Source organism: Lonchura striata, chromosome 2 (assembly GCF_050655825.1).
Source record: "Lonchura striata isolate lonStrDom1 chromosome 2, ASM5065582v1, whole genome shotgun sequence".
Taxonomy (NCBI): domain Eukaryota; kingdom Metazoa; phylum Chordata; class Aves; order Passeriformes; family Estrildidae; genus Lonchura; species Lonchura striata.
Genome location: NC_140704.1, coordinates 74,338,385 through 74,482,563, shown reverse-complemented (window position 1 = coordinate 74,482,563; position 144,179 = coordinate 74,338,385). Strand labels below are relative to the sequence as shown.

The 144,179-nt window shown below is 38.4% G+C and overlaps 1 long non-coding RNA gene across 4 annotated transcripts; it reads left to right on the top strand.

The window, feature by feature from the left end:
- The first annotated feature begins 61,859 nt into the window (after window positions 1-61,859).
- LOC146768304 (uncharacterized) lies at window positions 61,860-136,291 on the top strand. Of its 4 annotated transcripts, XR_014952768.1 has the most exons (5): window positions 61,860-62,230; window positions 80,030-80,073; window positions 101,928-102,194; window positions 102,560-102,623; window positions 116,607-136,291. It is a non-coding gene; the product is annotated as an uncharacterized LOC146768304 (long non-coding RNA). The 4 variants fall into 4 exon arrangements; XR_014952770.1 differs by lacking the exon at window positions 101,928-102,194; XR_014952767.1 differs by lacking the exon at window positions 61,860-62,230 and having other exon boundaries at window positions 72,396-80,073.
- The last annotated feature ends 7,888 nt before the right edge of the window (window positions 136,292-144,179 follow it).

The window sequence follows — 144,179 nt, the reverse complement described above, 5'->3', positions numbered from 1 at the left end:
ATCATAGAATGGTTTGCGTTGGAATTGACATTAGAGATCACCTAGTCTCAATCTTCTTGCCCTGAGCAGAGACACCTTCCAGTAGACTAGATTCCTTAAAGATCCATCCAACCTGACCTGAAACACATCCAGGGATGGAGCTGAACAAACTGTGCCAGTTTCTCACCATACTCACAGCAAAGAATTTCTTCCTGGTATCTAATCTAAAGATTCTCTCTTCCTGTTTGAAGTCACTCCCCCTTTACATGTTCTTGTAAATGGTCCCTCTGCAGCTCTCTTGGCAGCCCCTTTAGGTACTGGAAGTACTGTAAGGTCTCCCACCAGACTTCTCATCTTCAAGCTAAAGAACCCTAACTCTACCAGGTGCTCCAGCCCTCTTATCATCTCTGCAGCCCTGTTCTGGAATTGCTGCAACAGGTCCATAACTTTCCTGTGCAGGAGATCCCAGAGCTGGATGAAGCACTTCAGACAGGGTCTCACAAGAGCAAAGTAGAGAGAAAGAATCACCCCCCTTGATCTGCTGGCCATCTTTCTTTTTATGTAGCCCAGAATATAGTTGACTTTCTGGACTGTGAGTGCACGTTATCTGATCATATTGCTTGTTCATCAACATCGCTAAGTCTGTTCTCAGTCCACTATGCAGTAATATTTCCTTTCAATCAAGATATTGATATAAAATTACCATCATGAAATTGAAACATTCAATTTTCTAGGTGTTTGCAATCATCTTTATTCAAAGTAGCGACTGAATGGTTTTGTTTTTCTACTCTAGCACAATTAATATCACCAAAAAATCAGAATCCTGTTGAAAGAAAACCCAGCACAAGATGATGAAATGAAGTGGTTCTTCCCAGTTTATAAGTATGCACTTGGAGTCATTAAAGTAAACATTTCTCATTCTGTATTTTGTTCAGGTTTTCATTATTGTTTTCAGTGAACTTTAAAAGTCTCAGTTTTGTTTATATTCTGAACAAAGATGCCTAGGAACACCTGCTTTAAGCAGTAGATAGAATATCCTCTGGAAAACATCTGCCTCTGACATCCTCCCTGGTCAAATTAGTTTTCAACATAAACAATGTACTTATAAATCACTTTTGTATGATTTACATTGATTGGTGCCAAACTTAAAAATCAAAATCTTAAAAGTAGGATGCTTTGAAATGTGTAGTTGTTAGGAAATGTTGGTATCTCCATAAAATCTTAATTTGTTAGTTTTGATTCCCATAATGCATGGTGTCAAAAATCAATGTTTTCCATGCTGAAATATTACTACTACTGTTATTGTTATTGTTATTGTTATTGTTATTGTTATTGCTATTGTTATTGCTATTGCTATTGCTATTGTTATTGTTATTGTATTATTTAATATTGTCCTCTCACTAAAATCCTAGTCTGACAGTTTTTTCTTCTATTTTGTTTTCAAAATGAGAATTTATTTTCTAACCACTATCTCACTAAGGACAATATAAAAAAAAGGTTGGTGATTTAATTCTCTTTAAAATGTTCAAATCTACCTTTTAGAACCTGCAAAATGTATGCTGAGTCAGTCCTTGCTGACAGGTGTAACTCATTAGGAATTTGGCACACAAACTGAAGCTAGGTCACAAAACTGAACAATTTTGCTGAGACCAGTGCTGAACATGCTCAGGTTCTGGGCTTCAAACTGTGTTTATATCACACTGCAAGGTGGTTCACACTGCAGGTGTGCACATACCTGTCTGCAGTCTACCAATGGTGTATATGATACACAACTCCAAAGTTGGAAGTGGTATCTGAATTTAAAAAAAGTTGCTGGGCATAAATTGTATCTGAATTGGGAGTCGCAAAGAGCTCTGTAGTGTATATTGAGCAGTTATCTAGTTTTCAAACTAGCTTATTTTTCACCTGTGGAATAAAGAGTTTGATTTAAAGAAAATAGCAGGAGTCATCCATGAAGTTTTGTTCATAGCTAGGGTTAGACTCTTTATTTGTTTATTGTCTGGAAGTTGTCTGATTGAGACTTCAGTTTGCTATTTTGAGTTTAACAAGAAGTGAGATTTTGGAGGGGCATAATTGTGGGAAGCGGTCCTGGAGAGGATTCTCCAGGAATGCCATGGGAAGCCACAGTGGTATAAGGAAAAGTATTGCCCCTGGACTCCCGCGTTCCCCATGTAAATGAAGATATGCCCATCATATGTCGTATCCTCCCCAGTTTATGCTCATCACTGTTTGTACCATCCTTTAGTTCTAGAAAGTTCTATGTTCTCTGTTTCCCCACTAGTTCTCTCAAGTTAACCACTCCTTCCCTTTGTTCTCATTGGTCCAGTTTATGCCACTCCATCCCAGCTCTCCCCTTACACCCCCTTCCCATTGGACTGTTTGTACCCTAGCCATCCCTTGCCTTTCCCAGTTATATACTCTGGCCTCTCCTTCCCCACTCACTCTTGTAGTCCACTCTCCCTGCATGCATGTGTTCCCCTACTCCCATTCCCATCTCCTTCACCTTCGTTCTCAGTAAACCCACGTAGATTAGAGCGGCTCAAGAGTCCTCCTGTCTTTTGGTGGAGACTTTATTACGCTATCCAGACACTTGTGGTCTAACCAGCAGTGGGCTGTACTGCAGGAAAAGGCTCAGGTTACCCGCACATAATGGTTGTGTAGAGTCTTTCTTACTTTTAAAAATAGGACAGAAATGTAACCTTTTCATTGAAATGGCAGGAAAAACTGTTTCAGCTAAATCACTGCCAGTTCCTGATATCATGCCCCCTCAATGTACCCCAGATATATAAGTGTATGTACCTCAGGTACAGAGCATAAAGCATGGTCTATTTGTCATACAATTAATTCAGAGCCTCAAGTTAGATCTTCTGTTTATTTATTCTCTTTCTAAGATTTAATTTCTTTTAAAAACAAGGTTTTTAAAATACAAGATTCTACCCTAAGCCTCAGGTTTTCCATTTGTGTAATTTTTCATTATAGTAAATTTTCTTCTTTTTTATTTGAACACCAGTTTTTGAATGCTCAGCAGTAACACAACTAAAATATACACACTTTCAGTTTGAGTTGTTGCTGTAAACTTATACTCAAGACCTGTGCTACTGCATTTCTTCTGCACTTTAAACTGATGGTAGAAGAAATCATTACTTGCAAGAAAAGAAAACTTAAAGGTACTAGCATGTCTGGTGTTTGTTGGGATCTGCCAACTGTGCCTTAAATAATGTGTGTGTTTATATGCACATTGAGTTTATGGAAGCCATGGTTTTCTCAAGTACCATGTATGTTGTAGTTTGTACTTCAAGTATTTACCCAGAAAAGTTGTTTTTGACAGCCTTGATATAATATAGACCCTCAGAATAGAAGGCTATGATTAGGTTCTCCAAACATCTGTGTGCCAATATAGGACATTGCTGAGGCAAACTGAACAGTGTGTGTGTGGCTTCAGTATATTTTGTTTGTGTGCTTGATAGCCTGTATTATGTTAAAATTGTCTGTTTTCTTTGGTTGGGGGGAAATTATAATGCATGATGTTTTGTTTATATTTTATATTTTGTGATATTTCAGTTAATTGTCTATGCCAGATAAGTAGAGAAAATTTGTGTGCAGATGCTTGTAGGCACATTTTATTTTCCATATTTTCTTGCCAATACATTGTATATAGAGGTGGTTAAATTTTCAGAGACAGAAAGTTAGGCTAGAAAATCTTGGGAAATAACTTCTGTGATTTTTCAGAATATTCTCATTGCAGCATTTAATCAGTTTGGCCTATTTGGAAAAAAAAAAAAAAGTTTACTTGAATGGACAGCAAAAAATGAAGATTGTGTGTAAAGGTTAAAAATCCATATAGTGTAGTCCAGATGCAATAGAATTGTCTTCAGGTGGTGAGTAAAACACTACAATACTATGCTGCAGGGAAGGTGAACAGTTGCTCTAATTAGGAGGCTATTGAATAGGAACAAGAAGGTGTGTTATCTCTGTAGATGTGGGTCTTGCCATAATGGAGCTCAGGAAGCTAAAAGGCCAAAAATATTTGTGTGAAAAGGGTTCCAGGAAAAATGCCAGGATCAATTTGGCATGTGACAAATAGTTCTTATAGCCCAACTTATTTTGGTCAAGAAGAAAAAAATTATATATTTGGACGTGTACACAGGAGATTTTTGAACTTAAGTGAACTTTAATTTAACGGAAAAGGCTTGACAAGGTCTTGACTATTCCCAAAGATAAAAAAAAAAACAAACAACAATACCAAAACAAAATCATCCAGACTGGAAAGCAAGAGTCAATGTTTCATCCCAAGCGTGAGGAAAAACTTGAAGTAGAACCGTATGTGTGAAGCAACTGAGAATCTACTACATGGTTATGTTATTGGGTTTTTTTTTATCTAAAATGCTGTAGCATCCCATGAACTCTCCCATCTCAGTCAATTCCCAAGTTCTTGGCCCTGGCAATGGCAGTAACTACTTACCATAGAGTCAGTCCTGCGGGATTTGTAGTTTTCTCTTCTTCCCACCCCCCCCCCCCCCCCGCCATTCCTCCATTCCCCCTCCCGCGGTCCTTTGTCCCGTTCCTGTGTTCCCTTGTCCTTCCCCCTGGCCTTTCCCATCGCTGTCCCCGGGGTTTCCCTGCCCCTGTCCCCTGTCCGCATCGGCCCCAGCTCATGTTCCCCCCGCCCCCGGCACGGGGTATAACCGACCCCCGGTCGGTGCCTGGTGTCTCGGGAGCACGCTCCCACAATAAACACATGTCTGCACCCGAGCCCTGTGTCGCCCTCTCGTCTGTCCCTGCGCTAGAACTGAGCCTTGCAGAGCTGAAGGGGAAAAGCGGCGCCGCCTCTCCCCAGCTCCCGCCGTGTCCCTCCTGTGCCCGCCCGGAGCCGGTCTCGCACGACAACAAGTCCTGGGGGGAAAAAACAGAGTCCCAAATAGACTTCTGTGTCAACTTCTCCTGTGTAACGTCCCCTCGTTTCTCCTTTCCCTGTCCTCTCACTGGATTGGTATCCCTGGTAGCCACCCCCCTTTCCCTGGAGACCAAATGCCTCTGTCCAGCCCTTAACTCTGCCCCCCACCCCTTCCCCTCTTGAGCTGCCTGCTCCAGGTGGTTGTGGTCTCTTTTACCTTGCTGGTTCCCTTCAGCCGCATGTGATGTCCTTCACTGGAATAAAACCCTGTAAAAAGAGACTTTCTTGCCTCTATCGCTGGGCCAGCTGCAGTGAGTGTTGAGTGAGGGTCTGACTGCATTGCCTGAAGGTTAACTCAACTTGCTTTTCTACAGGAGAGGCTTGTTGGGGACAGATTATGGGCAGCAGCAACCACTACTCCAACACCTGCATTTTTAAAATAAAACCATTAAAAATTGAAATAATAGATATTTTAATTTCTGTTAAAAAGATGAAACCTACATGGTGTCTTTTGCTTGAAAACTATGAAATGTAGGCAAACAAAAAGTTTGCACTAAAATTATTTTTCCTGAGCTGTTAGCCAGCTACCTTCAATTATCTGCAATTACTGTTTTGAGGCAGTAGATTACATAATGCACAGACCTAAGGACTGGATTTGGTTAACTTTGGTCTTAGACCTTGGAAAATATTTGACATCATAAAATATGTTGGAGAATGTTGGTTCTTTTAATCCTCATGTCTTGTTGCCTGGTTCAGCCATCCATATATTTACTTTTTGAATTTTTTTTTTCCAAAAGGGAAAAAATTAGTGAATGTCACATTGCTTTAGTAAATTAGTTCCAGAAAGCATTTATTGAGAAGAAATTGGTTTTAAAGTAAACAATATCCTTACCCCAGTTTTATTTTCATGTATATTTTAACATTAAAAATATTCTTTGATCTCATGGATTTCTTTTAAAATAAAACAAATTGGTTCTCATTTTCCATTTCAATACTATGTTAAAAAGAATTTCAAGGTAAGAACATGAAACTTAATTGAATCACTAAACTTTCTGTCTTTTGTAAGGTAAAGACTAAACCCCACATTTTCATAGTTGTGACGGAAGCATGCTTTTTTTTTTTTTAATTATTAATGGCATATTTTATATCAACTCTTTGTTACTTAGGTCTAGATTAGGACGAGTATTCCATGTTGAGTGTGCTAAGGCCTAGACATGACCCACATGGGTCTTTTGAGATTCATGAGGCTGGTGAGCAGCTAAGCACTCCTCAAAACCATGGTAACATTGGTCTGCTTGTGGCTCGGAAAATGGAGTAGAAATAACTGCTTGGGAGGAAAAGCAAGCCATCAGTGCCCAATTCCCAATTCATTCAAACATTTACTCTCTACTTTTACTCCAAACATGTTTCCCTGACCCTTTTCACATGCAACATTTGACTGTTTTGTCCTTTCCGCCTCAAAGCTATATTCTAAAACACTAGTACATAATTTAGATCCTATCCATGGTATAAGAGGATCGAAAACTCTCATACTGGAGAGTGGAGTTTGTTCATAAAATCAATAAATGATATTTTTCAAATATTTTTCTTTCATCTTAGGTGACAGTATTAGCATCCTGTGGACTTTCTCAAGCTCTTTATTACCTCATTAGATATAGTCAACCACCACACAGCAGACTATAAACCTACATCTGCAAAAGGAAAGGAAATTTTCCTGTGTTTCAGAAGAAGATTATTATAAGAATAAACAGATAAATAAAAATTATATCAGGAATAAACACATTGTTTCAATAGTCCACATATTTACTGAGTTGCTGAGTTCCTATTCAGGAGAACATACAAATAGTTTCTGTGCAAAAACATAATACAGTTCTTTGTGATATCAACAGAGGGTGTGGGACAATGATTCAAGAGCATATTAAGATCTGATAGTCTTGTGAAGTGATGAAAATTGCAAATTATTCTTAAATGGCTACAGCTGTGATCATGAACCAAAACTAATGGAATTTTATTCAGAGAGAAAATAATTTGGCAAAGGAATACACAGCCAGATCAAAGGAGGGAAGAAAGATGTCCACAAACAAACAAACCGAAAATGCAAAACCCAAACAGATGCAGATATTTTGAAGCACAAGTTCAATCAACTGTATAATGACTTCTGTACCTGGGAGTTCATAACTAAGTGTCTTTGTTTAAGAATCACTTCTATAACATGAGAATCGATAGCAATCAGAGGTTAAGTGGATTTTTCTCTTCAGGATTAGTGCTGGCTTTTATGTGTACATTAAGTCATGCAATTTGGAAGCAGTTCTGACTGTGTCTGGCACATAGCCATATGCCATGACAATTTGGGACATGAATTAATGACTTCCCATAGGTACCCTGTGTGCAACCTGAGTTTGCAGTACATAATCCTTTAATAGAGTTAAACAAAACCTAATTCTGTGAATCACATGTGTAAATAAAAAGGTAACCGTGAAGATTTTTATTATTTAAATCTGCTTCTCTGTATTGTACAGGTTCCAATATGATACTCATATTGGTAATGTATTTACATCAGTAATACATTGGGTTCTCATAAATCTTGCTGCTTCAATTATAGCTATTCTTATTAATTTTCTCTGGCCACATCCTGCCTGAACAACTTTCATCTTTCTAGGCCTATAAGACATAATTTTGAGTGCCAGTTGTCCCTATAACAGATTTTGAGCAGTTTCCATATTCATTGTAATAGAATCATTGTGGCCATCCTATGGCTGCAGGTTTCTTAAGTTTTCTATAAGGCAATTGAGAGAGGGTTATTTACCAGTGAATTTCTTAGATTCTACCTTTTAGCCAGATTTTTTTTTTTATTACAGTGTTTTAAATATTTATTTATTTACAAAGGAGATGTTCAAATATCTGTTGGGGTACCTCCTATGAATTTTAGATCAAAATGTATTTGCCTTCCATTTCTGATTTTTTGTGCTGAGGATATATGTGAAATTAATTATTTTCTTTCTCATTGGTAAATGGGGGACAGTTGGTTTCTTTTAGTAATCCTTGCGCTTATGCTAGGCATTTCTCATCAGTCAGATGAAGCTGGCGTGATAATATAGAACCGGCCTTTGTAAGTGCTGAACATTCGAGCTTGTTCTGTTAAGCCTGCAGAATGGCTGGTTCATTGCACAGCACCTGTGGTGATTACCCTCACAGGCAATGGCCTGGACTCTTCTCTAAGTTCATCCTTCTGCAGTTCATCTTTCTACATAGTATTACTCAGTAATTATTACTTACATAACCCACAAAATTGTGTGGTACATGAAAACAGCTCACTACCATTGGCAGCATGCATTTTTGCTTTGCACTTCAAGCACTGAGACCATATTTTTGAGACAAGATTCATGGCAGCAAAATTCACTACCCATTCTGAAAACTCCTGGTTGAAAGTCCTTCCTGACTTTGGGACAAAAGGATAATTGCATGAGTTTAAGCACACTGGTGATAGTGCTGTGTTTCTCATAAATACTGTGTAAGTAGTATGGTGAGCTGATCTCCAAAGGCCAGTATCTTGCTATGGGAAATTATATCTTATAATGACATACAATTTAGTATTTGTATCTAGGTCACTGGGTGCTAATGTCCCTTCTACCTTGCTTGCTTCTTTCCCCAGAGCACATGACTATTTAGACCAGCCAAGAGTGTACCACTTCAAAGTCATGGCCAGGAGCACATGCCAGTTTCTATAATGCCATATCCGATGTTGTGGATGCATTGTGTAGGAGTTCAGTGGCTGAGTACTGGTGTCTCAACTGCTGTGCGTGGGCAGATCTCCACTGGACTGGTGGAGTTTTGATAATTAACACTGTTTGCTGCTTAGCTACAAGAACTCAAGCATTACAATTTGCATATCTCTAACTAGTAACATTGATAGAATGTGCATTTCCATTATGTTCACTAATGTGATTTGTATTTCCCAAATGTGCAGACCTTTGGGTAAAATCATATTCTTATGTCTTGGACTCCAAATATGTTCTTTATTTTTTCCCAAAAATAAGTGTTAGTTGGGGTTTCTTTTTGTTTTGTTTGGCTTTCTTTTTTCCCCAAGAAAATGGAATGTCAGAGGAAAAAGAGCAAGAGGAAGAGAATTTATGTACTTTGTGTCTGGAACCAAATGGCAGTATGTTTATGTTGAATAGCCTTTGCTCAGAGATATGTTTCGCTGCAATGCTTACAGCCTTCTGTTTGTGTGGTCTGAGTTCAGAGAGATGATTTGGTTCTGTTTCCCACAAGGCTAAGGACAAGCTGAAGATGTTATGGAAAATGTCAAAGAAAGAAACACACTTAGGGAAAGAATACAAAAATACTGTAATTGTGCTGAACACTGTAGAGCAATAGCTCCAGCTTGGCTGGAAAACAAATTTGGCCAATGAAGCTCAGAGGAAAACATCTAGTAGAAAATTAAATGCTTGTTTATACTCATTGTAAATTCTGGCCCCAAGATACAAAAAAAGGTATATTTGAAGCTCAGTACAAATTTATTCAGATTTATTTAAGAATCTGGACTCAGTGCATTTATACTAAGAAGAACCTGGTACAGGCCTACTGCCTACTATTAAATTGTGAGAATGGCCTTGGTATGTCTTCAGCTTGCATCAAATCATCAGTATATTTCTTGAAAACTGCAAGGCAAAATCCTGGCCAGGTTGGGAGTATTTGTTGCACCTTGTCTGATGTAATTCTATCAGTTGTCCATTCTGCCTTATATCCACACTGGACATGCTCTTGGGCATGATGGGAAGCCACACATTAATAAGAGATGCAGCTTACTAGTTGGTAATTAATGAGATTATATAAATAAAAATATCTGATGTTCACCAGTAGTAGCCCCACAGCTTTTTATTTTGAATAGCAATATGAAAAACTTACATTTCATATAATAATTTTTTTCTGTGATATTGAAGATATATGAGCTTAATAATCAGTGGAAGTCAAAATGTGCTTTCTTGAGAGTTCTTAATATTAAATAGTAAACAAAAGCAAAAGTTATTTTGTCACTCCAAAACTTTGATAATTCACCTATATTTTAGTACTACAGATCTGATGTTTATACCCCATTTTGTAAATGGCATTGTATGCCTTAGGACTATTTTATGAGCAATGAAAAAATGGAGTGGAAACTGAACTCTGTAAAAAAAAAAATAATATGCATAAGATCAAGGAATAGGGCCACCTAACAACACAAAATCTAGGGTTATCAAATGAATTATCCAGATATTGTACTTAGAAAAGCTAGAGCAGATGGGCAAGATTGCATTTGAAAATTCAATTATTTTGAAAAATTATTCAATTTATTTAAGTATGATTTTTTAAAATCAAAAATAGACTTCAGGAAGGAGTGAACTGTGTAGCTTTGGTGATTTATTTCACTCCACTGACTAGAAAGTAAACCTATGTATGTGCCTGAAATTAATAAGGTGATTTTTTGTACCCATTATCTGTCTTTGAAACTCCTTGAGCTGCCATTTGGTAGACAACTGTATTGGAAAAGAAAAAATCTAAATCTGCCCAGCTCTTGCATTGTTTCTCATAGCTCCTACTTCAGGGCACTCCCAGAGATAAGATATTAAACTACCCTCACTTTCTATTGACATTAGCCAGCTTGTCCTTATTTTCTGTTCCTTAGGTTGCAGGGAACAGAAGATCACATCATTTACTAGGTATTTTCTTGCAAGAAGTTTTGAAAATTTTGAGACATCAATTTTTAACACTCAGTTTATCAAGTTTTACACTGAATGCTTGTTGAGAGAGACTTTGGGGCTACTAATTATATACACTTAAACGATGTGCTGGAAGTTTTCCTGGTACCAGATCAGCAATTCTGAAAAGGAAGACCTCTCCTCTGACACTGTTGATTCTATTGCACTGCACAAACCAAAGCTGAAAGCTTTATTTTGAAGTATCCAGAGATCTTGCTTTCTGTCTCCAGTTCAGCTGGAGCTGAGAACAGAACTGTATTTCCTTTGAAAACATAAAGCAAGACTATACTAAAGAATACATTCATTATCAGATAATTAGTTAATTACTAGTTACTAGACAGGTTGCTATGGTCCTGGGTGATAATATATATTGGTTCCTTTATAGTATATTCCTTAATTTTATTGGTCTTAACAAGTGTAAGTCTCTTGGATTTTTAAAAAAATATCCATAAAAAATGAGATATATTTTCAGGTTGCTGACAATATAGGGTGTGCACACTAAGGACAAATTCTTATTGCATGTGGGACTGCAAAAGACAATGAATGCAAATCAATATTGCAGTAGCAAGTTTAGTGTTGTCTGTAGTAGAGCACTGTGTTTATCTATTTGTCAGTATTTTAATCTATTTTACTTAGTTTTAACTGTGTTTATCTAGTTTAAACTAGATTTTGGATATCCTTAAGGGAAGACAAAACCATCGACTTTCTAGCATCAGTTACAGAATATTTGGAAATTTGAGATGAAATTTGGAAATTCCATGAGATGAAGGGGAAAAGAGAGAGAACCAGGAAGGGACAGGGCCTTGTCTACGCTCTGGACAGGGAAGGCTCTCTGGCTCTCCGCCAACCCCGTTGGGGCAGGAAGGAGGGGACCATACTATCAGATCCCAGTCGCAGGGGTCCCTGGAAAGGGAAAAAGCATAGCCCGAGAGCAATGTAACAAATAAGATGTGATGCTGTTTGTCTGATTTTACTGAATGCCTGATTTTACTGCCTTAAGAGGATTTATCGCTCACTACAACAACTGAAGCAGAGGGTATAAAGGCTTGATATGTTAAGTAATTCTTTGCCTGCTCTGGGGGAAAAATCTCCATTCTAGATTTACAGGTATATGTTTCTTTATTTCAATTAGTCAAATATATGGAGATTATCTGGAAACACAGATTGTACCTCTGCTCATATAATCTAAAATTAATTACTTAATAAAAGTACTATTTCACTGTTATACAAAGAGTTTTTATATAATGACATTGTCACCAATATATGCTTTTCTGGGATACTAAAGGTTACTGTTTATCAGCACAGTTTTTTGATTTCAGGTCAATAATTTTGAATGATTGCAAACATTCAAAACCCGGTGCAGTGATCCATGACATCCATCAGAATCATTAGGTCACCTATTTATTGTAACAGTTCCTTTACTGTGGAGGTGTAAAACTGGTGTGCAATTCTCTGCAAAATTGATTCAGTACCTGGAAGAATGATGGGGAAGATCATGCTGAGAGCTACTGAAAGACTTTTGAAGAACAGTGAAGTCATGGGACAGTCAATGTGTGTGTTCACAAAGGGAAAGTCCTATTTAACTAATTTGATCCCTCTTCACTAAGGTCATGTCTCAGATGGGCCATGGATGTAGTTTTTCTGGGTTTTAATAAGTTTTTGCAACTGTCCTTCACAGCATCCTTTGGGATAAGCTGTCCAGTTGTGAGATGAGCAAGTTGGTAGTGTTTAGACATCAGATGGAATTTCTTAATGGAACAATTGTTAAACATTGGAGTAGTCTTCCCAGGGAGATTGTAGAGTCACCGTCACTGTAGGTGATCAGGAAATTAGTGGATGTGGAACTTAATACCATTATCTGTTTGACAAGGTGGTGATAAGTCAAAGATTAGATTCAGTGATCTCAGAGGTCTTTTTCAACCTAAATCTGTGATTCTGTGAAGAACTGGCTAAAGGACAGAGTTCCAGGGTTATAGTGAATGGTGCAACCTCTGGCTGGTGGCCAGTCATCAGTGGCATTCATCAAGGATGAATTCTAGGGCCAGTTCTATTTAAAATGTTTATCAGTGATCTGGATACAGGGATTAAATGCACCATTGCAAAGTTTGCTGACGACACCAAACTGTGAGGTGCTGTATACTTTTGAGAGACAAGAGGCCTTGTAGAGGGATCTTTGTATCTTGAAGCACTTGGCAATCATCAACAGCATAAAACTGAAAATGACCAGCTGCTGATTTTTTCACCTGGGTGAGATTAACAGTGGGAACAAATCTAAACTGGAAGACAAGTGTCTAGAGAGCAGCTCTGCAGAAGGAGTCTGGGGTTCTGGCTGGCAGAAGGCTTGAAACAAGTCAGTGTGCCTGGGCAGCCCAGAGGGCAAACTGCATCCTGGAGTACATCAAATACTGCTTCACCAGCTGGGAAAAAGGTGTAATTATTCTGCTTTATTGAGAATTGGTATAGCTTCACTTTGAGTCCTACGTGTGGTTCTGGGCCTTACCATTTAAAAGGGACGTGAAGATATTTGAATGTATCCAGAGAAAGGTGACAAAGCTGGTGAAGGCACATGCTGTGAGGAGTGGTTGAGAACACTGGGCTTGTTTAGTATGGAAGAAAAGGAGGTTGAGGGTCAATGTCACTGTTCCCTGCATCTTCCTGAAGAGAGGAGGTAGAGAAGGAAGTGATGATTTCTTGTCCCTGGTCTCAGTGCCAGGACACATGGGAATGGCTCAAAGATGTATCCGTCAGGGGAGGTTTGGGCTTGACATGTGGAAACTGTTATTTGCCAATGGTGATCAAACCCAGGAACAGCCTTCCTGGAAAGGCTGTCAATGCCCCAAGCCTGTCAGTGTTAAAGAGGCATTTGGACAACAACCTTAAGCCATGCTTTAACTTTTGGCCAGCCTGGAAGAGGTCAGGCAGTTGGGGTCAAAGGTCATTGTAGGTCTCTTTCAATTCAATTCAATTCAATTCAATTCAATTCAATTCAATTCAATTCAATTCAATTCAATTCAATTCAATTCAATTCTTCTGCTCTAAGATTCCTCCTCTTAGATATGAAATAAATAGATATAAATAAATACAGTTTCCTAATTAATAATAAACAGTGGTGAATAAAATGGCATACGTGCTGCATTGTTCAAATGCCAAGAGAAGAAAATAGGTGGCCTACTGTAAGCAGTACCAGCACAAACAAATAATTTATCACAACCAGCAAGAACATCGGGAAGTTTAATGTAGGGTCTTGAGCATGCAACATTTGTGAAGTAATTAATGGTTGTTTTTTAAACTAAAGATTCCCATGTACAATACAATTGAATTTTTTTGGAGGTAGTGAAAGTGAAAGCCCTTCTTCCTAATTGGAAACTACGTGTCGTTTATTTGGTTTTACCTTATATGTTGTGGTTGCATGGCCAAAAGTCCCAGGAATGAATCTAAATGTAAAAAATCAGCAGCTAAATATAATTCTTAGGCTCTTTTTTATGGTTATTGTTTTTTCTTGGCTATTCACTTGTTACTAAGTTGGTGCAATATCTTGTGAGTTTTTAGCAGTAGCTGTTGGTTCAGAATATTGTCCTATGAAGTGAACTTTGGATTTAAAATGTGAGAAGCTTAGTTTAATTGCTCTTTACTTGTGGCCCATTTTCTACTGTTGCTTTTACAATTTGTAGGCATTGCATAATTTTGTGCAGTATACCTGAGCCAAGTGCAAAAGTCTCATCTTTTTAATGTACTGTCATGTAGAGAATACTGTTATCTAATCAGACTTTAAAGATTATGGGAAAATTTTATCCATCAGGAGAAACTGTTGTTTATAAGTGAAAAATATTCTGTGGCATTCATTTAAGCAGCACAACCTGCCATTTGTGTAGAAGTTTTGTTAAAAAAAACAAACAAACAAAAAAAAAAACCAGAAGGAATTTAATTCACTGTCTTGCCTATATTCCAATTTTCCTACCTGCTGGCACCTAAAACAGTGGTAAGAAAAGATAAAGAAAAGTAGAGAATGTTTCCATGTGTTCTGGTACTGAACAGGAATTTAGAATGAAATCAAGACCTTCCAAAAGTTTTGGCACAATAGAGATGTGAATTACTACGCTCAGGATGTTGAAAGTATAGAATCACATCTACAGGTCAGGTCAGAAAGAAAAATAATTTTAAACTTGTTTCTTTTCTTCTATATGACTGTCCTAACAATCAAGTTAAAAGATCAGTTTCCTTGCACTGATAAATGCACATGTGAAATTACTCAGACTTCAGCTAGAGGGGCTTAATTCTGTCATGTTTTCCTATCTGAAATTTACAGTCACTCAGAACTATTAAGCTTTTAACTATGTATTAAAATTGGTAGTATTAAATAATAAAAAAAAAATCTTCTTCCCCCCCCCCCCCAAAAAAAAAAAAATAATTTTAAGTTAGCTATTGCATTTCTCACTTGACTGAATTTGGTATGTGGATATGAGAAAAATTGCTATATGCTACTCTATCTTGTATGGCGACACATGAAACTGAATCCAAGTAGAACTGAGAGTAGGAGAGACTTGGTTTGGCTCTATATTCTTCCTTTGTGGTTGTTTCTGTGGGTTCAGACCAGCAATTCGCTGTTGCAATCATGGTTTTTCAAATGTGTTTTGAGTCACTTAAATGTGTCCTAACATACCACATACACTCTTAGGAGTACAATTGTGACTTGCCTGTAATAGTAATTCCAAAACATATTTAAATATGATTACTTCTGTTGTCTCCATACTGCATGGCATCTCTAAATAACTGGTTTATGGCACCATTGAGGCTCACCTATTTCTAAGGCCTGGTGATCAATTTGAGACCAGTTTGAGGAGTTTGGCCTTTCTGCTAAAGATTTGTAAAGTGTATTTAGCTTTGTCAGGAGTTTATAGTGTTAGAGTTGCAAAGCAGACTGTTTCTTGTGATGACTGTATAACTGCTTGATTCTCCTGGTGATGAAATAGCTGTAGCCAGTGCTGTGTTCACAATTTCAACATAGAGGTGCTGAGAATATGATCTAAGCAGCTGATAGTGGTATCAGTGGAATTAGAGAGGGATTTTGTTCTTTCCAGGATGGACAGATCATATAGCGGTTTTGGATACTCCCTGTGACAAAAATGGAAATTTCACTTGTCAGAATATTGACATGGATTTTCTTTTGTTTTCATGTAAAACTTCACAGTACTGTAGAGGTTCTAGCAAAAAAAAATAATGCCTCTCTTGGGACTGTAATACAAATTATATTTTGAGGTTTAAAATATTCCTGGACTCTCAGTGAGACCACAAAAGTAGTGTAACATTTACTCCATCCAAATAATGTTTAGAGACCCAGACTATGAATTGGACAGAGCAGAAATGTTTTTCCTTATTTTTCTTACCTGTATTCATAATAATATTTTAAGATGAAAGGAAAACACAATTTTATGTGGTCTATAACGGTTATTTATGAAGGAGTTAAAAATTTTGGGAGAAAGAGCTTACTTTGCTATATCATAGCTGGCAAGATGAGAGACAAAATTTGTTTCCAAATGATAGTATTACATGGTTATAATGCAGGAATGAGGAAATTGAATTAGAATCCGCATCCTCCTTAATACAGCCTGGTTCTAAAGAGGGAGAGGAAATTATGTTGTGCTGTGATTTTCTGATGCTTCCATGAAATTTGAGGCATATCCTTTAATGAAAGGTTCCTTTTGAATTGTTGGTTTGGATATAATTTGTTTGAGATTGCTACTATATTAAGATTTAAATTGTTTTCCACTAAGTATTTATTCCTTCTTTCAACTTTTAGCCCTTGGATTCCAAAAGCCATATTGGAAATTTGCTGGTAAAATACATCTTTATGTTTCATAGAAGAAGCAGACCTAGTTAATCAGTTCTATTCTGGTGAAAGGTTGGCTGTCTCATTTATGTTCTTTCCAAATTATGTTTAATGCAAGTCCTTGATTTTCTTATAATTGATCAAAATTGAAGTGGAAGAAGCACTTTGAATTTTACAGTAGGAAAATAGCCATTTGTGCCAAAGCTCTCAATTATCATAGTGTCAAAACTCAGCTGTCTGTATCTAAATTTTAGTTGAAAAGATGACTGATACTTTATATCTGAAGTAATTATATCAAGTTGATAAAAAGCAAAAACCAGTGAGACTGTAGCAATCTATACCATCAGGACACCATGCTGCTTATTCATTACTGCATTTACTCCAGAGCTCTCCCAACTGAAATTATGTTGATTTCTTTCTCAGTTATAGGGCATGGACATCCTACTGGACTGTGAGGCACTGAACTGTTATCAAAACTAGGAAATTAATCCATCATAGGAAATTTATAAAATTGAAAATCTTTATCGTGTTGTTTTGTACAGTCTATGACCAACTCACTTTCTCAGTCTGTTCATAACTACAAATTAGTTGAGGAAAAAACTTTTACATTTGAGTTTTGATGTGTAGTCCATGGTAAATGCTACTTCCAAAGTTGGTGTTGATTTGCACTCAATCTTGTTCTTATTTGTCTGGATTTGCATAATGGTATTAATATAAGACATATTTCTCTTAAAATAGCATTGGAGGTGCAGAACTGATTATTGGTGAGCTGTAAACATTTCTTAAACACAGTGTTCACTTGAATGCTCTTCCAAGAGCACACACAAATGAAAGGCATAAGGACAGAACCTAAAAAGCCCCACTAATATTATTTTTCTTCCACTTAATCTACTTATTACTGGGAATTCTTAATTATGCAAAAAAAAAAAAATCTGTCCTTCCATCTGACTTCAATTAATTCAGCAATTAACCAGGAATTCTGTATCTTAATGAGGCTCACCCACACTGTAGCTTTCCACTCACTGCAGTTTTCATGTTAAACTCAGGAATTAGCGCAACAATACAGATTCATGTTTGGTTTTTTGCAAGATGTTCCCTCAAGGATCGACTTGTAAATGAGCTCTATGGGTCAAGGATTTTCTTCAGTGTAAATATACTAGAAAAGTCAGGAGGAGTAGAATGTTACAGATATGGTTTCTGCATCATGAACAGGACAGAATGAGAAACAGAATTATAAAAGTAATGCCTCCTTTGGAGCAGTGTGTGAATGGACAAGAAAAATATATTTGAAACTTAAGGCCATGTTGAGGTGGGTTGACCCTGGCTGGATGTCAGGCACCCACCAAGCCACTTAACCACTCCCCTCCAAAGCTGGACAGGGGAGAGAAAATATAGTGAAAGGTTCATGTGTTGAGATGAGGACAGGGAGAGGTAACTCACTGATTATCACCATGGGAAACCCACAGCTGGCTTGGGGAAATGAATTGAATTTATTACTGATCAAAATCAGAGCAGATAATGAGAAATAAATCTTTAAAATACCTGCCTGGCACTTCTTCGTCCTTCCCAGGCTCTGCCTCCTCACTATAGTGGCACAGGGAGACAAGGAATGGGGATTATGGCCAGTTCATCACAGTTCTTGCTGCTGCTCAGGAATAGGAGTCCTTCCCGTGCTCCAGTGTGGGATTCATTGGAGGCAGCCTCCATGAACTTCTCCAGCATGAGTTCTTTCCACCAGATGTGAACTTCATTAATTTCTCCAGCATGCATCCCTCTCCATGGGGCGCAATCCTTCAGGCACAACTTGCTCCAGCATGAGGCCTCCTCCAGGTCACATGTCCTATCAGGAATCCTGCCCTAGTGTGAACTCTTTTCTTCACAGATCTGCAGGTCCCTATCAGGAGCCCGTACTGGAACAGGTTCATAGTCTACTCTCAGGCATCCACCTGCTCCAGCATGGGTCTCCTCCATGGGCTGCAGGTTTGCCTCTGCATCCCTATGGTCCTCCATGGGCTTCAAAGGGACAGCAGCTTCTCCATGGCCCTCACCATGGACAGCAGAGGCATCTCAGCTACCATCACCCAGAGCAACTCTGCCCCCTCCTTCTCCACTGACCTTTGTTGTCTGCAGAGTTGTTCCTCTCATGTATTCTCACCTTGCTCTTCTCTGGCCACAATTTTATCTGTGCAAATTTTTTTTCCTTCTTAAATATGTTATCACAGAGGTGTTACTGTCATTCCTGGTTGGCTCAGCCTTGGCCAACAGTGGGTTTCTCTTGGAGCCGGTTGACATTGGCTTTCAGACATGGGGAAACTTCTAGCAGCTTCACACAGAAGCCAATACTGTAACCTCCCTGCTACACAAATCAAATACAGGTTAATGCAAATAAATTAATGTAAAGAACTGATGGCAGCTGCTAAATTCTATCAAAGTGTTATTGCATCTGAATATCTAAAACTTCTGTGTTTTTACAAGTGGAAGAAAATAGCACTGCCAATGCATTTAGCCAAAGTCAGCACACCGTGAGAAGAAATTAATTCAATGTTTCTTGCTTGTCAGGTAGTAGAATTCGGCTTCATAACAGTATTGGGTCCAGAATACAGCTCAGTTGACATGGCTGGAGGGCCCTTGAGCTTTTGGTAAAATGGAGTGTTTAGTAGAGGGATTAGTCATCTGACAGCCCAGTGCTTGATCAGCCTGTTTGTTTCACAGCCTGCACTCAGCCCACCATCCCCTTCACATCCCCCAGACTGCCCTGAGCTCTGTCCTTCTGAGGCAGAGGCACTGAAAGGGAGCAATGACTTGGTCCACAGAAGCATTGCTCCTGCTGGTCCCATGGTTGGGGAGGAGGGGTGTGGGGCAGTGAATCAGGGAGCTGGGCAACAACAGATTGTCTCATGCGGCAGGATACACTGGGAGCGAGGAGCACCCCTTGTACTGGGCAGGCATGAGTGGTGCCAAGAGCCACAAATCCAGGGTGCACATCCTGCTCCTGTTCACAGAACGGGAGGAGCGGGATGCCGAGAGAAAAGCTGGAGGAATTGCCAAGACTTTGGCAGCCTGGTGGGAGTGGGCACTGAAAAATACGGTTGGAATGGATTGCCCATCTGCGGGTGGCCATGGGGTGTCCCAGGGCCCCCAGATCCAGGGGCCCCAACTAAAACCGAAGAGAAGCTGGGGGGAGGGACTGAACCGAATGGATTTTGGATCGGCACAGAGCCCGGGCTCCCCGACCCACCAGCCAGGTCTGGGGCACTTGGCCCGGCCCCCTGGGTCGGGTCCCCGCCTCACCCAGCATCACAAGGTCCTAAAGCCCGGTGCTGCTGGCTCTTTCGAGGGGGGGTGGGGGGGAGTGGGGGAAATAGGTGGAAAGAGCTGTGTTTTCACTAACAGCTCAAAGTCTCAAAGTATGGAAAGCCATGAATCAGCCTCGGCCCAGGTGATTGAATTAAGGGCTGTGGCCATGGCATTTCAGAGATTTCTCAAGTGTTTCTAAATTTGGACAATTCTACTCAATTGTTTTGAAAATTTTGAGGAAACTTTTGGATCTGAGTTCAATTTTATCACTCAGGTTGTTCATTGAGGACATGACTACATGGGCCAAAAGCCTTGCATGATTCTTCTATGAAGTGCACACACCTTGCAAAAGCAATTTTGATGAATGCCAACCAAGGTTTGAAAAAAAAAAAACCTTGCTGCGCCTTATTGGCTGGGATAAATCCCAGAGGCCTAAAGGCTTTGCAGCTGTGGCAAACAGATGTTATTCATTTTGCCAAATTCTGAATTTTCCTAATTTGGCTATGTGCACATGTTTTTTAATACCTTTTTTCTGTCATGTGGGCATCTGCTCACACTGGGAAATGGGTTTTGACAAGTTGGACTGCCAGTCCTTTGTCAGACTGACAATGGGTTGTTACCATACAAGAGTTGGTAATTGATTTCTTGGAATTTATCATATAAGTTTGGAATCTCTTAGACCGTTCTGAGCCAATATCCAATTGAGGATTTAATTGACAGTTGATAAAACTCTTGAGCTGTGTTTGTTCTCTTTCCTGCAAAGGGTCCTGCAGGAGGGCACAAACACTGCCTTTTCTTTAAACAAAACAGGGGACGTATAGATATTCTCAGTTCAGTCAGAGAGAAAAGGAGAGATCTCTGCCAGGCTAAGTCTGGGAAAAAGTCCAAGAGAATGTAAACCATTTATTATCTCTCTTTCTGCTCATATTGTTTATAGGTACATTCTGCCACTATGTGCACCAATGTTGTGAAAGGTTTTCACTTTGAGACCAATCATATTTCACCTTAGCAATCCTGGTTATAAAAGAGGAATGCTACTTGTTAATAAAGTTTTTTCATTCTTTGCCTTCTGATCTTGGAGTCTCATTATTTCCATCCCTTCCTCAACAGTGACAGATAAAATGTCAGACTTCAGGCATGGGCAAGTGGTTTGGAAAGAGAAACTCCAGGGTTCTGGAATTCAGGTGTTATGATCTTTGGTTTTGGACTTCGCGTTTCTGTCAGAGGTTGATACAAAGAGCAGAAAGAGAGTATGTCATTCCAGCTGGATACTCCAATTTTAGACAGCTGGAAGAAAAACCCAAACAACCAAGTATGAATTAAAAGAGCTGTCTGGTGGTGGTGCAGGAGAGCCTTGGTCTTGGTCTTTTTCCTTTCCCCTTGCAATGATAACTTCATGCAGTGTCTTGCGAACAGCAACAACATCCTGACCTTCACCAAGCTACCTCTGATCATTCATCTGCCCAGATCCCTGATGTAGGTGCTGATTACAGTCACCCTTACGTGACCCAAGATATCACTTGCAATCCTTGAGTTGTCTTGCTTTTCCTTCAGACAGAAAATTAATGATAGATACCACCAGAGTACTACTTTGGGGGTGTAGGAAAAAGAGCAGAGTGAGATGTTTTGAGGAGATTTTCCGTTGTGCTGTGCTGCTTTTGTACTATCCCTCATAGTGACTCAGAATGAGGCCTGGGTGCTTTGGTTAAGCCACAAGGTGAAATTTTAATACAAATATTAGCAGCAGAATATTTGGAGCAATAACTTAGGTGCTTATGAATGTTACCTCAAGAAGCCAACTGACACAATTGATTAAAACAGACACTAAAGCTTCCAAGTTATAAACTACAGCTATCTTTCTTTGTCCAAAGATAAAAATATTTTACCCAAAGACAAAAAAAAAAAAAAAAAAATAGGCTTAGTATCACAGACAAATAAAGGCAAAGCTGATTTACTTCTTCTGGCTTTGCATTGCAGAGTTCAATTTAGAGGAGCTCTAATTTCTGTATGTCAAGCCTTGTAGCTATGCACATAATTTCTGCCAGAATTTGAATAACCTCATTTCTGATCCATCTATGCAAATATATACAAATATCATAACCACAAAAGTGTTTTAAGTTCAAAAATAAAAGAAGACACTACATCTGACTATGGTACAATGGGACTGATTTTTACATGTTAATGTCCACACACTATCAAAACATTGGGACTGTTATCAAACAGCCTTAAGTTCCTGGATCAAATCAGTATAAAAATTATTTGAATAGTTCTTCTGTATTGTAGAATGTATATTTATAATGCTTCAGAACCATTAAAAACCATGCAGTGTTTTATTCAAGTAGGAAAAAGTTCATGCTAATCTACCTTGCATTAAAGGGCACATGATAAAGATCGTGTTTTTAAAAATCAGGGTAAGATCCTGGAACTGATGACTTCTAGAGGTCTAAAGGTTTTGCTATTCATATGTAATGCATGGACAACTAGTGTGTTGATGAGTAGAAAGGAATCTCTTGTGATTATATGGCTATATAGCATTAAAGAGAAAATTAAAGAGAAGTAAAATCCATTTCCTTTTAAAGGTGATTTACCAAGTCACTAAGGAGACTGAATTTGAGAGATTTTTGTACTTGTAAGCAAAAGTGATGTTATTATTAGCTTTAATTTTAATACTCACAATTGTACTGTCAAAATATTTTAGACTTAACTCTTAGATATGCAAAAACCTCTAGCTTCCTAACTCTTCCTGATGATGTACTCATGGACTGTGGAAAATACAGGCAAAGGAGGCTTCTCCTTAAGGAAACTAATAAACTGAATTCTGACATAAAATGTGAGACAGGTGATGGACTCAGAGACAACAACTTTTTAGGTCATAATGACTAAAATATTCAGTATCTGAGCTGAAAGAGTGGAGCTGCAACAATTGTTTACTAGCATGCAATCTACTCTTAAACCATATCCCAGGTTATTGGGGAAACACTTAACAATAAATTAGGCTATGATGGTGCTGGTATTTCAAGTTATATTTGAAATAATAAAAAACCTGGTCTTTTCGGGTAGGCACAAGAAAAGAAAATATGAAAATAAATCTTAAGAGTGCAGTTCTTCCCACAATAGCATTCCTACCAAAATCCCATAAATATAGAATATATTTTATTCAACCAACAAATAAATATCTCTCTTAGAGGAAATGAAATGGTTTCTCTTTTAATGCAAGAAGCACGCTACAGACTCAAAATTTTAATTATATTTTCCCATTAACTTCCCAGGAAAGTCAAAGATGCAGAAATAGAAGCCACCGTAGAACTATTGTGAACCTTTTATTTGCATTTAAGCACTTTCCCAGTGGCGCACAAATTTCTCGCTAGCTAAAATGGAACATAGTCATTATGACAAGTTTTCTTCAACAGTCAAAACATGGTCAGCTTAATCTCATTCCTTGAGACTACCTTTTTTTTTTTTTTTTTTTTTTTTTTGTGACTAGATTAAAGAAAACTGTCTCTGAAACAATTTCAGAGACAATTTTCTTTTCCACCTCCTCTCCCTCATTCTGTATTTGGAACAAGCTCCCAGCTCTTTTGACGACATGACAAACAAAGTGTACACTACTTGCTTTTAATGGTTCTTCTAAAAACTGTACTTATCACACCAGTGATTTGAGAGCTCAAAATAAGGCACTGGAGTAGATGGTGCAAATTCATGGGCTGTTGATCCATGTCCCTGTGGTCAAAAAAAGGCCAAGATGGTTACAAACATCAGTGGATCATGGGAAGGCACATGATAAGCAGAGGACTTAACATTTATCTTTGTTACGTTTGGGATTGTGGGGTTTCTTCTGATTTTGATAGCTGTGATCACACAGTTGTAGTCTGAAACATTTATTTATTGTTACATAGCATGAGAGAAAAGCAAGAGTAGACAAGACAGTAGACACTGGACTACTACAACTCATTATTCAGTTCTAGAATGTTACTAGTGATAGTTTGAGTGTATGATCATTTTGCTCCACAAATATGTCCCCATGTCTTATTTTAATTTGTATAATATGCTAATTAATTCATCTAACTTTTGCAAGAGGAAGTGAATTTTTTTATTTTTTGGGTTTTGCAAACTCCTAACAAAGTTAATTGTCCACTAGACAAAGGGCATTCTTTGAGAATGTCAAAGAAAATAATATTTTCAATAGCAATGTGTTTTATTTATATACATCAATTTAATGTCTTCCGCTAGTGTTCAGCTTTTTTTTGAGCAATATATACCATCTATGAAGACAAAACAGGTTTTTTACATTGCTTAGAAAGAGTATATTGATTTTGCTTGTCCCTCAGTTTTTGGTTGGAGGGTTTTTTTTGTGGGTTCTATTCAAAGCCAAGAAAAGGAGAAGAGAAAGGGAAAAGAGGACAGGGAAAGAGAGACTGTCAATTCTCACCATTGCAGAACCACAGAAGATTATGTTATTGTTATGTGTAGTAAATATAATTCGCGCCATCCCTTGTATGAAATATGTAATATTAGATACTTGTTAGATTATGCCCATTGTATTAGTTCCCCCCACCCTTGCAGGCGAGAAACTGATTTACAAGTAAAAAGATGTGGCTCAGCCAGGAGATGGGCCATGTCTGGGCTCCAGGTGTTGATCATCGGTGCTGATCGTCTGAGATGGATATCATGGAAATCCTCAGACAGATCCATGTGAATGCAGCCTTCCCGTAAAATCTCATCAAGAATTCACCTACTCGGGATATTGAATTATTTCTCCTCATCACCAAAAAAAGAAAATCTTATTAACCTATGGACTCTGAATAGAAGAAAAGACTGATTGCTGAAATCTTGGCCTCAGGCAGAATTTTCCCTATAAAAAAACCGCTTGTGCCAGGATGGAGGTGTGTGGGCATAGGGGAAGACCTCTGCTGAGGCTGACTCCTTGTTGCACACCCAGGGCCGATCCCGGGCTCGTCTCTGTTCTTTCCATGTGGCTGGCTAGATAGAATTTGACCGCTAATAAAATGATTTTTATTTTTAATCTGGCTGAATAAAATCTTTTTTATAACAGTTATTAAAAAGAACGAAATATAACAAAGTATGATAACACAACATTTACATCTTTGTTCTTTTTCAAATTGATAACTAGCTGTGCAACCTTCTACAATAGTCGCTGTTTCCTTTGTTATATGTAATAAATATAATTAATGTCGGTAGAGTGTAATGTATGTAATATTTGATATTATTAAGAAAGTGCACAAGTCAGCACTGGGAGTTGTCTCACATATGTAGAAACTGGTCCCTGATAAAACCTCATTTACAAGGTAATACATGTAGCTCTTCTGGAGATGGGTTGTTTCTCAAGGTGATCCAGGAACAACTGGGCAATGATCATCCTGTCAAGGACTCAAGATTGGAATCACTGGAGCCCTCCTGAGTGATACATCTGAATGCTGTGTTCCCTTAACTGTATTCATCGCTTCCCAGAAACAAGATTGTTCATCTCAAAACAGAAAAGGAGACGTTATAAATATGCAAGACTTGGAATAGGAAAAAAAAGGCTGATCCTCAAAATCCTGACCTCAAACAAAATATTCCCTATAAAAACCACTTATGCCAAAAGGGTGGTATGTGGCATAGGAGAACCTCTGCTAGGGCAGTCCACCCTGTGATGCACCCAGCACCAATCCCAGGCTCGGCACTGTCCTTTTCCTTGTGGCTGGCTCAAATAAAATTTGATTGCTATAATAAAATTGTTATTTTTATTTTTAATTTGGCTAGATCAATTTTTACCCATAACACCTTCAAACAAGAAGACCATCATCCCCCAAAAGGAGGTACTTTCCTGGTGACTTCTCCCCAGACCTGGAATTTTAGTCCTTAAATACCAAGTTGCCTGTATTCCCTGTCTCAGGAGAAAGAAATTCAAAGTAAAATTTTATCACTTCAGGCCATTGTTTGGAAATTATAATAGAGCTGAATCAGCCTTTCTAAAACATAATTTTCTGTAATCTTACCTGAAAATATAGTTGGACAGGGTTAATCTTATTGATAGAAAGGGAGAAGAAATACAAGTTCCTTAATACAGAAGGCTCAATAATTGTTTTGTTTATACTTAATAAGCAATTAAGCAAATGGTTACATGCAAAACAGCTGTATAGTTGTAATGAACAGGGCTTATGCCTTTATTAATGTTCAGCTCTTTATTAAAAAGATTAGCTGGGCAGGGGGCTTGACACGGAGCTCGCCCCTGCTGTTGTAACTTTCCCAGTAGCCGAAGGGGGAGAAGGTGTGCAGAGTCTTTCCCTGAAGTCTTTGTGGCACACTGGTAGCCGGAGGTGAAGAGGTGTGCAGTCTGTATCTGAAGTCCCGATCAGCAGATCATCCTCTCTCCTTTCCTCCTGGTAGGCACATTGGTAGGCAAAAGGTGGGGGGATGTGCAGAGCCTGCTGCCGAAGTCCAGCAGCAGCTATCCCCTCTCCTTCCCTCCTGGTAACACCAAGAAGAGCTGCTTCTTTGTTCCTGCTTCCCACAGCCCAGTCCAGTCCTCTGGAGACTATGATGACAGGTCAGACATAGACTAGGGATGTGGTTCCCTTTTCCCCAACCAGCGCACCCATCCAGCCCTTTCCACTCTGCCCAGCCCTGCATTTAAGGGTGTTTTCATCCCCAAAACCCCCTCCCATGATTCCACTGGTCCCTCTATTTTGCATCCTAGTCCAAGAATGGCAGTGTGGTGGGAGTGTAGGTGATTCCCAGGAGCAATTAGCTAATTATCATTTCAATGTCAGTACTTAGCTCAAGCCCAGCAGTGTCCCAGCAAGCCTGTTTTGTTCATAACATAGTGTTACAAAAACCCGGTGCCAATTTTCACAGTGGATTACGCATATGCTATTTACATAGTGGATTATGCACATATCTGCATGCATGTCCGGTGCTGATCTGCCAGGTTTCTGTGAGACAGTGACGAACATTGTGTGATCAGCTGCTCTACAGCCTGGGGCATGCCAAAACACAAGAAAATCTGCAGAATTGCCAATGATGCCTGTTATGCTATGGATTTTGGAAGTCAACTCTTGTAATAAAATTTATCTCGCTCTTGAACATCTTTAGCATTTTTGAGCCTCAATGTATTGACCTGTAAAACACAGACAGAAGTTTCTTATCTCCTAAGAAGCAGGGTTTATTTATCTACAGATTAATATTTTGAAGTGGTAAAATGGGTTTAGAAGTGAAGAGTATACTACTTAAAATAATACTACAAAATAATTGTGTTAATATCAAAAGTACAGGAATTTTGAATCACAACTTTTAAGTGCTATTGCAGACTTAACCACATAGCAACCTAAAAACAACCCTATCACTCTCTACAGAAGTACTGCAAGGACTGTAGACAAAAATGAGATGTAGAGAAACCCCAGTTAAAAAATTCCACACAAAAAATCTTAATATTTATAATCTTCATGTTCTGCTTTCACTTAAACATCTGCAGTTCTGCTGTCTTCAATATTATTCATTTTTAATTCAGAGGAATTTTTATTAGTCTTATTTTTAGTCTTCATAGGTTAAGGTTTGTGATTTTCTGATTTCTGGATTTGCAAATTCTGGAGGAAAAATCTCTTTTAAATAGAAAGATATGGTGTCTGGGGTGCCCTGCCCATCTGGCTGATATCCCACAAACACAGCTTCTATACATTTTTAAGTCCTGTGTAGCATCTTAAGGAAAAAAAAAAGACATTGGAGGTAAAGACTGTTCACATGGTTTTTGAGAAAATAGCCATCAGAAATAGTCAGCTTGGGTTAAAGACAGAGCTGAAGTTCATCAGAGTAACTCAACCGCTGTTAATTTACATCAGGAGTTACACTTGGAGCCAGCTGAAATCAGTGGTCCTCTCTTAGCCTAGGTAGGGGGCATAAAAATTAACTGAGACACCAGGGCAGTGAGTGAAGGACTCTACAAAGGCATGCAGTAAATACCTAATGGTATATTATGAATGTTGAATAGCAAAATAAATTGTGATTTTTTTTCCAAAACATCTTATTATGGGGAAATAATTTCAAAGGGTTCTGCTGTCTTTGGAGAAATGCACGAATTTTAGATCCTGAATTTTTTTTTTACCGTTGAATTGTGAACAGTTGGCCTTGAATGGCAGAGGAAATGATAAATGTGAAATGTAAATTGTAAGGAATTTAGATTTTAGAGGAGCTAAGATTTTAGTTAGAGATAAGCCTTACTAGAGTTAATTAAAATAAATAAGTAGGCCTTGATGAAGTTAAGAGTTAGTAGTTAACTAATAATTGATTTCTTGTCAGCACAATGTTTAGTTAGTTGGGTTTATAATGAAGAATATAGAAACTGACAAATAGCTTTTAGGAACATAAGACAATTGTGGGCCTCCTCTGTTCTGAAACCAATTGAAGACAAGGAATGGGAGTTCTACCAAGAGTTCATTTGTCATATTTGCATTGAAAAGGTAGAAAGATCAGAATGAGGAAGACTTCATTTACTTCCTCATTTTGGGACCCCTCCCCATGAAAGGGACCACCGACCCATTTCAAGGAACAAACTGCGCATGCTTAATAGCTTTTGGAGTAATTAGCATATGAAGCGGGGAATGGGATGTACCAAAATTATGAATATGTATTTGTATTTTGTGTATTCAATACTTGTATGGATAAAAAGACTCTGTAATCACCTGGAAGGCGCGGTGTGTATTTGGCAGCTATCCCACATGCTGCCCGGCGTTGAATAAACATACACTTTCTAACTTTAAACTGTTAGAGAGTTTTTGTCCATCACAGTTGGATATTGTTACTAGATCAATATCCATATTTTTTTAATAAATCAATGGCAGCAGCAAAAGCTGCTGGAAAACAGCTGACATCTGATTTTTCTGAGCAAAATTATGGCTGCAAAATGCTAAAAATTGTTGTATGTTACACACAGAGTGATTTGAACCAGATCCTCAAGATGCAGATCAGTCTGTATCTGTTACTGCAGTGCTGTTCCTCTGAGTTACACCACTGTAAAATGTCTAGGAAAAAAACAGTCAAAACATCTTTTCTTTATTGTTGTTTTTTTGCCACCCAAAAATCAAGATGCCAAGTCTTCTTAGGTTTACATAAACTGCCAGAATATCATTGCCATTATGCTCAACTCCCATAGCTGTGCCTACAAAAATAAGTAGACCTGTTCATACTGTCTCATTTTACTGCCTGGATTTTCTGACACTTGTACAATACTCTTAACCACTGCAGTTGGTGTTGCAAAAATGTCAGATAATTTATAGGTGCTCATCTTCTTGAGAGATCATCTAGATGTAAAAAAAAAAAAAAAAGATAATCTGAATGTAAAAGAATAATTGAGAATTTTATAATGTAGTGTAATGGACACATACATTTCACGGAGTCCAGAAAATAAGCAGAGAAAAGAATAGTAGCAATGCAAAAAAAATTAGCTCAAGATTCACTGATCAGTGTTCAGCCGTTGAAGCTGCTGTTTCCAGTGATGATAATTAACTTCTAGAACCAAGAAACACAGGTTTTTAATGCAGGAGAAGAAATCAGTGATGCAATGACATCTCTGAGCATATTTGGGAATCGAAATTTGCTAGTGAATGACATCTGTATTCCTAGTTCTCTAGTAACAACTAAAGAGGGAATTCTCTGATAAGTCTCTCATACTGTAATTTATTCTTAATGCTTTATAATCAACTTCCCATCTTGTAATTCATCAGGAAAGGATTCTCGACTCTAGAATAGAAACTGCTTAAAACCAGAGAAAGGGATCCTTACATTGGTTGATTAGCCTAGGTTGTCTCTTTTCCCTGTTTTCAAAATTGCCTCAATATAGAATGTATTTTTTTCTTTAAATAGTAATCTATATGTTTCAAAATGTGAAAGCATTTTCTTGGCCAACTCTTCTCAAGAAAGATGAAATCAGATGAGATCCGTGAAACTGGGAGAAATCAGGTATGTAACATGGCTCTTTAGATTTTAGCATAGGTTTTAGACACCAGTCTGATTTTTTGAGACAAAAATAATTCATTTGCAATAACAGCAAATACATAAATACAGATTTCAGAAAACTGTAATCTCAAAGAAATGAACCTATGGTCAATCAACATCAGTTACAAGTTTGGAAGTATGGCAGACTACTTCCAGCCATGTGTGGTCACTGGAGATTACCAGTGTGCATTCCAGCTTGATGCAATGGTGATGGCTGGTGCCAACATCTTTTGAAAAATGCAAACAAAAGGGAAAATTTATTAAGCAGAAAATCAAGTGTTACCCTGACCTCCATGGGGGAATGAAAAGCAAATTGCCCTGAGGAAAGCAATAACTCCTCTTTGATATGAAATCATGCCTTTAAATTTGAGGTCATAATTACTTTGTTGTTGATGTTTAAAGCTGTGAAAAACTGTAGTGCTATATAGGAAAACTTTCCAAGAATTAGTCTTTTCATGCTGAATGATCATAAATTCACAATTTATCTGTTTTTTTTTTTTTCCTGGAGTAGGATTCAGACAAGATTTATTAACTGTGCTGGCTCTTTCTCTCCATCTTTTAAGAGACAGAGTGACAACCTCTGCGCCCATACATGCATGTGTCTGGCTCACAGTGGCCACAGGATCGAGGTTTGCTGGCTAGCTGTACCACTTCTGGCCAGAGGGAAAACATGCGAGTGGCTGCTCGAGTCTCTGCCGAGACTGGTAGGGATGGCGGTGATTGCAGCGGTGTGGGTAGTGCAACAGAGCCACAGAGCACGAGGAAATATGTATGGAATATGTAAATTCACATGTTTTGCTTATAAAGTGGTTTCTAGAATATGGATCTCTTCATAAGTGAGACTGAGTTGTGGTTGAGTGGCACCCCTTGATATCTAGTTTGTTTGTCAAGATTTCCCTGGCTGCTCTAGCCACATTCAAAATAAAATAATTGCTTCTTTTAAAGAATTGATTTGCACATTAGTGTATAAATTGCTTTACTTCTTCCCAAGGAAGTAAGTGAAATGATTGCTTTATTGATAGTGACAAAAGGAAAATGCAAATTACTTCATTTGACAAGCATAACTTAAAAGTTTTTGGTGAAGCATCTGGGCATCCTATGCCCGATTAAAAAAAAAAAAAAAAAAGAAAGGAAAAGGAAAACTGCTTTAAAGAACACTTGGAGGGCTGACACCATCTTGGGTGCAAAGCAATGCTTCCCAGACAAACTCTCTGTCTTTCTTGACTACATATGGAGTCTAAGTTGGAAACATCCAACTTTGCAAGCAAAGCTCAGTATTGTTAATTTTGTATATCACATTCTGCTCTTGTGCTCTGGTATGTCTCTAACTGAAATCCATATTTAGATAACTAATAATAAGTGTCTTTAAATGTTCATTAGACATGTGTAGTGCTTTAAGATTCCAGATCTATGGAAGCCCTCAGTTCAGTCGAAGAGAGAAGAGAGAGGGTTCTCTCAGGCTTTGGCCAGGGAAAGTTAGGAGAAAAAATCAAAACAATTATTATCTCTGTTCATGTGTTGTGCCCATGTGGAATGTATTCTGAAGATTGTTTACCCAAGGTGATTGCTTGATTGGATTCTGGTGATGGTGTTTGAATTCAATGACCAATCAGATCCACAGCTGTGTTGGGACTCTTAGGAGAGAGAGTCATGGGTTTTGGAGTTAGTAGTTGGTGAGAGCTCTTGCTACTGTAATATAGTGTAATAGAAGTATAATATAATAAGATGATATAATAATAAAGCAGTTGATCAGCCTTCTGAATCATGGAGTCAGTGCTAATTATTACCCAGCTGAGGGCCTGTGGCAACACAGGTTGGTTTGATTCCATTAATTGTTTAAACACAAATAAAAGTGTTCTCTGCATTAGAATATTACTAACAAAAGTTAATCAGGTAGCTCAGGTATGGGCTCACTGGGGAGCTCTTTGCTGGGTTTCTCTCACAGCTGGTTCGGCTGCAGTGAGCAGGGAGACCACACAGTGGTGGGCCTCGAAATGTAGGAGGTACACCCCACTTCCTCTCATACACACTGGTATGTTGTGTAAGAACAAATCCCTTCCAGATACCACCTTTCCTTCCTCTTTAGCTTCTAGAAATTTCTTCCCATTCTATGGAAGAAAAAAGAAATCCCACATATTGCAGAGATCTGGTCACACCTAGTATAAGCAGATGTGTTTGGAACACTGTGAACATATTTGAAAAAGATTTCTTGCTGTGTAAAGCCAGTTGTAGTTCTTAGATCTAGATGGGTGAGCAAGTCGTGTTCAGTGTCTTGACAGCACTTGGTTGCAAAGTAGCCCATGACATTAAATCAACACTTGGAAAGCAATAATTCACTATATTTCTAGCCATCTAAAAGTAAAATGTCAAACATAAAGGCTGGATGTCAAGAATTCTTCAGTTGTCATTGAAGGGATAATGAAAGAAGTCATGGAAAAGGTCATCCTGAAATATATATCAAAATATGTGTATGACAGAAAGGTGAAGGAGAAGAGAAGGCTGACGGGAGATGGTATTTCAGTATATAAAAGGGATCTATAAGAAAGATGGAGAAAGACTTTTTACAAGGACTTGTATTAACAGGACAAGGGGTAGTGGTTTTAAACTGAGAATAGGTTTAGATTGAATATAACAAACAAGTTTTTCACTATGAGGTCAGTGGCCTGGCACAGGTTGCCCAAGTAGTTGTGGATCCTCCATCACTGGAAGTGATCAAAGTCAGATTTAGAAGGGGCCTTGAGAAACCTGATGTAATGTAAGGTGTCCCTGGCTATGGCTGGGGTGCTAGACTAGATGGTTTTTGAAGATCCCTTTCAAGCCAACCAATTGTAGAACTCTGTGATTCTAAAATGGGTCTGTGCACACAGTGATGTATCTCTTCTAAGTCTTTCATTTTAGAAGAGAAACACACTGTCAAGGTGCCTTTCTTCCCTGACTGTACAGCAGATCTAGAAGAACTGACTTAGACTAAATAGTTTAATTGGATGTTGAATAATGGTTATTTTATCTGATGTCCTAATTTTTGGCAGTTTAATCAATTGTGTAAATTAGAGACTTTGGGCTCTTTATCTTCACTTGTTCTAGATTTAATATTAATTAAGTTTCTATACCCTCTTAATATCTCCACTGCAGCACTGAAAGGGAAGAAATTGTGACATTTCATTTGTTTGGAGACACTAAGAAATTGTTTTAAAGCAGATAAAAATGATATTATATTTTTGTGAACATGCATAAAACAAATGTTTCTGGTGGTGTATTGAACAGGAATCTTCATATATCATAGCTTGTCAAAATCACCCATAAGAATGAAGCTTTAAGGAATTAAAAGCCACAGGGTTGAAATTTAATGGGGAGCTGAATCTTATGGAAGACAAAATTAATACCTTCTATTTACACTATTTGCATAAGCAAGAGCTACTCAAAGAGACTTTCATGAAGCCTTGTGAAGGGCAGGCAGATCACTTGATTTCTGAGTACTGGGAACCCCTGTGAGTTTTACATGATTAAATTAAGATATTGCCTTGCCCTTAAACCACAAATTCCTTATTCTGTTCATTAACAACACATTAAAAGAAATAATGGATTTTAAATAAAGATTTTCCTTCAGAGTAATAGCAATAGAGAAAATGAAAAAAACAAAACCCCAAACCCACATTTGAAGAAATCTTGGAATATTTTTAAATAATTTGCTAATTTTTATTCAAAATTTGGTTTGTCTTGCATTCAGATCTACTGCTTTGGAAAAAAAGAACAAAGTTAACTTCTTGTAACTATTCCTCTGGTGTAAGACTGGCATCTGGTGGTAAGCTTCATGCAGAACATAAACCTCAGGAAACAGCCATCTTTCTTGTTTTGGTTATCTTAGAGCTGACAGGAACTACAGGGTTTTGTTCATTATTGTATATGTAGCAACATCCTCCTGTATAGAAATCACAATTGTTTGCGTTGTGTCTAGTATGGAGCACATTTCCTTGTTCAGATTCAGTTTATAAAGATATTTCTTTACATTAATAGAGTGTGAAGTTAAATTGATTAGTGATTTTGTACTGCAGTTCAAGAGTGCTTTCTCAGCCTTAGTCACTGAAAATATCTTGTCAGCAGGTGCAACAGTGCTTGAAAATGCCAACAGATTTTCATTGTATGGTTTGACATTTTCAAAGCGCCCATGCCCAGTAATTAAGCCTAATGGATTCCCCTTGGTTCAAGATGAAGTTAATCTCACCTGATTATATCATATCTCAAAACCAGATACAGAATATTACAATTTAAAAATGTGCATTATTCTCTGTTGACTATCAACTGACTGTCAATACAACCTGGGCTGTACAGCTCAAATGGAGAATCTCACATTGCTGAACACATAGGCAGGAAAGCTGTCCTAGGCATTTTGGAAACCTGACTCCGTGCGTTTGATGTCTGATGAGAGTCAAGTGGGAACCCATCGGCTCACTGGAGCTGCCCGCTGCAAAACAGCTTGGGTCCCATCAGTGAATGTTTTAGGTGGTGTGATTGATTCCCAGAGTGGCTCCTAAATGGTCAGACAGGAACACTTTGTTAATGATAGAAAGACTGAAGTCTTTACAGGAAAAACCAGCCTTCAAAAGTCTTAGGCTTCTGAGGGTGCAAGCACATGGTAGGGAATATCATTCAGCACTGCAGCTCCTTACTTTGCAAAGAACACTTTCAATTTTGTGTGATTTCATGTATGTGCTCCTTTTGCAAGCCATAAACAAAACAAAGTGTTTGAGTTTCTACACTCTATTACTCTAGTTGTCGAAGTCTCTTTATCTTAAATTACAAGGCTGGCATAAATGATCTTGTGAACCTTTTGAATACCCACCTCCAGTCTTCTCCCTCTATCCAGGACAGAATTGTTCCTTTTCCTATTTATTTTAATGAAATGTGTAGTGAGTGATCAAAATAACATAATTAAATATGCAGCATTTTTTAAAATTTCCTTTTTGTTCCCTGTAGAACGGAGTAATTGACTTACACCAAAATGGTCACTTCTTTCTAATCATGTTCTTGCTTAATCTGCAATGGGACTGACTTTCAGATTTTTCCTAGATTTACTTATTCCCCTCATTTTGGAATTTATCCCGCTTTAACACTGAGGCCATATTTTTTGCATAGACATGATTTAGTAAGCTGTAGGAACAAAAGCCTCATGCATAAGTGTGCATGTACCATCAAGGTCAATAAAGGCATGGCCAGGTGAATATTTGTGATAATTTTACAGTGGGTTAAGTAACTGGCTTAGTTATTTTCTCTCAGTCAGCATTTTGATGTCTTCTTATTGGATCCTAAACGTGGATCTTCTCTTCCACAATCAATTCTCCCTCCGGGGAGACATCTGCTGATAATGGGCTATTGAATGTCACTGCATGACTCATAAGAACTATAACATTCCATAGTGACATTAGCCCACATCAATCTCTGGATAATTTTACAGGTTTGAAAATGTGTTTCATATTAATACTTGTCCAATGTGTTCTGCTGATCACATTTGGATCTGTCCTGTAGATTCTACTTCTACAGTTCTTAAACATCTGGCTCACTTTAAGTGATCAGCAATAATAAACTATGAATGTAATTTAAACATGGGCAATAGAATAAAATTAATTGCTTTTATGTTTAATGTAAAATTTATTGTTTCTTCCCAGGAAACTGAAACTGGTATTTTTGTAGCTAATATTTATTTCACTCCCGAGAGACTTTAATATATCTTAGCATACATCAAAAATAAAACATACTAGAATTAGACTGAAAGAAAAAAAGGGCTCATTAAAATCTCTATCAGGGCTTCTCCCTACTTTAAGTCACTGAAGTGAAATTTTACATGATGTAGAAAAGGAAAGATTTAAGAAACAGATTTTTCTAAAAGAAACCAATGTGTTACTTCACAGTCTAATGAGCCTCTACTGTTCATTGTAACCTTGTTAGAAGCTGTAAAATCTCATTGGAATAATTTTAATACATACTTTTCTCTTTTAAAATTAAAGGAGAGACTGACTTACATCTTGTATTTTTCAATTTCAATTTTACCAAAATAAATTATATAAAAACCAAAAAATAGGATGCAGATTTTCTTTTCGCCACCAAAGCATTGCCATATTTTGAAAAATGGATCTTTTCCCTCAAATTATGTTTTACCATTACTGCTTCTCACAGATCCAATGTTCAATATTCAATCAATCAGACTTTTTAAGTGTTTTCAGAACAACACCTCAGATATATTTTTTTCACTCTTTAATTTCTTGGTGCTTTCTTACATGTTTTCTGTTTGTTGCTTTTTCCTTGGTGTCCATGGTTTTTGAGATGAGCCGTATTTATATGCTCACTTATTTTTACTTGGGTATCTGGAGATTTTCCACTACGTGGACTGCCTTAGATTTACCCATTCATTCAATACAAATTATATGGCTGATTTTGTAGCAGTATTTAATTGAACGCATTGTTTGTCAAAGGTAGAGACTTGTGATTTAATGTTAGGCCTCCTTACATCACATCTTAGCATTTAATGTCATCATCTCTGAAATGGTAATGCTGGAACCACACTTGGCTGTGCAAATCTGCTAGCTTTCTGGAGTTCTTTGCAAATAATTAATTTTAATTTTTGTAACAATCTGTAACGTATATTAAAATTCACAGGTTGTTTTGTTTCGTGTTGTTTTTGGCAGAAGAGATAACATTGCCTAAATGCCTGCTCACTTGTATGCAGAATTCTGCATGACTGAAGAAAACCTTATTTTGCAAAGATTTTATATCTCTTGAAATACTACCTTTTTAACAGTAGGCTGACAGATTCACAAGATGCCTTCAAAGCTGGCATGGAGGCTCTCAGAAGTCCAAGGTCCTTAGACTAGTTAGACCCCAAATAGTGTTTAAATGGGGAAAAGCAAGCAGTTCAGTCCCGCTGGTCTCATTTCTATCTTTTCAAGGCTTTCTTACTAAGCAAAGGAAAGCCTCAATCTCATGCCTTTGGTCACAGGTGCACCTTGAAACTCTTCTTGTTCTCCATCACTTCTGAATTTGAGTTTAAATGCACAAACTGAAGCACATTGCTGCTCTTTTGCCACCACCAACAGGCTGAAAAAGGATTTGTTATCTACATGTAGGAGGGTTGCCCTAGTGAAGCAACACGATGTACCTGGTTCTTTAGTCTAGGTGCTTACAGATATCCTTTCTAATAGAAATGTTTCATGTCCAATTATTAATGGAGGAACACTGGAATATGCCAGAGGAAACATATCACTTTTCCAGCTTTCTTGGTGTTTCTTACATGACCTTCTTGTATATTATCCTCTGTCTCTGATGATCTACATCCCCTTAAAATAAGGGCTTTTTAAAAAGAAGTTCTCAAATAACCTGTAACCTTATCTAAACTTTAGAAAATCAAACTGAATGAAAGAAGAGATTTGACACAGGGCCAATAAAGTTTAGGGAACGGCTAAGGATGCCAGTCAGTGGTCTTTTCTGAAATCTGAAACAGTGTACTTTTAGTTCTCATGCAGTTATCATGGTTGAATGAGGCAGAATTTCTTTACATATAGATGACATGGTATGCACATGGAAATATGATATGGTACTGTGCACTCAGTGTACGCAGGTCTTGGTGAAAATACTGTGTGTACGTTCTGTAACATGGGAAACAGCAATTTCAAGCTTTAGGATATACATATTAACCTTGTGGGAGATAAGCTCTTTAATATGGATAACATGTAAATTATAAAATAAATTTTAAAATTGTGAGAGAGGACAATTAAGAGAAACACCAAATTTCTGATATAATTTGTATATACATCTATGTTTATCTTTATTGAACTATGGAAAAAAAACACATAAAAAGCTAGTGGTGGTGTCATACAGTCTTTTATCTTTCAGTAATGGGTTCCTTAAAAACTGAAGTGAAACCAGATTATTTATTTCTACAATTATCTTTAAAATTAAAAACTAAAACAATCAGAATACCTGGACTGGTGAAACCAGTAGGAGAAACGCTGTAAGTGAACTTCAGTAGAAGAAAGATGGGATATTATACTGAGGATCTTCCTTGTGCTGTCTTCCCTTTTTTTGGTCATATGTGTTATGAATAAATTTAATGTCTAACCTTTTGTCTGTTTATCTCCTCACAGTTTGGAAGTTCCCTTATTCATGTATTTGTTAGTTCCACCCCTATGTATTTGCCCCTATACCCAGTTTACACCCCCAGTTAACTCCCCGAGCCTCTGTACCCCTTCCTGCTGTTGACACCTTTGTTAAAATCTTTTGTAGAAGAAATCCTACCTGTTTGTTTCACTGTTTCTAGTAGTTTGAAGCCCCTTCTGTCCCTTACACTGTGTCAGGTAGTTCAGAAGCTGCTCCCAGGAAGTTGTTCCCAGGAAAGACTTCCTGTTTCCCAGAGGGCCTAGTGTCTACTGTATATTAATTACCTCAATATAAACCAGAATGGACCCAGACAATGAGCCAAGAGCAGAGACTGCAAAATTATCTACTCCTACGTGCAGGGGAAGTTTCAAGGAGCTGGAGAGGGCCCCCAGCATTTCTGAAGCCAATCGTTGTAACCACAGGAGCCAGAGCGAGGTAAACCCCCTAGACTAACGAGCTACAGCAGAGTCTTTTGACATATCCTATGAGGGTGAAGACTCCGATCCTGCCTCGACTGACGGGCTTGTCTACCCCTCCTCTGGGACGTTGACTCACCTGGGAGCAGCGTCGTCGTCGCGAACCCCGAGCCCCCACCCCCATAGGCTATCCTATTAATAAAGGCCTTATCAAGAAAGGAGCATAAGGTCTCCTGGCCCATTTATTTACCCCAATATGCTTTTGGAAGTAATATTTGGGTCTAACTGGAACTTTCAGTATGACTATGGAAAATTTCAGTTTTCATAATTTCAACTAATTTTCTCAGCTATGTATTTCTCAGCATATACCCAACTTTGAGCACTGCAGTAATGCCATGGGAATGGGTCCTGTAAGTTTAATCATTGTTAAGTTTTCAGAGGATCAAGATGGCACTTAGACAATAAGTCATTTAGAAATTTAATGAAGCATCAGAATGCAAAAAGGAACAATGAGAAACACAGCTGTTGTATCGCGGTCTGCTCCTCTCACCATGATACCCCAAGCGGTAGTGTGCTGGGTGGTGAGGGAAGAGAATGGGTGGCCACTCCCCCTGTGAGCTCTGCTGTCCCAGTTGTCGACGCGGGGACAGATGGAGGCGACACAGAACTTGGGGTGAAACAGGATGGATTTATTCAGTGAGCCCCAAGACACTCTGGGGAGGGCAAACAAAGGTTTTTTACAGGAACTCAAGAGGAGGAGTGTAGGAACAACAACCAATGAGGGTAAATCTGGGGAGGACTAACATATCATAAACGTATCAGGGGAAACGGGAGTGGAATAACACAAAGTAACCAATAGGGTGTTGAGTCTCACTAAATGGACAGGGAATGCTCTGGAAGCAGGGGTGGGGAATAGGAGGAATGACAGGGAATGTTCTGGGGAAAGGGGCAGGGAAAGGGAGGATTGACATCTTGGAGAGGAGGGGGTTAGGGAAGAGCTTGGGAAGATTGACAATTGGGGAGAGGATGAGATTGGGGCGGGGGAATATGAACAGACACTAAACAAACATTAATTCAAAGAAAAAACACACTACCACACACAGCATCACTTATTAAGTGTTTTTGAGGCTGAAAAAACAGCTGTGGTATTAATCTATATTTTAATTTGAAGATTTAGTCATAAAGTCATGGAAACCTTTAATATTATTTCACAGACTAATGTATATAAACTGTTGCAACAAAAGATTAATTATTTGCAGGACAAACTCTTAAGTTACTGAAAAGTGAGATAAACTGAATCCAAATATGTTTCATTGCACTTTAAAGTGTAAAGGAGCTTCACTGAGCAGAACTAAGTTCCCTTATTTTTCTCTATATAGCTATAAATAAACAATGTGATTTTATCAATTTATAAATTGGGACCTTCATAAATCATTTGTTGTTTGTTATATATGCAAACTATATCTGTCCTTTCATGTGACACAGAATGAAGATCCCTGCCACATGCAATTGTATGTGAAAGACAAACACTACATTATCTTTCCGCAGTGGAATGAATGTTTGCAATGTTGAGTATAGTAAAATTGTATTTTTGCCATGAGTTACGTAATAACTCACAGCTAAATCTTTTCTCATTCTTCACTTTTCACAGGTCGAAATCCCAAAGTATTTTTTATTTTTTTGATAAGGTTTATTTTTTTTTTTCAGAAGAAGCCACACCTGTGAATGCCAAGTGAACTGATATTTATCGAGGGAAGAGCTGAGATTCTTATCAATGCAAGCACAAGAAGCTGACAGGAACCTAAAGTCCAGTTCTGGTTGAACACTGGTAACAGCAATACAGCTTTAATCAAGAAGGATCCATAGAACATCCCATCTTCATATTCTCACATAATGCAGCTACAGAATGCTTAAATCAAGCAGAAAGAAAGAATAGCAACCCTTGAAATGTGCCAGAGGAATAGAACAAGGAAGGTCAGATTTCAATGGAAAAGCAAGGAAATTGGAGACTGGATAACAAATGTGGTCAGTACTGGGATCATAAGCCTGATCTATCAAGTAAGTCTCTGACAAATCTACTATTTAAAATCTCTGTCTGTGAATGATCTCCACAGAAAAATCTCATCACACCCCCAGAATTCTCAAAATTATGCATTGATGGGAGATTGTGAGGAGGAATCCTTTCTGAATGCTTCAGGAAACTGAAAAGCACAGGATTAACACAGTCCAAATATGGAGCAAATAAGCAGTGATTCAGTTTTACCTTGGATCTCCTGGGCAATACCAAGATGAAGAGCAAATGTCTTTAAAAGGCAAATCCTATATTTGATACAGATCTGGCAAAAAGCAATCGTACATGATTGAGAAGAACATTACTGAAACCACACTGTTTCCAAATGTTTTGTTTAAAGTTAATTAAATTGTTACATCTGAAGTGAAGCCTTTGGTGATGCTAAAAATTTGTTCTCCTTGGGATGTACTCCTGCATAAAATGATTACTTCAGAATATTTTTGCCTCTAAAGTCATCAAATAAGCGAATGCTTATGAGGCTGAGCTATATTAGAGGGCCTTTTTGGACCCAGTATTTGGCACCATTGATTAAAAACTATCTTGGAAGCATATTCTATATCAATGTGTGTTTTCTTCCCTTTAGTAGCTTTATTCTGGTGTCTGCCATAATAATTCTCTGAGGCAAATCTCACAGGACATATCGTGCAAAACATAGTCCTCAATATTTCTTGTTATCTCTGTATTCTCTGCACACCTTGTTTAAAATGAGATACATTCATAAGTCCTGGAAGTAATGGGAGAATTACCATTTCTTTTCCCAAAGGCTGAGATCAAAAATGTTTTATGTTGTTCCTTCCAAACGCAGGAAGTAAGATATTTTCCTCTACTGTCTGTGGAAACATTCCTGTGAATATTTATTAAAAAAAAAAAAAAAATGGAATTCTATTTTCTGTTGTCAAGAATTTTCATTTCAAGGATTGTTTGGGGTTTTTTTCTAGCAAAATTGGCAGAGCATAAACACAATGTAACAAGATCTGTTCAGACCAGCAGTCTTTGTCTGCTATTCTGAAAATGCTTCTGTAACAGACAACTTTGCAGATATCAACTGTTAACAGGCTAACTTAATCAGGTTTCCTTTTTTGCTATATGTATAGGCTTCCTAGCTAAATCACTGCTTGTATTCTAATATAATCACACAAATATTGTAAAGTGTTTTGTTTTTTGGTTTTTTTTCTTTCAATTATGTTTCATTTTTAAACTTGAACCTTGAGAATAAAAAATATTAAATAAATTTTTGAACATTTTTCTATCAATATGCAGATTCTTATATTTATTTTATGAACCACAATTTTGCACAAGTTTGGAACATTGCAGTACCACTCCAGTTTAACAAGTGAGGGGAAATAATCTCCCTTTCCCTGTACTATTCAATTTTATCAATTAGATTAAACAACACCCATTTGGGGTGTGCTGAAAGTGCTTTGAAACACTTTGCTGGCTCTGTGTCCACGAGATGTCAGTGTGGATTCTTAATTCACTTCTATTCTTACTCTCTGTCTTACATTGTTGAAAAAAATCATGACAAATTCTGACAACCCCTCAGCAGACATTTCCTTTGAAGCTGAAAGAGGTATTCATCACGTAAAAATCCAATTATTGGCCTGAGTCTCATCTCTGCTGTTTAAAGGGATCAGGCTGGTGTTTCTAATCTTTCCTTGGAGGAGAAGTACTAAACTTTGGATGTGTATATTGAGCACAGAGACCAGTGAAACTAGTCTGATAGCTGATGCCAATAGGGCTGGTGGGATTGAGCAGAAGAAGATATTGCTGAGTTCTGTAGCAGAAAAAAGGTGCTAATAGGATGGAGCTGTAAAATCTTGCTAAAATCGCTCAGACACAAAGCTTGCTAGGCCAGAGCATAGTGATTTTAGTTTTTTTTAACATGAATTAATATTTCTGCATTGGCTTGAATTGCATCCTCTAGTTGCTACCATGCAGTTGGTTTGAACTAGTTATCTCAGTCTAACAAATACTGTTTAGGAATAGGTGCTGCATATTCATCTCCTTCTGTTTAAAGCCTGCTAAGCTTGGTGATTTTAGTTCAGGTTGTTTACTGTGTCTTGCTATTTATACATCCCTGTAGCAAGGGAAAAAGCTAACAGAATTTGGTAAGCTTTCAGTGCCTGAATAGCTACTGTTTAAATCCCACTGAATTTCATCTGAGTTGCCAGCTTTTGGCAAGAATTTGTTTGACCTAAATACTATGGATATGTGGCACATAAGAGGCATTTAATCAACTCTTACACACCACTGCATTGAAAGCCTGCTTGAAAACTCTGAAGAATCCTGATAAACATTTTATTAGAATGCATTTTTAATCAATATTTACTTCACGCAGCCACATAACTAGAGCTCTTTATATTTTTTGTCTTTAGATAAGTGAACTAAAGTGAACTGTAGGTAGTAGACTACTTAATAAATATTTTCTAAGTGAGGCTTGAAGAAAAACAATGGCTTTGAATCAAAATTACGACAGATCTACAGAAAACATTTTCTGGCCCTATGCACAAAAAGAATGTGATTGATGTGCCTAGTACGGCAGAACCTGGTTTTATTTCCAATATGTCTCTCAAGGTAAGGCAAACAGCAGGGAATCCACATTTATCAAACCCAAAGCTCTTTTTTTAGGAAATTAAAAAGAAGTTTAAAAATGTTTCCTTTTCCTATCATACGGAATATCAGTTTTTTGTTTTTTGTTTTTTTTTTCATTGAGAAAATACATTAAAAAACTTATAAACTGTTGGGTTGCAAATGTAAATACATATATTGATTGTGTTTCATAAGACATTCTACAACTGTCAGGTTGCAAATGTATATATTGATTGTGTTTCATAAAACACATTCTTCACATGCTATGCCATGTGCTGTTGTGAGGCATCCAGATGAATTGATATATTAGTCTGTATTTTTTATCATACTTTTCTATGTAATTGCTTATCTGGTTATCTTTAAATATAGCCTAGGTGTGAGAGCTATGAGAATCTGAAGAAACACTGTATCCTTCTCTTGTTTATTACACTGTGAAAAGCTACAGTGTTACTTAAAATAAGATGATGGGATATAAGATCTCATATATTTAGTGGGGGGCAATTCTTCGTTAATTTTAAGATAGTAAATTACTATTCACCATTAAAATTTGAGTCTTTGAAGTTTGATAACTCACCAGTTATCTGTTATGCCCCTGGCATATTTCCAATATTTGTGTTAAAGAAGCCTTCTCTCATATTTCCTTTTGTCAGGGATCTTATGAGGAGATAAGAGGGAAATACTGGGAAATATTGGAAATATTTTTCCAGATTTGGGAACATATTCAGATGTTCTTGTGGGTCCCACTAACACAAATGAAGAAAAAAAATTGCCTGGGATTTTAACCTATGAAAGCATTTTTTTTTCATGGAAACCTTATAGAAAAAAATGCCTAGTGTAGAATATAATTCTTGTCAGTACCATATGTTCTGCTTACTCAGTCTTTGCAACAGATTCTGTCTTTGGTACATAACACTCGTTTTTTGCCATTTTAAAACTATCACAATTCCTGGAAGACATGATTTCCTGAGAATTGCTTTCTGATGGCCCCTTATGACATAGGTAAGTTTGGTATCTTTGGCGGGTGTTTGTATATATCCCACCTTTGGCTCTTTAGGATTTTTTAGTGTATTATAGCAAATAGGATTCTCCCATCAGTAAAATCATTGTAATTTTCAAATGTAAAGAACAACAGCAGTTCAGAGAAACAGACTTCAGCTTCTACAGCAAATGGGAATATTATTTTAAGATGCTGCAATCAATAGTAGCCAAATGGACTACTATGTGCTGATAGATGTTAGCAGGAGTTAAAGGACTCCATACCTTTAACATCATTAGAATACACTATGATAATGATATGATAATTCAGTGATATTAGACCTTTTTCCTGGTTAAAAGAATTTCTGAAGGCAGCAAATGCCTTGCTAGCTATTTCTTTAGGTCTGAGCTGACAGACCAGAAGTGGAAGAAGCTTTGATGAACTCTTTAGGGGCAAAATGACACCTCATTTTCATTGGATGGAAGCAAAAATAAAAATACTATTCTGACTGATAAACCCCCCTATGCATGCAACCATTATTTGTGATGGTAAAAGGACCACGTTTGAAAGTATTTTCCATCTGATCTCTTCAAAAAAAGAAAACAAGACTTCTGTCGCCCCCTTATTTCCCCCTAGAAATATGAACCCTTTGGGCAATTTAAAAAAATTTTAAAGATGTGAAAAATACCTCCAAGATAATTAATTACCTTAAAGATACACAAAAGTTGTGAGGAGAAAAATTTGAATCACTTCCTTTCTTGGAGAAAAAGGCAAGTATTACCTTAGAGAAGGGCAGCACAAGCAAATCAGGATGTTCCTGGAGATCATTTGCTGCTAACTTCCTGACACAAGTCACCAAGAAGTTGTACAGGAGATGCCGTGATGTATCTAATTCTTACCAAAAAAAAACCAAACCAACAAGCCAAAAACCAAAAAAACAAAAAACAAACAAAAAAACCCTCAAAAAACCAAACCAAACCAAACCAAACCAAACCAAACCAAAACAAAACAACAACAAAAAAACCCAAAACAAAACAAAACATAACAAAAAAAACCAAAACTGACCAGGGATCTTAAGCCTGAGGAAAGTCCTTGCTGCAGAGACTATGAGTTCAGGATTGATAGGTGAAGTATCAAAGCAAAACCCATGATCACAAATGTGCACTTCAGGGGAGAAGACTTTGGTTTGTCCAGGGGCCTACTTGGAAGTATGGCATGGGTGACAATCCTGGAGGAAAAAAGGAGTTTGAGAAATCTTGTAGGTTTTCAAGGCTAGCCTTTACTGAATTAAAAAAATTGTCAAACCTCACATGCAGGAAAATGACAGAAGACCTGTACAGCTGAGCAAGTCGCTCCTAACTAAACTCAGACTGAAGAAGAAATACACAGGTTGAATTTGCTTCAGGTAAATGTGCAGAGAGGAAATACAGAAACATTTTTTAATTGTGAAGAAATAGAGTGAAGACAGTCAAAACACATCTGAAATTGAATCTGGAGGGGAACGAGGTGTACCATAGGATGTGCTCGAACAAGTACACAGACAGCAAAAAGCACACTAGGTAAAACATGGTTTCTATGCTGAACTCAATGGGAATCCTACTGACAAAGTATATGGAGAAGACTGAGGTACTCAAGGCTATCTTTGCCTCAGTCTCTACCAGCAGGATTTGTCTTAAGGAAACTAGGTGCTTGCAACAATATGAAAGCCTGGGTAAAGGAAAATTAAACTATGGAAATTTTAAACAAACTGGATGTTTGGGACCTGTATATTATGTATGGTTATGAAGAATGCTGGTCAATGTCATTGTCATTTGTCTTCGAAAGGTCATGACAATCAGGAAAGGTTTCTGAGGCTTGAAGAAAGCAAATGTGACTCCTATCTTGAAGAAGACCTAGGGGGATCTGAGGAACTACAGGCTGGTCAGCCAACCCTCTTATTCTGGGGAAAGTGGTAGAGCAAATACACCTAAAAATCTTTTGCAAATTTATAAAGAACAAGAAGGTGATTTGGCATAGTCATTGTGGCTTTAATGATACAGTGCTTAGCCAACTCAAGCCTCTTTTATAAGGAAATTACTACCTAGGTGAATGAGGGAAGAGGACTGGATATTGTTTATCCTGACTTTAGCAAGGCTTTTGATGCTGCATCCCATAACATACTCATAGACAAAGTATGAAGCATTGGCTAGGTAAGTAAACAGAGAGCTGGACAGAAAAATGGACTCAGAGGGTTGTGACAAGCTGTCTGGAGGCCAATCAATAGTAGTGTATCCTGGGGTTATTAAGGGACTGATGCTGTTTTAATATTTTCATTAATGACCTGGGTGATGGGAGATGCAGCACCCTGAACAAATTTGTAAGTTGTTTCCAGCCTGGGGCAATGCATTAGGTAACACTATGATTTGCCAGTTGGTTGTGTTGCTATCCAGAGGAACTATAACAGGCTGAAGTAATGGTCCAATGGTAACATCATGAAGTTCAAGAAAAGGCAATGCAAATCTCTCCATCTGAGACAGAATAGCTTCAGGCAGTGCTGCACACTGGGGGCTGACATGCTGCAAGGCAGCCTTACAGAGACCTGTGTATCTCAGTGAACGTCAGGTTTTACATTCACCAGCAATATGCCCTTGAACAAATGATGGTCAGTGGTCTCAGGCTATAAAAACTGTTGCTAGCAGGTCAAGGAAGACTATTCTTCCCTATTACTCAGCACTGGTGAGATCACATCTGGGGCACGGTACCCGGTTCTGGGCTTCCCAGTACAAGAAATACATGGACTTAAAGGACTAAGTTGACTGAAGGGCCACAAAAACTATTAAAGGACTAGAGTATCTGAGATAAGAGGAGAGTCTGAGGGAACTGGGACTGTTGAGCTGGGAGAGGAGAAAGCTCAATGGGAATTTTATCAATGTGGATTTATATCTGGTGAGAGAGAGTAAAGAAGGCAGAGACAGAGACTTTTCAGTAGTATCCAGTGGATGGGAAAGAGTCAATGTGCACAGTTTGAACTGCAAAAAACTCCATTTAAACCTAAGGGGAAAAGGTACTGTGTGATTTGTCAGGCACTGGAACATGTGGTTCACAGAGGTTATAGAATTCCCTGCGTGGATCTCATAATACAGATTTTTAAAGTGAATTTCTATCTGACTTAAGAAATAAATCCTGCTTAAGAACTAAGAGAATAATTTGCACTCAAATTTAGTGTTTAGGATAGTGTCTTCTCTCCATTAGCAGACAATTCACTCACTACTAGTCTTAGTAGCTGTTTTAATTGCATTAAGTCTTTTTTTTTTTTTTTTTTTAAAGGTTGATACATCTGGCCAGTTTCACTTTGAAACTAGTTTTTAAAGTTATTTTTGTATATTTTAGATGTGGATTGCTTTGGAGAAGACTAACATCATGTTTGACATTTAAAAGCCAAGTCTCTACTTTTTTTTAACCAAGTTATGGTATGTAGTATCCTCTGAATACATAAAGACTGCAGCATGCAAGAAATCTTGTCTTTTCAGGGCTGCCTTTTTGCAGGTCAAATTTTGAATTACAGAAATGAAATTACACATGATTTTGTTACACTGAAATTTTAATACAATCTCATAGAGTTATACATGTTTCTTGGCATCTTAGTTAGTCAGTTGATGTTATGATGGAAATACGGTCTTATCTGATAGAACAGAGGAAGATGTTCTTGTCATTACAATACCTCCAGGAGATATAAAAATTTGTGGTTAGTTCTGGTGGTTTTCTTAAGCTTCCTGTATGATCATTGGCAAGTTGTTTTGGATGAAAAATTACTGAAATGTCAAAGCTAATGTTGTACCAACTGCTTCTAGATAATTTTCCCTACTGATTACTGTGACATTTTTTCTCAAGCTGGGGTAGAAATTCTTTTGTACTCTTGTCTGTTTCCCTGAATATTCCAGTTTAAGATGCTTGGTTCATAGGTTGGCAAGTATTGCATGTTTTTATATTTGCACTCAATAGCACCACTGGAATTTTAATAGCAATAATTAAACATAAAAAAATATTCTAACAACTTGACAAGGGCAGTTTGGAATTACATATTCAGCAATAGAACTCAATACGAACTATGTACCTTTCCTCTAATCTAGTTATAAAGATACTCTGCCTGTACAGTAAATGCATTAGTAAGGATTGAATTAATTTATTGAAAGGTGTGACAAAAGACTTCTGAAGCACTTTTACCTTGCTCTAAATGTCACAATAGCAACAGGAAAAAAAAAAAGAATTGTCATGGTTTGACACTTTCAAAACATTCCTCCTCCCACCATCCAACTTCAACAAACCACAGTGAGACACATTTGGACCCTTAATCAAGTATTCACCCTTCAATATATATATATATTCACTCTCCATCAGGGGAGAGAGGAGTCTCCCTTGCACCATAGACCCCCAGGAAACTAAGCTGCCACCTCTTGTGTTTCCATGTCACACATGGCACTGCCCAGAGAGAATCTGCCAGTGTGACACTCTCCATGTCACAGTGCTCTCACCACCATCCATGGACAAACCACTCATAGGGCTCCTTTAAGGATGCTTTGCCAAGGACAAACAGGAACAACAGTCCAGTGTTTCATTTTGGGACTACAGCCTCCACCACTTTCCCCTGGGGCTGAGGGTCCAAAAACAGAGATCCTCTTCTCTTGTTCTCTGAAGATGGAGGGCATCATCACACCCTCCTCAGATTTTCTCTGTTCATTCCTGAACTGGTAGCTGCTGAAGCAGGTCTCTTGGCTCACCATTGCATCCCCCTAAAATGCAGTTTCTCTTGGAGGAGAAATTGGTTCAGTCTATGGCTAACGAGAAGAGTCCAGCCAAATGCCACTCCATCATCTCCCCCCAACCTTCTTTCCCTAGCATCTGAGGTCCCAGGCTATCTCTCTTTCCATCATATTGAGGAGGAGCAATATTTCACAAAGCCTTCATTTTGCAGGAAAGGGTAAAATTCCCGGACTCCCCGGACGGCTGAAATCTCAGCCCAGAACTCAGTCTCCCGTCTCCCATGCTGGGCATCTTCCCCACCCTTCTCCTTCTCCTCTGCCGGCAAACTCCCGGGTGTCTGCAGGCTCTCTATCTCTTTCCCTCTAGGTTGCGGGGGGAGGGGGGGTGGTAAACAAAGACATCTCAGACGTTCTCCACCCTTCTGTCCTCAGGAACTGGCCCATCTCAGTTCCTGACCCTTCACCCCCTGGCCTACCTCTGCAGGCCACATGGCTTTTCCCCTCCCCCACCCAGCTTGCCACTGGGCAGGGGAGGTCTGCACTCTCCGCTGACCGGAACCAAAGAGAGCGAGTTCTCCTGGGAGTTCTCCTAACCCCACTGTGTTCTCAGAGGCATGTCCACCCCCAGTTGATCACTCCAAGTGTCAATATCCAAACCTGACCCCTGATTGGATTGACCTCTTCCTGCCAAGAAGATTCTTTCTCCCATGTCAAACCACGACAAGAATGAAAAAGGTTCTCATTCAATTCAATCCATGTAGCTTTGGTACCCACTTAAAAAAATGCCAATAAGCTTGTTGGGAGAGTTTATATAAATCAATACAAATGAAAACATAATACAATACAAAATCCATAAAATGTCCCTCAAGCAACTAATTAATTCTTGTTATTCCCTGTTGTCTGGATCCAGAGTTTAGTCAGGCTTCTCAAGAGACCACTACAGTATGTGTCTCTGAAAACGAGAGTGCCATTGACAGTGTGTTATTGGAATGATAATATACCTGTTGGTGCTGCAAATAGCTATTTAATATCCAAAGATTGGTCTGGTTTCTGAGAGATCAATGAGAAGTAGTTTAGCTTTTGTCATAGGGGAAATTATGATTATGCCATAATCTTGTCATGCCTTGCAAGAAAAATCAAATGAAGCCTTATTATAGCAATAGAATTACACAGTGATAGTGTAGTTTAAAGTTTTGTTGGCATGTCCATTTTAAATCTTTTATCGCAAGGAAGTATATAACCCAGCACTGGCTCTGAACTCAAGCTTTGCAGAGTGATCTTATCACTATGGGAGTTTATTTCCAACTATAGCTACAATGAAAAGAATTAGTGTGTGGATGTTTACATTCAGCAGAATATAAGTTTATGAGTGACAGATATTTATGTTTAGGTTTCATTTTATTAAAAATAGAAAAGTAAAAGCTCTATTTCTCTTTCTACAATGAATGAGGAGGAGATATCTTCAGGATAGCTGAACTCAGAACACCTTTGAGAAACATAAAAAGGAGGGCTAATCCTGATCTGACTGAAGCCTACTAAAGGTCTTCCATTGACCTTTGAAGAGTAGGGATTCATGCTCACTCTAAAACAGAATTTTTTTTCCACTTTCAGTCTGGCTAAGAACTTTCCTCATGATTTGCACCTCTTATTATTTGTGTCAGCAGTTAAAAATTTTAGCTGACTTCAATTTGCTCATAGAGGATGCATTGCATAGTTAGATACAAGTAAAATATTGTACAATCCCACTGAATTCACTAGATAGTGTTATGTTGAATTTAATATCCAGAAAAACTGGTGTTCTTACATTAAAATTCAGATACAAGTAGATAGGGGGGAAAAAAGTCCACTAGAATTTTTCAGTGTTTTGAAACTTTCTAATAGTTTTGGTCATCACTGCTGATCCAAATTGATGGTACTTTAAAAATACCAAGACAGGATCAAGCTGCTGCTTATCCTAAATCTCATATTTCTCAGGGCAAAAAAAAACCCATCCTAGACACACAGACACATGAAAAAAAAAATGAAAAAAATTGAAATAAGATGAAAACACATCAAATAAATTTGATATTTTCCAAACACATTTGGCAACAATTTATAAAAGGTTGTTGGTTAAGAGGAGTGATGAGAATGTTGAAATGCCTTCCTGAAAAGAGTGCTAGCTACAAATGTATTTTCTATTATAGATGGCTTTTAAGCCAACAAAATTCAAGTTCATTGTTTATTTTTACAAAAACAGTCAAGTAATAAGGAAAGCTTAGCAAAATAATAAAAACCATATATCTAAAAGCCATTTGAACATCTACTATTTATCTCACTAAGACAACAAAGACAATTCCAAATGGAATTATGCATTATTTTGTTAATGCACACATGTTTAGTTCCCAACACTCTTGGACAATTCATGCATGTTTTTAAATCCTGCTGACTGATAAAATTAAAGGGAACCTTAGAAGATATTTCAGGAGATTTGGTAGAAAAATGCCTAAATCTCATTTAAACTTTTACGTCTTTTGGACATCTTGACTCATTTGAAAGAAGATTGTAGTGTGGGTGCTCTCTTAAACCTTTCAAAATTTTGAGTAGGTTCTCCTAATCTGTAGTTCTTTGCTTTAGATTTTGTGAAAAAAAAAATAGGATAATTTTAAAATCAATTCTAGAAATATAAGTCTAGAGGAATGGAGTGAGACCCTCTGTTCCCTACCTCTCTTGGGTATTATCAGTTTTATCATACTTGACAGGGAGTTTCTAACCCATCCTTAATAATCTCTGACTCTTAAACACCTTGAAACTCCCCAAGAATTGAATGCTATCCTAATACTTATCCTTATCCTTACTCTGTAGCAGATTTTGTAATATATTATTGATTAGTTCTTATTCAGTTTCTAGTTAAAAAAGATATCTTCCTTTTTCTCTGAAAAACTCTCACCTGTCTCTTTTTTACCTGTTTTCAATAAAATAAGTTTTTTATTTTAATTATATAAAGACATTTTATTTCTTACACAACTTTTATTTTTGCTGTTTATGAATGAAATTTTATAACCCTGTCCTTCAGGTCCCTGACAGTAATTCTTAGCTTAGCATCCATTCTCTTTTAACAAAGACAGTTTTCAACAGAAATATAAGGTATGCCAGGTTTAGAAATTTATAGTGTAATGGAGACTAGTAGGCATTATAAGTAAGGTTTTACAACCACTTTTGTACTCTTTTGTAAGCTCTGTAATACTCCATTATTTTGTTCATGCAAAGTACTATGAATGAGTTAAGAGCCTTAACAGTAGACAAGATGCTTGAGTTACATTGTTTTTCCTATCACAGGATGAATGATAATATTGTACTTGACAAAGTCATATAAAGCTGCTGCTCATCATCTTGCAATCCACAAGATGGCTATAGACTTTTGATTTGTTCGAGTTCTTTCTCAGGAAATGGAAATTGACAAGTCTGTAATTGTAGTGTAAAACTCTATATTTTTTGTTCTTCTGACCTTTTTCCCAAAGATTCTCAAGAATATGTGTTTCTATCATGCTGGCATGGTAGCGTGGAGGAAGGTTTTAGAAAGGCCTTGGGAATGGTAAACTGAGGAAAAGGATACATTCATGTATGCCCCATTGTTTTAGAAAGGCCTTGGGAATGGTAAACTGAGGTAAAAGATACATTTATGTATGCTCCACTGTTTTGGGAAAGTCCCGCTTCAGCATTCCTCTGTAAACCCCCTTCTCCCCACCCCTGAGCAGTTCCCATTGGGCCTGGCCCCTGGGGTGGTTCTGCTGTGCCTTAGCTGAACACTGTCTCTATTGTTTAAGACCTTATCTCTTAATTTTGCTGTATAAAACTGTATCTGGGCAATAGCCTGGGGCCTTTGGTCCCTGCTACAGTTCAGGCAATACAATCTATCTGGACAAGCATACCATTGGTCTCTCTGGGTCTCTTTATCTCGAATCCTAGCGGCGACTGAGGCAGCGCCGCAGCTCGGACCGTGCTAACCCAGACGCTGCCTGGTAAGCCCAGGGCAGCGGGACCGCAGAAAACCCCGGCCCCGGAGGGGACAGCTAGCCGGAGGGTCCCGGGGGGCCGGGGAGGGACGGGGGACAGCGGCGAGAAACCCCCGAGAGCAAAGTGGCGGTCCAAAGAGGAGCAACAAATATGTAGTAACATTGCCTCTTTCAGATAATTCTACTTTAAATAAATATGGACTTACTTCCCTTATGAGAAAGTAAGAATGTTTTCATGTTTATGATTTAGTCCCTTTTGAAAGTCTTGTTGAAGAAGTGTATTAAAACATGTCTATATTTTATTTGGGGAGACTTAACACTATTTCTGCTCATCCTTGCTATCTTTGTTCATTGTTACAATTCCATCAAGGCTTATAGCCCCCCCAAAGACAAAAACACCAAGGAAATATGGCTGACAAATTTGTTTCTCCTCACACAGAATTTGCAATAAGTTGATCTACTCTTATCTAGGCTGATGAATAAATTAGTCCAGACTTCTGTAGATGAGTATTGGCTTTGTGATCTGTGGCTGTGTCATGATAACAAGTAGTAAGGCAAAATCAGAATGAATGTGTGGAGTAACTTGTGCTGTAGATCTGACATCCACACTATGTGTATTTTAAAGATCTGACTTAACATTAACTCAAATATGGCCTTAATGACTAAGCATGCCCTGTCATTGGCATGATAAGGTGCACTCTGGATTACTTTCATCTGGAATCAATTTAATTCACACTCTCTGGGTTTACATTGTCATATGAAACAAAGTAAGGGGGAATTAGGTATTTCCTTCTACAATGCAGTCCTTATTCACACTAAAACACCATGCATTTTCTAGGGATACTCCTGTAATTTTGGATAATGAGCCATCTTGTATCTACTTATGCATCTAGACACCACTAGTCTTGTATTTCAAATATACCATAGAGGTCACTTCTGTGGGGGCATGTAGACTCTGCATCTTCCTTCTACCTCCCCTCAAAGCAAGAAAGGTGAAACACAGGTTTTTCCTCTACTTCTGAATTGCTTTGCCAAAACCCACTGTGTTACAGATAAATCTGAGGAGTCTACAGCATGACAAAAAGTTAAACACTTTCAAGAACTATAAATTTTTTGTAGTCCTAGTGATTGCTAAAAACCTAGTTAAATGAGTCATGCTGTGCCAAAGAGAATGTGTATATGTGTATGACATATATTTAAGTTGTTCTTTTCCTTTGTTTACTGAGTCTTTACATATGCCTTGTAGCAGCAGAGTAACATATAAGGGAAGATCATTGTAAGAGTTAAACTATCAATTTAAACATCTTCAAATTAATTGGTGGGTTTGTTTGCATCTTAGAAGGGTGTTGTGTATAATGTACAAGGAGGTTTGATGATTTTTTAATGTTTTTTTTCCTGTCAAGGAAGCCATGCCTTCAGTAAATGCCATGGTATCAAGTGGCAGGAAGGATACATTGTGGAGGTTATGTGTTACATTGTGCTCATGGGCATTTGTTCCCCATTCGCTGGGACCCCTGTGACTCTAATAACCCTGGACCCCTCCTTCCTGCCCTGACAGGGTTGGCGGAGAGCCAAGAATCCCTCCCTGTCCAAAGCCTAGATAAACCCCTGACATTTCCTGTTTGTCCTCTTTGCCCCGCTCTCTGGACAACACAGAATAAAGAAAGCTGAACCAACATATATCAGGGTAAGAGCCTCTTTTGGAAATCTTTGTCATCTCCTGATATTCCTCCCCTCAAAGCCTTGGATCTCTGGGCTAGTCTGATAATTTAGGGGGCTGAGAGAGGGGGAAACATCAGTTGGCGCCCCAGCATGTGCTGCCTATAAGCCCACGAAGGAGCTGGAGACTCTATTTCAGAGGATCTCGATAGCTTTTTGGGACATTAAACTGCCCTATTACTCTAGCTGCCTCTAAAGGCTTTGAGTGACAGGGAAAAATCGGGGACCTTGCCTGCGTACCCCAGGCGAGCCGGCTGGAGAGAGACCGCAGACGAGTTCACAGACGAACCCCACAGTACATAGGCTTGTGATCGCATTATCCCGGGACCGTGCCTTGGCTGGGAGGAGCTACCATAGCGACTGCGGGAAGCTACATGCGTGGGTTAAGCCAGGACACCCTGCGCAGGTCGGCTTGGAACCAGCAGGCTGTTCGGAGCAGAGCGCTCTGACTGACAGTACCCGTGTTCCCGGGGTGGAGAAGTGACGGGAGGGAGTTTTGGTGCTCGAGCACAGCGGCGGGGAACCCGCCCGGCCCTGAGAGCAGGAGCCGCTCCGCCGGCGGCGGGACGAGCGCCCCCCCCCTTGGATTCCCGTGCTACGGCAGGAATTCGTGCTGTATTACAAAGTCTGGTGGAGAACAGACCATCAATAGGATTAAAATAATGGGTGCAAAAGTATCGGTGGGACAAAAGAGCACACTAAAACAACTTAGCAATATTTTAAACAAGGTAACATTCCCAAATAAGCTCCTAAAGAGTTTGTATGCTGGCTATCAAGAGAAAGACCAAATTTTACTGTGCAGGAACTGAATTCGCTTTCTTTTTGGGACCAGATTGGACAGATATTAACTTTAAAAGTCAAAAATGGTGAACATAAAGCTTCTCTATTTATTCCGATATTTTTACAAGCCCGAAAAAAGATTTTAGAGGCAGAAAAGAGCATACAAACACAGACTGACAGTCCGAATAATCCCTTTTCACCCCCCTACCCACCTCCTAAATATCCCAGCCCTGATATCCTTTCACCCACCCTGACCCCCTTCTAACACCTGGTTCTTCTGAGAAATATAGTCTGGATTTCTCCAAAACCAAAGAGTTCTCTCCACAGAGCCCTGAGAAGGTTGCAGGGTCTCTGAAACACACGCAGCAACAAAATGGCAGCGACCATATGCTCTTATTTCCTCACAACCCTTTCCTGCTACCAGCCCCCCACCCCTCCCCCAATCCCTTCCGATCTCTGACAGCTCCCCCACACCCTGCTTAACAGAGCCAGCCTCCGTGTTGCTTGCACAGCTCCTAGCCCCAACGCTGAGGAGGCAGGGCAGAGCACCTTATTATAATAGAGCATTTATGTGGTACTGGAAACATACAATGCCCAGAAAAAAACCCCAGACTGTTACCTAGGTCTGTTTTGGAAAAAAAAAAATCTGTAACGCTGCAGAAAAAACATTTTATCAATTACCAGTAACTGAGGCTAAGGGCAGCTATATTAACATTAAACACTTTCCTTCAGAGAGTTTTTTACAGTTTGTGGATCGCCTGAGAACCCAAGTTGAAAGACAGGTGCAAGACCCTAGGGTACAAACAGTGCCGATTAAAGAAATGGCTCAGAGGAATGCAAATGAGACCTGTCATAGAATTAACCTCAGCCTTCCTCTAGACCCATCACCTAGTCTCGCTCAGATGATTGATGCCTGTGCCAGAAGAGCAGAGCTGCTCGATACCCCTGACAGTCATACAAGAGCTGCACAACTACAGCCTGCTGCCATGGCCACACCAAGTCCAAGGAGGCAACCAATGCCATCAGACAAGCTGCAGCACATCATCTGCCTGCGTTGCAAGAAACCAGGACACTTTGCCAGAAACTGTCCTCACAACCAGAACCAGAGGAAGTTCAACAAACAAAAAAACTGAGTGTAAAGTGCATGCCTGCTGCTAAAACAACTACACGCAAAGATATAAAATAGCGGGACCCACATGGGAAAATGCCTCTTTCTTAACAAATAAGGGGGAGGGTGGGACTCATGGTGGGGGGGGGACGGGACAGAAAAATAAAAATGTCAAATGTACAATTAACAAGGCTTGGCAGCCACTAGGCAGACCTCGCTTAGTGACTGCCAAAGAGTTTCATTTCAGATCCACTGATTGGGAAGTCATTATAGTGGACCTGTCAAACAGCTCACAGGACCTGCAGGAGTACCAAATGGAACCGGACAGTGAGTATTTTGTCATTGGAGACACAGCACACACACCTCCAGAGATTGAAATAGTTCCCATGACTACTAAGGGGAAAATATCCAGTCTTATGCTGTTGGCACGTTGCTCACACCCTCCATTCTACCTAGAAAAGGGGCAAATTCTGGCACAAGCCATTCCCATCCCAGTAGAATTAACAGTAGAAGGAAAATCACCAGAAGTCTACTGGGCAGAGGTGGTAGGAGAGGATAGACCCTCGATGGCATGCAACCTAGCCCATGGGTCAGAGCACCTTCAGGTGGAAGGGGTTCTGGACATGGGTGCAGACATCACAGTAATACCTAAGACCATGTGGCCACCCCACTGGGAACTGCAACCTGTGGCAGGCAAACTTCAGGGCATAGGAGGAACCACATTGGCAAAAATTTCAAAAAATGTTGTGCAAATTGAGGGACCTGATGGGAAATTGCAAGTGTTTGCCCATTTGTGGCAGACTATAAGGCTCCTCTGTTGGGGAGAGACACCATGTCCTAATGGGGAGTCCAGTTAATCATTCCTAAGACACCCCAGGATTTTTTGAAGTAGCCACTGTGGGGTGCCCTGCCCACAAGCTAAAGTGGTTGGATAACATCCCAAAGTGGGTAGCACAGTGGCCTTTGAGTAGTGAGAAACTCGAGGTGCTTGAGAAACTTGTGAAGGAGCAGTTAGCTCAAGGACACCTACAAGAGACAGATAGCCCTTGGAATTTCCCAGTCTTTGTAATAAAGAAGCCTGGGAAGGACAAGTGGAGATTGCTCCACGATCTCAGAGAAATAAACAAAATTGTAGAGGATATGGGTCCACTCTGACCAGGGATGCGAAGTCCAGCAATGCTCCCTCGAGATTGGCAATTAGCTGTGTTAGATATAAAGGACTGTTTCTTCCAAATTCCATTGCACCCTGAAGATGCCCCAAGGTTTGCATTCTCAGTCTATACCATCAATCAGGAAGCCCCAGTGAAACGCTGTCACTGGAAAGTTTTGCCCCAAGGTCTAAAATCCAGTCCTTTCTTATGCCAACAGTATGTAGCAGCACTACTGTCTCCGGTACGTGCAAAGAGAAAGAATGCCATCATCCTTCACTACATGGATGATGTGCTTGTGTGTGCCCCCAATGACTCTATACTCCAATACACACTTGACCTAGTGGTTGAACTTTTAACCTCTGTTGGATTTCAATTGCAGAAAAACAAAGTTCAAAGGATGCCACCTTGGAGATACCTGGGCCTGGAAATCTGTGCAAGGACCATTGTCCTGCAGAAATTGGAGATCAATTGCAACCCCAGAACACTAGCAGACCTCCACTCACTGTGTGGATCTTTGAATTGGATAAGGCCCTGGCTAGGCCTCACAAATGAGGATCTAGACCCTCTCTTCAATTTATTGAAGGGGGAGAGGCAGCTGGCCTCCGCCAGGGAACTGACCCCAGAGGCAAAGACAGCAATCGAAAAGGTACAGAAGGCCTTGTCAGAAAGGCAGACACATCGGTGTGACCCAAACATGCCTTTCCAGTTCATTGTTCTAGGAAAGCTGCCACACTTGCATGGGTTGATTTTCCAATGGATCGAGGGGCAGAAGGATCCACTTTTGATCATAGAGTGGGTTTTCCTCTCCCACCAGAGATCCAAGACCATCACTAGGCCACAAGAGCTGATAGCAAAGCTGATTCAGAAGGCCAGGGTGAGATTGTGTGAATTATCAGGGTGTGACTTTGCATGTATTCACCTTCCAGTCAGGCTGGAGGAGGAGGAACTCTCCTGAGAGACTGACCAAAGGGATGTTTGAGCATTTGCTCCACAGCAGCGCCAGTCTCCAATTATCTCTGGACAGCTACAGAGGACAAATATCAGTCCATGCCCCATCTCACAAGTTGTTCAATGAGGAATTCCACCTTATTCCTCAAGAGAAAAGGATCTGGAGAGCACTCAAGGCTCTCACAGTGTTCATGGATGCTTCTGGGGCTTCCCACAAGTTGGTGATGCCATGGAGAAATCCACAGACTCAACATTGGGAAGCTGATGTTGAGCTTGTGGAGGGATCCCCCCAGGTGGGTGAACTGGCTGCAGTGGTTGAGAGCTTTTGAGAAGTTTTCTGAACCAATCAACTTGGTGACAGATTCTGCCTATATGGCAGGAGTAGTGTCCAGGGCGGAGCAGGCTGTACTCAAAGAAATAGAGAATGAACATCTCTTCATGTTGCTCTCAAGGCTGATTTATTTAATCTCTCACCGAGAGCATCCATTCTTTGTGATGCATGTGAGGTCACACACTGATTTGCCAGCTGAGAGTGCAGAGGGGAATCGCAAAGCAGACTCCCTTGCTGCACCAGTCGAAAAAGCACGTCTCCCTGATGTTTTCCAACAGGCAAAGCTGAGTCACCAGCACTACCATCAGAATGTGCCAGGCCTAATCCAACAGTTCCAGATAATGCAGAGTCAGGCTCGAGCCATTGTGACCAACTGTCCTAATTGCCAGCTCCAGGCTGTGCCATTGTTGGGCATGGGGGTAAACCCCAGAGGCCTTAGCAGCTGTGAGGTATAGCAGACAGACATCACACACATTCAGAGTTTTGGCCACCTTGAATGCGTTCATGTAATCGTGGACACATTCTCAGGTGCAGTGTATGCCTCTGCTCATATAGGACAAAGGGCTGCACATGTCAAACAACACCTAGTGCAAGCATTTTCAGTATTGGGGATTCCAAAAATGATTAAAACAGATAATGGCCCAGCGTATATATCCAAGGAGTTTCTGGAATTTCTCCAGCAGTGGGGAGTGGAACATAAAACTGGCATCGCCCTCTCCCCCACAGGTCAAGCTGTAGTCGAGCATGCACATGAGACACTCAAACAGGTATTGAAAAAACAGAATAATTCAGCTCTGTGGATGTCTCCACGAGAGAAGCTCTGTAAAGCCATGTTTACCATAAATTTTCTGAACTGTTCATTTGAAAACATGAGTCTGCCTGTTGTGTGTTACTTTAACAGTGGCAATCAATTCAAATTTTCTCAGCATCCACCGGTCTTGATTAGGGATCCAGAAACTTGGGAAACCAAGGGTCCCTGTGAACTTGTAACCGGGGGTCGTGGCTATGCGTGTGTAGCTACTCCCTCAGGCCATCGATGGATTCCCCAGAAGTGGGTGAAACCTTTTGTTCCCAAGAACCCAGGTCAGACAGAAGGGGACAAGAAGCAAGTAGCTGGTGCTTCAAAGAAAAGACACCACCAAATGGAAGAAGAGGGATTTTCCTAAGCGTGAATTCCTTCTGGCAGAAACCAGAATTTTAACATGTTCTCAAAATGTTTGTTTTTCCCTTTTAGAGAAAACCTACCTCCCACTCAACCCTGTGATGAGCCCCATCCAAGTTGTGATCCTGAACTGTTTAAGGGCTGGGAATTTACGGGGTGGTGGACATCTATTGTTAGATCAATTTTGTTACTCTTTGTTATTTTGTTCCTTGTAACCTTGGCGTTCGGGATCCTGCATCACTTGATTTTCAAAGCTATCAAGGGTCTCATACTATGGGTCTCAGATTCAGTCAAAGAAAGAAACTGAGAGTTTCTATCCAGGCAGAGGCCTGGGAAAGTGCTTGGAAATAATGTAAATAATTCTTTATTTCTCTTGTTTTTCACATTGTTTATAGTTAAGTTCCATCACTGTGCGTCAAGCACTCTGAACCAATGGTTGTTTTCACTTCAGAACCTTGTGGAGCTCTGTATAAAAGAACAGTGTATTTTGAATAAAGGGGAGTTTTTACTCACAGCAGCCTTCTGAGTCAGAGTCTTCTCATTCCCATCCTGCCTTGACAGCAACATCTGGTAACCCCGACGTGAAATCACACCTTACCCTGGGGAACAGGGTCTGGTGTAGCCCGACGCGGCACTGAACCCTGCCCTGAAGGGACAGGATCTGGTGACTTGAAGTGGAATTGCAGCCTTGGTAGCAGACCTGAACCTCAGCATCTTGTGGGGGGGGAGGGGGGGGTGTCTCCTCTGGTGCGGTTCCATGCCAACAGCCTGGATGCTGTGAACGGACACCTCTGCCTTCTTAAGAAAGGTAACGCTGGAAGTCCACACCTTCTGGAGAAGGCTGGGTCCTTTTTGGACTGTGGATGGGCTCTTAAGAGCCTGGAACTGAGCGGGATGGGTTTTTCCCTGGAATAGCGAACTGTTGGACTCTTGAAGTTGACATCTGCTAGGGAAAGGTTCCCTAAAAATGGGAAACCAGCCATCAGTGGTCAAGCAAGCAGTCTTGACTGCCTGGCGAGCCAGCATCCCTCTTATCAGAGCTTGGCTTTCTGAAGAGGACCTGATCAGACTTTTGTGTTGGGCTCAGGACTGGGGATTTATTGTAAATCCCAGATTCCTCTTTGATCATAAGGTCAGGCTCAACCTTGGACGCTGTCTCATGGCGCAAATGTGCAAAGGAGACACTGCTGCATACGACCTGGCTGCAATCTGGGCGGGCATTGACATAACCTTGTACACAGACAGAGATTCTGACTGGAACGTTTCGGTATCCCGGAGGCGAACCGCGCCGCAGCCCGCACGGTGGCTGGCTGCACAGGCACACCCTGCCCAGAGCACGGTACCACTGACATTGCCTGCCCCTCCCAAGGCAGCCGGGGTGCCTTAGCCACAGCTATCAGCTTCAGCACACCCGGCGTTGCATGGACTGCACAGGGTGGCCCCGGACTGGCGGGAGCCACCGCCGCCTGCGGCCCCGCAGCCCCCCACTTTCCAAACTGCATTTGCGGGAGAGCTGGAACTGCCTGTGGCGCCGGGCGCAGCGGGGACGGATGCCGCCCCCCCCCCATCTCCTTTGCTGATGGAGCCTGCGCAGATAGCAATGCAGCCTTTGGTCCCTCTGCTGGCATGCCCACCACCGCCTGCAGGAATTCCGATTATGCCGGGGGGACAGCCTTTGCCTCCCAGTCCGCCCCTCTGCATGTCATGCAGACTGGTTGATTTGATTTCATTTACGGTGCCAGTATCTGCTGTTCAACAGCACGTTTTGAGCGGGACAGCCGTGTTCTTCTCCGCCCTGCCCACTGTGGGATGGAGTTCTGCGCCGGAGGTGGTGCCTGCCTTCTACGCCATGCCTGCTGTGGCACCACCCCTGCTGACAGCGGACTTCACCGTCACGCCCACTGCTGCTCCAGCAGCAGCAGCAGCAGCAGCCTCGACTCTGCTCACCCCGGAACCACCGGTGTGACTCCCAAGGAGGAACCGGCGCAACCACAGCGCCTCCCGCAGCGTTCCAGAAGTCAACCACATAGAGCTGGCTAACCTGAGGAGGCCTGACTACGCCACCAACTGTAGGTGGTGAGAAAGCCATAGTCAGGGTTGAATTGAGCCCAGTGAATTCCTGTAACCTTGTTTAACAAATAAGGGGGAGGTGTTACACTGAGCTCATGGGCACTCTATTTCCCCTTCCCCAGGATCCTGTGACTCTCATCAAGATAACCCTGGACCCCTCCTTCCTGCCCTGACAGTGTTGGCGGAGAGCCAAGAAGCCCTCCCTGTCCAAAGCCTAGATAAACCCCTGACATTTCCTGTTTGTCCTCTTTGCCCCGCTCTCTGGACAACACAGAATAAAGAGAGCTGAACCAACATGTATCGCGGTAAGAGCCTCTTTTGGAAGTCTTTGTCATCTCCTGATATTCCTCCCCTCACAGCCTCGGATCTCTGGGCTAGCCTGATAATTTAGGGGGCTGAGAGGGGAGAAACATCAGTTACGTTTTTCTTTCTTGTTGGCAGGCTTCTCAATGGCTTTGGGATTTTTCAGTTGTAAAATCTGTTGCAGCTATATGGCAAGAGAGGAGTAGCTCCAAAGTTATTCTAAAGACCAGATCATTATGGCTCTTATTTAGATCACATATAATGAGGCCCTGCTATGGATGAAGGAAACAGAAAGCTGTGACAGGGATTGTACCTTCTCACATGTGCTCCTGCCTGTTCCACCAAGCCTGGCAGTGATATCATGTGGTGGGGCTCTGTGTCACTGAGTGCAAACACAGGTGGGGGTTTCATATATCTGTCCATTCTCAGACTTAAGCTCTGTTCCTCTCAGAAATGTTGCAGGTTGCATTCATCTTGGATGAACTGTGTGTGCCATTTCTGCCTGCCCCAGTCTGCTGTGTAGATGCTTCTCCCAAATGAGTACATTCTCTAAGGAAGTGCCATCTATTTCTCTCTGTGATTTTTTTTTTTCTACTCTATTGAAACACCATTAAGAAAGACAGATCTATCTTTTCTCTTTTGTTTAGTCCTATTCTTTTGAATAATGATATTTTACAATTCACTTACAATACACTGTGCAAACAAATACAGCAGGTCCACCACCTGGCACATCCCACAAAGACAGTATGTGATAAGGTCTTCATGTGTTGATTTTCATGCTTCTCTCATGTACATGCAGTTTTGGTGCAAAATCAGGTGTTATGGATTTTCATCATGCAACCTGTAGTACAAGGAAACTTGTAGCCCAGAAAAAAGACAGGAAATAAATGCTTGTGCAGACCTTAAAAGAAAGATGTAGGACTGGTCATTCATCTGTGCTTGACTTAAAATAGCATATCCTAATTAATAATAATTTATTATTTTTAAATGTAAAGTCATTGTCCAAATTTTAAAAGAGACAATTCTTTGTTAAACGTAATGAAGATGGCTTAAAAAGGAATTATTTCAACATTTGTCTTTTGAGAACTCCACTATTCTCTTTACAATATTTTGGAGAGGGGCAGGAAGGGAAGAATTCTTTATGCTATGTTAAAAAATACTTGCTCAGCCAGTTAGTATTCCTTTAAACTGAAATGAAAAAGAATGACTCTGTGTTACATCCTTTCTGAATAAAGAAAATATCCAGTCACTCTGTAATATTAAGCAAAACTAGCACCACCATTTCCACAGTGGTTTTAAATGGACTGCAGCAGTTAATCACTGATTGCAGTAAAGTTAATAAGGATTAAAAGAATTAATTTTAAATATTAAAATAACATTTAATAATTTACTGGTTTTTGTAATTCAGTAAAATCTGAAAAGACTTAAAGAAGGATTGAGAACATCTCCTCTGGCCTGTGTTACTCCTGCTTTTGCAAGGTTCATAAACAAAAAGTGTCTTTAGACCACCATTGTTTTCCCCTGCATTTTACTTTTTATCTTCAGCATTTATTATATTGTATAAACCTCCTGTCTTCATCTTCTGCACTAAACCCCACTAACTACTCATAATTATGTACATCTTCCTAGTTGTTTCTCAGGCAGTTATTGTGGCATGAGTTAGTCTGGGAAAATAAATTGATTTTCTCTGATTCTTTTGATATCTACTCTGATCTGCTTCAGAAACCCTCTTTGTATCTTTAATTTACATGTAAACTGAATTTAAATAGTAATGTCAGGAGCTTATGAATTAAAGCAATATGCACAAGAAATTTCATTTGTATAGCTCCACACAGGACTTTGTATATTCACTATGTGTTTCATTTAGTTAATGGGGAAGAAATCATCATCATGGTCCAAAAATACAGGATGTTCAGCCTACGGAATAGATGAGTTTGATGCTCTGAGTGAAACATCTACTGTTGGGAATATGGGCAAGGTATACACACACAGAGGGGTTATCACTCCATCCGTCCGTCTGTCCGTCCGTCCGTCCATCCATCCATCCATCCATCCATCCATCCATCCATCCATCCATCCATCCATCCATCCACTTCGTCTGATATATATCCTATTATGTTTTTACTGGATGTTAGGTGGCTTGTGAAATCCATCTGGTGAGGTTCAATGTAATCAAGCCACTTCAGCAGGGAATAGTTAATGTTTTCTGCTGCTTTTCCACCATTCTGTTTTTTTCAGTATTAATATTGTCAAATACAATGGGATTTAGGACATTCCTAAGATGAAGCAATAGGATTTAAAAATTTTTATTTATTTATGTAAATCTAAGTTGATTGTGGAACCATAGTTATACTTTTTAACACCATTCCTGTGAGTGTCTCATGAGGTAGTCACTGCTTCTTACTGTTGAGCTCCTTCAGATTCTCATGGGGTGCATCAGTTTTAGGATGGGACTTTTATAATGTCCCGAGGAAAATATATTTTCATTAGATTATTGCTATTTTCAACTGAATGGCTTTGACATCACTGATTGACTACTAGGATGCTAAAGCATCTCAGAGAATTCAGTTGATGTGTTTGTGAGGTTTTTTAGGAATAAGATAAAAAGGAGGGGAAATTAAGAATGAGTTAAGGTGTGTTCTTAGGTTCTTAATTTCCTTAATAAATGAAAAAGATTGCTTTGAATTATAATTCCTTCCCTGGCACCTCATTAGAAAACTTGCTGCAGTTGTTTTGCAATTTTTCTGATTTTCCATTTCATTACTGAGTTGGGTATAAGCTGCATTCATTGAACATTACTTTCTGCTCTGGGAGACAGAAGGATTTTGTCCATAAAATCCAGATTATTTACTTTGAAGTTGTTTTGAACTCACTTAAATTATCAGTGCTACTTTGCAATTAAGAAAATTATATTACACAAGTTTGTAGTAAACATTTTTAAATTTGAGGAGGTTTTTAGTAATGAAAGCCAGTATCAGCCAAAGGGCACATATCTTACTTCTAGCTGTCAAGGGAATCAAAGAAGATTCTATTTCTAATTAAGGGATCTCATTTAGATGAGCGAACAAAAGTGGGACAATTTCATTCTGGGGACTCTTGAATGTACAGAAGAATGGATTCTGGTTAGTAAAGAGTTAGATACTCTGCATCAATGAGGTTTAGTTAAGCATATCTTAAAATTCCCCAAAAAAATTACGAATACTTTTTTAGATATGTGTCTCCACTAGCTTTTCTTATGTTTTGCTTTTTTTCCTTAAGCATTAGAGGAGCAACTTTGAAAGTGAAAGATACCAACTCTTTAAAGGTGTGCTGGGTAGATGCTGACATAAGAATGTTGTTTCTTGATTGAAGTGCTGTTGGTTATTTAGGAAATATAGAGCTTAAAATACCAAGATTATTGAATCTTAAGAGTTGATAAAGTAGAAAGATATTACTTCATCTTTACTTTTCCTGATATATGTTAATTTTTCGACCTTTCTTTCTCACAATTTAAAAATGAATTAAAGCACTGAGAATTTGACTTACTTTTTACACACAGGATTGTGATTCTCTAATTCATACTGGTGAGAATTTTCTTCAGCAAAAATGCTAAAAATTTATTCACCTGACAAAGGAATTATTTATTAGTCATTATAATGTTGTTGAGATGTGAAAAAAAGTAATTCATGGCGTATTTCTACACACAGAACTGCCCAGAGATAACCAGCTAGCTCATTTCTCTCAAAAGCGTGGCAAAGTTGTGGACTGCTCTACCTATTTGCGTTTAGTTGATTAGTGTTATATATCATGCTGGAACAACTCAGTATCATAGGAAATATACAGTACAGTTTCAAAAAAGTTTACCATATAAGAATATTACTAATTTTTTACCAAAACAATCAAAAAAGTATAATTTAGTAGAATTCATTACAACTGAGTATTTCACCACAGATCTGTACTATGGGATTGGCAGACTGAATGCTTAGTCTTATGTGTTTTGCATGTGTGATCCCTTACAAGACCTTCATATTGCTTTTTTCAACTCTGTCAATTAGTAATTGTTGAACATGATGTCTCAGTGGATCTTTCTTATCTTATTTATCAAATTGCCATACATGGATTTATTCAGACAAGATGGAGATACTCTGTATTTTTGTGGGAGAAATTTTAGAGTCAGATACTTCACACTGCTCCTACACATTTTAAAAGCCTTTCAGCCAGTGCAGATTCCCTGAAGAGCAGAAGCGGCTGAGCAAACATCTCAATTTGCTGGTCTTATTCCATCACATACTCTCTGCACTGATACTGGTGCTCCTCACAGTTATCCAACATTAAAATGAAGGTGTTGCTCAGGGATTTTAGGGATGGAGATTGAGCTCCAGTGAATAATCACTGCTATTGGCTGCAGCTTTAGACTGTCTAAATTGTATAAATAATTATCACATTTTATTCTTTAACATTATCTTTGAAATCTACTCAGTTGTTTTTTAAATCTCTTTGGGGACATCACTATGCAATGGAGGTGCCATCTGTCATCCTGAGACCAGCTCTGCAAATGCAATGCCATCATTGTGTTGCTGTCAAAATCAGAGCACATAGTATGTTGATGGGATAACTGCCTTTAATGCCACCCGCTTCCAATTTGAAGGTAACAGATTCCAGACCTAAATTAGGATTCCAACACAGAAGTTGGATTCTCAGTTCTCTTGTATTACTTTCTCTTCTCCCCCTCATAAAAAGGACACAAACACAAACAATTCAATATTTGCCAGTTTCATAAATGGTATGAGGTACATAATTTCTAGCTCTGTGGAGATTTAGAAAGGCATGAAATGGTGGAGGCAACTATTGAACCTATATGCTTGTATGAGGCAGTTTCTAAGATTGCTCATGGTTTGGAGGGAAAGACCTCTCTGGAAGATGGTTCAGCCCATCTAGAATGTGAATTACCAGAATATCATCTTACCACTAATTGCAGAGGAAACTAAGGAATATTCCTGATTTAAATGCCAGAGCCTAAGTGGAGCAAATTCAGATTGGTGTGTCTAGCCCTTGGAGGGAGAGGGAAACAATTTCTGTGACCTTTACAACTATGACTTCAAATTTTGGAACAGACTTTCCTCACACTTTTTCCTCCCTTTTATAGCTGTGATAATTTAAAATGAACTATTTTTATAACAGCAAGTAGAAGAGAATAAATTAATGAATTAATAGTAAAACTGTATTTGTTTTTACAAAATTCCAGCTCATGTTAATTTGATTTCACATAGTTGGTGTTTCAGGGAAAGATCCTTAAGTGATTAGCAGAAGTTTTTTCAGATGATACTGCTCTAAGGAATTTGCTTTTCACATATAGAATCAGCAATGTATGTGAATGCATGGCAGATACAAGAAGTCAGTTTTATGTATTCCTAGCGCAAATTGCTAAAACTGTTTGACAATAAGTGGCTGTTTCTGATCAGTACTTTCCTTCTATACCCATTTACTGTAGATTCTGTAGATTCTTTAAGACCTCTCTAGATCCTAGAATGTTGAGAGACATTCCACAGAACAGTGATGGTAACACTGGTAAATTAATAGATAGCCATAGATCAACAAGGAAGTGTTTCCCCCTTTGTATTTACACATATAAAGAGTGGGAGAAATTCACTGTAATGACTCAAAAAGATCCTTAGAAATCCCAAACTATTTTCTTTGTGAGAAGGCTTCCTTATTCCTATCTGGTGTCTTGCAAGCCAGTTCTGATTTAAAAATTATGGGATTGTCTTTAAGAGTCACAGAGGACAAGCAAATAAATTTGATATTGGAACAATACTTTCTTTTTTAATCTTGGCATTGTGCTCTGTGCAATAAATGCATTTGTTCTCCATTGTGACCAAAGTGGAGTGTCTTCAGATCTGTCTGTGTTCTGCCATGAAGAACCTCAGTGAGAAATGCATGGTGATTCCATAGCTTTTGAGCACCAAGTTGGAAGTTAAGACAACGTCCAATTTTCTGCAAATAACCCAGTATTTTTCTGAAATATTTTGCACCTTGAAACATCTTTAACCAGACTTTCAACCTTTCTCAAAGAAAGTTTTCTTAGATTTGAGAAAGAAAATATGCCTGGAAATAAACATAAACTAATGTTTAAATGTTTCTATTTTTGAAGTACAATAGATTTCTTCTATATGAATCGTGTTGGTGAGCCACCAGTAATTTGATGAAGGTATGGAAATTGTCAGAACATTCCTTCTTCCTGTTGCTAGGGAAACAACTCTGTGGGTATCTGTCTTCACAGTCTCTCTATTCCTTTGCAAATTCATTGGATAATGCAAGTATAACTGAATATTTTGCATTTTGTTAGCTATAGAATCATTTAAAAATTACACCAAAACAGGACAGGCAAACAGAATTAAACTAAATATGTCAATTTATCTTCATTATTTTGGGGGGATTTCACAACTAAAACATTCTTAATTTAGTTACAAGTAAATGATGTTTGATTTTATTCAAATCCAGGGAAATAATCTGTGTTTATTCCACATATTTAATTCCAATTTTTGTTTGATACTTGCCCATGGGACACTAAAAAAAAACATAAAAACTTGTATATAATGTCAGAAATTACTTCCAAAGATGCTTCTGCTGTAGGTATATGTAACTTGCAATATGAAAAGCAAATGTACTTTCCTATAGCAGTACCTTATTAGCAAAAAAAAGTGTTTAAATTTACATATATAAAAATATAGGATATCACCTTTTAAATGTGAAAAGATATTCCAGCAGTCTCCAAAGAGTCAGGGAGCCCATTATAACCAATACAATGGCAGGAATGTTGTGCAAAAATATTATATGTATTGACATAATGCCAACAGAGATTTTAAAGTCTTCAGAAATATTTCTCTCTTCAGTTATGGTTATGTTCTTTCAGTGTACTGTAAGATGCATATTTGTTTGTATATAATTTTTGTTATATACAATTTTCTGCAATGCAAAATAGTAATCCAACACTATACTTTCTGCATTACATGTTGCTGACAAGTTCTTTCTTCATGGTTCTTCAGAAGACTTGGCACCTTAAAGTGAATAAAAATTTTTTTACTATTTGAGTTCAGTACAAAGTGTTTATCACTAGCTAGTAGAAATACTCTATATGGACCAACAGTAAATGGCACAATTTGCCAGTGGTTTCAGAGAGATCTGTGGATAGAAGTAGGAATTTATATTTTTTTTGTACACTGAAGAGGGAATAATGAATTCTATTTTTTTTTTTTAAGGATAGAATTTGTTGTTCTGATATTTCTTGCCAAGGGCTTTTCTGCCTCAGTCTTTCCTCTGTCCTGCTACTGGCCTCCTAATCCCATTTACCTTTCAAAGTCAACTTTGTAAGCTTGGTATATTATTCTTATTATTCTTCTTAATTGTCATTCAGGGTAATTCTCCTCCTTCTTTTTTAAAACCTCAGTTCCTTGTAACTGGCTTCCTGCAGTATCATTTGTCTTGCCCTCTTAGTGTCTTACCTCTGGCAGCAGTGACCCACCTCCCATCCTTTTACTAGCAGCTTCCTCTTCATGAATTCACATCTCTATTCCATTATTTTTCTTTTTTTAACACCAGCCTGTCTGTACAACATGATTCTAGCATCAGAAAAACATGGCTTCCTTCTGTGGATCTGTCTGGGTACTGGAGGAGGTAATTCTTTTGCAGCCAGAAGTTTTGCATAAATATGAGGGAAAAGATTTTTCATCCCAGAGCATGGTTGGGCACTGGAACAGGCTCCCCAGGAAACTGGTTACAGCAGCAAGCATGACAGAGTTCAGGAAGCTCTTTACAGTCCTCCCTATGTTCCCCTAATACTTTCTTGTCTTGTGATAAAGTCTTCTCTCCTGATGCTTCAAAATTTGAATTTTGATGATGTATTCTACTGTCATTATTTACAGAGAGAAATATCTGACTACTTGCTGAAACTATGAAGACTCCTTCTAAGGCTGAGGTACCCAGTAGCAGGAAAAGAATTGTAGACACATAAAATTCCTTTTTTGACCAGTGCTTCAGGTAATAAATAAAGACAAGAACTGATCTTGGTAAGAAGCAAGGGAGGCTAGAGAAACTACAATTTTTAAGAAATGCTATAAAAAGGTAAAATTCCTTTTCTTATCACTGGCAAAGAGCTTGCTGCATGCTTTTCTCAGTGACGAATTACTTTTTTTTTTTTACATCTCAGCAGCACTGACTAATAAATAGTTCCTTTGTCTGATGCTCTTTCACCCTGAGAAAGGGAAAAAAAATCCTCTGTGACATGATAGAATCTTATTACAGAATGAGAAAACACAGCACAAAATCTTGAGGCCAGGAATGGGATAAGTTTTGTTCAGAGGGTATGAAAATCACAGAAAAAATAACAGTTTAATTTTTATCACTGAGTAGTATTGAGTTTCCAAAATATTGGAGTTACATTTATAATTTTGTATTTTATTTATGCAGTTGTATATTTTAATAAAGTAAACAGCTGGGTGCTGCTTTTAATTTCTGACAGACACCAAATGAGGTCAGTTACACAGTTCGAGTTGATTCATGAGGGGTGAGCACTAGAACTAAGTCCTCTGTACAGTGCACTTAGATTAAAAGGCCATAAGCAACTTTAAGAGGATTTGATCTGCTTTACAGTAGGAGCTGCTGTCTTAATTGTCCCAGTTCAGACAGGCAGTGTGATTAATGTGCAACAAAATGTTTGCAAACAATATGCTGGTGGTAGGGTATGTATTTGTGTTGTTAGTTGGGTTTTCCATTTGCAATGGGGTTTTTATCATTAGTAGTATTATTTTTTTAACTACTAATAAATGGAATTGCCTGTTCTAGGATTTCATAAGTTGCTGAAATCAAACTTGTGATAGAGAAATCTCCAGCGAGATCTTTACCAATAATCTTTTGTTTTGGTAGATAGGACCAACTAAGATGAGTAATTCTAATAATAAATGCTAGGATATGACCCCTTGGGATCTAGACCAACAATGACTCAAAATTGTTTTTTCTCTGTGGACAATAACTGTCAGTATTCCTTTCTTACATGGAAATGTTTTGTAAGAGACGACAAAGTGACTTCTTGCTATTTCTTCTGGTTCTATTAGAAGAAACAGGAGAAAATGTCATAGGTATGCCATTAACTGGAAGAAAACTTGTCCTACAGCTTCTTTTTTGTCTTTGCACTTAGAATCCTCTTTCCTGTTGTAGTCTCCAAAATGTAGTGAGTACCAAAAAGTAAAATATGTGATACAAAATACTACTTTTAGTAGTCTTGAGTCATGACAGTATTTTTCTATAAGCTAAATAAAGTCATCTCAGTTTCAGAATTAATTTCAGAGGGATTTTTTTCTTGTTACAATCCCAAATGGTATGTCTTGGAAATTGTCTGTCTCCACTGCCAGAAGGTATGAACAAATATATTTAAGGTGTCAGCGGGAAGCACACAGATGGAATGCATGTAGGAGTAGGAAATCCATATAAATATATATTGATGGGTATGTCTGTCTACTTTCTTTACACTTCTGTTCATAGCTGCTCTTCACTGAATGCACTTTGGGGTGACTCTGAACCAAGGATTGTGTCCCTCAAAGTCTTGGCCACACCATTCATCTGCTGGCTGATGTTGAACAAGTAATTTCTTTATGCCTCAGTCTGTAAAATAAAAATGGCAATTTTGTCATTCAGCATAAAATGTTTTGGGCCTAGAGAGAAAAACTGATTGCAAGAGAGATGCTGGCATTGCTTTTATGCTTCTGATAAGGTCATCATGCCCCTTTAATTACACAGTAGATCTTTCTCATTCTTTAAGGGGTTTTAATTAATCTGCTCTGGTCAGATCTGTTAGACTTTACAATGTTACAGTTCCTTCTCATCTAATACATCTCAAGACATCTCAGAGAGCCTTGGAAATTGGTGGCACAGTAATAATGGTGGTGATGAGAGCTGGAAAAGTGCTGCTTCTGAGTATGAGTTCTTTGAAAGTAACCACATGCAAAAGTTTATAAAAAATGCAGGCTCAGAGCCAGGCTCTCAGCAAATACAGATGTATGTAATCCTACTTAAAGCAAGCTGTGGCAGAGCCTTCTGAAATGGTTGATTGAATCAAAAATATATAGCTACATATAGAGAGCACCACTCTCCCTTTTTCCAGTAATATCAAACTTATATTCAAAAGCGCAAATACTTGCGCTTTTGAACTGTACATGTTATGGCCCTGAGAAAGTCTGCAAAGCTAACTGTCTCTGCATAAGCAACCTTTAAGTTAACTGGTTTCCCTTTTAATTTATTTATCTAACACTGATTCATTTTAATGAATTATTAATTTATGCTGTGGCATAAGACAGTTAGCAACTACAGAAGAATTATTATAAAAAACGTAGCTCTCAATATGTTCACTTGTGTCCATTGGTGCCAAATATGATTGAAATTTCCATTTCTGGCATCTGCTCATTCTAGTATCTGTTGCAGTAAAAACACATCCATTTAATGCTCAGCAACTGCACTTCACAAATTGAGAGCATTTTTACTTGATTGCTACAGACTAGTAGCATTAACCAGGAAGTCTGAGCGAAGCATTACTTGCAAGAGAGTTTGGTTTACCTTTAAGTGCTGGTTGGTTAAACATGCCATTGATATTTTAAGACTTGTTGGGAAAGGCTTGTCTCTTCTTGTCACTGTCTTAATTTCTTTTCCTTGTGCTAATTTTGCTTCTTTGCTCATATTTAATGCCATCCTGCTGCTTCACCTAATGACACAAACTAGCAACATTGCAAAAGAACTTTCTTATCTAACTTACACCAACATATTTTTCGAATTTCAAAGATTATACAGGCAGGGGCACAATATACCTAGAATTCATTCATTATTCAAGTCTATTGATTATGTGGGCTAGGAAAAAAATTGATCTAAACTGGAGGGTATGGGACAATGTTAGATTAGACATGATGATTTTTCAGAAAGATCACCTCCTTAGAAGCAAGTTTATGTACTTCAACAGGAAGTATTAACCTCTTCCCTCCTTGTTTTCAAGAAGTTTCAGTGTATAGTATTATGATGGTTCTGAGGAATACATTGATTTTTTTAATCCATAAAAACAAACGAAAGTGTAAGAAAAGAAATACACTGAACAAGTAATAATCCAATACTGTATTACTTCTCATTGCCTTTTTAGAACTTTGGTCCTGTTACAGAATCTATAACAACAATTTCCAAGTTGTGGAAGAACCAGATTTCCTCACCTAGCTTCTAAAAGGAGACAACTGCAATCTTTACCAGCTGTTGGCCAATTAGCCAAAGCAAAAAGTGAAATACCTTTTCACAATGATCTGTTTAATGTTAAGTAGCTTCTTTTTAGACTCGTTATGGATATTTAGGTACAATTAGATTTCTGTTTCTGGTGGGGCCCAAAATCTTGTGTGCAGCCAATACTAATTAATTGAAGTGCAATATAAATTGGAAAAGGAGCATCTTTCTCTAGGTGAGATTTTTGTACTTGGTTAGATATCTATTTATTTTTTTACGGGGTGGGATGAGAGAATGCCCCATGTTTTGTAAAAAATATGTTTCCACATTATTATTAATTTTATGCTTACACATTTGTAAAATACTAGATTATTTTCTTTGCAATATTGAGCAGTAACACACTGACAAAGTTATTCCAGCTAACACGGAAGAAAGTCCAGAATATGCTGATAAGAGTGATTTGGAAGTGAGGGATGGGTAATCATGTCAGTAGAATTAGATGGTGGCAAGAGAAGTATGAGGGAGATCTGGAACAATGAATTGAAATATTTGGGGCTTAGACAGCTGCAATAAGCAAGAGACATTGGATATGGCTTGGAAACAATTTTAAAAAGAGACTTTACTTATCATAAGTTACTACAATCACAAGTTAGGGTAAGATATTTGCAGTAGAAAACTAGTTCGCTCACACTTCTCTGAATCCAATATTGAAACTATTGTTTGGTTTGTTTGGTTTTTTGTTCACATCAAGAAGAATTATATCACAACGGATGATCCTCATCATCATTATGTGACATACAAAGAATATAAATATGTTTGTATGCATAACTATATAAATATTAAAAAATATATATATATGTCCTTGTCTTAGGTTTGTGAGAGAAAAATTGGAAAGATATTCTAGGGTAGTTTTTTGAAACATTTCAGGAACCATTGATACTGAAACCATTATCTTAAAACACATCATAGTCGTACAGTCATAGCACCATTATGGTTATAAAAGGCCTCTTATCACATCAGCACAGACATGTTCAATACTAAACTATGTCCCCAAGTATCACATCCACATATTTTTAAAATATTTCCAGAGATTATAATTTTACCACTTCTCTAGGCAGCCTGTTCCAATGCCTCAACACCCCTTAAGAGAAGAAATTTTTCTTAAGATTTAATCTAAACCTCCTCTGGTGCAACTGAGGCCTCTTGTCTCACCACTTTTTACCTGGGAGAAGAGGTTAAATGCTGCCTTTCTTCTATCTCCTTTCAGGCAGTGAAGCAGAGAGAAATCAGGTCTCCCCTGAGTTCCCCCTGCTGACAGGCCTGTACTTGCTTGCATCTTCCTTCCAGGCCTTCTTGTAGATGGGTGTCACATTTGCTGACCTATAGGCAACCGAGACATCACCAGTCAGCCAGGAGCGCTGATAAATGAAGGAAAGTGGCTTGGTGAGCTCTTCTGTCATAATTTATATAATTATAAAATTATAAATGGGATTGTTGTGCCCAAGGTGGCCTCCACCCATCAGATAATCAGAGATCACACACTGGTCCTCCTTTGTTTACAAACAGCAGGTTCAGAGGGACACCTACCTTAGCTGGCTCCCTTATCAGCTATGTCAACAAGTTATCTTCCACACTCTAGGAACCTCATGGAACTGTTACCTTTCTGCCATGTTTTTCCAATAGACATCTAGCAAGGTGGAAAAAGGGCTTTCAAATATGAGACTTCTCCCAGCTGCTTATGCAATATTTCATCTGTCTCTTCTTCATAGTTAAGTGGCCAATATCCACCAGGATATTTGCCCTGTTGGTCTTATCCCTGATTTTTACCAGTAACTATCACTGTCAAGCTCCAGAAAATTAGGTACTGTCTAACATACAGGGCTACTTCACCACCTCCTCTCTCTTCCCAATCCCTTCTGAAAAGTTTACAGCCATCCATTGTAGCACTTTAGCTGTGCAAGTAATACCACTACATCTCCATGATGGTAATTATGCATATCTTTTCTGCTGTACCATGGCTTTTAGCTCCTCCTGTTTCCTGCCTGTGGTAGGTGCATGGTGCTCTGGTGCTCGTCAGTTGGGTTATCAATCCTGGAACTTTTTTTGGTGAAGAAGCTCTAATTCCTGCATGAAAATTCGCCAGTGTGTCTGTCATTTCTAACATCAATAACTCCTGCATTCCTGTCTGCCACACAGATCTCCATTGCCTGCATCTATTGAAACAGCAAACTGAAGTATGTTGCTTGTACACTGTCCCTCAGAGTGACATCCTGTTGCACCGCGTGCTGTGCGGGACGTGCTGGGCGGCTGCGGCAGGAGCGCGACCGTCCTCCTGCGAGCTCTGCAATTCCCAGTTATCGGCCGGTCCAGTACAGGGACAGACAGCGATGACACGGGTCTTGGGGTGGAACAAGATGGATTTATTCCTGAGCTCCCAAACGAGACTGGGGGAGGTGGGGGGAGTGGGAGTGAACAGAAGTTTTTATACAGCAGCTCTAGAGTAGCGGTGTAGGAAAGTGAACCAACGAGGATGTGGTAAGGGAGGAATGTAAGGTGGGGCAAATAGCTTATGAGCCTATCAGGGAAAACGGGGTGGGGGGAGGGGGGATAATACAAAGTAACGAACAGGGTGACGAGGGCAACAAGACAGACAGAACTCTCTGGAGAAAGGGGTACGGATAGGGAGGATTGACAACTTGAAACGAAGGAGGTTAGAGAAGGGCTTGGGAAAATTGGCAGGTGGGAAAGGGAGAGGATTAGGGAGGAGAACAAGGGGCAAACATGGATTCAAAGCAAAACACACCTCAACAACATCCCACAAATGGGCTTATCTCTTGTGATCTTATTTTTATCCTCTTCCCCCTTCAAGTCTAGTTTAAAGCTCTGTTAGCGAGACCTGTGAACTCCTGAGCAAATATCCATTATTTTCCCTTTGAGATGGGTACCTCACCTGTTACCAGCAGGCTCAGTGTCATGTAAACAAACCCGTGATCATATTTTGCTCAATCTTCTCATCTTTTATAAGAATATTTTTGTGCTCTAATTAACTGATTCAGAACAAGAGTATGTTTTATAATAGAAGGATTTCTAATGTCTCAGCATTCATGGCTCATCTGTCAGAAAATTAGAGATTTACATCATATTTAATTTGGGGAACCAGGTCTACTATGCATGTCTATGCATTAGGTTCTATTCATTTACCTTGTTCATTCAGTTCTACTTAGTTTCAATACAGAATTTTATTACCAGGTGATCTAACTGATGTTAAAAATTATATAAAAGAGAAATTGTCAAATCCAATCATCCTGTGTGTTCTCAGAGAGATTTATTCCTGCTCTTCATGTTCTAGCGCTCTAAACTAAAATTATGGATGATGGCTCAACATATCAGTACTGCTAAGAATGAGCTTTTTTCTGTCACCTCTTGATGGCCCCTTAGTCTACTTATTTAATCTTATAGCAGCTTAAAATAGTTTTGGTTTAGGCAACTTCTAGCATAGATCAGATTTTAAAAATTATAGCTTAATGCACTAAAATTTACTTCATCCATTGGCAAGATTGCAGCAAGTATAGTGAATGTAGACCAGCAAAAAATAGAGCAATTATGTCTTATAAGACTATGACAGATAAATATGAATATCGAGAGCTTATTACAGATATAGAATGATACTTTATAATACTAAAACCAATTCCAAATTATAAAGAATTTTTTATTCTGAAAATTGACTATTATAAAACTAGACAGATGTATGGATTTTAATGGCATTAAATAACACTAGTAAATCAATTTTGGAATTATTGGGGTGTAAAGAGCATTCAAAATCATATTATGCTAGGTTATTCACATAACAGTTATTAGTGCTTTCTCTGAAGAGTACAATAACTGAACTCTGAGACAGCTGTTATGCTGCAACCCTCCAGTACAAGGGTTTTCTCATGTTAAAACCTTCTATGTGCTAAGCTGAAAATTGAGAAGAGGATTTTTCAACCACAAAAGTATTTTCAATTTGTGTCCCTTTTAAGCTCTTTAACCTGCTACTGTCTTAATTCCAACCAACAAAAATAATCTTGATTGATGTGACCAACTTTAATTTGGTGAGGGAAAAGGGCAGAGAAAGGGAGCAATTTCCAGATAATCTGCAAACTCACTGTAGTAAATTGTCAGTTACTGCGAGAAGAAAAAAAGGAGAAATATTGCAGTGTGATCTCACCCAAGGCATTTTTTTCACCTTTATCTAGGAAGAAAACAGATTATGGGTAATAAATGTTTTCCTAGTCAGGTAGGTTAACTGATGTACCCCCAGATATGCATTTGTTTATTGACTCTAAATTACCAAGGGACAGACCAGTTTCAAATATCAGAAAAAACAGCAGAAAGCTGAGCCTAATCACAATGATTTAAATAATACCTCTCTGCAGTTGGATGGCATTTATTTTAATTTGCTCAGGGCTTTAAACATTTAACTGCTCAAAACTCTGCTAGCTCCTGCTTAAAGTAAGCTAGTGATTTTGATTTCCTTACAGCTGGAGACTTCTACCAGACCTTATTTAAAAACATAGCCCTATCTTGAAATTAGAACCAAATCTGAAAATCTCTGACATGTTTTCAAAAGCTTTTCTATGTGTTCTATTTTAACTTCAACTTTTTTGGGGAGCCAGGAGGGAGAAATAAAGAAAATTTAAAAAGGAGTAAATCACTAAATTGCCTTTATCTTTTTGGTTTAACCATCAGTTTAAGTTTCAATATGTATTAACATGTTATAAGACAACTATATTGTATAAATATGTGTGTTTTAGTGGAGAGGCAAAATTCAGGTGAAAATTAATGGTGAAGAAATTGGAAGTATAATTGCATATAGATGCGGAACTGCTTTATCAAGGATTTAAACATGAGTAAAATCAATTTTCAAAGTCTTAAAATTAGACTTCATGCTAGAGAATAAACATATTAACAGTCTGAATGATTTTAGAATGATAAAAAAAATGAATTAAAGGTATGCAGACATCATAAAAAGAAGATGCTTATTCACAGCAAACATGCATTTTTATTTTCCCTCCCTTCTCACATAATAACATTAATGATTTCTATGCATCTTGTCTGTGCATCTTGTTGGCATGAAATTGGGCCTGGGAGTCCAGTCATGGAGCAGAATCTAGTAGTTGTTGCACACATTAAGCCTTTTTGATGCCCAAAGGGCTTACTTTGCCTCATAATTTTGAGTGAAAGTCATTGGACGCACACCAGTTGAAACTTGGCTTTATGTGAAGCCAGACACTGTAGTTACAGAGTCACAGAATCACAGAACAGCGCAGGCTGGATAGGACCCCTAAAGATCATGTGGTTGAAACCTTTCAAGGGAAACTGAGCTTAGCTGAGAGACTTATTTACTATCTTTCATTTCCCTGACTAATTCTTGATGTTCTGCATTGCATCTTGGTGCAGTCATGAGTCCTGCTAGCTATTACTTGAAGGATTGATAATAGCATGATGGAAAACTACAGAAACAGGATGCAAAACAGCAAGATGCCACAGAGAACTGAAATATGTTTCTAATTATTAATTTAAACAGAGAATCAAGCGAGTTTAATGGGAGATGCATGTTTTTAACAACTGGTACTTCAAATATCCATTTCAGCCATATGTATGTGGAAAAATGTAAAGGCAAAGATTTCCTTCAGACAGTGAAACCATTCAAGCTAAAGGGGAGTGCAAGGCACGTTTTCTTTTAACTGAAAAACCTTGTCTGGCCACTCGATGTAGCCTGTCAAAGAATAAATACAATAACAATCTAGGAATTATGAATAATGTTTGGAAATACAACATGGAATATTTATCTTTCAGAATATTAACAAACCTACAAAGATCAAGAAAATATGATGATGGCACACAAATTACAGAATAACTACTGAATACAGAAGGGAAGAAGAAACTAAAAATAAAAAGGCCATATTGATAATCAGATTTACACCATTGAAATTATTCTCAAGAGCAGGATCTTCCAATAGGGATCTGACTAAATAATTGGAATAGCACACATTTACGGAAAAAGAATTAAAAAGAAAAAAAAATAGTTTGGTAATGTGAAAAAATACTTTTATTGTAGTTATATTTTAAAAAGTTGTCATTTGAATAATTTTTACTTGCATTCATAATATTGTTTTAAAATTTAAACATATTCAAATAAATTTATTTTGAATGGGTAACCATTCTTAAAAACATCCCATAAAATCTTTAATCTTATGAAGAGAAGCATAATTTGAAAGAAATTTTAGCAAAAATTTCTTCATATTACAAATTTTCCAAAGGATGCTCAGAAGACAAAGTCTTTAATTCTTGGCTCTCACATATTGACAGTGCTCACACTCATCAGTTCAGCTGGTGTATTGAAAGAATACATTTGATCTCCTCAGTAGTTTGCTCTTCATGGAGATGGACAATGAAATATATGCTACATTCTGGCATGATCAGAGCAACAGTGACTTTGCTATCAACAGCTGCAAGATGTACCAGTTAAGTATGCCTGCTACCATGAACTAAGTGTTGTAAAATAACTTAAACCTTCTTCTTAATTCTAGTGCTTTCCTGATGTATCTTGATGCTATGCTGCTTCTTGAGGAAGGTAAGATACTATTGTCTTCTCTTCATTCCTCCACCTCACCAGTCACTGCACATGCAATGCAGATTAACTTATTTTTTCTATATTATTCAGGCTTTATCGGATCTGCTATAGACTATTGACTGCCAGTTTGCCATTCCCTCTTACTTGTTCCAGTTTTAAGAATATCCTTGTATTAGTTTTTATAATTCTTTTGTCTTCCATCATGTATTATATTTTATGTGAAAGTACAGGTTTAATACTAGTATTCCCTTGTATCCTTCCTCTGTACTTCCCAGGTGGGTTGGATCACTAGGGGTATGACTGCTTTGTGGTTTTTGGTTTAAGGAACAGGAAGATGCAGATGCAGACCTAGGTAGAGCAGTAGGTTTTTGTAAAGATACAGAAATTCAAATGCTATTTTTCTTCATGCACATTATCTTCTATACATTTTTTTCATTCTTCATACATTCTGAGGGTACCCAGATGATCTTGAGATATATTGTTAGGAATGAAGCTCTAGAAAGTCCTCTTATATGGTTTATAAACAAATTAACCCTAGATTGAATTCTATATACTCAGTTTTTCAGCATCACAAGTTCTATTTTGTGCTGAAAATTTCTATATTTGTTTTGTTTTGTTTTGTTTTGTTTTGTTTTGTTTTGTTTTTTTTTTGTCTGTGTGAAAAAGTAGAAGAGTTGTGGATATTCATTAAAATTTTGGCTGGAGAATTCATTAAGGGAGTGTTAGATAGGAGGGAAATGAATGTAAAATCTAACAATCTCCTTCTACCTCTGATGCCTCTGGGTCCTTAGTGAAGAAATCTTGAATTATTCTATTTTGCCTCCCAATTACTGTTTTTCATTTTGCTTATGCTAATGTATCTTCAGTTATTGTAGCTCCCAAATGAATACTACTGATGTATGACTACTGACTTTATAGGTGATAGATTTATTATCCCTTGATTAATATGTTACTGCTCAGTGGCACACCACCAAAGAACAGAGGTGTTTAGGATTTCAGAGAAGCTGAAGGGGAAGGACTCTTTTGTTCAGTCACACTTTGCTATTTCTAGCCCTTCTTTGTTAAATATGTCTCTAGATGAGCAATAATGCTAGGTTTCAAAAGAGGGATTGGTGACCCTTGTAATAAAAATAAAACGACCTTACTTTGAAGACATAACAGCAGATTATTTCTAGCTGAACAAAATGATCTGTGAAGCTACTATGGTGCCTGATGCCAATATGGAACTCCAGGAATTTAAAAGAGTCTATCTCATAACCTCCATGAATATTCATCCCCTGGGATTAGTCCGGCATGCAGCACAATATGCCATGAAATTACTTTTGCAGGCTAAAATAGGTATTAGTGATGAATTTGCCTCAAGGATACAAGTTTTCATCAAAATTTACTGCTAAAGCCATCTAAATTATCAGATTTGAAATAACAGAGTCAAACATCTTTTACATGTGTATCTTTTGTTATGAGTTCCCAGACAAACACCACGGCAAAAATTAGGTTATATTTTTAATATATTTTTAAATATGGGGTTTTCAAGGAGTTTTGGTCTTTTTTGCTTCTCTGCTGTCTTTTATTAGATGTGATTTTTCTTCATTTTCTTGTTGTAAGTATACAAAGGAATTGTTTTAATGTCTTTACACAAGGTTTCCTATTGTTGTCCTATTCCTATAGTTGATTGTTCTCTGATTACCTCCTTGAACTCTCTGGAAAATCTCTATAGCCTTTCCCTATTTATAAACTTGCATCCACCTAGCCTTCTTTCATGAAGTAGAATATTTATAAATATAAATACATATTTATGAGGGTATGCGTATTTGGATGGAGAAGTGTGAAGGCAACTGTGAATGCATGTGAAAATATTAGGCTTACAATAAATCCCTAAAATACAGTGAGACTAACCTTTTTGATATAAACCAGAATCCTGCCTGATCCCAGCACTGCTGGGGGCCCAAGTCAATCAATTAATCTAATATAAATGACAGTGTTATTGTAAGAAATAATTAGTTCATATTTCAATAGAGTGTATACATGTAGATTTGTCAAGGTAGGTTTTTAAAACATCTTTTTTCTTTATTTTCTGTGGTTTGGTGTGTTTTTACAGGTAGAAAATATATGAAATGCAAAAGTCACCTTCTTACTTCATAGATGTAACATTCAGGTGAAGCTTAGAAAATATTTCTCTTCTCTTGTTTTAGAAAATAAATGGGTGATACCATAGTAATATTCTCCTTTTGTAACAAAAATTTCTTATTAAAAATGTCTGTGCAGTTGGTTCTTCAATAGTTCCGGAAGGGAAGAAAAAAATCCAACCTTTTTTACCTCTGGCATTAAGGATGACATAATATATATTCTTGAATATATTAAGCACACAGAAAAACTGTGAGGAAGCTGTTAGCAGTAACGGACTGCACAAAGTTTGTTAAAAATGACAGTTTGTGTAGATTTCCTCACAAAAATTTGCTACTTTGCTTGTAACTCATTATAAAATAATAATTTCTTTTAGTTGCAGGATTTGTGCTTCCAGACTTGTTCAAAAGAATTAGAGTAAGCTATTTTACTTTCTGTTAACCTCTGCTAGATATATAAAAAAATCAAAAACTATTATCTGAAATATTCCTGAATATACTGTATTTATCTCAAGATTTAGTTTATTTCTGAAAGTAGAGAAATTTTCCTGCAGTAAATGCAGAAACTAGCAACAACTATTCCTTTCATTTAAATTAATCACTATTTTCTTTATCTTGTAACATTGAAATGGTAAAATACTCTGATTTCCTATCCCACAAATATATTAATGTAAACCAAAGAAGTAGAAGGTCCACAGAGATATTGATTTTAGCATAACCATGCAATGTAGAGATATGTGGTATGAGAGCTGAAGAATTGAAAGGTAGGCATACAAGCTGCAAGGCAGAAATGGAATTATGAAACATAGGCTGACATCAGGAACTTTATGGCTATAAACAAGTCTCCAGTAGTCTGTGAAAGAAATGCAGTTTCAAAGTAAAACCAGTTTCAAGGGAACCAAACAGAACGAAATAGAAGCATTTAAAATACATAAAATGCATAACAAATCGGAAATTTGTGTATGATGTGAGCTTACAAACTAAAAAAAAAAGTGCAAGGTGTAAAAGCAGGCTGCCAAACATTTCAAAGCAACTGTAACCAGACTCTTTGTTAAGGAATAAGAAGCCATAAGCATCCCCAGCAAAGGACTTGACATGCTGTCAACATCAGGAGCCCTTCACCTGCTCAGACAGACCAAAGCAGTGTTTCCAACTCCACTCAGACCAGTGCCCTTGACTGTGCAAGCAGACAAGGAAGGAAAGTGTTTGCTATGTTCAGGTTATTAATTTAAGTGACATGAAATACAAGGAAAAACACTAAATCTGGATATGAAATTTATTATTGAAAATTTTAATAATTTTAATGAATAGTTATATTGTTAATTATTGTTCTCATGGTTTGACACTAGCCAAATGCCAGGCACACACCAAAGTTGCTCACTCACCCTCCCCTACCCCAGCTGGGCAGAGGAGAGAAAAATTTAAACGAAGGGCTCATGAGTTGAGATAAGGACCTGGAGAAAACACTCCAAGGGCAAAACAGGTTCAACTTAAAGGTACAAAATGAGTTAATTACTAACTAAATCAGATACTGATAATGAGAACTAAAAATAAAAAGCAAAATAAGCTTTTAAAAACACCTTTTCTTCCCCCAACCCCTCCCTCCTTCCCACCAACAGCACAGGGAGAGAGGACATAGAGGTTTTGGTCAGTTCATCACCCGAGTTCTTCTGCTGTTCTGGGAGAGGAGTCCTTCTCTTGCTACACTGTGAGGTCCCTTCCCATGAGAGACAGTTCTCCATAAACTTCTCCAATGTGGGTCCATTCTCATGAGCAGCAGTCCTCCCAGAACTGCTGCAATGTGAGTCCCTCTCACAGGCAGAGAGTCCTCCCAAAACTGCTGCCATGTGGGTGTAGTCCTCTAAAGACAGGCTGCTCAAGCCTGGAAACAAAGATTCTCTCTCCACCGGATCTCCCACTGGATCACAGCCTCCCCCAGGAAGTGTGGACATGTTTCCCCCAGGCTGTGAGTGGACCTCTGCATCTCCTGTGGATCCCCATGTGCTGCAGGAGTACAGCTGCTTCACCATGGCCATCAGTTACCATGGCCTGCAGAGGAATCTCGGCCCCTGGGCCTGAAGCACCTCCTCCCCCTCCTTCTTTACTGATCTTGGTGTCTCCATGTTGTTTCCTTCACATATTCTTACCACCTTGTCTCCTTTGACTAGGAAAAAACTGTGCCCCATTTTGTTTCGATTTTCTTCTTAATATGTTATCACAGAGGTATCACCAACATCTCTAATTGAGTCATCAGAGATTGACTCTGCTGGACAAAGTGGAAGCTTCTAACAGCTTCTCACAGAAGTCTTCTCTGTGGCACCCCAGCTACCAAAGACCAGGCTGTACAAAGCCAACACAACTGTCTATATTCACTTCCTGCAATAACTAGACCTGCAATAATGCTACTACTATCAGCACTAGTAATTTTATTGGACTGCTAAGATTGCAAATACACTAGCAATATGGTCTTGCCTTTATATATGAGGTACGTTTCTTTTTCACCCATAGCAAGATTCTGAATGTAAGAAAAACACACACATCTTTTCCTTTGTCATCTTTGATCTTTTGCATCTGATGGTGAGTACATTCCATATAGAACAATCCTGATGCAGACTTAAAACCATTGTTCTCCCTAAAATGTTCATTGTTTATTTCATATTGTATGACTAATTGTACAGATGGATCACCAGCTGTGCTGAGCCATCTTCCTTGGTTCAGCCAAAGACAACATTATAAATTATATTCTTGTAGCTGTCTCTCCTTTTAGTACGACAAAACGTGGGTGGAGAGTTTAAATTGAGAATGAAAGATAACAAGTGGCTCTTGAGAGCTTAATTTATCTTATAAGAAAGAAAATCCAAATAAAGTGAGCCAGGTCCATCTACTGTAGACCTAGAAATGCACAAGACTCCCTGAAAGTAGTGTTTTCTGTTCCTTCAGACAAAATTATATATCAGAGGATCTTTTATTTTTGTGAGATAGCAAGGAATACCAATGAACAAAGATACTCCCATGGCATCTTGATTAAGGTCTTTAATTAGCAATCCAGTTTGCAATATCAGGTAAGCAATTGAATAGGGATGGACAAGGCATAGATGCAAATATTATCAGGTAAAATGGAGTTTTATATCCCATTAGTGACATTAAAGCTGCTGAGCTGGTGTTGCATTATTTTAGAAACAGACATACAGCATTCATGCCCAAGAAATTAGACATTTGATCTAGATACCTCTTCATTTCATTCCACATTTATTATTCCCTCTTCTTTAGAACTGATGAGTCTTAAGTAGGTTGGGTTTCTGAGGAAGCCAGCTGCAACACTCTGTACACTCTGATTTACTTAAATTAATAATCTAGCAAGCCCCACTTGCATGAAGTAGTGCAGGAGAAAAGATTTTAAAAAGGCAGTTGTTAGACAGCAAAAGAGGGTATCAGATGTCAGGTCAGAGAGTTGTACAGAATCTATGAATAAGCAGACTCCTCACTGCTTTCTGCCATGGCTTTTCTAATTGTGAATTGTAATATGGTATCTGCTGCATTTACAGCTGCAGATGTCTGTAGCCATTATTCCTCCTTCAATTTATGTCAATTAGTTTCTCACCAATTTAATTTTATTTACTTCTGTGTTACATATAACCTTCACTAATTATACTCTTCCTAAATAAATTCTAAATCATAGAAGTTTCTCAGTCTACAAAACCATCAGTGACAATTTAGAAGCAGTCAGCTATCCTCTTCATAAAATGTCTAGTGGCCTGAGAATAACTCTGACGATTGGTTAATTTCAGTGATATTTTGGTTGACTTTGCAAATTTTCATCTTCAGGTTTACTGGTAACTTATTAACTCCATCACTGGTCATTTTCCTAGATGCATACCTGTATCATCATGGTATGTGTCTTAAGCTTTTCCTCACTGAAAACTTTTTTCCAAGCTTTTCTGCAGTGATGGAAAATTCTACAGAAATTCTCCCTATGGTGAGCTTATTCCATTGCTTCATTGTGTGCACTGTTAGAAACTGTCTTCATAATATCAGAACATCCTGCACTCATATATGGGGAGTTAAATGACACTTTCCTCTGTTGCTTTGCAGGAGAGTGCTAAAAGAACTACAGTTCCTTAAGACATGAATTCAAGAACTTATCAGAGCTCTTTTAGGCTAAACTGCTCCAGCTTCTTAGCATTTTCTCATACACAGCCATTCCTGTCAAACACAGCTCTTCCTGTTCACTCTAGATTTGTTATGGTTGATGTACATATGTTCTGAGCCATGAGATCCAAGAGAACTACAGAACTTTTACGAAAGCTGGTGCTATGTGTCTTGCAGAGGATGTGTTCTGTATCTTTCAGTGGACAGAATCTTGTCCTTAGTGAATTGTGGCATATTTTTTTCCATACAGTTTTTCTAGTATGGTAAGATTTGAGTTTTGTCCTCATTCCCATTGCACAGCTAGTCCATGACCACTGGCACCATGACCTCTGTAAGGGAGGTTGAGATTTTTTTTTGTGGTTGAAAATCTTTGGGTTTTTAGACTAAGAGAGATCCAGAAAATAGTTTTAACATGGAGTGATTATGTATACATTAATTCTTTCATAAATTTGTAGCAGCACAAATTTATCTGGAAATTTGTGAGATTTCAAGGGGAGTCTTCTTTCCATGGGGAAAGGTGGCTCAAGTAACTCCCTGCCATATTATTAATGAAATATGATTTTGTTACTGATTCCAGTATTAGAATTGTAACCCAAATTGCTCCATTTGTTGGAGGGAAACTTGAGATTAACTTCTTTTTTTAACATGTTTAAAATCAGCTTTCAGAGCTATGTAAAAATGAATTGTTGTTCCATATTAGTATGATTGATAGGGTAATGTTAGCCTGATTAATAATTTTCAATAGTTGCCATTTCCAAATGTTTAGCTACTTCCAACCCCAATTAAAACTCAGACCAACAAAGAATAAAAACTCTCTCAATATGCTCCTACGGCTCTGCCTTTTCTTCTGTACTGTATCCACTTTTTCTCAACCCATCGATCCAGTGTGTCCAGATCCCTCATCCACTAAATGGATCACTTTGCCATTGAATGACATCTACCTAGTCAAGCAGGACCTGCCTTTCCCAAACCCATGCTTGCTGGGCCTGATTGCCTGACTGTTCTGCACATGTCTTTTGATAGCACTCAAGATAATCTTCTCCGTAACCTTCCCTGGCACCCAGGTCTGACTGACAGGCCTGCAGTTGCCTGCATCTTCCTTACAGGCATTCTTGTAGATGGGTGTCACATTCACTGACCTCCAGGCAACTGGGATCTCCCCAGTCATCCAGGAGTGCTGATAAATGAGGGAAAGGGGCTTGCCGAGCTCTTCTGTCAGCTCCCTCAGTACCCTTGGGTGGACTTTATCCAGCCCTGAAGACCTGTGCATGTCTTAAGTGGTGTAGCGGATCAATGACCATTTGCCCTTGGCTTTCGGTTCCTCATTCTGCTCCCTGTTCCTGTCTTCTGTCTCAGGAGACTGGATGCCCTGAGGGACAACTGGTCTTGCTGTGAAAGGCTGAAGCAATGAAGGCATTAAGTACATCAGCCTTTTGCTCATCCTTCAATAGTACTTTTCCCCACATTTCCATTAAAGGGTGGGCATTCTCTTTAGCCTTTCTTTTGTTGCTAATGTATTTAGAAAAACTTTTTTTTTTTTCCTTCTTACAGCAGTAACCAGATTAGGCTCTAATTGGGCTTTGCCCTGCTAGTTTTCTCCCTGCATAGCTCACAGATCCTTGTAGTCCTCCTGAGTGTCCTCTCTTTTCTCCTTCTTTCCCTGAGTTCTAGTCAAAATTCTCTCTTCAGCCAAGCTGGTCTTCTTCCCTGACAGCTCATCTTTCAGCAAGTGGGGACAGCCTTTTAGATTTCCTTCTGGAATCATGTTCAGTTTTCCTGGACTCCTTTGTCCATCTGGATTGCCTCTTGGATGTTCAGACAAGAGATTTTTCTAAAATAAGTTTTTATTAACACAGTTTTACTATTTCCTCTGTTTCTGTGTTAATGTAAAATTAAATTAAGTTTCAATTGCACGTACAGCCAAGCATACACTGTATAAACTGGACTTCTTGCTAGGCAACTCTCCATCTGCATCACTTTATGGGGATGCCACTCTTCATAAAAAGCAAATATAATGTGCTCCTCCTCCTGATCTGGGCAAATCAGCCAGATGGTAGAGCTGTGTGGGACAATACAGAGGCCTATGGAAGCAGCTATGCAGAATTGCAAAGGCTCTAAAATTATCAAGTAGTAATGTCCAAGAAAGGCTACTTTTTTTTTTTTTTTTTTTTTTTTTTAAATATGCATGATATAGCCTTTAGCATAACCATGATGGATTTTGAGCTTAAAAAAAAAAATGTTAGAGAGTCTTAATGTGAATTTTGTTTCTCGGTGTTTCATATAGATCAGTGTATCACACTAGTAATCAAAATATCCCACAACAAACCTTCATTCAGTTTCCAGAAACACCAGTACTCTATTCCAGATGAAAGGAAACTTCATGTTTGTTTATGAAAAATTTTTACTCTCAACAGAAAAAGGACAACTGAAAGGTTAAAAAGTTTAACACCCTTTCACACAATTACCAAGCTGCTAGCTTTAGTCAAGCATCATGTAACAGCAAAATCTGTATCAAATTCAGAGTGCAGAACATTTGCAATTAGAAGCTTTTTTTAAATTGAGCCACACTAAAAATATGCTTCGTAAAGTGGATTAAAAGAGGAGTCTTAAGCGTGAAAAACAAATTTAGCTTTCCATCAGTGACCTAAAATAGTCTCTCATAATTTAAATAATTTCTCTAAAAAAGGATACAGAGAGACAAATAAAGAGAGAGATCACATTGTTTGACTTTGCTTTCCTTGTGTCTCTAAGGACTCAGATCTAGTTTAGGTTACTAAGGGAATTAATTGGGCAATCTTAACATGCTCCCCAGTGGACAATAACTATCCTGTACTATTTAACAAATACTTAGTTCAAAGCAAGGAAGGTATCAATGATTTTGGAAGCTGAATAATTTTCCAAAATTACCAGAAGTCTTAACCTCAAAACTGGCCTGATTACTTATTCTAAGAAGTAAACTTCTTTTCATCCTTTTACAACCTGACAATTTTGAATAATCACAGTGGAAAATTATTTTTTGTCATAGTCTATTTGGAGTCAGAACTCATTAAAAGTGCATTTCTGCCTTCTAGGAGAGGACAATCTTTTGTACTTAGGTCCAACAGGTGCATTTCAGAGTTTGTGTACAACCTCTAAACTGTACCTAAGCTGTGTAGGGACAAAAGCTGCATGTCTCTGCAAGGACTGTGGGAAATATATTGGCAGGAACTTATAAACCATTTAAACCCCATATAAGGATATGCTGTAAAGCTCATGAAGGAAATGTAGTATCAACTGGGTTTCTGGATCAGAATTTTCAGCAGTGCATCTGAATTTATATGAACCAAATTCCTAACTTCTTTCCATTTCATCTATAATAAACTATCATGCAGAATTACACTGCAATTGCAGCTGGCCAGAGGGAGCAGGTCCCAGACTGGGGGATGGAAAATACGAGGATGAAGTCTGTTTTTAAAAACTACTCTGTATGTATTACATTGTCAAAGAAGGAAGGACCTGGAAAATAATTCTGGGTTTATTTATCCTAAGTTTTCCCACATGCAGGCTGTCTGAGCTGTCTGAGCCAAAACCCAACACAATCTAACAAGTAATTTATATCTAGCAACATTTACTCTACTTTAAGTTTGTTTTGAAAGAAGTTTCCAAAAGAAATTATCTTTTCCATGCTAAAATCTTCTTAATATTAAAACTTCTGCATTGAAAAAGTATGTATTTTTGTAGGGAAAAAATCCAAGTCATGTGCAATGTCTGTATTTTTTTTTCATTATACATAGACAAGAAGATATTTTACATTTTATTTTTGATCAGTGAAAAGTAGAATACAGACAAAATTGAATTCTTACATATTTATAATTTTGCAGAAGAAAATTTGGAAATATTATTCCAGGTATACAGATTTTGTGAGTACTGGAGAAAGAATAATGAAGGAGGAGTATACAGTTATTTCAATGCATCACCTGTTATGACCATGAAGTGATTCCTGTACATAGCCATCATAGCATTAACATACAAAAAATATTGCTAAAACAGCTAATGTGCTTTCAAAGTGATCATAACATGTTTAGATTTTTATGCTTTCTGAATCACAAAAATAATGATTGTTATGTTAAAACAATGCTTAAAGAGAGTTTTTTTATGAACGCTTACAAATCTGCAGAAAGAACTATTGCAGAATTTCTGAGATAGAGAAGGCATGATTTATGTCTGGAATGAGATTTGAGCTACTCCAGCCTAGGCCTCAGGTATGGGCCTTGTAAGGCCTTCAAAACCTATGATGCAGTAAGAAAAAGAGCTTGTGGCGCAGTTAGAAATTATATTAAGGTGTGGATGTGAAGTACTGGGTTTTCTGGGTGTGAATTAGTATAGGTTTAGAGTGTGGAGTTTAGTCCACCTTAAGACAAAGACAAACAATTTTAGCTTGCCAATGAGAGTGCCTTTGTAAACTGTAAACTATACTGAAGTGTACATAAACTGCCATCTTCTAACTAAGAAAGGGAGAACATAGCTTTAACCATATTGGCTTGATCTGCATTTGTCCGGTCCAGTTTTCCTGTCTTATGAGGTCCCTGGCATTGAAGAACATTTAACATGAAAGATATGTTAATTTAGTTTCTATTATCCTTACACTACAACAATCCCTTCTGATTATTCTTCTATGAATAGTTGTATGTCTGTATCAAAGAGAAATTTTTTTCTTTCTTGTTTTCTTGATTGCATCCTGGAGTTAACATGTAGAAATTACAGCAACCAATTACTATGCTCCTACTTAAGCTCTTACTGTCTCAAGTCTTGCTCTGCTTGTGGGCTCCTGTTTTATCACTGCTGGTCTTGTGCCTATAATCACTGCATTACTGTGTAGCCTTGATGTGCTTCTCTGCTTAATCCTTTTTTAACTTAAATAGGAATTATACTGCATATAGTCTTTGAGAGTTTATGACACATTGGCTATTATCTGTGTGACCTACTTGTAGCACTTAATGTGCTGTTGATGTTATTACTGAAGTCATAATTAGTTGTAAATTTTTGATTTCTGACAGATGGTTGACTTTTCAGGTCCTTGTTAGCATGAATTGGAGGAACTCTGACAGGTTTTACCAGTGTTAGTATCCTGGATTTGCAGATAAGGAAGCTGAGCATAAATATCATAATTTACTGTTCCCAGATTATATCCTAAATTAATGATCAAGGCAGACTTCTCACACTCTAGAATTCTAGTTCAGTTTTGACCTTCAATGTCAACTATCATATCATGACATGTGGTCCATGTCTTTATAGCCAGAGGATCATCTTAGTAAACAATACTATCTAGAGGGAACAGAATATTTATGACTAATTAATTAGTCACTTAGTGGCACAATGTCAAAAGCAATTTTTTAAGGAAAAGTAACACAAAGACATTACTAATTATGCAAGTGGTATGACTGTGTGGATATGCATGGACATATAAATATATGCAGACAATATATTTATTGAAAAAGGATGTTACTAGTAGTGTGCTCTTATGACTACTGCTGCACAGTAACAATTTCCTATTTCTGTCATTTGAAGTTGAATTCCTGCAGTGCATTTTCTGAAAAGAAAAAGCATCTGTCAAAAGAGAAATAAATAACAAATTTCAGGTTGTGACCAAAATAGAATAGAGAAACTCTTGGCAATTTTTTATAGTACATATACTAGGACGCTATCCCCATAGCAGTACATCTAGTGTACCTGTACATAATTCAGTGAAAATTCTAAGTGAATTGAGATACTGTGGGCTAAAATTCTCTAACTAGCAGTTTCAAATGGACTTGGAAGTGTTAGGTATAAACCCTTAAGTGCAGAAGTTATGAAAATTTCCTCTTAATTTTGCAACTGCCTACCTTTTAATCAGCAAGGTTCCTCCATACTCACTCATTATGGCTGTCCTCAGAAGCTGTGTTGGTCTTCCTTATTCCTAGCTCTTGATTGTACCTATTTCTGATCTGGAAATAAGACAGTACTGAACCTAAAGGGTTCCAGTTTTCAGATCAGTTTGGAGAAACACTATAGGATTTCTTCAAGTTTGGAAGTTAGCGCAAAATAGTACTTTCATACAAAAGCAGGGCCAAAACAGGCAATGCATCAAATTTTTGGGGAGGAGGTTGAAATTTTATGCAGCATGGTGAGAGTTTTTGGTCTAGCTTAGATTATGTAGATTTTGTTCTATCAAGGCTGTGGGAGAAGAGAAGTAGAAAGCTGTTGAACCAGGAATATTTTTTTTTTTTTTGCCAGTGCTTTCCTAGAGAAAAAGGAATTGCTTTCTGCTTGCTTTTCCACGAAGTCATTATGTATTTACTTAACAATTCTTTCATCTAAAATGCATGAAGATGATACCTACCGTTGCATTTCTGTTATGTTTCTTAAGTTATACAGGTGGGATTTATCTACCAACCGATAGGAAGACAGGAAAGCCTTATTCTTTGTCTTTTGTTTCTCCTTATACAACTGAAGTCATTGATGATCCCAGGACTTTTTGAGAAGACTTTTATATGATGGAAACACCAGTGATACTTGTTTTCTAGAAATACAGTGGTTTAAGACCTCTCACAAACTGAAATGCTATGGCCTGGTCAAAATCCTCTTATCCTCTCTGCAAAGAGATATTCCAGCTATGGTATGCAAACACTGTAACTGCATTTTAACCATATAATGCAAATTACATTATATTGCTATTTAGAGGCACTATTGTGTGGGAGGGGGCTTGGGAGACCATTCCCCTGAGTTGCCATGGGAGGCAACTGATGTCTGAGTTCCCACTTCCCCCAGTGCCGATCTTTTGTTATGCCTTCCCCTTGTTCCTGTCTATCATTTTGTAAGCCGTCCCTCAGTTCTGGAAAGTTCTTTGTTCTCTGTACCCCCATTAGTTCCGTCCTTGTAACCACTCCTCCCCCTTACACCCATTGGTTATCACCCTATCACTCATCCTCTACTCCGCCCCTGAATCCTTCCCTCATTGGTTGTTGTATACCCTGACCCTCCTTCACTGTCGCTGTTATATTCCTTACCCTGCCCTCAGCTCTTGGCTCTCAGAGCAAGCTCCCTTCCCAAGACATTGTTTCCCATTGCTACCAACTTCGCCTTTCCCTACAATAAACCCTTGAGAAAATAAAGCCGCCTGAGCATCATCCCGCTGACGGTGGAAACCTTGCTATAACTATCCGGCTGCTGAGGACCTGACCCTGTGGCATTCCCAGTGGTCACAGGACTCAGGCGCCTCACTATTGGTCTTCCCTTTAAGAGTCACTGATTGATTACAAGAGTGAAAATTCAGTGGAGGTGTGTAAATTTCAGTGTTAAAACTGAAATTTAAACTTATAATTGACAACTTTTAATTGTGGTTTGGGTGTTAAATAATTCCATGAGCTTGGTCTGATTCCTTTAAAACTATACTTCTGTTTCACTTAGCAGCTGCTTGCTAACCTGGGCCTGAGTATACTTTTATATGAGATTGTATAAAGATGCCCTGGACTTTTGGTCCCACGGGGAGTCTTTAAAAGATCTTCTGCAGGAGCGGTCAACAGGGGCCTCAGATAGCATAATCGGTCTCTCCACCATATAGACGGAAAGACACTTGGGCTGTTGCATTTCTCGTGGGTTTATTATGAGAAAAAGCAGGAGGGAGACAGGGAAGCAACCACACGAGAGGGTAATAGGCTCCAAGAGCCCCCTCCAAGGGAGGGGTCAGGGATTATAACAGGGGCAGGATAGGAGGGGTCAGGGTACATGGGGACCAATCAGGAAAGGGCTGAGGGGGGAGTAGGGATTGCGTGACATAACTGGAACCAATAAGTGCAAGGGGAAGGAGTGGTTAACTTGGGGGAACCAATGGGTGAACAGAGAACATAGAACTTTCTAGAACTGAGGGATGGAGCAAACAATGAGTGACGTGAATTGAGGAGGGCACAGCATTTGATAGACATGGGGAAGGTGGGAACCTTATACATTAGTAGTTTCCCAGCACAACCCCAGACAGCTCTCCTCAGACCTGCCTCCCACAATTGTAGATGAGAATTTCTCAGCCTCATATTCCTTGAAAAGTTGCATTTTCTGAAAAAGATAGCATGAAACAGTCATAATTTGCTTTTCACTGTCTGCAGTACTTGATTATCTGCACTCTGTGAGATATACTCTCACTTTCTAGATACAGTATGTTTATTGGTAACTCAGAAAGTTGCAGAGGTGTATCCAGATGACATAGCTTCTCTGTTGCTAATTCTAAATAGGATCCTTGGGTCTTGTACAGCACTTGATGACCAGTGGTAAAATTATTAACCCATTATAATATTATTGAGAAATTTCAATTTGTGTTAAATACTAATCTAATTACAACTTGTACCTTTCTCCTACTCATTTCTGACAGACTGCTTCAAAAAATTGTTACACAAAAGGTTGCTATCTACCTTGTTTACAAGGATGCCCATCTCAGCTATCATATTGAAAAAATTGATTGAGAAAATTATGAGAAAATTATGATAGAAAATATTCGATGTTGAGAAATTTATGCTAGCCCCCATTGACATGGCATTTAAAATACATGGAAGTAAAGGTGTTCTGGTATTATAAGGGAAGAGACTTGTAGTCCAATACTGTACGAAGAAAAAAGAAAGAAGTTGTCACATGCAACATGTGTGTCTAAGCTCCTTTCAGAAGTATTAGGAAGGTCCTAGTAAAATATAAGGAAAAGTATTGTAGCCAAGTCAAAGGTACCCAGATAATGAGCTGCTAAGGTATGTTAACAGAGAAAACATTTCAGGAAGTTCACTGCAGAATGCCACACTGGAAATGCTACAAGCCTGAGTTAACCTAATAGGACAACAGCAGTCACTTTCTGGCTCACTGTGAACAGAACATACCTATATAATGCTAAGAGGGCCTATGGCAAGAACTAGGTTTTAAGCCATGTAAAGTCTTTTTCAAAAGCTAAGAATGCATTGGAGAGGAAAATTTTAAACAATATCTGTGCAGTCAATACTGTTCAATGCATGGGCATTTTTATGCTATAAAAATGTTTCAACCTTCAGAAAGTTCTGAAAATGTTTCGTGTATTTTCTCAGGTGGATTGATAGGTGCATGGTGAGGTAGACTGCAGATGAAGTGATGTCTGCAATACTGTCCAAGTAAAAGTTTTTTAATCTGGTGAAAGATGATTCTGCTCATGATAGGTGGGGCTGGATTAGATGATCTTTAAAGATCCCTTCTAACCCAAACCATGATATGTTTTCTATGATTTTCCTCTGGTGTAAAATCCAGTTCATTATGAATAGCACTTATGTTGTCTAATGTAGGCATATTAATGCAATTTCTTCCTCAGGGCTTTATTTAAACAGTAATTTTTGAAGTTTTTCAACTCTCATCAATTTATGGATTCCAAGTGCTTCTCTAGCCTTGAGTGATGCCAGCTTCAGCTGGAAAAAAAAAAATTAAAGACTTACAGACTTACTCCTTAAGGAATTTAATATTTAATGACAAGCAGTTTGTTTTGATGTTGACTGGATGCTATATATGCCATGGAGTCAGGATGAAAATAAAACCTTTAAGCACATCAAAGATGAAAGAAAAAATTGATAAAATTATAAGCTTCATTTTTATGCATCTCATAATGTTCAGCTTTAGTTATCTGTTCCCCTGTTAGCTGCTGTGTGTCTGACACAGATATTTTTTTGTGGATGTCAAGTATTGTCAATCTTTTCAGAACACATACTTAAGAGGAACAGAGTATCACTGTCTTTGTTCCAGAGTAATTTGGTATGAAGGTTCATAATGTTATTTGATGCCCATGATACCACAGACCAGAAGGTCACCTTAGGAATGGTCAGTTTGGCTTAAATAAAATGATAATAGATATTAATCCAACCTCCAAACTGTATGCGAATTTTGAAGAATTTGGTGAAACAGTAAGATCAGGAAGCTGTCCTTTACAGAATGCCTGAAGATTTCTAAGAAGGTCCCACTGTCTTCTTATCCTTTTACTACATTTAAACCCTTTTTGGACTGTAAAGAAAGGGGTGGGGTTGGGTAGGACTAAGAGCTGCATGGAGGAAATAAGTAATTAAGAATCATGAAGGTAAAACTGAAATTCACATGTTATGATTGTACTTTCAATTTCATTTGATAGGCATCTTCTCCTTTCACTATGCATTCAACATAGGCTACCCTATAGGACCATCTTTATGTAATTATTCAAGATATTGGGGAAATCACAGTAGTTTTTCTGCTTCTTTTAAAAAGAAAGCAGAATTGGAAAATACTGTGTAAATTCAAAAATTTTAATCTTAAAAATTTTATTCTGCTCCATTTTCAAGATCTGATACTCATTTCACTTAAAGCAATGAATCATATAGGGCTACAGTTCTACTTTCTTATTCACAATTGAAAAAGCATTTTTTCATAATTACACAGCATATACAGGTGACCAGTGATACAAAGGACAAAAACTATGTAATCAGACAATGCAGTGAAAATTACATCCTTGATACTACGCCATTTTATAACCACAAAAGTGAGCAGAGACTTGATTGACTAGTAAGAAACTATTCAGGGAATATTTAGAGCATTCAACCAAAGGCCCAATCCTCCAGGACTGATTTAGAAAAGCACTTGTGAAGTAAACAGTCTATTGACTGCAGGGAAGATGGCCACATGTTTGAAATGAAGTGGGTGTTTTGCTGCATTAGGCACACAGTGCATAGAATGGAGTCTGCAAGATGCTATTGAGAAATAGGTCAAGCAGTTTGGGATCAGGACCTTTGTCTCTACAGTCCTAGTGCTAGATACTTTAAATTAAATTCCTATCCTGACTGACATATTATAATTAGAAAACTGCTCACGTATCACTATTTTCTGATATGACAGAAACATAGTTTAACCGTGTGAACAACAGTTGTGTATTTCTCTTTTATAATGGCTGTAGTTTTGCATAATAGAACACTTTAATCGGCTTAGATTGCTGCATTAGTTTAGCTGTTGTTAAAATATTATCCCTAATTTAGCTGCAATTTTGAAATTTTATCTCCTTGTTCTTGTGGAAGTGTGCATTGGTTTTTCCTATTTTTTCTCAGATAACTTTCTTTAGATACACTCAAATGCTTCTAGTGACTAAATGAAGCTTCTAGTGACTTAATTATGTTAAAATAATCAGGTAAAACAAACATTGAAGAGAAGAGATATCTGCATTAGAGAAACTATTTCTGAAAAATGTTTATTTTTTACAAAATTCTGGGGTGTGAACCATCGCATTATACATAAAAGTTTTTTTTTTTTTTTGTCAATAATAGGAATGTATGCTATGTGTTTAATGACTGGGGACATAATGCAATACCTGTAGTCAGTTTTGTAGTGGAATTTTTTTGCGTCCCTCACCACTGCATTATAAGGCTAGGCAAAACAGAGTATTTTCTATCAGTATTGCTACAGCGTAAGTTCCATTACATCTTTCTACAACAGACAAGCCAGGCTGTGGGTAATATTTGATGCAACATTTATGGTGAAGGGTCCCTCATGTGCATGTGTAGAAGAAAACTTAATGTGTATTGCTCTTGAAGAAAGATCCAGATAGAAGTAATTTTAAGAAATGTATTTGTTTTCTTTTCACAGGAAAGGGCACAACTATGCTTAACAGCTCAATTAGGCAGAAATCATGGGTCAAGGTGATTTTTGAAAAAGCAATCTGTATACTATTTCTTTTCTAGACCATTTTACTTATTCAATTTCATGTAATCTGTCAGCATCACATTTTTTGTGCTTGTTGAACTTTGATGTTAGAGGCTGGGACCACAGTCAGTGACAATAGGGAAGGGCTCCTCAAGGAATGGAAGCATAGCATATTCCTCTGCTTTTCAAGACAAAGCTTGGAGTGGACTTGAGTCAATCTAAAGTAGCTGATTAGCACCTTATTAATGAAATGCACAAAAATGTGTAATAAGGCATCTTTCTTAGACTTAATGTTTCAATTAGAGGCCACTCTTCTACATTGCCCCAGGATTCATATTATTGGCAGATTAGTCTGGACTTTTGTTCTGACTGAGGAGAGCTAAATTGTGTCTGTGGTTTTTTCTGTACTGCAGTGTTTTACCTAACGATTAAAGGTCAATATTTAAGGCCATGATTTATCTTTTTCCAGAGAACACGTTGCTTCTGTAGTTTACCTTATCTTAATAGCTGAAATCTGAGTATTTCATTCAGGGTGTAAAGATCACTTTGAGAAAATGCATTATTTTATTAAGGGATGAATTGAATTAATAGAACATTTACATAGTTGAGATTTATAGTATTTTTTTAATATACAACAGAAGGTTCCATGAGAAGAATAGACTCTTTAGCCATGACAGAAAACGTAGAAGTATCTTCTTTTCAAGTAGTAATTAATTTCATGGATGGAAAACAATGAGCCATATTTGATAAAACTTGTTTTCAAATAAGCAAATAGAAGCAGTCATGTAATTTTATGATTTTTTTCTTTCTCATGTGTCTGTCATTCCAACAGTTTCCCAGCATTCCTACACAACCTGGTCTTGGAATTCCATATTGATTAACCATTTCTGTCATTTCAGTCCATTTCTGAGGAGCTACATCCCAGACTGTGGTAGAGGTATTATCTTGTAGCATTTTTTAAAGACTATGACTTTGTTCCATAGCTTTAACTTTTAAATTCCTTAGATACAATCCCAATAGTATGATCCTGATATTGATAAGCAAAATAAGATAAAATCTTTGTGACTTTGGAGAACTAAATCTCAACCAAAGGACACCACATCAGACATAATGATAGCCCAAAACCAGTGGCTCTTTGGGAAATCTGAGTTGACAAGGATTATCACAGTGGTCCTTGACCTCCTGACCCTCCCTACACTTTAATAGATTTTAGAAAAACTTTTCTTACATGTTCTTATATGTCACTATTGAGTAAGAAAGCAGCACAGACTCCAAGAAGGCTTTGCACAACTGCAGCTTTAATGTGAAAAACTCTCCTCTTTATAGACTGACTCAACACATTCTACCTGATTGGCTAATTAAAAAAAAACACTTTTCTCACAAAAAATACTTGAGAAGAACATAAAAACAAAGAGTAGGAAAACACCCCCTGCAGGTTGTTTACAATAACAAGCTATCATTGTTTCTCTACAACTCCCTAAAAGTCTGTCATGGTTTGACACTGGCATAATGCCAGTGCCCCCATGAAAATGTGATCCCTCCCTTGAATGCTGTGAAGTGGAATCTAGAATAGAGGGAAGCAGGCCCAAGCTTAATAACAGAAAAAAAACCTTATTAAACTACTACTACAAAAGAAAAGAGAAAACTAAAGAAGGGAAAAAAAAAAACCACACAAAGATCAAATGAAAACCTTGCAAAACATTCCCCACCACCCAACTCCAACAAACCACAGTGAGACACAGTCTGGACCCCAATCAGGTTTCCACCCTCCAAACAATCGATACTCAGTCCATCGAGGGAATAGAGTCTCTCCTGTGCCACAGACCCCCCAAGAAACACAGTTCCACATCCTGTGTTTCCAAGTCACACATGGCACCGCCCGGAGAAAAAGTTTGCCATGGTGACCCTTCTCCTTTCCATGCACAGTGCTCTCACCACCAATGCATGGATGGACAGACTGCTTTTAGGATTTTTTTTCTTTGAAGGATGCCCTGCCAAGAGGGGAGAAAACAACAGTTCAGTTTTCATTGTTTGGGACCACAGTCCGCCCCCCATTTTCCCCTGGGGCTGAGGGCTCAAGAACAAAGATCTTCTTCTCTTCTCTTTCCTTTCCAGGACAGGGGGACGCCACCACAAACCCCCTAACCTTTTCTCTGTTCACTTTTGTCTTTTTCCCAGCTGAAGCAGGTCTCTTGACTCACTGGCATCCTCCCAAAACACAGTCCCTCTTGAAGGAGAAGATTGGTTCAGGTTGTGGCTAACACGGAAAAGTCCAGCCAAAAGCCACTCCTTGTCCCCCTCCCATCTAGAATTCCTCCTTCTAACATCCCAGGGTCCAAGGTGTCCCTCTTCCTTTCTTTTAAACCGAAGAGGGGAAAGGAAAATTCACAAAGCTTTCATTTCTCAAGGAAGGGTTAAAAGTCCGAACTCCCAGGATGGCTCGATGCCCGGACATCCAGCAACTCCCACGCACTGGGCACCTTGCAGCTTCACACACACACACCCCCCCCCCCCCCCCCCGCTGACTGCCGCTGTCTCTTTTCTCTCTCCCTCTTGAGAGAGAAACTCTGGGGGGGGGTGGGGGGGTGGGGAATGGAGACATCCCAGATTTCTTCCACCCTTCCATCTGCAGGGGCCAGCCCGGTTCCAGTCCCTCCACCCTTGGGCCTACCTTTATCAGGCCATGGGGCTTCCCCTCCCCGACCCAGCTTGTGGCTGGGCGGGGGAAGGTCTGCACTGCACGCTGACCGGAACCAAAGAGAGCGAGTTCCCCTGGGAATTCTGCTTTCAACCCCTCTGTGTTCTCAGAGGCGTGTCTACTTTCAATTGGTCAATATCTAAATTGACCTCTTCCTTCCGGAAAAAATTCTCTTTCCGTGTCAAACCACGACAAAGTCTCAGAAGTCCGCTGTGAGAAAACTTACCTCCTTTTCTTGCTCTCTGACAAGGCTGTCACACCCACAGTTATACAATGCAAACAAAGGAAACAGCATGATCTTCTCACCCCACCTACCATATCCTCTATCACCTTCCTGAACACATTTTTTTCTCTATTTGTATTAATGTGCATTTAGAGATATTTAATGAATTAGCAACAGAGAGCAATAAATATTTGCCAGCATGCATTTTGAGATTATTTTTACTCCACTGAATGCTCCTTAAAAATCTCACCTCTAATGTCTTGCAACGGATTCCTAATTACACAGAATAACATCACTATTGTATCACTTAATTATAAAAATGAAAATCAAAGAAGACATTTAAAGTCAACGTTCAGTCCTATCATATTATGTTCTCTGATTATGATATTTACTTTACTAAGCATGCTTGATTTTACTTTACTAAGCATGCTTTACTTTACTAAGCATGCTTGATTTCTATGAACATAAATGGAAAACCTAAGCATTTTTCTTTTCAATAATTTTTATTTGCAATTTACACAGACAAACAATAAATACTTTTAATGTATGTAAAATAAGATTTCATGCCCCACAGATCCAACTGCATTTTGCAGGTCCTTTCCCACCACCATTGCCACCTCCTGCTACATCAGACAACCAGAAGCCTCTCCAAAATTGGATATATTGCAGTGTCTTTTGGAGAGGCTCAGCCTGTCTTTGCTTCCTTAAGTGTAGGCATCTTGCTTATGGTTGACTGGATTCCTCTCTTCCCTGATATTGGGCTTCTGTCCCCATTCTCTTCTTACTTAAAAGCAAGAGCTGCAAGGGAATATGTCTTTCCTCAACATGGGCCTCACCTGGGACCATTAAGGTCTCGTGATGTACATATATGATACAGAATATTTTTGTCCATGTGAAAAAAACCAGCATTAGAGCATGTGTTAAAACAATAATACCTTGCATATTTAAAATATTTATAATGTTGGTGATTTAAAATTTTCTTTTCCCCTAGGCTGCTTTGTAGGTCAGACTTGTACTGAGGAGTGTGGTTAATAATGTTTACACCACATTAAGTACTCTAGAACTACACTACAATGAATATTTGAAAAATTCTGCTAATAACAACTACTGAGATGCTTTATGCAGCACAACACCATCCTCCTGCCCTTCCCCACAAAAGTGTGCTGGCCTATGAAGAAAGAAAAATCACTAAAATCTGTTTGAAAGTTTCATATATGCATGGATTGTTGAAAGGAAGAATTTCCAGGGGTCCCTTCAGGTAAGAGAAAGTAGCTGAAGGTGCCTCAGTGGGCAATTGCTTTTCTCAAAGCTGCTATACTTGCAGAAAGTTTTTCTTCAAAGACTCATCTGAGACTCCCATAAATTCTATTATGTTGATAGGACTCATTTATCCTGACACTAGTATTCATCTGTGCTATGAAACTATGAAAATCCAAGTTTTTTAAATGATCAAAGATAAGAAAAGGCAGAAGATATTCAATTTGAAAGTAGGAATTACACTTTCTCCATTTTTTGAAACTTGTATATTTAATATGTGAACTTCTCCTGAGGTTGATTTTGTCCAGGTATTTGTTCAAAACCCATATAAAATATGTTAAATTCTGCAATAATTAATCCCAACAGGAATCAGCTATTCATTGAGAAGGATTCTTTTCAACACCATAAGACCACTCAAACAATTTTGTGGGTGAGTATGATCCTGGCAAAACTAACAGCCTGCTGAATTTTTTTACAACACATTTAATGTCTCTGATTAATTATTAAATTTAGGGGTTTTTTTTTTATATTTTATAGGTGATTTTGGTTATGTTGAGAATTTGCAGGAAATTTACAACAAGGTTTAAGCTATCATGCAGAATTCTAATAATATTAATTTAGATGTGCTTGGGTCCAATAAAAACAGTTCCAACTTGGTATTTAATACATCAATTATTCACTTTTGGAAAAATAAATAGATTCTTTTAAATTGACAGACAACTTTGAAATAAAAGCCATTATTCTGAAATGATAGGCTAAGAAGAGGAGGGTTTTGAAATTACCTAGAATAGATGGCAAGGAAATATTGAAGATATAATGAAATAAAAGATATTAAAATATTTGAGTTTTTTATCCAAGAATATTTGCAGTGTTTGATCTAATTTCTTACAAAATCTTAGTTCCTTCAAAACTCCCTTTTCAAGTTTTTGTCCTTGTAAAAGAGTCATCCAATTCTAGTACCTCTTCCTCATACTGCTTTCAAGCAATTCAGGGCCTGGCCCTCAAATAAGATAAAAGTTCAGAATCAGATTTCCCAGAATAGTTGACTGTTTATCAATGGTAAAATTGTGTTTAAGCAAGAACAGATGTTACTGAAACATGGAATTATATAACTAAATTGTTTGAGCAGAAATATGACAACTTTCGCCACTGTTTACTTCCTTGAGAATGAACTCTGTATAGTTCCTAGTTTATGTTGACTTGGGAAATTTGACTACTAGGCAGATAGTTCTTAAACTTCCTACATTTCTTCTGAGATCCTTTTAAATCTTCTCAACTTTGCATCACTGCAATTTTTATGACACATAGATTTTATATTGGACTCGGGGGAATCTAGGACATCCCTCTGGCTTCCCTGTGTCTCGAGACACTGGCAGGGGGCACAGAGACCTTGGCATGAAGTCAAAAACACCTGTGGCTTTGATTTTAGTCCATGGAAAAAAATGCCAACTTTGTATGAGGAATTACAAGCCACAAGGGTTTGAGTAGTGTGGTATTTGAATTAACACAGGTGAAAAAGTAGAATTTTGGGGCTTTCTATAATGGGGTTCAGAGGGACAAGATGGAGAGATTTGGGTGTGTTCTAGCTTTCTTCTCCTTCTTCTTGTCCTCCATGTCTTGGTGTGATGGTGACACTTTTCTATTGGTTTGAGGTAGAGACACACTGTCTAACATAAATGATAGATATTGGCACATTATTGTAAACATAGTACACGTAGTTTTTAATATAAAATATAAACACCACCTGAGAGTGCAGAGAGAATTCCATGGTTGACTTCCTAGACGAGCTCAGCAGGTCAGAGAAAAATGTTACAGATAAGAGAAAATAAACAACCTTGAGAAGCCAACCCTACGCATTTCAGACTTCTTCTTTGGCTGCATGGGCTGGGAAACAAGGACTTTTACATTGTCGGGGTCATCTCAATACACAGACCCTGAGACGACTCCTGTAGAAAAGGCATTTAATAAGAATAAGCACATTTTTCAGTTTAAATGAGTCCACTTAGTTTTTCTGTTGTTTTTAAATAGCTCCAGGGACTATCTAGGACTGTGCTTGTACAAAGAATAGTCCTGTCAGAACAGAGAAAGCAGTGTGAAATAGCAAGGATATCTTCTATTTACCTCTGAATCATATTGGGTCACTTTAAAACATTGGTTTGCTATTTTGCATTTGCAAATGTATGCAATCTATGACAGTGTCTTCACAACTTCTTAATTGTACACCCATCCCTATGAGTAACTCCACAAGACGTATTTTTTTTTAAGAATCAGAAAATTGTTAGGGTTAAAAGGGACCTCTAGAGATTTTCTATTCCAGTCCCTCTGCCAAGGCAGCGTTGCCTAGAGCAGGTTCCATAGAAATGCAACCAGGTTGGACAGAGGGAGACTCCACAACCTCCCTGGGCAGCCTGTGACACTGCTCTGCCAGCCTCAATGTAAACAAGTTCTTCCTCATGTTGAGGTGAAACTTCTTGTGTTTAACTTAATGGCCATTACTCCTTGTCCTGTCTCTTGGCACCACTGAAAAGAATCTGGCACAATCCTCTTGGCACCCACCTTTGAAATATTTCTATTAATTATGAGATCCTCTCTCAGTCTTCTCTTCCCTAGACTAAACAGGGTCACCTCCTGTTCTCTCCTCATAAGAGAGATGTTCCAGACCCCTCATCATCTTTGTGGCCCTCTGCTGAAACGTCTCCAGTAGCTACTTATCTTTTTTGTATGGAGAAGCCCAGAACCGGACACAAGATCTAGGATGCTGTCTCACTAGGGCTGAGTAAGGGGGAAAGATCACCCCCCTTGAATTGCTGGGCACAGTCTTCCTATGTACCCTAGGATACTATTGGCCCTCCTGGACAAAAGGGCACTGCTGGATCATGGTCAGCTTCTCAACAGAGCTGCTTTCTAGCAGGTCATCCTCCAGCCTGTACTGGTAATTGGGGTTATTTCCCAGGTGCAGGACCCTACGCTTGCCCTTGTTAGAGAAACCTCCTTAGGTTTCTCTCCACCAAACTGCCCAATCTATCAAGATCCCACTGAATGGCAGCACAGCCTTCAGATGTATCAACTATGCCCATCAGTCTCCTATAATCAGCAAATTCCTGAGGGTGTACTCTATCCCTTTATCTAGCCTATTGATAAAAAAGTTGCATAAGACTGGATCCAGTATTGATCCCTGGAGAATGCCACTGTGTACTGGCCTCCAACTTGATTATAATCCACTGATCATGACACTCTGAACTTAGCCACCACTTGATCCACCTCATTGCCTATTCATCTAACCCACATCTCTTGAGCTTACCTAGGATGAGGATGTTATAAGAGACAGTATCAGAAGCCTTGCTGAAGTTGAGGTATACATCCACTGCTCTCCACTCATCAACCCAGAATGTTATCAGATTGGTCAAGTATGACTTCCTTTTGGTGAATCCATGCTGATTACTCCTGATGCCCTGCTTTTCTTCTACATGCTTGTTTATAACCTCCAGAATGACCTGTTCCATCACCTTTCCAGGGATGGAGGTGAGTTTTACTGGCTGGTAGTTTCTCAGGTCCCCCTTCTTGCCCTTTTTAAAGATGAGAGTAACACTGGCTGTCCTTCACTTTTCCCATTCTTCATGGTTTTTCAAAGATGACAGAGACAGGCAGATACACATTTGGCAGTTGTCTCAGCACCCTGGGTGCAGCCCATGCAGCACATGAGTGCAGCCCATCATGGCCCATGGATTTATGGGTGTTTAAACTGCCTAGCCAATTGCTAACCCAACTCTGAACAACTGGAAGTCTTTCTTTCTCTTGCCTTCTCTTACGTCCAAGGTCTGGGACTCCTGAGGGTTTACCTCAGCAGTAAAGACTGTGACAAAAAGGCATTCATTGATTCTACCTTCTCAGTGTCTTCTGTTACCAGGACACCCATCATTCAGCAGCAGCCCCACATTTTTCCTGTTCTTCCTTTTGCTGCTGATCTACTTGGAGAAGCCCTTCTTGTTGTCCGTGATGTCCTTTGCCAGACTCAGTTCCTTGTGAGCCTTAGCTTTTCTCATTGTATCCCTGCATATCCTGATGATGTTCCTTTAGTCCTCCCATGTGGCTTGTCCCTTTTTCCATAGCTCATAAATTTCTTGCTTGCATTTGAGATTTATTGGAAGTACCCTCCATCCATGAAGGTTTCCTGCCTTCTCAAAACATCATGAATCGTATCCCCCAGTAGGCAGCATATTTCTTGTGACTGTCTATCAGGACAGCAGATGGGTCCCTCAATGGCCTGTAAAAGATCATTCAGTGTTTGTTTTTTTTTTACAGTAACCACCATGCACTGCTCGTGCAGATTCACCTTGTTGGTCTTGCTCATAAATATCTAAAGCTTTTAAAGTATAGCTTTTAAAGATTTTGGTCTGAATGTTGAAGGATGGAGGTTGAATTGGAGTCTGTCTTAGGTTATAATATTGGGGTGTATTCCATTACCACCTCGAGCTGCAATTCCTTTTTTTTTCCTTATCTCATGACTCAGAGATAAGTCCCTCCAGGAGGACCTGTTCTTTTAGCCACATGACTGATAAGATCACAGCATTCTATTGTAAGATGCTCCGCCCAGAGGGAGGAGCCAAATGATGCCATCAAAGATATAAGTGGGGTTGTACAGACAGCAAGTAAATCTCCTCTTCCAAGAGAAACAGCTGAGACCTTCTCTACACTGGACCTCCAAAAAGAAACTACATCAATCTACAGGACCACTGCTTAAACAAAACTGTATCTGCTACCACCGCCCTAGCCAGCAAGTGTCAGGTTATATCTCTAACTCTGTCAGTAGTTCTTCTTTTGTACTATTAGATATATATTTAATTCTTTGTTCCCTTTTCCTAATAAAATGTATTTCTGACTTAGAGCCTCTCACTGGTTTTGCTTTTCAAACCAGGACATAATTTTGGGGCCCAACATAGGGCTAGAAGCTACTAAAAAAGTCAGAATTACAATTTCGCTATGATGCTTAACATATTTATATAGGTCTCATACCTAACACTCTATGTTTTTGCACACACAGGGCATTATCTGCTGATTATAATGCTCCTGTGTAAATCAGGGTACAGTATAAAAATTGTGTTATTGGTCTTTTATGTCTATAGCATGATAACCTCAGAGACAATGAACGTAATTTGGAATATATATTCACTTTTGTTTTCTTGTCCTAATCTAAGCTGCTATGTTTGGGGCCTCAACAATCTCACCCAGCCCCTGGTGGGGAGGGGTAAAGAATTACTTTTTTCAGCCTTTCAGGTTTGACACAGCAGTTTTTGAAAAGTTTGATCTCCCTCTAGATATCAAAGATAGCATAGTGTTGCTGTTAGTTCTGTTTTGTCTTCTCTGCACAGCTTGCAACCTGCTTAGGAACAAAGCACTATATAGTGTGGTGCAGTGTTTTCTTAAAAAAGAAGAAAGGAGAAGCAAAACAACAGTATCCATGCCCACGCAGACTGCCACAAAGGAAAAGGAAACCAGCAGCAAAACAGCATCCATGTCTATACATACTGTGACAGAAGAGGAAGGAACCGAATGTGAAACAACAGCATCTGTGTCTACGCAGACTGTCACAGAAGAAGAAAGAACCACAAATAAAGCAACAGTGTCTGTGTCTACACAGACTGTCACAGAGGAGGAAAAAACCCAAAGCACGGTCAGCATTTCCACACAAACCATCACTGAACCAGAACAGCCTGAAGCAGTAACATTTGCCTCCGTTCAGAAGAAGAAATCAGAAAGCAAATCAGTCTGCATAGTGACCAACAAGGACGCGGCAGGACCCTTGCACCCAGTGGAAGAGACAGAGCCAGAAATCATCACTTGGTCTCTATCCCTGGGTGAGCTGCATGACGTGCGGAGAGAATTCACACGCCAGACAAACAAGTCCATCCTAACCTGGCTGCTCTGCATCTGAGACGCTGCAGCCAATGACACCATTCTGGATGGAAGTGAGGCCAGGCAACTGGGAGCACTGTCCAGGGATGTGGTCATTGACCAAGGGATTGGGAGAACCCAAGAAACTCTCAGCCTTTGGCGACGCCTGCTGACAAGTGTGAGGGACAGATACCTTTGTAAAGAAGACCTCCAGGTACACCAAGGAAAATGGAGCACAATAAAACATGACATCCAATGCCTGAGGGAATTGGCTGTGCTGGAAATAACTTTCTCAGAAGATGGGAGATTTCCTAAGAGCCCAGATTGTGTCCAGTGCACATCACAGAGATTTGCACGGCTTGGACCAGAGATGTATTTCCATTACCTGGCAATGCTACAATAGAGAAGGCGAAGACAGAGTGGGTGTCTTAGCCAATAAACTAAGAATTTACAAAGACACTGTCACTGCCCTGTTTCGTACCCATGTCTCATCCATAGAAACAAGACTGGCTGAGCAAGTCCGGGGCTTGATTGAAGAGAGCCATCAGAAACTAAAAAAAGAACTTAAGGAAGAAGTCTACCGCATCTCACCAGAACCAACAAAAGTCTCTGCCATTAAAAGCTGGCGTTCCCCAGTCAAGGAGAGAGGATACACTCCACGAGGTAACCTCTAGTTTTTCCTTCAGGAGCATGGAGAAGACATGAAGAAGTGGGATGGAAAACTCACCTCCTCCTTAGCAGCTCGGGTATGTAAACTGAAAAGAGGAACCCCCAACACAAGAAGATCGTCTAGAGTCAATGCTGCTCCAGTCTCTCACACACAAAATTCTAGACAATATAGGAATGATAATATGACCTATCGTCTTGAAAGAACCTCAAAAAACTATTTGCAAGAAGAGAGCAATGTGTACCACGTTCAAAAATAGATAAGCCCTGCCTCTAGCCAGGTAGAGGACAGGGACAATCGGATTTATTCGACTGTGTAGATCTGATGGCCTGGCACATCTGACCCACAAAAATATACGGCCTTAGTTGACACCGGTGCCCAAAGTAGCCTGATGCCATCAAGTTATGTAAGAGTAGAATCCATCTCTCTCTCTAGGGTAACAGAAGGATCCCAGCAACTAACTGTATTGGAAGCCAAAGTAAGCTTAACTAGGAATGGGTGCCAGAAACACCCCATCGTGACTAGCCCAGAAGCCCCATGTATCCTTGGCATAGACTACATCAGAAATAGATATTTTAAAGATCCAAAAGGACATCGTTAGGCTTTCGAGATAACTGCTGTAGAGACAGAAAACATTCAGAAACCGAATACCTTGCCTAGTCTCTCAGATAACCCTTCTGCTGAGAGACTGCCAAGAGTTAAGAAACAACAGGTACCAATCACCACAGCAACAGTACACCATCAGCAATATTGCACCAACAAAAACTCTGTAACTGCCATCCTTAAAATAATCCGTAAACTGGAGAGCCAAAGAGTGGTTAGCAAAGCTCATTCGCCTTTCAACAGCCCTATATAGCCAGTACAAAAATAGAGACTGACAGTAGATTACTGCAGCCTGAATGAGGTTACACCACCACTGAGTGCTGCCATACCAGACATGTTAGAGTTCCAGTATGAGTTAAGAGTCCAAAGCAGCAAAGTAGTATGTGGGAACTCAAAATGTCTCTCAGACATTTTTAGAGGTTCCAGGCCTTGGTCAGAAGCATTCTAGACCCTGGCAGACAGCTGAAAAACAGCTGTGATTTTGAGTTTGAGCCATGGAATGAATTACCAACTTTGGAGGTGGAACAAGCAATCACAAAAGGTTAGATAGTATAGTATAAGTAGTTACGAAGTAGAGGGGAAATTTTTTTAGTATTGTACAGGGGGGTTTTAGCACATGTACAGGGGGGTTTTCACTTTGTACATGGGGGTCAGAAGTTCTAAGATGGAGGAAAGTGGGCTGAACCCATCCTTCTTCCTTCTTCTTCCTTAACTCCATGTTCTTGGTGATGTTGGCACTCACAGATTGGTTTAGAGTAGAAAAACACTTGGCAACGTAGGTAGTAGGTATTGGGGAATAATTGTAAACATGTTATACGTAATATATCTTATAAAAGATAGCAGCAGCCCTGGGCGGAGGGAGAGACGAAGAAGACAGCAGATAGAGAAGATGTCAGTGTGTGTGTGTGCCTCTACCCAGGCCACTGATCAAATAGCTGCAGTCCAAGAACATAATCTGTTAGATAACTAGCAATAAACTGCCTTGAGACCGAACAGCTAAGCCTGCGGAGTTTTTCTTTGGAAGCACGGGTTGGAGGAGGAATTTCACCACCACATGTGGCCCCAAAACAAGGCTGGGGTTCTCACAGTAGTATGCGACCATTGATACTGCCAATGCCTTCTTCTCCATCCCTTTGGCAGCAAAATGCAAGCTTCAATTTGCCTTCACCTAGAGGGGAGTGCAATACACCTGGAACCAACTGTGGAGAGTTTGTAATTTCTCTTCTTCTCCCCCCATTCCCTCCCCTTTTTGCCCCCCCATGCGTTCCCCCTTTGTCCTGTGACCTGATCAGGAACATGCTTCCACAATAAACACGTGTCTTCACCTGAGCCCTGTGTTGCTATTTCATCTGTTCCCGTGCTAGAACTGAGCCTTGCAGAGCTGAAGGGGAAAGCGGTGGCTGCCTCTCCCCTCCTTCCACCGTGCTCCTGCAGGCGCCTGCCCGGAGCCGGTCTCGCACGGCAACAACCGACTGCCCCAGGGGTGGAAACACAGCCCCACCATCTGCCATGGGCTGATCCAGACTGCACTGGAAAAGAGCAAGGCTCCCAAACATCTACAGTATATTGATGACATCATCGTATAAAGAAGCACAGCAATGGAAATTCTTAAAAAAGGAGAAAAGATTGTCCAAATTCTACTGAAAGTTGGTTTTGCCATTAAGCGAAGCAAAGTTAAGAGACTAGTTCAAGAAATTCAGTTCCTAAGAGTCAAGTAGCAAAATAGATGTCATCAGATCCCGACAGAAGTAATCAACAAAATCACTGCTAGGTCTCCACCTACCAACAAAAAAGAAACACAAGCTTTCTTAAGTGCCATAAGTTTCTAAAAAAGGCAAATTCCTGAGTACAGCCAAATTGTAAGCTTTCTCTACCTAGTTACCCACAAAAAGAACTATTTCCACTAGGGCCCTAAACAGCAACAAGCCTTCACCCAGATCAAACAAAAAGTTGCTCATACAGTAGCCCTTGGCTCAGTCAGGACAGGACCAGAAGAAAAGAATGTGCTCTACTCTGCAGCCGGAAACCATGATCTGTCCTAGAGCCTTTAGCAAAAAATACCTAGTAAGGCTCGGGGTCGACCACTGAGATTCTGGAGTCAGAGCTATAAAGGTTCTGAAGCAAATTACACTCCCACAGAGAAAGAAATCTTAGCTGCCTATAAAAAAGTTCAAGCTCCTTCAGAACTAATTAGCACCGAAACACTGCTGCTTCTAGCACCCCAGCTTCCAGTACTGAAGTAGATGTTTAAAAGGAAAGATCCTTCCATACATCATGCCACCGACACCACATAGAGTAAACAGGTTGTCCTCATCACCCAGCACGCCCATATCAGAAATCCAAATCGCCTGAAATTCTAGAAATTATAACAAACCAGCTTGAAGGGGAGACTTTTAGATTATTTTCTAAAGAAAAAGAGCAAGTAACACATGCTGAGGAAGCTCCACCATATAATAAGCTACCAGAGACTAAAAGAGGATATACTCTTTTCACTGATGTTTCCTGCCGAATTGTAGACACTAACCAAAAATAGAAAGCTGCAGTATGAAGCCCCACACAACAAGTTACACAAGCCACTGAAGGACAAAGTAGATCAAGTCAAGTTGCAGAGCTTAAAGCCGTCCAGCTAGCTTTAGATATTGCTGAACAAAAAAAGTAGCCAAGACTCTATCTCCACACCAACTCATAAATGGTAGCCAATGCTCTGTAAGGATGGCTGGATCACTGAAAAAAGGCCAACTGGCAGTGCAAAAGGAAACCCATCTGAGCCGCCAAAATCTGGCAAAACATTGCCACCAAGATAAAAAGGCTGACTGTAAAAATTCGACATGTAGATGCACACATACCCAAGAGTCAGGCTAATAAAGCACGTCACAACAACAAACAAGTAGACCAAGCTGCCAAGGTAGAAATATCACAAGTAAATCTCAACTAGCAGCATAAGAAAGAATTATTTGTAGCTTGTTAAGCTTGTTAAGCTCGTGATGCTTCTAGTCATCAAGAGAGAAATACAACATACTGATAAGCCTGTGACCAAGGGGTAAACCTTACTATGAACTGACATTCCCCCCCTCACACAGCCCCCTGAATTATCAGGCTAACCTAGAGATCCGAGGTTTTGAGGGGAGAAATATCAGGAGATGGCAAAGATTCCCAAAAGAGTCTCTTACTCCAATATATGTTGGTTCAGCTCTCTTTATTCTGTGATGTCCATGTGGAGAGCGGGGCAAAAGAGAACAAACAGGAAATGTCAGGGGTCTATATAGACTTTGGACAGTGTGGGCTTCCCTGGCTCTCCACCAACCCCGTTGGGGCAGGAAGGAGGGGTCCAGGGTTATCTTGATCAGAGTCACAGGATCCCAGGGAAGGGGGCAGAGTGCCCATGAGCACACTGTAACTATGAACAACATCTCACAGGTCATCCACAACTGCAAAATCTGCTCTGCAATCAAACAGGCCAAGCAGGTAAAATCTCTATGATACAGTAAGTGATAGTTAAAATACAAGTATAGGGAAGCCTGGCAAATTAACTACCTCACACTTCCCCAAACCCACCAAAGTAAAAACTACATACTAACCATAGTAGAAGCAACCACAAGATGGTTAAAAAACCTATGTTGTGCCTCATGCTACTGCCCAGAATACCATCTTGGACCTAGAAAAGCAAGTCCTGTAGAGACATGGCACCCCTAAGAAAATTAAGTCAGACAATAAAACCCATTTCAACAATAGCCTTAGAAACACCTGGGCCAGGGAACATAGTATTGAATGGATATATCATATCCCCTATCATGCAGCAGTTGCCAGGAAAGTTGAACAGTGTAACAGACTGCTTAAAACAGCCCTGAAGACACTTGGTAGAAGAAGCTTCAAAAACTGGAAAGAGAATTTGGTAAAAGCCACCTAAATCGTCAACACCCAAGGATCCATCAATTGAGCTAGACTGGCCCAATCTGAACCCCTGTACACAGTAAATAGAGACAAAGTTCCTGCAATACACATGAAAGGCATTCTAAGAAAGACTGTTTAGATTAACCCCACCACAAGCAAGGGCAAACCCATCTGTAAGATTGTTTTTGCTCAAAGACCTGGTTACACTTAATGAGTAATGCAGAAAGACAAAAAACCCCATTGTGTACCACAAGGAGACCTAATTTTAAGTGAGAACTGTATGTGAAGTTTCGTCTGTATTTGTAAAAAGATGTTGGTTTAAATATAGGTGGTAATAGAATAAAGGGTAGATTATGTCCTAGGTTATAATATTAGGGTGTATTCCATTACCACCTCGAGCTGCAATTCCTTTTTTTTTTCCTTATTTTGTGACTCAGAGATAAGTCCCTCCAGGAGGACCTGTTCTTTTAGCCACATGACTGATAAGATCACAGCATTCTATTGTGAGATGCTCTGCCCAGAGGGAGGAGCCAAATGATGCCATCAAAGATATAAGCCGAGTTGTGCAAACAGCAAGTAAATCCCCTCTTCCAAGAGAAACAGCTGTGACCTTCTCTACACTGGACCTTCAAAAAGAAACTACATCAATCTACAGGACCACTGCTTAAACAAAACTGTATCTGCTACCACCGCCCTAGCCAGCAAGTGACAAGTTATATCTCTAACTCTGTCAGTAGTTCTTCTTTTGTGCGATTATATATATTTAGTTCTTTGTTCCTTTCTCCTTATAAATTGTATTTCTGACTTAGAGCCTCTCACTAGTTTTTCTTTTCAAACCAAGACAGAACCCTGCTTTTTTGGGTCATCAAGGTCCAAGGTACCTCTTGCTCAGTGGTATCCATTGTAGGTATATGGTTCTGAAGCCACATGTCCATCTCTGTTTCAGCCCCTCTAACAGTGCACAGCCTATTAACTGTCTTCTGTAATTGGCCATGTGCTGCAGCACATCATCAACCTGTGTATGCTGTGCAGGTACTGCTTTTTCCTCCAGGAGGAATAACTGGTCATCTGTTGCAAGCTGCCACCTCTACAGGCATCTCCTTCCTTACCAGTTCTATCTGAGTGAAAGCATCAGATTTCTCAGGGGCTGTCTGAGTAAGCAGAATGGTTTTGGCTCTAAGTTGAGTGTCCACCATTATGGCAGAGACCTAGAGCACTAAGCAATTACCTGAAGTGTGGACCTATCTGCAGATTTTAGCATCCTCCCTGCATGCCTGGGCAAATTGCCACATCATGTGCCTCTGACATGTCATATGCAGTTTGCCCCTCCTGTTCACTGGGGTGTTAAAGGTTTATGACCTTTTGTTGCTCCCAGCTTTTCCAGTCCCACTAATGATTCTCTGTAATAGAGTCTCCTTGCTGATGTTGTGTTAAGGAAGCAGTACAGACATAATTTTAAGTCATCTTGATGTGACATTTGACTTTGTTAAATGTCTTTAGTGCTCAATGGAAAACAACAATATTCACTTAGGGAATTATTGTGGAATTGCTATAGCATTTTAAATTCAGAACTTCATCAATTTCCCAGTAGTCTCCCCTCATGAAAAACACCATGCTCTTCCAGAGGAAGCTCCTAACTCTCTTATGCTTCTGAGAAAATAACAACTGTACTTCATGAAATACAGTCATTTGTTCCTGATGCTTTCCATATTTTTTATCAACACTCCACTGTAATCTATAATACTGAAGTGAACATTAGAAACAACAATTTAGTCTCTGGATGTCATACAGTTGACATACCAAGTTACGCATTGTTTCTTTTAAGTTCTGATATGCTTTCAGTCCAGACTTTTGCTGAATTTCATTACCCAGTTGTGTGAGCACAAAATATCATAAAGTGTTTTTATACCAAAATAAGCAGTTGCTCTCATGTCTTCTAAAGACGATGCTCCTTTTAAAAACTAAAATAAAATTCTTCTGAACACAAAGACATCTAGAAGGTTGAAAAGATTACCTGCCAATGTCTAGAATGAATACAGAATGCATTGTTTTAAACAAATTTATTTACATATTTTGTGTGGAGGATTATTGTCACTATAGTAACAAAATGTGCTTTGATGATTTAAATATTGTGTGCTATAAATTCTCATTAGGAATTCTCTTATTACAAAATTATTTCCTGCATTTCACTGAGCTAAGAGGGAAAGAGGTGCTTCCATGAGCATTTGAACAGTCTAACCTAAGACAAATACTGTCTCATTCTCCTGCTATCATCATTCAATGCTTCATGTAAAGCAAAAAGATAAATTATCAAAGTTGTTGAAATAAAATTATTTGAAATAGTTGAAAAAAAATCAGCCATAACCTCTTATTTACAGATATAGATAAAACTTTATTTTTTAGTGATATTGTCCTCCTTTACAATTTCTTATGGGATTTGTGAATCTGGATATTGTTGGTTTATTTTACAGCACAAAATTAATGTATGAATGATTTAAATATGCAATTGGATGTTGTTCTAATAGTGTACACGTAATTATACTATGAGTTCATAATCATGTGGAAATCAGTGAGTTTATTGTCTTGTTCTGTATAATATTGTTCTCTACTTTTTCTTTCTGGATAAGTGTCAGTTCTTGAAAATCAGGTCAAGGCCTTTATCAATATTTCTGATATGGCAAATGTTCCTTGCAGAAATTGGAACTCTGCAGGATCCCAAAAAAGGTAACAACTGCATTCCTGCCCATGCAAATCTTTCTCCTTTTGTATGTTAAAATCTGTAACTCACTGACAATGTAATAATGTCACATTCCAGATCTTACTGGTATGAGATTGCCAGTGTTTGCAGCTGCTGATTTCTTAATGTTTTAATTAACTGCAAAACACTATATGTGCTGGTTTTGTAATTTGTCCCAAAAAATAAATATTATGATTATGAGTGTGCATTTGCTAGAATTAACAGAGGAAACCATTTACTATTCTATTTTTTTTACATATAATTGAAATTCTTCAGGAGGTTAAATTATCCTTGCATAATCTGAGAGCACACTCTGCTCATATTAGTAGTGCAACAAAGTACTTTCCTGCAGGTAAGATGTACCTAAAAGCTTGTTCGTGGCTTGAAAATCATCTACCATATAGCCATGGTGATCTTGTAAGGCCATCATGTGCCTGATAAACCTGCCAAAAAAAACCCAGACTCTGGAAGTTGAAGTATGCTGAATGAGTGGAAAATTTCATGTTTTAGAAACTGGATCCTTCAGTGTTGACAAATTTAAATGTTGCTTTAAGGCTAAAATCTATCATGAACATGAATTGAATGTGCATTTTTTTTTTTTTTTTTTTTTTTTTTTTTTTGAGGGCAATGGAACATCCTTTTAAACTGAGCTGGAAGACTGTCGTGGTTTGACACAGAAAAAGAATTTTCTTGGAAGGAAGAGGTCAATTTGGATATTGATCAATTGAACGTAGACACGCCTCTGAGAACACAGAGGGGTTAAAAGCAGAATTCCCAGGAGAACTCGCTCTCTTTGGTTCCGGTCAGCCGCAGTGCAGCCTCTCCCCTGCCTGGCCCGTGGCTGGGTGGGGAGGGGAAGGCCCATGGCCTGAATGAGGCGGGCCCAAGGGTGGAGGGGACTGGAACCAGGCTGGCCCGGAATGGGCCCTTCCTGGATGGAAGGGTGGAGAAATCTGGGATGTCTCCGTTCTCCCCCAGAGTCTCTCTCTCTTGAGAGAGAGAGAAAGAGACAGCAGCAGATTTTATCAGCAGTTCACCACAGGGAAGGAGAAGAGCGAGGTGCCTAGCTGCCTCTGGGAGTTGGAAAATCTGGGCATCAAGCCATCCCTGGGAGTTGGGACCTTTAACCCTTCCTTGAGAAATGAAAGCTTTGTGAAATTTTTCTCCTCCTCGGTTTGACAGAGAGGAAGAGAGAAAGCTTGGACCCTGGGATGTTAGAAGGAGAAATTCTAGATGGGAGGGCATGATGGAATGGCTTTTGGTTTGACTTTTTCCTTGGTAGCCACAGACTGAATCAATCTTCTCCTCCAAGAGAGACTGCATTTTAGGAAGATGCCAGTGAGCAAAGAGACCTGCTTCAGCTGGGAAAAAGATAGAAGTGGAGCAAACAGAGAAAAGTTAGGGGGTTTGTGGTGGTGCCCCCTGTCCTGGAAAGGAAAGAGAAGAGAAGAAGATCTCTATTCTTGAGCCCTCAGCCCCAGGGGAAAATTGGGGGGAACTGTGGTCCCAAACAATGAAAAACTAAACTGTTGTTTTCTCCCCTCTTGGCAGGGCATCCTTGAAAGAAAAAAAATCCTAAAAGCAGTCTGTCCGTCCATGCATTTGTGGTGAGAGCACTGTGCATGGAAAGGAGAAGGGTCACCATGGCAAACTTTTTCTCCGGGCAGTGCCATGTGTGACATGGAAGCACAGGATGTGGCAGCTGTGTTTCTTGGGGGGGTCTGTGGCACAGGAGAGACTCTGTTCCCTCGATGGACTGAATATCGATTGTCTGGAGGGCGGAAACCTGATTGGGGTCCAGATTGCGTCTCACTGTGGTTTGTTAGAGTTGGGTAGTGGGAGGAGGAATGCTTTACAAAGTTTTCATTTTGATCTTTGTGTAGTTTTTTTTCCTTTTATTTTTTCTTTTATAGGAGTAGCTTAATAAGGGTTTTTTTTTCTGTTATTAAGCTTAGGCCTGCTTTGCTCTATTCTCAATTGCATTTCACAGCATTCAGTTAAGAGTTAGCATTTTCGTGGGGGCACTGGCATTGTGCCAGTGTCAAATCATGACAAAGACAAAACAGGGATCTGCATCTGAGTGTATTCATTAAAAATTGGATAGAAGGGGAAGGTATTAAAAAACCCAGGATATTTCTAGAGCATATGAAGAAAGGGAGAAAGGATGAAAGGAACAGTTATGGAATCTTCCATTCTTTAGGTGATTTAGGGATGCATGAATACTTGATTTTTTTTTTTTTTTTTAACTATGTGCAGGTACTGATTTTCACTTGTTCCTCAGACCCATGCACTGTGTTAATGCAACTTGACCTGAAAATTCAGGTGCACTGAGATTCTACCAGATGCTGTTTCAATACAGCCTTAGGGAATCTGAGGTTTGTAAGGATGATAGACTGGAACAAACCTTCTGCTAATCAGTTTGCATGGAGGGAAATGTTCCTGCTTCTCCTTGCCTATCCTCATGTTCCAAATATTTGTTTTTCTGGAGCTGAAGACTTACTTTTCTGTCTTTCTGCCTCAGATAAATCTTTCACTGAGGGCATAGTTTGCTTCTTGTTGCTAAAGTTTTTTTCCCCAAAGAAGCCCCAAGAAGTCCCCCAAAAAATCTCCAACAAGGAAACAACCAAAACAACACTTGAGGGTTTATTTCTGGTGTTTTCTAAAAATTTGATTGCAGTTATGATAAAATACTCCTAACTGGGTGCTTAAAGTGACTTGACATACTGTATGAAAAACCCACTAGGAGAAAAAAAGCCTTCAGAGACTTCAGATGTCTCATCCTGTTTGTTTCAAACTTAATTTTGATTTGGCAGCCTATTCTACCTCTTCACTGATGAAGGATTGTGTATGAAAGGAGGATGTACTATATTTAATACATCTTACATGGATACATGTGCATTAATGCAGTGGTTTGGTTGCACCTATGTAGCATATCTCACACAGCCAATAAGTGCTGGATCTCATTTTACAGGTATAATACACAATGCATGTGCTTATAAATTAACAGAGACAAGGAGGGAAAAAAATCAGGAAAAAGAACTCCAAGCCTCTGCGTTGATTTAGGCAACTCTGATACAGGTTTAAAGATTATATTTCCCATCCAAAAATGCCAGTTATGTGCTAGAGGATTAGTTTTTTGAATTTGAATATTTCCAACTATGTGTGATAAAGAAGGCTGGTATCTGCAGAGGAAGTAGATCTAGGAGGTCACATCACACTTCTTGTTTCACATATATTGTCAATGGAAAGGGTTTCCCCAGTAATGCAAATTCTTGTAAGGGCTCTCAGTTACCATGCATAAGATGAAAGTGTTACTCTGTGTGTTCATAAACAAGCTGGCTTACACTTCGTGTTTATTATGTATAGTGTACAATAGTGTATGAAACACTGTGCATTTACTGTGCTTTATGGGAATACAATACTTAAAACTTTGGTGCTTCTTTGATTTTTAATACATGATAAAGCAGGGGAAGAAGTCAAATGTACAAATCTATAAAAGATGTTATGTCATCACAAGATGTAATCTGAGACCCACAGTGCCTCTACACAAAGAGTTTCCCTCACTTTGGAGTGTGGGAGGACTAATTCTGGGCAATCTGTGAGTGATGTTTGGCATTGGTTGAAAAAGCACAGCAGTTACGTGTTCTAAAGGTCACACACCACTCCTTGCTCCCTGGCATCCATAAATTCTACTATCTACAGTACAACTTTTTATAAAAAAGGCAGGTAATTATCCACCCTTATGTTGACCATCATTTGAAAACTAGTTTCTCACTGTCCCCATTTAGAAGGATGCAGTCAGGAAAAGGACCTTTCTAGATTGCTTAGTGCAGAATCCACTCAAGAATTATTGTGGATTGCCTGCTAGATCTGTATTTCTTTCTCCAACAGTACAAAAGGAGCTACAATGTTTAACCAAATTGCTAATCTCTCTAAAACTTAGACCCAAGGGTGAAGCATCATTTAAGCTACATGGTTATTAAATGCTATTATCCAATGCCTTCATTTTTTAATTTTTTAATTTTTTTTTTTAAGGAGCATAAAACATAGCAATTGCCCTTATTTTAAATATCAAATCCTCTTTGAATAAAATTGTCCAGTGAAATGGTCAAGTTCCTACACAGGTGTTATCTGTAATAAGCACTCTGATGAGAAACAAAGACATGACAGTTTTCAGTTCTTGAAATGTTTGGAGCATCTATTATATAAATCAGCCTAAATATTTAGGAAATCAGCTTTTCCATTTTTTGCAGTCTTTTTGAAATACTTAAGAATAACTGCCTTAAATGTGTATTGTGCTGCCTGTTAGCATCAGTTCCCTAAATTAATTCATGCTGTTACCATTGAAATTTCCACACTTACCACAGACACCCACTAGACCTTATTGCTTACTGCTGAAGTCTAGCATCCGCTGAAAAGCTGTCCAGCAGCTTGAAGATTCTCTGGACTTTCAAAGAATATTTTAAATCCTCCAGGAGTGAATAACACAGTCAGCAGTCATCATTTAGGGATGAGACTGATACTGAACTTCAGGTTGAGAATGCAAATATGTCCTTTTATGCCTCTGAGCCATCAGGATTGTCAGAGTGTTTAATAGTTCAAAAGAAAATATGTTTCTACAGAGCATTTCAATGGATCTCCACTGCTAATCTGTCTGTTTGAAAGGCTATTTGTCTGCAGCACTTCAAGGAAGTTTTCAAAGTGTTTGTTGCTAGTGTGATTAGGCAGCAAACCCAAAAAGTAGGTAGAAAAGATGTGTCTATAGAGAAAGAGTTGTAGTACTTCTAAAACTGTTCTGCAACAATCTGTGAGCCTCTCTAGAAATTCTGGGTCTTCTGTAGTATTTAAATTTGTGGGTCCATTTTTAAATAGCAATCAGAATACAAAAGCTGAGGAACAGTTAGATGAGGAATGATCTTAGATTCTCAGTATATCTGAAACTGATTTGGTGACCTTCATTTTGCACTGTTAACTTCCATCTATTTAAATCTTTGGATTTCTATTTGGAAAATAGAGAGTCAGGAGGAAAAAAGACAACTGATGCACTAAAGGTAATTTCCTCTATACTCTTGGGGGAGTAGACTCCATTTCACACAACCTCTACAATTGCATGCATTATAAATTCTTTTCCTGCATTTAACTTTAACTGAGTGCATTCCATTATGCAGTAATCAAGCTAAACTCTTAATTTAGGCTGTTAATGAATCCTTTATAGTGGACAATTATAAAAGTTCAAATGTTCAAATATATTGTTCAGAATCTGACAGTGATTCCTAGAATATAGTTTTTCCTATCATTTTGCCTTTTGACACTAACAGTATTTCATAAAGTAAAAAGAAGACATTCCTTCTGCAAGATTTCAACAGCTACTGCAAATAATGAATGTGTGAAAAGAATACAAAAACACACTCAGGAAGAATCCTGTGTATGGCAAAAATTGGCCACCTTAGTCTATATTTCAGAGTCTCTTCTCTCTTGTGACAATTATGGCCTTTTTGCAAGTGGTTTTGGGGATTTTTTTTCATATAGCATGGCATACAGTAAATGTAGCATATGGTCCCTGTAAGAACATACATGAATACATATACATGTGCTTCCTGCAATATTTATTTATACAGTACAGAGTATAACTCAATATAATTTTATAGTACTGACTGTTATGGATGCTTTCTGGGCTGCTCAGTAGGCAAAAAACAAACAAGTTCACATATTAGATGCATTTGCATCTAATCTAATATTTTGCAGCAGGCATACAGAAGAACTTGGGACAAGCCCTTGCTGTGTTACTAATTCACAGTAGCCGTCTTCAGAATGGTATGAAGTGCTGCAGAAGATCTGCAGTATCTGTTGTGATCTATAGTCACATTTTCACAACTTAGTAATTGCATTTAATATCCCTCTTATTCCCTCTTAGACATGCAAGAAAAAAATACGACAATAAATACTGATAGACAAGAAAAAAGTTCACCTCATCAGGACTAGAATTTCTTGGACAGGATTTTACAGTGACTGAGCCGTTGAAGGGAAATCCGGAAGAGAAATAATCATGTTTGAAAGGAGAAAGACAGCTGTTAACAGTGTGAGAAACTAGGTAAAGTCTCTAAATAGTATCTCAAGTATATGTATGTCTGTTTGGTAGCACCTATCTGTGTGGGCAGTCATAGGAGTTCAGTTCTCTGATAAATCAAGATATTGGCACTTTGAAGTAAGCACTTTGAAAAAAGGCTGATAATTATCTGGAACACCAAAGAAATTTACACCTTCAGAAATTAGCTAGGATCAGATTTAGGAAAGCTGTGAACTTTTACCAGACATAAATGGAGTGAAAGAATGCCTCAGTCTGGGGTTCATTTAGAATTTTAGTATAAGACCTCTCGAAATACTGACACATCTGCATGACAGCAATGCCTTACATGAAAAATTCCTTGTATTGCTCTTGATGCATCAAAATGTATTCTGCATAAGTCTTCTTTGATCTATTCCCTTGTTAGAACAAACTACTGGTTGGACATGTTCCACCAGGCTGTTCTTGTACAAAGTATTTTCGGTTCCTTAAAAGCTGGTTCACCAGCTGAGTAAAGACAGAAGATTGATATCATTCAGGCAAAGATAAAGAGCAACAGACACTGACTGGCACATTGAACAAAGGTATAGAGGGGAAAAATTACATTTGAAGGATCTGGCTATCCCTTAATATCGGTTCATAAGTGATGATGTATAACACAGCTGTCATGATAATGCATGAGACTTGGGAGATAACTGCATTAACCAGCTACTTCTCTGTAAAAGTAAAAACCCAAAATTTTATTTCTTCCATACCTTCCTTGTAAATGCATATAAATAAATAAAAAATGAGAAGAAAACTCAGAGAAATATAACAATTATATTTTGACTGCAGTGGGAGAGGATGACTGACAGATTTTATATGAAGTTGTCTTTAACATAATTAAGGTATCATGCAAACTTTTCTTTTAAATCCTCTCATTTACATGCAAACACAATGTATCACACTTTTAATTAGGGATGGGAAACTATCTTTAGTGGCAAACTGAAGAAATTTGTTTTGATTTTCAAAACCACTTAAGAGATTCAGATGCCTAGTTAAAATGAATAGAAGCACAGCATAAAAGTCCATGTATGGCTCAAAGAACTCACCCAAATTTTAATATTATTTTCTGAGAAAACATGGATTCCAGTAGTTCAGAACCTGGTCTAAGAGTACTTTGTCACTCTAGACAGTACACATAAGTTAAATAAAAAAATCTAAGTCTCTGCTTATAAATTAAGCCAAACCATAATATATTTTTAAACACTGTCATGCAGTTGTCCAATACTTTTACACTGCTGGTATATGCCCCAGTATAGTTCTGTTCCAGGCCAGCCAAAGTTCCCAAAGAAATCCTTAGGCACAGTCTGGAGAATGGCATGGGCACTGTTAGTAAAGGTTCTGCCTGTTTGATGCACTTCTTTTAGACAAATCATTCTAGCATTCTCCTGTTAAACTGTTTGCCTACATACACAACAGCAAGCCCTTCCACTGCCACCTCTTCCTTTTCCCTAGGCATATAGTTTAAATCCTAGTGTTTCTTTTTTTTTATTTTGAGGGTTGACGAGGACTATTTACAATAAAAGGTTTGTAAGTTAACAATGTCATAAGTAGTTATATACTGTGTTAGCATGCTTGTACTGCACTCTACTAACTCTTGGCTAAAGGTAGGTTCAGAGGATGGCACAAAAGAATGGCACAAAAATAAGCAGTGAGAGTGCGAGCAGGAATGGTGCCAGGAGCCACTGAATTTTGGACTGTGCAGAAGCAGGGGGAGATATGCAGAAGTGCCTAACACTCTCCATGGTGACTGAAGGGTTTAGGCAGATGGAATAGCATGCATCAATCTATTTTGCTGTAGGCATGTGAAGTATTACACATGGAGCAGAAGTGAGGAGACTGTATCATATGTGTTTGTTTAGAAAAGTGGTGAGGAGATAGATGCAAATGTGTGTAGAATGCAATAGGAGTCAGGCCCAGTACCTTGCTGTCAGTATATTGTGTATTCCAAACTATAGTCACCAGTGTATTTTAGAAGAAGGAGAGTTTAAGTGCATAAACACAGATTGTGTCATACCATGTGGCCTCAGGCTAAAGAGACCCATTTCTATTAATCAGGTGTAGTGAATGCTATTTAAGAGACTAAATCAAGAATGATGACATAGCTTTGGTGAAGCAAGGAAATCAATGTTGCTGGCAGAAAGGGCACAGCAATTTGAAAACTATACATGGAAAGAAGGAACATGCTATATGAAAGGAAAATTAAGACTGAGACAGGATGAACAAAAGTATGAAGGATGCAAGGAAGAAGAGGAAATGAATAAAGAGACAGAGAAAGGAACAAAAGGCAAGTGCATATTTCCAGTTTAATCAACTTTAGTTTATTTATTATATTGCATTTCCTTGGTGTGTGGCCCACATTATTATTTAGAGAGAATAAATTACAGAATAATGGGCAGCAGGGATTCACATATTACTTCATCCATGTTCTGGTTTGAAAGCAAAACCAGTGAGATACTCCAAGTCAGAAATACAATTTACTGGGAAAAGGGGAAAAGGACAAAAATACATGCAATAATACAAAGGGAAAGGCTACTGACAAAGTCAGAATACAACCTGGCCAGTGTGCTGGTAGCAGTCCGAATTGGAGTAGCTGCAGTCCTCTTGGGATGGCAGATGTAGTTGCTGTGTCTTCTCAGAGAACTTGTGAAAAGGCTCTCCTCTGTCTAGAAATCTCCACTTTTATCCAGGTGGGAATGCCTAGCTCCTCCCCTTGGGCAGAGCATCTCACAATGGGTTATTAGGAGTCACAAGGTGTGTCCTTAATCACCTCCTCCTCCTGGACAGTGTTATCTCTGAGTCATGTGGCAAGGCATCGATGGGGCCATTAACAGCAGATAAGGAAAACTGCCCCAAGGCAACTCCTACTCAGATGGGAATTTGAAAACGTTTTTTTTTGTTTTTTTTTTTTAAATTTTGGACAATCCATTAATGGGAATGCTACTGTTTTTTCAGAAGTTTATGAATTTTTTAAAACACCATGCCCCAACAGCATGAAATTCAATATTTAAATTTTAAACAGAAGGTTCAAGTGAATTTATCCCTGCAATCTTGACACTTTCTTGTTTCTCTCTGTGTATGAGTTCAGCCTGCCATGGTTGAATTAGGAACTGAACAGGATATTTTCAGAAAAGCATCAAGGGAGAGTGAAACTATTAAAGGATATTGTCATGCTGTTGGAGAATATTTTCATGCTTTCTGGACCTGCATGCTTTTCTATCAATGATCATTATGCTGTCATTATGGGTAAAGAGCTTGACTCCAATTCTATCATAAATGTCTGTTATTCAGGAGAATGGATCTCTAGTCCAGCTTGTTTAATCATGGTCTTGCCATGCTGTTGAGAAGGTTTTGAATTAAGTTTCCTGGGGAAATGGAACCTCAATCCATCCCATTTAAATTTGTTTAATTCAAGAGCCAGCAAAAGATTCCCTGGCTCTGAAGAAGGATCACAGGCCACCAGGAGAGCACCTGAAGATCATCACAAAGGAATCCCAGCCATTCCAGTCAAATTCAGCTTCACCAGAGGCCCAGCTTAAATGCCTCTATGCGGCTGCACACATATATCACACTTATAAAGATGTTTTTGAACATGTAGGGATTAATTCAAGCAGTGGATCACAAGGAAACCAAATAGGAATATCATTTTAGAATGAAAATTGTAAATAAAAGAAGTAGTCATTCACTAGCTACTAGTTTCCTTGCCCACACAACAAGACTCTACCTCTGTGCCTTAGGTGAAGAGATATTTCATAGTCTATAAAAATGTTCTGCAAGGCAGTGTGGGTACTTTGAATTTCCTGTTTTAAGCTGTATCATTGTAAATAAATTAATTTAGATGCTTCTCTTTTCTTTTTGTCCTTTTTCTATAGAGCAGTTCTGAGATCCTTTACTAAAACTGAGTCTGTAATTTTCACTGTAGTGTTTCCAGGAGGTAAAATCTAGCAGGAGTAGGATGCTACTAGAAATAGTACTGTGGATTTCTTATGTACGTCTTACTTCTTGCTATCCAACTACAGTAGGAAGATGAGAATTAGTTGAAGAAAGTTTTACCAAACTGCTGAGATGGAAATATCTCCCACTCCACAAACTCTTACAGATACAGTTTTATTTCTCTTTGAACTTGTTGAAATGTGGTTTAACAAGTGTTTACAGAAGAGAGATCTGAGAAAAGGGCACAAGCAAGTATAATAAAGAACTTGAACTCTTAGTAAGTATTCATACACTAGATCTACCCCTTCTGAGTTATTTATAGCAAAAATATTTTTAACTGAAATGTATTGATGTCAGGATAAAACTAGAGTCAAAAATTTATATGAGTAGATTTGCCAACTAGCATGTTTGTGGATCAGTATAGATGTATTTGAGCATATGTAGAGAAAGAGTTTTTAAAATATAAAATAATAAAAAACTAAAATTAGTGTTCATTAGTGTTTTCTAAAAAATATTTAGTTTTTGAAGTGTCTTCTCATTTCTCCAAATTGACAGGATGGGCACAGACCTCCAAACATATGAAACCACAATTCCTTCTAATGACTATAACAAGTTTTTTTGTTCTGTTACTGTGATTACTACTCATTTAATAAATATTAAAAATGCATAACTGTAAGATTGAGATGAAGGAGAAGAACTTACTTATACCCTCTTACAGATCTCATTCTCTTGTACCTGGCCCCAGTGTCTCCAGTTCAGTTCTTTTTGTGACAGATGTACTGGAGAAGAAGATGTCAATTCCAAGGTACCAGTCTTATTCCAGGACTAGGCAACAGAAACAATCACCCAGAAAACAACTTCTCCTTTACTCCATCATCTGGCAAACTTTGAGTCCTCTGGGTCCTTCTCTGAGGAAGAGTATTATTCTTTAATACCTTTAAGAATATTCTTTAATATCCTTTAAGAGTATTATTCTTTACTACCAGCCCCCTAGAGAGTTCATCCAGAATTAATAGATATTGGTTGAGATTTCTTAGAGTATGTGATAAGATGTAGCGTTATTTTTCAAGACCCTATAGAGTTGACTTCTTGTTTTCTCAGAATAATGATTATTCCTTAGAGGTATAATGTGTTAGACTAGGCACTCTGAAAAGAGACTGATTTATGGGAACTGGAATGTCTTTTACTTGTGTACATCCACAGCCCAGCCTCCATGCCATCTGTACTAGTGTATCATTACTAAATGCACTGATACTGAGAGCAAAATATCCTTCTGGTGACAGGTGGCTTCACAAAGCTGTAGAACGTGGAAAAAAAATAGAAAACCTGATCTCATAGTTAAGTATCTCCCATGAGTTCAGAAGTACTGTTCAAGCAGTATTATGTGGCCACAGTAAGTATTTCCTATGCAGAAAATTTCCTGCCCATGTTAAACTGAACTGCTACAGGGAATAAATAAAAATTTAATTAATTTGATCATATTGAGATATCACTTTTAGAAAGCATTTTTTCCCTCACTGTAATGATACTTTAGGCATATGAGACTTTTTTTTTCAAAACACCACACCTACAACAATGTCTCAATATGGTACAGAATCAGGCTTAGTTTTAACTATGGAGTAGAAAAAATTAAGTGATAAATTGTGAAATATTTTCAGGTGAACCACTGATCTAGATTAAGGATAAGTTTAGTTACAGTATTTTCATACAAAATATTCCTACAGATGCAATAGCCAAAGTAGGTGACACCTAAATAATAAAATTGATGCTCTCGGTAACATTTTCTTTTAGAAAAGCATTTTTAAAATATGTCAGCAACATTAAATGGTATTTTAGACATAAACCTAAAACACCAGCTTTGACTTTTTTTATCAGCAGCTTCTATTTTTTATGAACATGTTAAGAAAAACACTCAGATACTGTAAGTTATTGCTTAAAATGCCATTTTTAGAGCTAAAACTATGAAGGGAATCCTGGACTGAGTGACAATGCCTAGGCATCCAATGATGGCACAGTACACCATGCAGGAATTGTCCATGGAAAGGGTATCTCATTTTGGTCTCTCAAGACCTTACAGGATTTTCTTAAAACAGCTCTTGTAGTAATTTTAAATAAAAGGGATGTTTTTGTGAGAATTTCTGACTGAGTTTTGGATAAAGGCAAGGATGTGCAGGTATCATAGTGGCTGATGCCATGGGAGAGCTGCCTTCAGCCTCTCTGTTCTGGTGAACCTCAATCTGCAATAATTTGGATGAAGTAATTTCAAAGCCATGGGACACACAAGGCACAACACTGTGTAGGCCTCAGTCTATCTATGTGAACTGCAACGTGGATCACTACCTCTTTATTGTACAGCAGTCTTCTGATTAGGGCTCCTTCAACTAACAACACTATGTCTAGAATCCATGATAATATTGTTAATAGTCTCTATGAAAATGTAACCAGTCCATATTTGAAAAATTGACAGTAGGTGAGCATCATGATACATGATAAATTTGTCTAAGTTACAAATAGAAGAATAGATCTTGGGAGTGCCTTTGGGTTATCCAAGGCTGCTGTAAATAAACAGCATTTGTCTGATATAAATGGAGCTGCAATGATGACCACCAGTGAAAGATATAGCCACGACTCAGGCTCCTTTATCCCATACACACACTAATGAAACACTGATCCAAGCAATAGGATCCCTTTAGAATTAGCATTATCTATGTTTTTGCAAAAACTTAATTTTAAACTATGAGCGAGAAATGGAATATTAACTGTCAGAATGTATTATAATATAATTTGCTATTGCTAGTTCAACTCCTTTATGGTAAAATTCATACCAGGAATGGAGGAAGGGAGAGAATTGGATCCAAGGATCTACTTAGAAGAGACAAAGATTCATATGGAAGAGACAAAATTTTCTTCTTGGACATGAGTACTTTTGCTGCAGTCTGGTAGGTTTTTGCTTCTCTGATGTTTTGCCTTTCTGGGAAGGAAGACATTTTCTCTTTGCTTAGGCTTGACACAAATAACTTTTCTGTGGTCTAGAAGAGGTGAGGTTTTCAAAGGGTTATAAGCTGTTTCCTGTCATAAGGTCCAGGAAGCTAAAGCAGATGATTGGCTTGGCTGCTGACAGAGCAATGAAATGATCAGATGATGACTTCCTTTTCTGTGACCTCCTCTGTCACACTTGTCCTAAGCAGGCTGTGGTGAAGCTATATGCTGAACATAAACCTTAGGGTTTCCCTATGGCAGCACTTGCTGCAGCCTTCCAAGACAGTTGCAGAAAGCACTTTAAATAGCACTGATGAAATTTAAAACCTTTTGGGAAAAGATTCTCCTCTTTGGGAGTTTTGTTTATCTTAGTCTGCAAAAACTGCTCCAGTATTTGTAGGTATAAAGCAATGATTGAGAGCAGATTTTGTCACATACTGAAAAACTATGTATGGGACAAGAAGCTACGTTCACATCCTGAGCAGGCATGTCTGACCTTAGGTTTTAAGTAGCAAACTGACATATTATGCCAGAAAAATCTGAAGTTTTACTGCTGCTATAACTTCCTCCAAGAGAGAAACTGTCTTTTCCCCAGCAATTTCTGGTGGATCAGTAATGTCTCTCTTCAGATATCCTATTTTCTAGTGGCTACTGTGGGGAAATAGAATTTACTTGCTCCCTAGTAAAATTAAACTATTCACCGTAGCAATAAAAAGTACTTTTGAAATGCAAATCTCAAGGTTTTACCCTCACTGATAAAAGGAATGTTAGGTACACAAATGTTGCAGTGTGTTTGTGGTCCCCAGGGGGGCCCCCTAAGCTGTATGCTCGCTGGTAGCAGCAGGCAGGCAAGGAGACTCCACACGGCTTCTGATGGTGCTGATTAGATGAGCGTTTATTGGGGGTCCTAGCCCTGGGAAGCAGCATGGTTTCTGAGGGAGACGGGGGAAGGGGGAAGGGGGAAAGAGGGAGGGGGAGAGAGGGAGAAGCTAGGGAGAAAAGGGCCAAGAGAGACCCTGGTCTCCCCCACACACTTAACAGGGAGATTCAAAGTGGGCATGGAATAAGACTTGGGCCAATGGCATTACAGATACATGATACTTCAGGGGAGGATTATAGGCTTGGAATAAACTGTTCATTTTCAATGGGTGAGACAGAGCATACCATTCAATTAAAATGTTATACCACACACAAATTTCTTTCATTCATTTTACACTGATGAATAGACACAAACTGACATATGGAGAAGACAGACGGTTCAGAGCACAGTGCTATGAACAGTGAGTTTTCTTGGTTCACGAAGATAAAAAGGTAGTGCAATTTGTCCCTCCATAATATACTGTCTTAATTATGTGGTGCATATCCTGACATAAGACTCCAAAAAACACACTTCCCTTTAGAAATCAGCATCTTTTTATTTACACAAAATATGCTTAGGACATTGCTCATGCATGTCGTTAATAACAAACCTCTGCAAAGAGTTCACATAAAGGTAATGAAAGGTAATGATACTTCCATTTGAGTTTTGTGCTCAATATTACCATAAGTGAAATGCATCCTTTACTTTTACCATGTGAATACAAAAATATATAGTGAGTTTTGGGAATAGTTACTTGAACACTTCCAATAATTAATTTGCTCTGTGACTCAGGCAGATGAAAAATGTTATATTGCTTTTCTTTACAGAAACATTACTAATACTGTCACAAATATCTAGATTTTTTCTTGTCATTTTTACCAAAGAAATTATAAGAAACATGGCTGAAGCTACACAATAGCAATAAGACTGCTTTGAAAAATCAGACATGTATTTGCCATGTGTCCAAGCTCAGCTAAATTTTCCAGGTCTCTGTATCCAGCAATTGGCTACCCTGCATGTACTCCACTGGTAGCACAAAAGAGCTCTCATCAACCTACATGATTGATGAAATAAGATGAAGAACATGTAAGGTTTACAGCAATTCCTGCTAGCAATGATGTAAATCATGAAAGGGACTTGGATGATGGGTTTTTTGTATTTATTTGGTTCAGATGAAGAGAATAATTGAAGAAAACATATTAAACACTGCAGAAAACATATTTAAAAAATTCCAAAAACCTCCTCACAAAAACTCAAAGAAAACACACAAAATTTAGATTTTGACAAGCTGCACACAAAAGCATCCTTTTGTACAAGGAGCTGGAATCCCCATATGCCAGTGTGACAGATGTGCTTGGTAGAACACAAACTTTTGTGCTACCTTTAGCTCTTGGTAACAGCATTAATAGTAGCTGCTGGGTGTTGTCCTCAATTCCATCACTTTGGTATTTTTCATATGAATTCACTAATTATCTTCTGTGGGAATAACATCGCTGCTTGATGATTCACAAGCTTATGCAGTCTGTAAAAATGTTGCAATGGCTGGTGCGTGCCCTGGAAATTAAATTTTTTAGGATAATACAAATGTCTGAGTCTGTGTGTGAATCCATGCAGCTAAGAAGTTTAAAATTAATAGCTGCTTCTTTCACACTTTCTCACCTGCCTACATGAAGTTAAATACATCAGGATGGGAGGTAAAAATACACATGCTGTTTCATGTTTCCTTCCCCAGCAGTAAAATGTGTGTTTTCAGGCATCTGGGAAGATGCCTGACTACTTTATGCTCTCATCAAGTAACAGCACTCTATAAAAAGAGAAGTGATTGTGCCAGCTGAGATGAGGTGAATATGTGTGTTGTCACACATCTACAAAGTTGGGCATCCTTCATTGTCTTTGAGGCAGCAAGCAAAGTGAAAGACCAGGACTCAGAGAAAATTGAATGCTTTCTGTTTACCCACAGTTTACACTGATCAACTGGAAAAGGCCAGGGCATGATCTGAAGCACTGCAACATAAGCAACAATTTTGCTTAAATGCTATTGCCCTCCTGGCATGATTTGATCTATGCCATCTAGCACACTCGCAAGTAACATTTCAAGGAATACTGTTGGTTCAAAGACTGCGCTCATAATATCATAAATGGATGAGGTTTCCCTTTTCAAGGAAGGACAAGAAAAAAGTTTATTTCCTGCATGGAAGAGTAAGATCAAAGGTGACCTAGTGAGTTGATGAAGGCCCAACCATACCATCAGCTCCTGGGGAATGCAGGGAACCAGGAAGAGCAATTCTAATTTCCAAAGATGGAAGAGTTCTCTTGTAGCTCAAATATTCAAAAGCCTCTGCCTGACCCAACACATATGGCCTTAAAATTTCTGATTAAAAATCAAGTAGGCAAGGAAATTTGATAGAGTAATATTTGACCTTTTTTGCATTTTTAAAAATCAGTATTTGGGATTATTCATGGAAATCTTTATTAGATGCTATAATTAGTTTTGATAATTGCAGTTTGATCTAGACCCTTGAGTTGTGTCCAGCTGCCAGAGGGAAACCAAAATTGCTTAGTATTTCTTCTGTTATGCTGAGAATGTTTTGCCAGGCCTTTGGGAAAGATGTTCTTGCCACAGGTTTTTGGTTCAGAAGTTCCCATTACAGCCATCTAATCTAAGTTCTTAGCCTCACAGCCTAAAATACCATACGTGACATGTTTTGTTTTATTCAGAACCTAAGTGGAGCAGTGTTTGGCCCTGAATGGGCCTCTGCCCAGGTGCACCTATGGGCCAAAGAGCCCCTTTCAGCATTTCTCAGCCTGGGGCTGTAGTCCCTGCCCCAGTGAGATTGCAGAAGTGCTGCTCTCAGCTGTGTCTTGTCAGAAACCTACATAGTCATCCAGATTTTTGGTCATCCTTGACTGCCACCTTTGGGGTTTCTATGCTTTTTTCACCCTGGGGACTGTGGAATGGAGCCCTGGAAGGTGAGACATGTGTATTTTGTTCATGTTTTCATGCTTTGTCTTTAGGTACCTGTCTCTTGATGAGTAGACAGCTATATCCTGATAATTTTCAGTTGTATGCCTATAAATCACAATATAGATTAATTTTCCTTGCAGTTTTTGCAGCATAAATCAGGAGTGATATAGAGAAATTTATGTGATCTTCATCTCTATAAAATCACTATGTGCTCTACATGAAGTCCCAAATGTCCAACTTTTTACCACAGAACCTATTTCTCCCGTGATACAAACACATGAATGAGAGGATATGCATTACATTTTATTAAGTAACCTTTAAAGGCTTTGAGTTCTTTCATGCTGCATGGTGCAGAGAAACAGAAAAGGAGAAAAAATGAAAACTTGGCATAAAATTCCAAAGTTGAGTAGAATTTTGAATCTTGCCTTCAGGAGGTAAGAGCTGGCTGAGGAGCTCTGTGGCCAAGTTGAGAAATTGTGGGAGAAGTGTGGAGAAGTGAGCAGACCACACAGCATTAGGGAAGATGAAGGAGAGCTTGAAAAGGTGACCAGCACAATCCTGCAGACACAAGCCCAAGTCAGTCTCTTACCAGTGACACATTTATTCCAGCAACTCACTTGCACAGTTCATCTTTAGAGGTCCTTTCCAACCCAAAATATTTTATGATTCTGTGATTATGTGGGAAAAACAGCAACTGCCTTTACCAAAGCATGATTGTATCTATCTAGCATTTAATCACTTTATTTCATGGGGGGGGGGTTAGACTAGACATTAGGAAGAATTTTCTTCATGGAATGGGTTGTAAAACATTGGAACACACTGACCAGGGGCGTGGTAGTCATGATTCCTGGAAGTGCTCAAAAGCCATGTGGATGTGGCACCTAAGGACACAGTTTAGAAGTGAACATGGTGGTAGTGCTACCTTGAAGGCAGATGATCTTAAAGGTCTTTTCTGAACTTAACAACTCTGTGGTTCTGTGGTACTTAATTTGATACTAACCACCTTCTGCTCCTAAATTATAAAGGCTTGTTGTATTGAATACAAGTAAGCTGCTTTGTGTGCATAGAGAAGCTAATTATACCACTCGTAAATCCTGAATCCCACTAAAGAGATTTGATAAACTTATTACTGGTCAAATGGTAAATATTTAGCAGTATTTCATAGCAACTCTTCCAAACTTTACCATTATATAAGCTTTTACCTTCTATATCAACAAAACTATTTTCTGTGTGCAATTCTCATTTGCATTGAAACAGGCAATAATCCTAAAACTCTAAGTTGCCTGATTTAAAATATGAAATTGTGTACCTGTTCCTCTAAATATAGTAGAATATACATTCTTTCTACACCTTTAAAAATGTGTCTTCAGCTCTTTCATCTTGCACTGTACTTTTACATTTTAATGAGCCAGTAAAATCAATGGGCCATAAGAACAACTCTACAGACAGATGAATTGGTCTGTTCCAAATAAGTACATCAGAGAATTTTCTTGTCTTTCTTTTAAGATGATTGCCATTCTTTATAAAATGTTAAAGAAGTCTTCTTCAATTACTGATGGAAATTTTCTGTGGGAAAGGCAACTCTGGTGTGACATTTTAGTTAAATGGTATGCTCTGTCTCACCCATTGAAAATGAACAGTTTATTCCAAGCCTGTAATCCTCCCCTAAAGTATCATGTATCTATAATCCCACTGGGATCTTATTCCATGCCCACTTTGAATCTCCCTGTTAAGTGTGTGGGGGAGACCAGACTCTCTCTCTTGGCCCTTTTTCTCCCTAGCTTTACCCTCCCTCCCACTCCCTCTTTCCCCATCCCTCCCCCTTCCCCCCCCCCCACCCCCCGTCTCCCTCAGAAACCATGCTGCTTCCCAGGGCTAGGACCCCCAATAAACCCTCATCTAATCAGCACCATCAGAAGCCGTGTGGAGTCTCCTTGCCTGCCTGCTGCTACCAGCGAGCATACAGCTTAGGGGTTCCCCCAGGGACTCCCCAGGGACCACAAACATGCCACAACAGGCAACTAGGTTATTTGATGTTTTTCAGCTCTCAGGAGCTTTTTGCCTTGTGGTCAATGGCCCACCTTCTCTCCGTTGGAAAGCCAGATACTAGTGAGTGGCCACTGCTTCTAATCCTTGTTCTCAGGATAGTTTACATTTCATGGGGTAGTTGTCTTCAAAAGAAGTCAAAGTTATACTTAGCTATTTCAGTTCCGCAAGAAATTAACTCTATGTCATCATTCCATGTCAAATAATACACAGATTCTCAAGTGGCCATGATTAGATTTGGTGGTTTTTATTCAGAATTTCATGTATGAGGCTGAAATTTGTATGACTGCTCCTTCAGTATAACAGAAGTATCCTCGTGTACCACCCAAAGTTATCTGTCTCCTGAAGAAGATGAGGTGTAGAACATTAATGTAAACTATGGGGTACCTCATTAGAGGCTAGAACTTGCTAGAGAAACCAATGGCAAAGTATCCTCCAGCAAGAAAAGCTGTAGAAAGTTCTCTCTTCTCATATTTTGCAGCAGCAAACAGATGACTAGAAAATCATAGGCGCAAATACTCACTGCCCTTTTAATGTGATACCCCATTAACATGCACCAGTGGTGGTATATGCAGTTAAGAACAGCAGCTCCAAGGATTTAGACTGAATACTGGCTGAGTTGCCTAATGATTACCAATACTGCAGCAGAGCAAATGCAGGACTCGTACCATTGTGACACCTTTTCACAACCAGATCTTGTTGAATTTAGCTCAATTCTTACTCTAAGTGAGAAGTCTGCTGCCTCTTTTCACACTACACAGTAAAACCTAAGCATACATTTTTTATGAAGGACAGAGCATAAATACTTGAAATTAGCCACTTAGGAAAAAAAAAAAAAATCCATCCTACATATCAGGAGAATTGTGCAAAGATGAAAAATGAAGTGAAATGAATTTCCATTGCAGCTAGAAAACAATATAAAAAATAAAAATGTGACCATAAAATAACATGAGACTTTTAATTTTTCAGTCTGAAACTTGATATATAATATGAGGAAAAATAATTTTAACAGTTTAAATGTATTTTTTCTTTCACCAATTGAGTTATAAACAATGTTGAATAGGATTAACTAAGAATTAACTAATTCTACTGAAATTATAACTTTAATATGTAAATTATGTATTTTCCTATACTATTCACCATATACATTTATTCCAACTTGGGTTTATCTGTGAATCCTACCAGCCTTTCTCCTAGTTCCACCTTTTTTTTCCTATTCTTTTTCTTCCTTAATTTAATTTTTCTTTTCCTGTTTTATTATTTATAAAGGTCTGCTATGAAGCTATATTTTTTACTGTATGTTTTAATTTCCTGACATGCATAGGTTTGTTAAAATAATGAGAATATCTGTAAGTCAGACTAAACACAGCAAAAACTAGACTGTCTGCATTTGCTCTTCAAAAATGAAATGTTTGATGTTCCTTGTATATTTAAAGTATATATTAATAAAATATATATATTAATAAAATATATATTTATGTAGCGTATCTAGACATATAATTTTAAATATTATATATATTCCTTTTCAACCGGAGTAATTATTATGGAAAACAATACAAATGTGATCAGAATTGAATTGATGATTCAACTAATTAGGGAACAAATACCAGTTGAAAATACTTTTTTTCTGTTTATTATTTATTTTGAATAATGTCAAAAATTGAAGCAAAGGCCTATAGCAGCTGGAGTGGTTGGCTAACAGCTCAGCCGTGAGCTTTCCAGGCCCAAAGACTCAAGGGAATCTGAAAAATTACTGTGATAAATGGGATTTGTAAGTTAGCTCCTCAAGAGCAGTTTTTCCACTTGAAATCTTTTATGAATCACATATTTTTGCATCACACATAACCCTGAAGAAAAGTTCTGGGTTTTGCATTTTTTTTTTTTTTTTAAGACTAAGAATACTATCAGTTGTTCAGCTTCTAATTCTCAAAAGTCCAGGATTTTTGCTTTTGTCAGGATTTACTAGACTTATTTGGAAGACTCCTATAATCAGAATTATTTTGAAATTAGGCAAAGGAAATTGCTTGATTTTTTGAAAACTGAGATATCGAGGAGTTTCTCCTCTGTGGAAAATATTTTGATTATATATTTGTCAATTACCTTTGTAAATAATAGAGGAGTGATTATTTTCTTTCAATTTTGTCAACATCCCTCTAGAAAGTAATTTTGGACCTTGTTATGTATCCTTTTGCCTCTGTGATTGACATCTCTTCAGTTCTAATTGATTCTTGGCTTTAATCTTAAAAGGTGCATTGGTTCAATAATTTATTTGTTCTTTGTGTGTACTCTCTAAATATCTCTCTGGCATTGGATGAATTTTGATAAATATTTAAAAGAGCAAAGTTTACTTGAAAAGAAGATTCTGCAATTAAAACTCCCATACCAAAAGACAAGCAAAATTGTGTTTGTAATGTATTCCAACTGGGTGTAAGGGTAAGTTTCATATTAAAAAATCTGAGAGAAATAGTAGCTATGATAGATTCAAGTACCAAATAATTTTAGTACTTCTAATTTCAGTCATGGCAAACAAGGACTGTACCTTGTTGCCAGCTGATTATAGTATATGTATTTTGATAGAACTGATAACTCAATTTTGATAACAAGGTAAAGAAAAATATATGGAAGATATTTTTGCTCTTCTAAGTATTGGGAGATATATTTAAAATCAATGTAAGCAGAAAGGAGGAATTCAGACTTTTAATTCTAGGGGGTTTATTATATTTTAAGTGTTTTATTACTATGCAGAACAAAACCAGACACTAATAGTTGCATTTCATCTTGGCCTCAAGAAAATGATGGTTAATTGGGTAGAAGACTATTAAATCAATAGGAAGGAGAAAACAGATTAAGAAATTAACCAGAATTATTCAAGAGAGTCTATTCTAAAGTGTTTGGAAATGAGCCATGTGAGCCAGGTATGCATAAGTTCTACTCTTGCTTCTTCTTTGATGACTGGATTCCAATAGTCAGAGAACACAAAGCAGGCAACTTCATGTACATATATATATATATATATATATATATATATATAATTACAAATTATGAATGTATTTTTATGTTTATAAATATATATTGAAAAATAGAATCATAGATTATCTCAAGCTGGAGGGAACCAGAATGGACATCCAGTCCGACTCCCTCCTCCTTGCAGGACAACCTACAAACAAATTAAGAGAGTCATCTAGATGCTGGTTGAAGTTGACAGGCTTGGTACCATGATCACTCCTTTGGGGAGTCTGTTCCAGTGACAGACCATTCTCTCACTGAAGAACCTTTTCCTAATGTCCAATATCAGCTTCCCCTCATGCAGCTTCATTCCCATTTCCTTCAGTCCTATCACTGGTCTCCAGAGAGAGGAGATCAGTACTTTCGCCACTGAGAAAGTTGTAGACTGTGACAAGGTCACCCCTTAGCCTTCTCTTTCCTAAGCTGAACAAACCAAGTCACCTCAGACTCCTCTCAAGTCCTGACCTTGAAATCTTTAATCATCTTGGTCACCCTCTCTGGACACATTCTGATCATTTGATGTCCTTCTTCCACTGGGCCACTCAAAACTGCACACAGTAGTAGTGGCTGAGACTGCACCAGTGTGTAGTGGGGGAATCCTCCTCCATGCTGTGTTTGATGCACCCAAGTCACAGCTAGCCCACCCAGATGCCAGGTGACACTGCCAATTAACATTCAACTTGCCATCAAGCACTGCTCTCCAGTTTCTTGTCCTGCAGTTTTCATGAAGAACTAAGATTATGCTATCTTCAGTGGAGAATCTAGCACTTGCTTTCGTTAGATTTAGTTGTGATTGGTGATTTCCCAGCTCTCTAGTCTATTCAGGTCTCTCTAACCTCAAGGGAGTTGACAGTGCCTCCTAATTTAGTATCACTGGCAAACTTACTAAAAAAGCATTCTACTTCTGCATAAAGGTAATTTAAAAAAATTAAAAATCAGTGGCCCTGAAATTGAACTCTTGAGAATCCCATTAGTGATTGGCTGCCAGCCTGATGTACTCTCATTTGCTATAGCTCTTTTAGCCAAGCACTTCAGTCAGTTGCTTATCCAGTATATTATGGACTTGTCTAGCTGTATGCTGGATCTTTTGTCTAAAGGAATATAAAGAATTACTGGAAGTTTCCAGCATATGAAGAGTTATATATATATATATGTATATGTATATATAAAAATATATGTATATATATAAATATATAAAAAATATATATAACATATATATATATATGCAAACATACACAAAGACTTACTGGAAATCTCTTATTTAAGATAATTATATTTTCCTGCTTATTTTATTCATTTGCAATGATTTTTTTTTAGTATTTATACTTAATTTCAGTTATACATGCAGATAAGTTTCCATTGAACCAGTCCACTCATATTTTCCCAGGTAAACTAGAGCAAACTTTGACAAGAAACAAACTTGGACCATCCATTTTGCTTTAGGGGTTTGCTCAGCACTGAGATTAAAATGAAAACTCTAAAATTCCTTTCTGTATGTATTGTGTGTAGTCCATCTGTTAAGACTTTTCTTATTGAAAAACTAAGGCTACAATTTGGATCTCTCTGTAACTGTTCTGGGCAAGGTAAAGTAAGCAGCACTTTAGCCTGATAAGTGTCCTAGAAGTGTCAAAATGGCCTGGTCCCAGTGACTGTTCTGTCCAACAGAGCCTCATAAAACCAGATTTTTTTTGCTGAGGGAGCTGTTGGGCAGTCACAATGAGCAGTAAGTAACCCTGGGGCTGCAGCCAGCAGGACCAATTGTGTCTCCCAGCTCAAGCTGCCCCAGGAGCTGCTAAACTCTAGCTCTTCATTCCTTCTGCTGATCCCTGGAGAAATTAATTTAAAACATGCCATTGCTGCTGAAAATTTATGCCTGCTCTGATTCTCTCTTCTATGACAGGATAATGTAGCAAGGGATTCAGAAATGTATCCCCTAAAAATAGTGTCCTAATTAAATTTGCATGAAATATTTTGGCTTGTCTGAACAATGTATTGGATAAAAGGGAAGTGTTGCCAAACTTCAATTTAACAGAAAGAAAAAACTTCTCTGATGCAATCGTTTCATAGAATTTAAGTGAATCATTCCTACATTGTGTACTTTAAAATAGGTAACTTCAGTATTATTAATTTTCTCAGCATCTTGTGATTGATACAGGAATTTGCCAGGTGAAGCAATACATTGAATTTTTGATATATTACATTATTAGGCTCATAACATCGATCAGTCCTTCAAAGTTAATGTGGTAAATAGTTACAAGTTAAGTGACATTTGGCTATTAGATACATCTGAATGGACTTTGAGTTGTAAGAACATGTATGTCATTATCATATTACCTTGTAGGGAACTCCAATCTGACTCCCTAATTATTTTATTAACTTTAGGATTATCCTAGTTCAAAGATCAAAGTAATCTTTAGTATATTGTATGTCTTTTTATCATTATGTTAGTTCAGGAACCACATAAATGACTTCAGGATTTTGGTAGGTTATATGTAATTGAAATTTAAGCTTAATTGCAGTATTAAGAATTTACTTAGCTATTATTTATGTCTCAGAAAGTTAGTACTTATTCTATGCCTCTGAGTAATCTGGGATGGCCAGAATGTGGGTTACAAATGCATAAGACTCAGAATGTCTCTGCAGTGCATACATAATGGATATACCATGTGTGTTTTATATATAGAATCATAGAATCCATTAGGTTGGACAAGACCTTTAAGACCATAGAATCCAACCTATAAATCAATACTGGCAAGTACACTACTAAACTATGTTCCTAAGTGACTCATCTATGTGTCTTTTAAATATCTCCAGGTAATTCAACCACTTCCCTGGGCAGCTTTCTTCAGTAATGGATAACCCATTTGGTGAAATCTTCATTATTATCTTTCAATCTAAACCTCTCCTGACACAACTGAAGGCTGGCTTGTCTTGTCCTCATCCTTTGTTCCCCAATGCAGCAAATAAAGACTGGAGATCTTGGGTTTCCATAACCATCCTTTAGTTGCAAATATATTAAAAGAAACTGTTTTTACTGGGTTTCAGCGATTTTTTTTGTTTTGATTTTTTTTTTTTTTGGTAGCAATTGTATTAAGTTCCTGTTGGTCTTTGGTCCTTTTGATTTTCTCCCTACAGAATCTCATGATACCTTTTTAGTCCTCCTGAGTGGCTTTCCCCTTCTTCCAATGGTCATAAACTCTTTTTTAACCCTGAGTTTCAGAAAAAGTTCTCAACTGGTCTTGCCCACCAACTTGTCTTTTAACACATGAGGACTGTCTGCTTCTGCACATTTAAGAATTTCTTGAAAATTTTCCAGTCTTTCTGGACTCCTTTCACCATTTAGGACTGGCTCCAAGGGTCTGTCTCAGCCAGGATCCTAAACAGGCCAAAGTCTGCCCTCCAGAAGCCCATATTAGCAGTTTTTGTTATTACCCTCCTTACTTCTCTAAGAATTGAAAACTGTCATTTCATGATCTCTATGGCCTCCAGCCACCCAATAATCCTTCTCTGTTTGCAAATTTCAGGTCCATACTAGGAAAATATTTTCTTTAGAGATATTGCATTCTCTCTGTGCATGTTGAGAGGACTTGTCTGGAATTTCAACAAACCAATTTGCTAGATTCCAAGCAGATTTTTGAACATCTTTGGCAAAATACTCAAATTTCTCTCTTTCCAACATGAGAAGAAAATGGCCAGCAAGGGTAAAGACTAAAGAAACCCAAATCTCATGATCAGATGGGTTGTGAACCTGTTTTATTTGGGACTTTCTAAGGGCAAACCTAGAGAGAACAATTTCACCCTTTATTTCCTGCAGTGAATTTGAGGATAGGTTAGTGTCTTTAATTTTTATGTGATGTACTTCAGTGGGTTTTTGTCCACACATTTTACTTTTGAAAATATCAAAGCATGTTTTAAATTTAAAGTTACTGAAAGTTAAGGCACTTTGACAGTTTGAAGCTTGAGCTTATATTTAGGCAAAAAATAAAGCTGCTTTTTACTTTCTCATGTTTAACACTATAGCTTGCTTAAAACGTACTGCCACTGAGAATTGTTCTCAAGCAGTCTTTGTTCTGTCAAAACTTAGTATCAAAAAGCTAGTATAAAGAATATTCTTCTTCTTTGTAATATCCAGTTATTTGAAAAAAGATTGTACCTGTATAAGCCTCACCATAATCTCAAAGCATATTATGATCATTGAGAGAATATATCAATGAGAACAGGTTATTGGATTGCTTATAATTGTATTTTCCTGTGTGCATTGATATAACATATTTTGATAAGGCACTTCATGATGTCTGAAGCTTCTTTTTTTAAGATGCAGTAAATCTTACTTTCCAGAGAGCACTTAGACTAGCTGGTTTAAAGCAAGTAATTAAGAGTGACAAATATGTCTAAATCTGTAAGACAGTAAGAACTGTCCTGTGTAAATTTAAAACTAAATCAGTTAAGGCATTAATTTTCTTGGCATATCAGTGACTCCCTGCGACCCATTAATTCTGGCTACCACAAACACAACTAGAATGAAGTGTGGCAATCTGGGCAAAATCAAAATTCATTTGCCTTCAATAATGTAGGTTATAAGCTTAAATGCTATCAGATTGTTGCATATATAGCAACTGAGAAGCAGAACTCCCGTTAATAGAAAAGTCACAGAATGGGTATCTGATTGCTTTTATTACTGTAAAATTAATTATTTTTCTGTAAATACTCATGGGTTTCATCCACTATAAATAAACCTATTTTTCAACATTATTTTACTGCTAGATAGCAACTAAAACATGGTCTTGCCAACTCCTTTGACTTTAACATGCATTTTGTTGCCTTTTATGTTTTTTTCTAAAGCCTTAGCTTCTGAAGATATTAAGATTGCTGATCAACCTCAGCTTTCATTATGAAAAATGTGAACACATAGGTTTCATAGTTGTAGAGGGAAAGCTTGAAAATTATAAACTAAGACTTATAAACCATCCAGTCTAACAAAAAAAAAATCTAAAATATATTATTTTTTAAAATCTCATTTAAATGAGCCTCATTACTTCAGGTTGGGGTGGAAGTAGAGGAAACGAGAAAGTATGGTTTTGAATGTAAGAGGTTTATAACACTGAAAATTTTAAAATACAGTTTCATACTCAGCTATCTTCCCTGATGTTTCTGATTAATTGCTGATATACTCACTGTTTTTGAAGTGATCTTCAATATCTAAAAAAACATCTGGGCAAAAGCATTATGAATTTTTGATCACAGAAAGCCTTTAGCTTCTGAAGAATTGCTTTCTAAAATATTTCTAATGGCTTGAACAGAATTTAAGAACTTTCTGCATAAAATCTTTCTACTTTCTGCATAAGAAAGCCCTGGTGAGGGCTTAGCTGGAGCACTGTGTCCAGTGCTGGGCTCCGCAGTGCAAGAGAGACATGAAGCTCCTTGAGAGGGTCCAGCAGAGGTTAAAGATGATGTGAGAACAGGAGCATTTCACTTATGAATAAAGGCTGAGGGAGCTGAGCTTGTTTAGTCTTGAGAAGAGATGGCTGAGAGGGGACCACATCGATAAATATCTGAAGGGAGGGTATCTAGAAGATGGAACCAGGCTCTTCTCACTAGTGCTGAGTAACAGGAGAAGAGGCAATTGCAGAAACTGGAACATGGAAGTTCCACCTGATATTGAGGAAGAACTTCTTTACTGTCCAGGTGACTGAGCACTGGAACACATTGCACAGAAAGATTGTGGGATCTCTTTGTCTGGAGAGATCCAAAAGTTGTCTGGACACAATTGTGAGTAATATGCTTGAGCAGGGAGGTTGGACTGGATGCCCTCCATTGGTTTCTTCTAACCATTCTGTGTGTCTCTGAAAATCTTTGGGCTTGAGATATAAAGCAGTAAAAACATTCTTCTTTTTCATTATGCCCATTATAAAATAGAAGTCTACACTGGAGTACAAGAATGGTTACAGCACATTGAATAACAAGGGAAGAAAGGGATAGCTTTCTCTTTTACTTACCTTAGTCGTTCATATTGAATGTAGTGTTCATGAAAGCCATAGATTTTCCCACAGTGAGATCAGACCTTACTATTTATTGAGGTTCTAGTCCTGAAAAGTGTGAAGCATCCTGAGGATGCTCAGTTACATTCATTGGTACTTTGCCTTTTAAGCAGTATCATCAAGGTAAACTTTTCCATATTACTTCTAATTTCTCCAAGATGGTACTTTCAACTTCTGATTAGACAAAGCCATTCTGGGATGATTTTACATGCAGTATCTGTTTCTTCTCTTGTTTATTATGCTAATCTGTCAGCAGGTGTTCTG